Below are 144,179 nucleotides of genomic sequence, written 5' to 3'. Positions count from 1 at the left end.
CCGATGTGTGGCATGTTATGGTATCCACTGTAAGATAAGACACAGGAGGCAGTAGCAGCAGCAGTTTGAGGTGTAAATTCGGAGAGGGAGTGGGTATAGCGTTAGAAATGCTTGGATGGCTGCGCACTCCGTTGTTCTGGGGAAGAATTGCGAAATGTCTTTCTCTGTGCAGGACCACACCGCAGCTATGCGTCGGGGAGCATTGTGAAATCTCTTTCTCCACAGTGGACCACACCGCAGCTATGCGTCTGGGAGCACTGTGAAATCTCTTTCTCCGCAGTGGACCACACCGCAGCTATGTGTCGGGGAGCATTGTGAAATGTCTTTCTCCACAGTGAACTGCACCGCACCTATGCGTTGGCGAGCATTGTGAAATCTCTTTCTGCGAGTGGACCGCACCGGAGCTATGCGTCGAGGAGCATTGTGAAATCTCTTTCTGCACAGTGGACCGCACCGCAGCTATACGTCGGGGAGCATTGTGAAATCTCTTTCTACGCAGTTGACCGCACCGCAGCTATACGTCGGGGAGCATTGTGAAATCTCTTTCTCCACAGTGGACCGCACCACAGCTATGCGTCGAGGAGCATTGTGAAATCTCTTTCTCTGCAGTGGACCGCACCACAGCTATGCGTCGGGGAGCATTGTGAAATCTCTTTCTCCACAGTGGACCACACTGCAGCGATACGTCGGGGAGCATTGTGAAATCTCTTTCTCAGCAGTGGACCGCACCACAGCTATGTGTTGGGGAGCATTGTGAAATCTCTTTCTCAGCAGTGGACCACACTGCAGCGATACGTCGGGGAGCATTGTGAAATCTCTTTCTCAGCAGTGGACCGCACCACAGCTATGTGTTGGGGAGCATCGTGAAATCTCTCCGCAGTGGACTGCACCGCAGCTATACGTTGGGGAGCATTGTGAAATCTCTTTTTCCACAGTGGATTGCACCACAGCTATGCGTCGAGGAGCACTGCGAAATCTTTCTCCACAGTGGACAGCATCACAGCTATGTGTCAGGGAGCATTGCGAAATCTTTTTCTCTGCAGTGGACCACACCGCAGCTATTCGTCGGGGAGCATTGCGAAATCTCTTTCTCCGCAGTGGACCGCACCGCAGCTATGCGTCATTGCGCTAGCATCGGTGCCTAGGTGACTTGTAAATAGGATGTGCTTTTATGGTTCATAAACTTTTTCTTTTTTTTGGGGGGGGGTAGAGAATAATGATTATAGCATGTGGGGCTGATTGATTTGAATGGATGCGGATCTGCTTTGGGTTGTAGTACATGTATCTAGTTTGGAGAGATACCACATTGCGCGCATTTCCACTGAATGGTCAAAACACAGTTCTGTTGCAGTAAGTCAGCTTGTTCTGTTTCTGCATAGGTTGCAGAATGTGGTGGATATGTCCTTCTCCGAGTTCTGCTCAGTTCCGACTTTAATTGGAACGATCACATGCGGAAAGCTGTAGAAATGTGAACAGTTGCGAGATGCGAAAGTTTCTATTAGTGCTTGCTCACGATCCATATATCCCAACCTCAACAAACGTAATTTCTCTCGAACTGCTGTGCATGCCTGAATGACTTTATGCTTTGTCGACATCTCAGAGCATACTAATTAGAGCTCTGCATATCATGTTGTTTTATATATGCTTTGTTGTTCTTCGTCTTGTTTCCTACACCTCCTTCTTCAATAATAACAAACTCGGCTTCTATCCTCCCCTCAATTGCGCTAATTCTGTTCTGTAGCCGGTTTTGGTTAAGCGCAAGAAGTTTCTGAATTTCCTTTAATTCCCTTACAACCTTACTGAGTCTTCCTCAAGGTTATTATATTTCATATCGGTGTACATGCAAGCATTCTGTCTACGCGCACCTAACCTCTCAGACTAAGCGTCCACCATGCATGCGTATTTGTCCATGGCATAGTGTCTATGCACTCAGCTATTTTGTATGTTTACATATGGAGAAACTGCTGGAAGTTCCGGCTATACCTACCGTCATTCAGTTTTCGAATTTTGTCAATAAGAAGAAATACGTATTGTGAGTGATTCCAACAATAACCACATATCTTTACAAATTCATTATATCACATATTGGTCTCTACGTGAGTGTGGTAAATGTGTTTTAAATTGAGATTGTATTGTTTGAAGGCTATAATGAGATTGGCGTTATCCCTCACCAACTGTTTTGGGATACTGGAATATGTCTGACTCAGATAAAATACGTCAGCATCCATACGACGACCAAAGAAGAAATATCTAAGGATTTGATCATGCTTTTCAACAACCACATCGTCAAATATGAAGACAGTGTTAGGCTTTACCTCTTCAGGTAGTGGGATGTTGTTGCTTTCACTGAATGCTCTGTACGTTTCACCATCTACTCCATCTAATATTTTCTGCAGTAAGTGGTACTTGGGTTGAAAGAGTGTTTTGGAGAAAATGAAAAGGTGGTCGAAGCGGACTCCGTCTATGTGCGTTAATAGAGCCATGAGGACATTTGTCTTACCACAGTTGGAAGGACCTATAATTATCAGTCGTATGCTGTCAGGAAGGAGTACTCCATTCTTCTTATTGGTCTTCTGGTCTTCGTCGTCATCACTGGAGCAGTCACGTACAACAAAGTCCTTGCACAGAGGGTGCTTCACCCAGCCTGCCATGATACCTACTGTGTTAGGTGCCGGCATGCAATAGGCTTTTGTATGATAACGAATATGTGTGTAGCTACTATAGCGCAGTCACCTTACAAACTGAGCTACAACAGCTACACGATAGAATGAACTCCAAGTGGTATATTTCAAGGAAAGAGTGTCGTATACATTAATGTACATAAAAGTTCACTAACGCGTACTAACACATGTGACATTTTTGTCTAGATAAATAAAAACAAATATAAACACAAGTTTAATATTTTAAATATATTTATTTATTCAACATCTACAATTATCATCAGTACTCGTCTTCAGGCCACAAGTGGCCCATCGGGACCATCCGACCGCCGTATCATCCTCAGCTGAGGATGTGGATAGGAGGGGCGTGTTGTCAGCAGACCGCTCTCCCAGTCGTTATGATGGTTTTCTTTGACTGGAGCCGCTACTGTTCGCTCAAGTAGCTGCTCAATTGGCATCATGAGGCTGAGTGCACCCCAAAAAATGGCTACAGCGCATGGCGGCCCAGATGGTCACCTATCCAAATGCCGGCCACGCCCGACAGCGATTAACTTCGGTGATCTGACGGGTATCGGTGTATATACTGCTGGAAGGCAAAAAAGTCATTTCAGCAGTACAGTATTTGGAAAATAGCTGCTTCTTGTATCCCTCAAATTCAGCACGTATATCTCATAATGTCATTGGCGCATTGCAATAGTCTCGTATTCCATGAATAAATTTGAGTTCAACATTTTCAATACGTATTCGAGGAATAGCACAAAACTTTGGCACTGAGGCTGTACAGGTACTAAAACAATGATCTATATCTTCTATGTGAATGCTACATTTGTGAAGCCAGTTAACGCTGCAGTACATGTCCTGGTAGGAGTGGGACAGAGAATATTCGATAGTCATATGCTTCTTGATGTATGTTTTTACATGACAGAGTTCATCCCACTCGTAGTCAGAAAACCTCACTTTAATGTTTTGTGGCACATTTTCGAGCACTACCACAGTTGACAGGTTACCGTCTTGCGAAACTTCAAGTCCTACATGAAGACGTTTTGAACCACTAAGTGTTAACACATAGCATGAGGCGAATAGTAAAGGCTGCAGTGCACTGGGGGTTGCTATCTTCTCATCCACAACTTCCACACCAGCGCGGTTAGCCTGCTGCCCTCGCACTGATGGTTGTACGTCTCTTGTGTGATGATCAATGGACGGAGTGTACGAAGGAACCCAGTACTGTGAAGACCCCTCAAATGCAGCCTCTGACACTGACATTAGCACCTCGCTATACTGCTCCAGCATACTGAGAAGCTGCACAACAGGATCCTGCCTGGAAGAGTCTGAGGTCACCACGTGTGCAGACCCTGACAGGTTGGAGGCTGCTGATGCTGACGGCACAGGTGCAGCTAGCAGAAAAACAAGGATATTCATAAGCACAATATACTGCTGCTGCTATAGAAATAATAACAATAATAATTTTGCGAAATAGATAGTTACTTTTCTGCTGCTTCCTCCTCCTATTCTGCTGCTGCTGTGGTAACTGACGATTCATCTTGACTGACTGACTGACCTGAACAGAGATCGAGCAGCTGCTGAGTCCTCCTTATATGCCATCCACCTATGTCATCATGATGTCATGTTCATACTGGCTGAATCGCATGATCATGTAACCTATTGAAGTGCCCTCTAGCGGCGAGCTCGTGAACTAGATCAGTTCTTTGGTCTGCTGGATCGGAGGCAGTCATCTCTTGTGGGCTGGGAGCTTACATGATGCTTTTAGAAAAGGCAGACAGTTCCAACAGTAGCAGATGTTTCCATGAGATGGGTAATGCAGCTTTAAAGCATCTCGCTGCAAAGTATTTATTTGCAGGACCATATTCTTCATCTTCATATGTTCGAGCATTAATGCGCACTTCAATTCCCCATGTAGGAGGCTATGGGGGCAGTGCTCGATTGTATGCTTACAAACAACATAGCTGTTAAACTCTTCCCATTCAAACACCAATAATTCATCGATAGAACACATTCAGCACAACTATGAGGATGGGGGTGAAAAGCTTATCTTCAATGGTATATATCGAGTATATGAATGTGCTTACGCCGAAGCGAATTGACAACTGGACGTCTCTTCCGTTTTGGGATAGTGAATGCTTCATGATGAATATCTCGGCAGTTTTCTCATGCACATGAGCATGTGCTGGTTACACGGTGCATCCTTGCTCCATCCCTCTGCATTGCTGAAATCTGCTGAAAAGAATTCTTGTACTTATTCCTCCTACACTCCTCCATTATCATACTCTTCCATATCTCATGTAGTGAACTGTGACTACAGTCCTCCATCGAATGTCTAAATGTAATGTAGCTATTGATAGCTGCTCTATCCTTGACACTCATCTCGATGATCGAACACATGATGATGGTTTGACAACAACAGCTCAGCAAAGACTGAATCAGCACCATCAATTTCGGTTATCTGAGTGGAGAAAAAAAAATGTAGCCATCTTGGATTACTTGCATAATCAGATGATGTCACAGTAACGTACTCTGGTGGTGGCTATATGTACTAGACCTCATGGTGAAAACAATGTTTGCCGCCATCTTGGATAATGGTACTTGCATCATCAGCTGATGTCATGGTAGCGCTGTGTAATAAGTCAGTTGGATTCTGGAACTTGTGGTTAACACACTGGATGGCCAAACTGGATGAAAATGATTAAATAAAGACTTATGTTCAAGTCCTTACTTAGGAGGAGGTGGCAGTTGGGTGACTGAGGTTAGTGCAAGTGTCCTTTCTTTCGCGCCATTTTCTTCGCTTAGTAGGGATACGGGAATTGACCTTTGTTTACCTCCAAAATTCAAACTTGGCGCCAGTCCACAGTAAGAAGTGGCGGTTGGGTGACTGAGGTTAGTACAAGTGTCCTTTCTTTCGCGCCATTTTCTTCGCTTATTAGGCATACGGGAATTGACTTTTGTTTACCTCCAAAGTTCAAACTTGGCGCCAGTCCACAGGAAGAAGTGGTGGTCAGGTGACTTAGGTTAGTGGAGGTAGCCCAAGTGAGGTATATTCCGGCGATTTTCTTAGCTTAGTAGAGATAACAGCGATGTGATGCATTATCCTGTTGGAATTTGAACTTATAGCCATTTTTTCTGGGGGAGGTGGCAGGCGGGTGTGTGAAGTTAGTATAAGTGTGCTTTCTTTCGCGCCGTTTTCTTAGGTTGATAGCGAAAATGGAAGTTATGTTTGTTTACCACAAAAATTCAAACTTGGCGCCAGTTCATAGGAGGAATTGGCGGTCAGGTGACTTACATTAGTGGAGGTGGGCCAAGTGGCCTATCTTCCCGCGAGTTTCTTAGCTTAGTAGAGATAACTGGGGTGTGATGCATTAACCTGCTGGAATTCAAACTTGGCGCCAGTTCATAGGAGGAGATGGCGGTCGGATAGCTTAGGTTAGTACAAGTGACCTATCTTCAGACAATGTTCTTAGGTTGGTAACGAAACCACAAGTGACCTTGGTTTACCACAAAAATTCAAACTTGGTGCAAGTTCGTAGGAAGAGGTGTCAGTCAGGTGACTTAGCTTAGTGGATGTAGCCCAAGTTACATATCTTCCCGCGATTTTCTTTGCTTAGTAGAGATAACTGGGGTTGTGATGCATTATCCTGTTGGAATTCAAACTTGGCGCCAGTTTGTAGGAGGAGGTGGTGGTCAGATGACTTAAGTTAGTACAAGTGACCTATTTTCAGGCAATTTTCTTAGGTTGGTTGTGAAACCACAAGTGACCTTTCTTACTGCCAAAATTCAAACTTGGCGCCAGTTCGTAGGAAGAAGTGGCGGTCGGGTGACTTAGTTTAGTACATGTTAGCTATCTTCCAGCCATTTTTTTGTGTAGTAGAGATAACCAGGGTGTGGTGCATTATCCTGTTTGTATTTGAAATTCTCCACATTTTTCTGGGAAGGGGAGAGGGTTAGGTTAGTGGAGGTAGTCCAATTGACCTTCTTCCCGCCAAAATCCGCCATCTTGGATGACTTCATCGCCGCCATCTTGGATACATCTGGCAACAATGCAGAGTGGCTCCATACTACCCTTGTCCCAATACTCACCTGTTCATAGTGCATAGCCTGTGGCAGAGTGGTTACATGACAATAACATCCCTGTAACAGACTAGCCAGCAGACAGTCCTGACCTGAATCATATAGAACAACTTTAGGATGTTTTGGAATGCCGACTTCGTGCCAGGTCTCACTGACTGACATCGATACCTCTCCTCAGTGCAGCACTTCGTGAAGAATGGACTACCAGTCCCCAAGAAACCTTCCAGCATACGACTGAAGGTATGCCCATTTGCGTGGAAGCTGTCATCAAGGCAAAGGGTGGGCCAACACCATATGGAATTCCAGTGTTGCCGATGGAGGGCGCCACGAACTTGTAAGTTATTTTCAGCCAGGTATCCGGTTACCTTTGATCATAAAGTGTAGTTTAGGAGATTCGGCGCCATAATCAGTAACATCCGTAGAAAACTACCTTTTGCTTAAAATCGAGGGCAAATTTTCCAGTTTACATTCATCCAGTGGTTCGTAACCACGCAACAAAATAGCACTGGCAGTTACCAGAATTGTAGCGGTGACGTATATTTCCCAGCCGAATATTACGCAGGAAGAGGCGAAGTAGAAAATCGACCTTCTATGCATAACGTACAAGTGGGAGTGCAATGAAATAAAAAAGTTGAAGTTCTCCATGGACGATGTGGGCCACATTTTTCCATGTTGCGGCATTTTAATGAACTGTCATTAGAGCACCAAGTATAAGGGAATATATTTTCGCGTACATATGTCTCCTTTTTCACTGCAAGGGAGATGTAACTCTAAATAAGTTATTGAAAATTTCATTGTCTATCCGCAGAAAGTTGATGTAATCGTCAGGTTCTGTGTGTAGCACTTCCTTTAACAGTTTGTCATATATATTTCTCTCTCATTTTAAACCATCCCCTTGACCGGTACCTTGGTTATTTCTTCTTCTTGGTTAAACACAGTACCTTATTTCTTCTTCTCAATGAAACACAGTGCCAAAGTCAATGCTACAAATAATTTTTCTGAATTTGCAGCCATTCGCACTAATGTCAAAATACAGCATACACGAAAAGCGTCTGCATGAAACGTAAGGTTGAACTGACAAACTTTACGGGTACGTGTACTGACTTGTTTGACATATCTGTTGTTACATAAATGAAAATTTGACAAATACGTTTGCTCTTTTACGAGAGCACAAGTTATTAAAGGTATAATTGTCCATTCGAAGAAAGCTGATGTAATCATTTGGCTCAGAGTAATATTTCCTCTAGCAGAGTTTCGTGGGTAAATCTCTCTCACGAATTAAGTCATGTCCAGCGTCTACTTTTCTACTTCTTCTTCAATCATAGTGCCAAAGCCAATGCATTTGTGGCCATTCTCACTCTTGTCAAAATACTCTCAAACACGAACAGCGTCTGCTTCAGAGTGAGGTTAAACTGACAAATTTTATTTGTACATGTATGGGCTTGTTTGAGAAATACGCTGCGACGAAGGCGAATTTGACAAACAAATTTGCTGGTCTACGGGCAACTCTCCTTAAATGTGGGTAAATGTAACATAATGACAATAACAGAGGGAAAGAACAGTATGGTATCGCATCTACTTACAAGATTAATGGTGAACTTCTTGAGCAGGGGTAAAAGATGCGATGTGAAATGGGACAATTACTTCAATATTAGGGAAGGAGAATGGAAGATTGTGATTTGTTACAGAGGTTTTGAGAAAGAGCGGTGCATCTATAAAGGAAATGGCATACAACACGCTAGTGCGCACAGTTCTACACTACTGGCCATTAAAATTACTTCACCACGAAGATGACGTGCTACAGACGCGAAATTTAACCGACAGGAAGAAGACGCTGTGATATGCAAATGATTAGCTTTTCAGAGCATTCACACAAGGTTGGCGCCGGTGGCAACACCTACAACGAAATGACATGAAGAAAGGTTCCAACCGATTTCTCCTACACAAACAGCAGTTGACCCGCATTGCCTGATGAAACGTTGTTGTATTGCCTCGTGTAAGGAGGAGAAATGCGTACCATCACGTTTCCGACTTTGATAAAGGTCGGATTGTAGCCTATCGCGATTGCGGTTTATCGTGTCGCGACATTGCTGCTCGCACTGGTCGAGATCCAATAACTGTTAGCAGAATATGGAATCGGTGGGTTCAGGAGGGTAATACGGAACGCCGTGCTGGATCCCAACGGCCTCGTATCACTAGCGGTCGAGATGACACGCATCTTATCCGCATGGCTGTAACGGATCGTGCAGCTACGTCTCGATCCCTGAGTGAACAGATAGGGACGTTTGCAGGACAACAACCAGCTGTACGAACAGTTCGACGACGTTTGCAGCAGCATGGACTATCAGCTCGGAGACCATGGCTGCGGTTACCCTTGACGCTGCATCACAGACAGGAGCGCCTGCGATGGTGTACTCAACGACGAACCTGGGTGCACGAATGGCAAAAAGTCATTTTTTTCAGATGAATCCAGGTTCTGTGTACAGTATCATAATGGTCGCATCCGTGTTTGGCGCCATCGCGGTGAACGCACATTGGAAACGTGTATTCGTCATCGCCCTACTGGCGTATCACCCGGCTTCATGGTATGGGACGTTACATTTCATGTGTGTTACGACCCGTGGCTCTACTCTTCATTCGATCCCTGCAAAACCCTACATTTCAGCAGGATAATGCACGACAGCATGTTGCAGGTCCTGTACGGGCCTTTCTGGATACAGAAAATGTTGGACTACTATTCTCCAGATCTCTCACCAATTGAAAACGTCTGGTCAATGGTGGCCGAGCAACTGGCTCGTCACAATACGCCAGTCACTACTCTTGATGAACTGTGGTATCGTGTTGAAGCTGCATGGTAGCTGTACCTGTACACGCCATCCAAGCTCTGTTTGACTCAATGCCCAGGCGTATCAAGGCCGTTATTACGGCCATGGGTGGTTGTTCTGGGTACTGATTTCTCAGGATCTATGCACCTAAATTGAGTGAAAATGTAATGACATGTCAGTTCTAGTATAATATATTTGACCATTGAATACCCGTTTATTATCTGCATTTCTTCTTGGTGTAGCAATTTTAATGGCCAGTAGTGTAAATTACTTTATTGTGCCGGCGTCTGAAGTCGAGATCTTTATCATATTGGCCCAGCAACAGACGTCGATCGAATTCAGAGACGCATTTCTAGTACCGTAACAGATCGGTAGAGGCCATGCTAAAGTGTTACAGATATATTTGGAGAACATAAACGGTAACCGTTGAAAGAAAGATGACGTAGTTCTCGCGAAACATTGTCGAGCAGATTTAGAGAACCTGTATTCGGAGATGACTGCGACATTTATGGTGACACCAACGTATATATCGCGTAGCGGCCATAAGAAAAAGATGAGATAGGGCAAGTACAGACGTATTTAGACAGTCATTTTCCCTCGCTCAGTACTTGAATGGAACAGGACCAAAATCGATAGCAGTGGTATAATGTGCCATCAGTTATGTATGCACTGTACATGGCTTGCGGAGTATTTATGTGTATCATCGGTTTACAATGCAGCGACAGGTACGACACTGGTCCGTGGTAGTACAATTGTAACAAAATGGAGCTTAGAAACAGGCCATTAACTGAAAACCCTGAAAATAGGAATAGGTCACGGAAGTGGTAGAAACTCCCGCTCCGACTCTGAGGCTTTCTGCCACCTGCGAAATTCTTCCCCGATGAGAGAGAGAACGGCGTGCACTTTGCGGCTGATGTAAACCACAAGATTTCCTTCTACATTTTCCGTTACATGAGACATCGCGGCCAAACCTATAGCTGCGGCGAATCATACTAGGTTCTTTCCCGCACTGCCTTTCCTGTTAGTCTCGAGCCCAATAAACTTCTGACTCGCGGAAACCGGAAACAAGAAGTTCTTGAGTCACGTCCCCCTCCACAGTCAGGAAAGAAGCCTTTCCAGAAGCTGCACGTCACAGATTCCAAGAACGTTAAACTAGCAGTAAGTTAGTGTATCTCCACGATAGCGTGCAGCCTTAGGAATATGTAGTTTCACACAAGATTTCTTGATGTTGGAGTTTTTAAATGGTTGTTTCACTTTAGATCGCTTCGTTGGCATACTCGCAGATAATTTAATGGATATGACTGCTTCCAGTGATTGTTCCGCCTGTGTATATATAAATCTTCACATACATATAGATCCTCTGCAGTTCTTTGGCATTTTTTTAATTTTATTTTTCCAAGTAACACAAAACGGTCGATGAGTGTAACAATTGCAGTTACATTTGTTATTGTGTATTTTAACATAGAACCGAACTTGAATGTACTATAATTAGTTCTTTTCAATTCTGTACTAGATTATAAGACAAAAAACTTGGCATATTGTATTATGTTACTGTTATTTTTGCAACATGCAACTTCTGAAACATAACTCGGTATAATCACGGACGTAGTTGGGGTTTGTTGAAGAGGACCTTAAAAAGACTCATGTGTTTAATTTATTCTGAATATTTCAGTAATGAACAACAAACCATTCTATTCGACAATATTTTCAGAGTTTTATCAGAGACATAATCTCATTATTTCGGAATGCTGTATTTTGGCAAACCACTAAGCCTTCCTTCACACTTAAAGGTCATTTTACACTCTTCTCCTTTCAGTCTGTATTTTAGATGAGGAAGTGATCAGGAATGGACGAGCGAGAATTTTTTGCGACACCATGGTTACCGACAACGCTTTTGGGATAAAGAGATCTCCGTTCAACAGAGATGACAGAACAAGTTTTGGTGGGGAAGATGCAAACGATCTGGAATTATTCAGCCTTACACTTTCCCAAATTTACTCATGTAAATATGCATCCGTCACTTCTTGCAATGTAGAAAGATTATTTTCTGCATTAAAGTATGCCCTGGCAGACAAATGCGCGAGCCTAAATTAGAATTAAGATTGTTATTTATCTTATAGCTTCTAGAGCCCGGATTACATATTCCATAGATCCAGTACGGCGTGATTACGCATGGATGTGGAGTGAGTCAAAGAAGATACAATACAGATATCTTAAAATACAATACATACTGGTATATTAAACATGGTAGATGAATGATTCAAAACTGGTACAATACAATAATATAATAGAGATAATAAACAATACAATAATACAATAGTGATAAAAAACATTACAGATACAATGGCAAAGGAAATAATCTGAATTACTACTCAAATTAATTATCTCTGCAGAAGAACTCATCTAAAGGGTAGAAACATTTTTCCAGTAGGAATTCCTGTAGCTTTTTTTAAATAGCGTTTTATTTTCTTTTAGACACTTTATATTACTCGGAAGTGCGTTAAAGATTTTTGTACTTGCGTACTTTACCCCTTCTTATACCAAAGACAAATTTTTCCGTTCACAGTGCATATCATCATTCCGTCTTGTGTTATAATGATGGTACGCCCCATTTGTTTCATATTCAGAGGAACTGATAAGTGTGAAAGCCATGAGTGAGAGGAGATATTGTGAAGTACTGGTTAATACACCTACCAACTGTTTAAAAAGATTGTGACGTGAGGTTCTTGCAGGAGCACTACATATAATTCGGACTACTTTTTTCTGGCTTACAATTTTTTTTTTTTTTTTAAGTGGAGAGTTGCCCCAGAAGATTATTCCATAGCACATCACTGGATGAAAGTAGCCAAAATATGCAGACTTTGATACGTTGATGTCTCCAATTTTGGAGATTATTCGGATGGCTGTATGTGGAATTCCCAGTTGAGCCAGTTATCTATGTGAACGCCTAGGAATTTTGTGCACTGAACGCTCTGTAACTGTTGACTCTCATGTGCGATGTTAATCTCTTCTGGGCTTATGTAACTGGATTGGAACTGCCTGTAATTTGTTTTGCTGAGGTTTATTGCTAGAGAATTTGCTGTGAACCAGTTCAGAGCATTTTCAAGTGCCTGGTTGGCATTTAACTCTACATCAGTGGAGGTTTTGCTGGCTGTCACTATACTTAGGTCATCTGCAAACATTGTGATATTGCTAGCACTGTTTGAAGACAGGGGTAGGTCATTAACATATATAATAAATAGGAGGGGACCAAGGAATGACCCTTCTGGAACCCCATTATGTACTGTTCCCCAGTCAGACTCTACCTTTCCTACTTGTAGACTGTTAACACCTAATACTGTTTTTTGTTGTCTGTCATCTACATATGATCTGAGCCAGTTACCCGTTTGTCCACGGATTCCATATAGGGCTACTTTTCCTAAAGGTATTCTGTGATCGACATAGTCGAAAGCCTTAGTCAGGTCACAGAATATGCCAACAGGTAATAATTTCTTGTCAAGGCATTGTAAAGCGTTATTTGTAAGTGTGTAAATTACTTTGCTTGTAGATATACCTGATCTGAAACCAAATTGTTGTTTACTAATTAGTGCAAATTTTTCAAGGTGATTGACAATCCTGATGTGTATTAATTTTTCAAAGACTTTAGAAAATGCTGTTACAAGAGAGATAGACAATAGTTGGAAACATCTGTGGCATCACTTTTTCTGTAGAGGGGATTCACAGTAACGGACTTCATTCTGTCAGGGAAGATACTTTGATTTAGAGAGGCATTGAATATATGAGCTAGAACTTTAGTGAGTTGATTACAGCTAGCTTTTAGCAGTTTGCGTGAAATATTGTCTACACCCAATGAATTTTTGCTTTTTAGAAAAACTATGGTTTTTCTTACTTCTTGCACAGTTATGGGGGCCATACCTATCATGTCTATAGAGTTAGGGAAAAGTCCTTTCAGAGTTTTTGTTGCCTTTTCTCAAGAGCCTTTGCATGCTGTTTTCTCAGCAACAGTTAAAAAGTGCTCATTAAAGATTTTAGCTACAATATCTTGATTTTGAACTAGCTTACCTTCATTGTTAAGAGCAATATTTTGGGTCTTGTTGGGGTAGTTTGCACCAGTCTTATTTCGTATCACTTCCCACATAGTTTTGATTTTATTAGTGGAGTTATTAATTTTTGAGCACAGATACATACTTTTTGATTTCTGAATGACTTTGTTCAATATTTTACAGTATTTTGATAGTTATTTAAAAGGTTAGGGTCATCTGATTTTTTTGAGGCAATGTACAACTCTCTTTCTTTTGCATGAAATCCTAATTCCAGTGGTAATCCAAGGCTTTTTGGTGGATTTTTTAGTATGGGTTTTATATATTCTTTTTCGGAAGGTACTTTCAAATATTAGAGCCATTTCATTAATGAAAAGGTTGTATTTGGAATTGGTATTTTCTACATTATATACTGGACCTCAATCCACATTCTGGAGACATCGCTTTTGGTGATGTGGACAGATGCGCATGAGGGAAGATTCATCAATTATTGCACTAAAGTTTTAACCGGGCACATAATAATTTAACTTCAAACCATAAGAGACAATCAGAGTGCGCAACTCACATTAATAAGGAAACTGTGCAGACTCGCAATCAAATTTTAATCATTATGCGAGGAACGATTTCTTAAGAGCTTTTTCAGATCTTGTCTCTCGTTAACCGATGGAGACATCCATCATCACGCATCGCGTCTCAACTCCACCGACCGAGCTGTAGCAGTAACAGCTCCACGGCGTCGACAACACCAGCACGCGGCGGAGAGGGGACGTCACATCATTCTGGCGCCTACAACGTGGGGCCCGAAGACGCCAGCTGCCGTCTCATCTGGGAGAAAACGCAGCGCCTAACGACAACAGTCGACGTCTCATCGAGCAAATGACGCTAGCCGAATCATCCAGAAGATGACGTGATCTTCGTGGACAACAGCTATACATTGTTTGTCCACAGAACGGAAAATCTTGAAGAACTTGTGCAAAAATTTCGTGGAGTGAAGTTTCTGACCTCCCTAGACCTGAGAACCTCTTATTGGCAAACAAAAATCTCCAAGGAATCACGAAAATACACCGCTTATATACACTCCTGGAAATGGAAAAAAGAACACATTGACACCGGTGTGTCAGACCCACCATACTTGCTCCGGACACTGCGAGAGGGCTGTACAAGCAATGATCACACGCACGGCACAGCGGACACACCAGGAACCGCGGTGTTGGCCGTCGAATGGCGCTAGCTGCGCAGCATTTGTGCACCGCCGCCGTCAGTGTCAGCCAGTTTGCCGTGGCATACGGAGCTCCATCGCAGTCTTTAACACTGGTAGCATGCCGCGACAGCGTGGACGTGAACCGTATGTGCAGTTGACGGACTTTGAGCGAGGGCGTATAGTGGGCATGCGGGAGGCCGGGTGGACGTACCGCCGAATTGCTCAACACGTGGGGCGTGAGGTCTCCACAGTACATCGATGTTGTCGCCAGTGGTCGGCGGAAGATGCACGTGCCCGTCGACCTGGGACCGGACCGCAGCGACGCACGGATGCACGCCAAGACCGTAGGATCCTACGCAGTGCCGTAGGGGACCGCACCGCCACTTCCCAGCAAATTAGGGACACTGTTGCTCCTGGGGTATCGGCGAGGACCATTCGCAACCGTCTCCATGAAGCTGGGCTACGGTCCCGCACACCGTTAGGCCGTCTTCCGCTCACGCCCCAACATCGTGCAGCCCGCCTCCAGTGGTGTCGCGACAGGCGTGAATGGAGGGACGAATGGAGACGTGTCGTCTTCAGCGATGAGAGTCGCTTCTGCCTTGGTGCCAATGATGGTCGTATGCGTGTTTGGCGCCGTGCAGGTGAGCGCCACAATCAGGACTGCATACGACCGAGGCACACAGGGCCAACACCCGGCATCATGGTGTGGGGAGCGATCTCCTCACTGGCCGTACACCACTGGTGATCGTCGAGGGGACACTGAATAGTGCACGGTACATCCAAACCGTCATCGAACCCATCGTTCTACCATTCCTAGACCGGCAAGGGAACTTGCTGTTCCAACAGGACAATGCACGTCAGCATGTATCCCGTGCCACCCAACGTGCTCTAGAAGGTGTAAGTCAACTACCCTGGCCAGCAAGATCTCCGGATCTGTCCCCCATTGAGCATGTTTGGGACTGGATGAAGCGTCGTCTCACGCGGTCTGCACTCCGGCACGAACGCTGGTCCAACTGAGGCGCCAGGTGGAAATGGCATGGCAAGCCGTTCCACAGGACTACATCCAGCATCTCTACGATCGTCTCCATGGGAGAATAGCAGCCTGCATTGCTGCGAAAGGTGGATATACACTGTAGTAGTGCCGACATTGTGCATGCTCTGTTGCCTGTGTCTATGTGCCTGTGGTTCTGTCAGTGTGATCATGTGATGTATCTGACCCCAGGAATGTGTCAATAAAGTTTCCCCTTCCTGGGACAATGAATTCACGGTGTTCTTATTTCAATTTCCAGGAGTGTATATTTGGGAAGAAGTTATTAATTTAAAGTAATGCCATTCAGGCTAAATATTAGTGGTGGTGTATTCATAATCGCACTGGACACAGTGCTTGGTCCAGATCTCTTGGAACGAGTTACAGTTTACGTAGACGATTTGTTAATTGCCACGGAAAGGTGGGCAGAACATCTGGTAATACTAAATCGTGTGTTTGAAAAATTTTTGGAATATGGAGTAACAATTAATTTGGCAAAATCAAAATTCGGGAGGAATCAAATTAAAGTTCTGGTCACGTAGTCGCACCTGAGGGAATAGTGCCAAATCCTAAGAAGTTAGATGCCATTAGAAACTGTCGATGTCCTATAAACAGAAAGCAGTTAAAACCATTTTTGGCATTAGCGTCCTTTTTCAGTAGTTTCATCAGTAGATTTCCTAGTAATTTTCCAGTTGGGACCACTATTAATCTCACAGCTATATCATCAATCTTGGTTATGTCAATAAATACATCATCAATTAATAATTTTGTTCGTGAAGTTATTCTGGTGGGAAAATTTACAACAGAAGCAAGATTATATGAGGACATCAAGTTCTCAAGATCTATTCTGTCTCTGGAGTTCGTTAGGAAATTTGCTCTAAAGTCTCCAACAACTATGACATATATACTGAGTTTAAATATGTATATTAAGAGTGCATCTAACTGTTTCAAAAAAATGCTCAAGTTACCTGAAAGTGTCCTATATAAAGCTACTACTGCTATATAAGAATTATTTAAAGCCAGCTCTATGGCACACTCATCAAACTGTTGATCTATACAAAAATTCTGCACATTAATTACACTACATGTGATGCTGTTTCCGACATAGATCGCTACTCCACCTTTTTCTATGAATTTCCTACAGTAAGATGTTGCTAAGCAGTAATTATTTATAGCAAATTTTTCAATATCTGACATAACATGTTGCTCACTAAAGCACAGAACATGGGCACAATCTATACCTTGTGGCTCCTGGATATTAATTAGGAGTTCATTAATCTTGTTGCTCAGGCTACATATGTTTTGATGGTAAATAGATTTTGATTTCCAGAACCACTTACACATTTATCCCTAAAAAAGAAATATCAGTTGACAGAGTGGGTTTGGTATTTTTCGCTATCCATTTATTCAAGTTGGTCTGTTTCCATGTACTGGGAAACTGGGAAGAATCAGCTTTACCTCATGTTTTCAGCAGTCATTTGTCCAATGTCGTCTGTCTACACCCATTCATGCAGTCTTCTTGTGTTGTGGAGCACTCATTCTTCGAATGTGTGTGTTTTGAGTGTACGTTGTTCCTAGCATTTACGACGCTTTCACAAATAATGGACGCTAAGTGACTTTTTCCGCGCCGATTAAGGTGAAGGCCGTGAGTGGTGTAAGGTTCTCTACTAAAATTTTGCACATTAACCATTTGTACATTTGCATAACATTTGCAAATTTCTGCATATTGACTGTTTGTATATGCTACTGCCCTGTAAACACGCCAGAATTGAGGCAAGTCATACCTGTGTGGAATATCGAGAACAATGACGTTTGAGCCATTTAGGTGGTTTAGAGCATGCAAACCATCGTTGTGTGCAACGTCATTTGCACCACCACAGATTACAATGAAGTATTCCTTCGTTGTCTTTCGAGAAATATTGTTTACAGTTGTAAGCACTTGGTCAAAACGAGTGCCAGGTTTAATAAAACCTGAAGCATTTATCTCACTGTTTACTCTTTTTATTTAGTGTGCAGGACCTCTAAGATGACTATCACCCATTAAAAATACATTTATTCTTCTTGCTGCATTTGTTGTGTTAGTTAAATTAACTATCGTGTTGGATGTTGAATTTAGCTTGCTTCTGTTTACGAGTGACGGTTTTGGCTGGCGAGGTTCCACATTTTGCTTTTCTTTCAGATGGTGCATGATTTGATCTTCTGTAGATAGGCCTACCGTTTTTTGGAGCACGGCATGAGAATTTATTACTAAAGACGACGAAATGTTCACGTTAGGCTTAGCGTTACTGGTACGTCCAGAACGTGTTGGAATAACTGAAATGGCGACGGAATCTTCGGTCGCTGTGTACACTTTATTTCTGTCGAATTCATTTACGCCCTGCTCGGCGGTTTTTATTTTTCTATGATCATTTTCAAGACATTTGAGTCTATCAGCTAACACTTTGCCAAGAATCTGCGCACAATTTCGTGCAACGAATTAATAGTTTGCCGGCCGTGGTGGTCTCGCGGTTCTAGGCGCGCAGTCCGGAACCGTGCGACTGCTACGGTCGCAGGTTCGAATCCTGCCTCGGGCATGGATGTGTGTGATGTCCTTAGGTTAGTTAGGTTTAAGTAGTTCTAAGTTCTAGGGGACTGATGACCACAGTAGTTGAGTCCCATAGTGCTCAGAGCCATTTTTGAATTAATAGTTTCAACTAGTTTTGCTTCGTCAGGATGGACTTCACGAGTTACACACTTACAAGATTGTATCTTTAAGGGAATTGGAATTTGTCAGGAAATAAAAGAATTCGGAAGGAATTGGCTATTGCCTATAGTGAGGGACTAACACCGGCGTTTGCCTAAATTGAAAATGGAAATCCACAAATAAGCATTTTCAAGACTGCCGGCGGATGGATTCCAACCACTTCGCCTCCTGAATCCAGGGATTGCTAGCTCAGCGCCTGAAGGCGCAGAGATACCCCAGTCGACGGAGCGTTTGAAAAAACTGGCTGTTATACAGTATTTTAAAATAAAATACAATGTATCACAGCAAAAGATGGAATTCTGATATTGCATGTTTTACCTTTAATTGTGGATGATTGGTTCTTCAATGTGTACATATTTTAAGATTTAACTATGCATGAAATTGCTAGCTTCAGTTCTTATAGTATTACAAGAGCGTAAATAGATTTTGGACGAAAGAGGGGTCGGTTCGGAGGAATTCAAGCAGCCTGCTGAAAAAAAAAAAGAAATCTCTTAGAAACGAACGAACTACAGAAAATGCTGTCTTCACATAGCCCTTCCGCTCTCTACGAAGTCCTCCCCATCTTTCCATATCGGAACTGTGGTTTTCTTAACTGAGTATCGCCTGGGTTACCAGGCTGGTCGACATTTTGCCTTTGGGCTACTAATGATAGAATATTGAAGAATTTTTTTTTTAAAGAAATGCAACCATCGCAGGTTGGGCGATAGTTTCATTGATCAATGCGCTTTTTGGGCAAAACAGATAAATCCAAGTGTATTTTTATGCACCGGTTTTAATAGTTCAAATGGCTCTGAGCACTCACTATACGACTTAACTTCTGAGGTCATCAGTCGCCTAGAACTTAGAACTAATTAAACCTAACTAACCTAAGGACATCACACACATCCATGCCCGAGGCAGGATTCGAACCTGCGACCGTAGCGGTCACGCGGTTCCAGACTGAAGCGCCTTTAACCGCACGGCCACACCGGCCGGCTTTTAATAGTTTTTAATGGTTCCACTGCCTTGGGAAGTGCTGAATTACTCAACCCCAAGGTTCTACTGGCATTATAAGACTTCCGTGCTAACATTAAACTGATACAGATAGGTAATTAGGATATTATAGAAGTGCATGCATATTAACTTTCCATAACGCTACTGGACGAATCAGTGTTCCTCTTCTTTCTTGTTACAAACTTATCCATAGTTAGAAATATCACAACAGCACAAAAACAATAAACGGTACCTCTTGGATGAAATTCAACTGCAAGTAAGACCTGAACTGTTTAACTGAACAACAGCTAAACTCAAGCAAGACCAGTAATGTACAGTAGCTGGTCTTGTCTAAAATAGGCATGGGCGATAACCAACAGCGTTGTGCAATTTAACACGTCAACCCCCCCCCCCCGCCACCCCCCCCTCTCCACCCCACACTTTTGGCTACGTCCTTGGTCAAATGTTACACACATTATCATCATCATCACAAGCATTTATGGTAGGCCATTTCAAAAGTCTTTTACAAAATCAATCTTCTTACGACTAATTGGGACTTCCCGCTTTCATAGTATTATTGAAGCGTGACAAACAAGTTTCTGACTCAGGACGTGAAAAAGTGTGGTGCAAAAAGTTGTTTATGGGTGTGTAAGGCCGGCCGGAGTGGCCGAGCGGTTCTAGGCGCTACAGTCTGGAGCTGCGCGACCGCTACATCGCAGGTTCGAATCCTGCCTCGGGCATGGATGTGTGTGCTGTCCTTAGGTTAGTTAGGTTCAAGTAGTTTTAAGTTCTAGGGGACTGATGACCTCAGAAGTTAAGTCCCATAGTGCTCAGAGCCATTTTTTGAATGTGTAAGCTCATACAGTCCTTTCCTCATGTTTCCTTGAGTATTAAAACTCCTTAAAGGATGTTAATGCAAAGGACTGTTTTTCAGTGTCCCGTTACATCAGAGGATTAATTGGAAAGATATTGTTTTCTTTATAAAGATAGCCACCATTAATTTATATCAAGGAGTTCATCTCCTTGTACTGTAACTACTGCCTTCATCTGTTTGTTTATATTAGCTACTAGAAAACCCAGCAATGCTTCGGAACTGCTAAATATGTATGGAAATTGTATATATACCGTAAACTTCTTCTCTCTTTCTCTCTCTGTCCATCTCCTCCGTTATCCCCCCTATCACTGTCCATCTCCTCTTCCTCCCCCACCCTAATCTCTCTCCATCTCCTTCTTACGCCTCCCTCTGTCCATTTTCTCTTCCTCTCCCCCTCTCTCTGACCTTGAGCCTTGTTTAATTTTGTTGCAGACAAGACCTCAATTGGGAAATGAAGTCACTTAAAATGAATGGATAAATCGTTTGGGATTATTAATATGTGGGACACAGGAGAAACCCCTCCAGTTGCTGGATCTTTAAAGATAATACTTTCGATGAAAGTATTTCTCATAGTTTTAATCTGTGAAAGAGCAGGACTGCAAAGTTTTGGATGATTCAGATTTAGTATTCCAATCACAAGTCAATGAGTGATAAATACAACATTCCTCTTAAAAGGGAACAACGACCTAGCAATTTGGTCCCTTCTGCCCCTCTTTAAACCAACTGACCAACCTCTCAAAACTGACTGTGATGGAGAAAACAGAAGAGCATTCTGTTGTGTATACACTTTACGTTGAGAAAGAATATATGTGGAAGAAATAATTTGTCTAATGGTTTAAATGCCCTGACATCTAAGTTAAAACTGACTACAAGAAAGGAAATGAAACTGCACATTTTCGCAGCACAGCATTTTCTTTCCCGAAGTCAGTTTTAACTGAAAATCTGTTCATTGTTATATAAAAATATGTAACCTATGCCCATCTGAATGTTAGCAGGGTACCAAGTAACAATTTGAAGGAAAATGGTCAAGAACTTGGATCTCTTTGCTAACAACTTTTTCCCTTTATATATTATATATGCATTTTTGTTCCACATATATTAAATTAATATGTAGTCATGCCCATCCAGAAGTATATCAGAGTATCATGTAAAAATCTGAAGTAAATCAGTCAAGAACTTCACGATTTTTGGCACCAACAATAAATTACAAATTGTCTTTATGTAAAAGAATAAATTATGGACACACACGTTTCTTATAGATAGAAACCCTGTCATGTTTGTTTACAGAATGTTTTGTTATATCAAATTATCTAACACAATCAAGAAATGATTGCCCTGTGACAAGAAATCAATTTACATCTTCACACTTTCCAGATTCAGTGAGTCCTAAACAGGAACATATGACTCCTGATTCATCCAGGGCAGGAATCAGAGAATCAATGTAAAGTTTGGCACTTGCAGGGACATAGTTTTCATTATAATGATACAAGAATGTACACACTTCATTAGCACATTTCTTTGCATTTCCTTCAGTGTACAAATAAATAATGTTGACCTTAAGTTTTGTTACACAAAAAATGAATACAGATGACTGTCTCAAGAAAAACACTTTTTGCCCTGGCATTCATGGCAAGGACAAGTTCTGCATAAAGTCGAACACAAGTCCACACACTGATTAGTCTGTGGCAGTTCTTTCTACTTATGTAGCTGCTTGAAGAAATTCTCGCTTTTTTTCTTTGTGAATGTCCAGTCCACCGTGTGCCGCCTGTATAACAGACTCGGCCAGCTGATGTGATTTCAATTTAGTTAGAAGCTCTTCACACATGCTGCAATCACTTTGTGGTCTCATAAACTTTAAATTAAACTTTTATTGAGGTATGATAAATAAAAACTATTTTTAACTGTTGTTCTGGGATGAGACATTTAAAAGAGGTTGTACATTGTCTTCACATTTAATTCAGGGTGCAGATATTTTTATTTCTTTTCCTCCATAGTATGATGTTTTAACTGGGAATGAACTTGTGTGATTATAAATATCTTTGCAGACATCTCCTGGGACCTTTGTTAACCCCCCCCCCCCTCCTCCCTCCCAGAACACCCTCTGCCTATGCACTTTCATCCTAACTCATAACTTAATGGTAGTCATGCCGATGGAAAAGGCCAAACAGTGTTTTAAGTCTTGCCAAGGGGATGGTCACACAGGTAGGAGTCATAAGGTATGCAGATGCCATCAAAATCCCATCCATGTGATTCAAACTAACCTCCTGTCTCTCCTTAAACCCTCAGGACCCTCACAAGGACTAATACCTCAGTCCACAGAACTTCTTACCCCGCCCAAACCACGCGCCCACCACCTTTTAGCTTCTCCCTAAGCTCTACAAACCTCATCACCCTGGCCATCCCATAGTTGCTTCAAAGCACCCACTGAATGTATACCTGCCTTAGTTGATCAACACCTACAACCCACAGTACAAAGATGTCCTTCATATATAAAAGATATCATTTCCCAATCATCTGACACCTGTGCCCATCCATATCCCACCACACACCTGACTTATTACCACTGGTGGCACCTCCCTCTATACCAACATCCCCCACATCTGTCTGCTGTTGAACATTTCCTCAGTCAGCACCCATCTGATTTCAAACTGATGACATCTTTCCTGTTCACCTTAATCATTTTTCTACTTACCAACAACTACTTCACCTTTGAGGGGCAGACATGCAAACAAATCTGGGGTACAGTCACAGTAACCAGGATGTCTCCTTCCTATGCCAACATTTTCATGGGTCACTTGGAGAGGCTTTCCTGGGATCCATGTCTTCATCCCCTGTTTTGGTTTAGATGCAATAGATGACATCTTTTCCATACTGACTCATGGTGAGGATTACCTACTATGATTCCTGGCACCTCTACATATATTCTCCCAATTAAATTTATTTCAGTCCTATTCCGAATCCCATGCTATTTCCTTGATTTTGATCTCATACTCACCAAAGGTCAGCTACACACTTTGACTTTAGAATCATGCCCTGAAATGACGTCCATCTGTCCGAGACTTTTCCTACCACACCTAGAATAGCTTTTTGTTGCCCTCCCAAACTCTGCAATATCCTTGTCAAACCCTATGCACCCCATGCACCTATCTCTCTATCTACGGCTCCTAACCCTGTGAGTGTCGCCGCTGCAAGACTTGCCCTATACACCCTCCTACCACTAACTGTACCAGCCCCGTAAATGGCAAAACATATACTGTCAAAAGAGAGCCACCTATAAAATGACACATATCATATATTAGCTGTTGTGTAAACACATCAAGTTACCAGTTAGGATGAATGGGCATAGGCAGAGGGTATATTGGCAACACACAATATCCTGCGGCAGTGTGTGCTTTACATGACAGTCATAACCTCGGTGCCCGTTTCATCTCACATGCCATATGGATTCTTCTCAGACACCATTTTCTTACAGCTTGGCAGGTGGGAACTAGCACTACAACGTGCACCTGGCCTTCACGTACGTTAATTTCCTCAGTCTTATCATTTCTTCAAGGTAACTATTCCTTTCTTCATTCCCTTTTAGTTTTCTCCATCTTTCATTTTCTGACCTGTCTACTTTTCACTGTCCCCTCCCACCTCGGTCATACAATGCACTTAATTTTTCACTCTAACCCATGCACCATGTTTTAGCAGTAGTCTTTGTCTTGCACATTACCCTATCTTTCACCATTAAGTTTTCAGGTTTTCAGATCTCATCTGGTGCAATCTCCAACAATCAATCTTTCCTTATCAGTCAGTCCAGTAAGTCTCCTCTGACTTAGGGTTCTGGGCAACTTTTCTGAACACTACCCTGTCCCTGAACATCACCAGACCTATTTCATCACCCCTCTTACTTCCCCTTCAATCCTTTTGCCAGGAGGAGGAGACACTGGCTCTGAAAGCCCACAAACACTAATACCTTTTATATGTGTGTTCTCCTGCCACTGCTTGGTGATTAGATTTTTTTATCCATCCAATTAAATTATATTTTCAAAAATTGATTATTTTTGTTGGTTTCTTTAATGACCATTTCAGTCTGTCAAGAAACTGACCACACATGAAAAATACGTTGGAGTACAGAATGATGATGCACTGATCTTCATAATTCTGCTTGGAATTCCAACATATCCATGTGAGCCATTATTCTTTAATGATTTAATAACTGATTAAATTTCAGTTTTGCTTATTTCCTGCAGCTGCATGTGATATAATTGTCTCAGAACACAAACTTTCAAGAGTTTCGCATATCTACCTGCACCAAACAGAATTTTGGTTTAACTTGTCAACTACTGAAAAGAAGTTGTTATTAAATATTTTGCACAACTCCAGTGGATCAAATGTTGCAATCCCACATTCTGCCCTAAAACCTCTTTCACAGTGGACAATAGTTTTAATGTTGTCCTGAGAGCTTCCTACTCTCATGGTGTAAAACATTCTTTTAGCCAATCTGATGACATTCTTTTGTACTTCAGATTACAGCTTCTTGATAAATTCAACTGGGAGGGGCATACCACAGAACTACTGAAGTGCCTGAAAAATCTATTTGCAATGCAAATGTTGCCAGACATAGGTGATATAAAAATAAAGTTAGCATACTTTCATTCCATAACATCATATGGGATTATTTTTTTGGGTAACTCATCAAGCCAAGCTAAAGTTTAATCAAAAACATGCTATAAAAATTATATTGTGTGAACTCAAGAACAACCTGCAGAGGGCTGTAAAGGATTTATTGATGGCCAACTACTGGTCGACTGACGAATTTCTTAGGAGAACCAACTGATTTAACTTGTGTGTTACTAAATAATAATGCAAATGTTGTATATAATGTGACTTCTGTACAAACTGAGTGCAGTAATGTGATCAACGGAAGTAAGTGTTTTAAAATAATATTTATATTTCAGTAGCCATGTCAACAGCCTAAAAAACATCATATGCACCTCAATGTCTCGAACATTTACACATTTTGTGGCAAGTTTGCTATCGCACTATCACATTTGAAAAGAAAATATGTTTAAGATTTTTTGACTTACCTCATATCCATCGGGACAATTCCACTTCAGAGCTGCGGAGGGTACGTTAGCATACCTACTTCTCCTCATAAATGTGCATTGTGTATTCTCATTTCCTGGCATGTTCTATGTCCTGGAGCACCTCACTATGTATTGGAATGAGAAATACATGTAATGTAATCTAAACTTTGCAGTACTGTCTACAATGAAATTATGTAACTGCCCCTATTATGACATCTCTTATTTCCTCCTCCATCCCATTTGATTCCCATAGTTATGCTTCATATGCTTATTAGTATTGCATTCTAATTGGAAAATAAACTGATGTACTGTTTGAGGCTTTCCCCATGTGATAACTGCTTGAATGGTTCGTGGACACCATGTCTGATGATGGTTTTTAGTCTCACACAAAGTGATCATGTATTCCTTAAGAATTGAATCTAGCAGTGTCATGTCTTGAGAGGAAAATCCTGCTGGAGTATAAGCAAAGACCTATCTATAATATGTCTGCTTGTGTCTGTATATGTGTGGATGGATATGTGCATGTGTGCGAGTGTATACCTGTCCTTTTTTTCCCCCTAAGGTAAGTCTTTCCGCTCCCGGGATTGGAATGACTCCTTACCCTCTCCCTTAAAACCCACATCCTTTCGTCTTTCCCTCTCCTTCCCCTCTTTCCTGATGAGGCAACAGTTTGTTGCGAAAGCTTGAATTTTGTGTGTGTGTTTGTGTTTGTTTGTGTGTCTATCGACCTGCCAGCGCTTTCGTTCGGTAAGTCACATCATCTTTGTTTTTACATAACTATATTTTCTGGTAGTTAACATAATGTCTCTGCAACTTTCACAATTCAGAAAATAGTTTCAAATTACAGAGACTGTCTACAGTTTGATTTGTGTTGCTTACAACATCATTGGATGATCAATGAAAGTGTCAAACTTACAATAAACAGGAAACAAGTACGAAAGAAAGAAGGAATACGAAGCACAGATAAATGTTAATTGCTGTTTTTCCCAAATTTATGTATGTTTAGTGCATACATTTATTTGGAACTGCTAGGCCTGTGGCTGTTCTTGTTGGGTTCGTAAGTTGAAGGTTGTGACATTCTTGCTCTGGCATTTCACTAGTATGAATGGTTCGCTTTGTCACTAATGCTGACATACTACACTTAAGTCTGCCAGAGTTTGTAGGTACCACAGAGTCTTGACAAAAATTGGTTGCAACGAGAAAGACAGGCGCTGTTTTTCTTGTTGAAGTTGTTACATTTTGAATAAACAAGCATGGTAAATTTTCTCCACAGGAAGTAAAATGTGTTGCTGAACTTAATTGAGAGATGGAAGGCAGCACACACTCAGTCATGGCCAATTTTACTATTATCATAGATTGTAAGGCTGTTCAGATTCAGTGATCCTGGTGTTTAATTAAAAGAAACAACTTTCATAAGTGCGCAATATGTGGCACATTTCCAATGTTGTCCTCTGTCAACCCCTAGCACTTGGGCCTCTGTATGTATTTATGTGCCAGCTTTATTTTTTATTTGCTGTACACACAATGGGTAGTCCAAACAAATATTAAGAAATGAAACAACTTCTCTTCTGATGATATATCTTCTGGCAGATTCCCATGCTGACTTTTAGGTTATGTAAGCACTCACTGCCCCTCAGAAAAGACTCTTAGTGTTGCATATCATGTTCATATACATTATGAGCTTGCATATGACTGATGATGTTCCAGCATCATAGAATTGTTCTGTGTTCTTTCTCAACCATTAATGTCACCCACAAAAGCCTTTTATTTGGACATTCCTTCAACTTTGGAAAGAAGGGAAAAGCACTTCGTACCAAATTTTAACTGTACAATGTACACATTGAAACTTTCTATCTGAAGGACATCCTTATTGGCTTTATTCAACAATGGAAAATCCAGGATGGAATATAACAATATTGACAAGGACAGTTGCTACCCACCATATAGCAGAGATGCTGAGTCACAAATGGGCACAACAAAAAAACTGTCAGAAAACTAGCTTTCGGTGAACAAAGCTTTCGTCAGAGACAGAACACGCACACGACAGCAGTCTCTGGCTGCTAAAAAATGGAAAAAAAAGTAATATCCTATGACTATAATATCAGTCAGTTGTGGAATTGGCCAACTCATACAAATACCTGGGTGTAACACTTTGTATGGATATGAAATGGAATGATTACACAGGCTCAGTCATGGGTAAAGCAGGTGGTAGACTTAGGTTTGCTGATAACTGGGAGAGTGCAATCAGTCTACAAAGGACATTGCTTACAAATAATTCGTGTGATCTGTTCTAGAATAATGCTCTAGTGTGTGGGACCCGAAACCAAATAGGACAAACAGGAGATATTTAACATATACAGAGAAGGGTGGAACAAATTGTTACAGGTTTGTCTGATACTTGGGAGAGTCTCACAGAGATACTGAAGGAACTGAACTGGAAAACTCTTGAAAGTAGATGTAAACTATCCCAAGAAAGTCTATTAAAGTTTCAAGAACTGGCTTTCAATGATGACTCTAGGAATATACTACAATCCCCTATGTATCGCTCACATAGGGAACATGAGGATAAGATTAGAATAACTACTGCACACAGAGGCATTAAAAATCATTCTTCCCACATTCCATATGTGAATGGAATGGGAAGAAACCTTAATAACTGGTTCAATGGGACATACACTCCGCTATGCACTTCACAGTGGTTTGAGAGTATAGATGTAGTTGTAGAAGTACAAGAGTTCATCTGGAGCTTTCCCACCATACAAATTGCCATTATTGTGCACTAAAATTTTCCATGCACCATTCCTCACCTATTTCTTTCAGTAGCCACTCAACATGATATGGACCTCCAAGACCTTAAAAGAGATTGTTACTAGTTTGGCATCAAACAGCAGTTTGGAGTTTATTCTATTTTGTGTGTGCACCCACACAAAGGAAAAAAAATGGTGTATGGTGTATTTTTATTTATAACATACATAAGACAGAGTAAACCAAAATACTTTAACAGCTGCTGTGGAGGGAGTGCCATATAAACAACCCCATTTGTAACCAACTTATGGAGTAAGTTCCATCCACGCAGTTGACTATTACTCCCACCTATTCTATCCATGAAAAGGGAACACTTAATACATTATTTGTCAGTGTCTGGCCCTACTGCATATATGAGGGATGGCTAATACAGTTTCTTTAACACAACACACAATCAAACTGGAGATCAACTATGAAAGAACTTTATCACTGCCACCTGAAGTTGAAAATTTGCAGCATCACAAAAAAATGAGATCATTCACCAATTTCATGGTATAAATGAATTATCCGCCTAAATCCACATGATATTTTCTTGTATTCTCAAACTTTTTGTAATAATTCTCAAGGAATACATGATACTGAATACTTACAGTAAAGAGGACACATCAAGAATGAGATTTTCACTCTGCAGTGGTGCGCTGATATGAAACTTCCTGGCAGATTAAAACTGTGTGCCAGACCGAGACTCGAACTCGGGACCGAGTTTGAGTCTCGGTTCGGCACACTGTTTTAATCTGCCAGGAAGTTTCAGGACACATCAAGTTGCAGACAGTGCAGACAGGCACAATTAAAAGACACTCACACAAAGCTTTCGGCCAAAGCCTTGGTCCGTGAAATTCACACACACACACACACACACACACACACACACACACACACACACACACACAACTCCAGAATCTCAGGCCAGAATGCAACATCACGTGGGATGTAAGCAGCAATCTGGAGGGGTGGGGAAGAGGAAGCAGAAGGGATAGCTGTGTACCGGTGGGGAGAGAGATGAACACTGTCTGATGGAGTGTGCAGGGATTAGACTGCACACAGGCAACAACTGAACCACATCCTTTGCCAGGGCTTTGATGTCTTTTCCTACATTGTTGATATTCCTCCTCGGAGTTTCCAATGTTTGAGACTGAATACTAAAATTTCATGGACAAGCTATAACTACTTTCAAGTTTACCTAGCATTAGCCACCATTACAGAAATGCTGGATAAGTTACACAGCAGCATCTCATTAATTTAGCAAAATAAGCACATATTTGGAAATGAAGGCTGCACTAGCTATCAGTTAAAACCTCGCTGAAGTTCTAGTACACTTTGTGTTTCCTTTTTCCTTCTTTCACTGAGCTACAAATTGTCAGAACAAAATACTAAGAGGTTTTCAAAATAGGCATTTCTGACAAGAAGTTGGGTTTTGTTCTCCATCTGGAACCAATCAGTACAGGAACTTGTTTGATTGTCCACTTTTAGTTCATTTATACACCAACTTTACATCACCTTTGATTGTGTCATAAAAGGAATATGGAATCCCTGCAAATTACAAATGAAATTTAAAAAAAAAATCCAATTGGCCACTTCTACAAAGTATCATAGAACCTAGACTGAAGTACTGAAAATCCCAGTTGGAAACATGACAAGTAACAACGTTTTATGAAAGCAGTTCTCTATAATTACAGCAAGTAAATGATGGTTATTGTTTGATGAACATCAATGTTGTTGTAATTCTTCATGCTTTCCCAGCGATCTGTTGACATCTAGGATATTCGGGAATCCTGCCGGACATTCGCGTTGTTCTTGCACGATATTTCAACAGCGTCCTCGCTGTCTTCTTCAGGTGCTACCTGAGACTGGTCCTTGGGTCGATCGAGTCCAGTATTTATGCCTGGAAGGAGCTGGGCATTCCGTCTGTCTTCGGTCCGCGCCGAGTCGAGTGTTCCCTCTGTGGTCCGTGCCCGCCAGACTCCGCTTCAATGGACCCCTCCAATCACGGATGTTCAGACTGCTGTCCACGCCCATTTTGGCTGACCGCAACAGTTGTGGACGTCATCTGAGGTGTGTCAGACTTGATCTGAGGTGTTGGGTACTCTGTCTCATGATTGATTACCACTACCGTTTTGTATTGGGCGCTCCAGAATCGGTCTGCGCTGTGTCGTGTGTTCTGTCTGCGGGTCGCACCCGGCCTTGCCGTCTTCTGAAGTCGAGTTCATGATCAGCGGTGTGTCAAATCTGGTCTCTAATGTCCGACACCTTGTCTCATGGCTGTTCTCTCGGTCTCCACTTCTACTTCTTGTAGAAATGCCAGTGTGGGATGTCATACATTGGCCAGACCACCAGAACTGTGGACATCAGGTGTAAAGAACACCAAAGACACACTAGACTTAGACAGGCAACTAAATCAGCCATAGCAGAGCATTGTCTGGAACTTGGTCACTCAATGGATTACAATGACACCAAGATTGTGACACAGACCTCAAGATTTTGGAACAGTGTCATTAAAGAAGCCATTGAGATTAAGGTCACAGATAATCTAATCAACCGTGACTTGGGATACCAAATCAGCATTGCCTGGAATCCAGCACTTGAGCTTGTGAAAACTCAACGCAGGACACTCCGGGATTCTACAAGAAATAGAAGCGGAGACCGAGAGACCAGCCGTGAGACAAGGTGTCAGACATTAGAGACCAGATTTGACACACCCCAGATCATGAACTCGACTTCAGAAGATGGCCAGGCCGGGCGCGGACGGCGGAACACACGACACAGCGCGGACCGATTATGAAGCGTCCAGCATGAAACGGAAGTGGAAATCATAGTAACAGTCATGATACAGAATACCCAACACCTCAGATCGGGTCTGACACACCTCAGATGATGTCCACAACCTTTGGGGTCAGCCAAAACGGGTGTGGATGGCAGTCGGAACATCCGCGACTGGAGGGGTCCATTGAAGCCAAGTCTGGCGGGTGCGGATCACAGACGAAACACTCGACTCGGTATGGACCAAAGACGGAATGCCCAGCTCCTTCCAGGCATAAATACTGGACTCGATCGACCCAAGGACCAATCTCAGGTAACACCTGAAGAAAACAGCGAGGCACGGCACGCTGTTGAAATATCATGCCAGAACGACGCATACTGAATTAGTTTCCCATAGCACTCCTCTCTGTTAATGTAAACCATTACTCTTTCTTCATCTTTTATGATACTTTCCTAATGATGGAAAAGCAATAATGAATTAAACTAGTGGAGGAAAACAGTAGATAGTCATTTAATCAAAGTAACAGTACACAACAGTAACTAAATCACCTGATCAATAACACTGTCTAAATTTACAAGTCAAAATATTTAGTTACCTACTTCAGTTAATATCCAGCAGCACAGGAAATTCAGCAGTTTCTGAGGTAGCTGATGATATATGATATATGTACAGTAGCATTTTATCTGTCAATTAGCTGAAAATTCTCCATTCGCTAATTTAAAGAAGTTCCTTTAGGGACTGTTTTTAACTTCTCTCCCAATTAAACTGAAGTTAAATTATAATGCTGTTTTAGTTTTCACCTGCAGATGTAGCTGCAGCTTTATATCATTCCCCAATCGTGGTAGTTTTATTTTCCAAAATTTCTTTACAAGAGTTAGCTGCTAGAGTAATAATGTTTGTTGCATGATGAACTGACAGTGAGAAAACAAATGTGTGTTGAGTTTGACAGTGCATTACACCACTCTGGTGGACTACTCATACCACAAAAGTATCTCTCAGAACTGTCAAACAGTTCAGACTAAGCTTAGAAAAGGATCAAATTTTTGATATGAGTTATGTGCGAATGCTGTACAGCCCTTAAGTGAACTAGGAAACTTCAGGGATGTGTGGAACAGAATTATTTGCAGTTTCACAGAATTGCTCCTCATTACACACAATAGCATCAAGACAACCTTTTGAGAGATTCTGCATAAAGCTAAGGTGCTGCAGTAAATTCAGTACTGGATTAAAATATAGTTTACAGTTACGATAAATTCTGAAAATAAAGAAGTGACATTCTACTTGCTGCAATTAACTCCTGAAGAATGCCATATATTGAAGGTCACATGATTTGTTGCCATTATTACCACTACCATTGCAAGATGTACTAAAAATTGGTTGCAGTTATTTATAACAGAACTATTCACTCATGCATGGCCCCTGAATGCAGAACATCAAAAAGCAAAGGAATTGGAAAAGGCAAGCTTCATCCCCAGTGATGGACATTATTTCTGCACCATTTACAACAATAATGATTAAGTTTTAACAGTTATGTTTTACTTTTAGAAGCAAAGAATGTTAGCTCCATTTATTTATAATAAATTACTGGGTGCACAATGTAGCCTTACATTCATTATGGCTGAAAAACTGACAGAGAAAGGGAAAAAAATGAAGCTTTGACAGGAAACATTTTAAAATTTTTTATGAAGTTTGAAGTCCAATATACATTTGCTTCAAGATGTCAAAGTGTTCCTTCCAAATTTCACAGGTTGATCATCCCCCACCTCCCCCATTACAGAAATTATTTTTTCTGGAAATTCCCAATATTAAAGTTTCTAAAATACCTGCACTACTTGAACCAACAAAACAAAACTGGATGAAATAAGAATAAAATACAAAACAGGACGTATAGTTCATTACTACTGGAAACTGCTTTCCCCTGCAGCAATGGACTAGTTTGCAACAGATCACTTACTGTATTTCTTTATTCCTGTACATAGAAGGCACCCAAGCAACTTTTCTGCTTGTGTGTGTGACACCAGAACTATGGGGACTGTAATTTATGGTGAGAAGGAACTGATCCACACATTTGTAACATTTTATCAGTTCATTAATAGAAAAGAATTCCAACTGGGGCACAGAGTAAAAGCAGCTGTGATAATTTATACTGTCTTCAACCCACAATTATATTAACTGTGGCTACCGTTTTAACACAATGCTTCTGATGTGTGACAATAAGAAAATAAATATTCTTCCATGTAAATCACTACAAGGATTGTGACATCCCAAAGGTATCATTACACATTTAAACATTTATTTAATAATTACATTCACATATCCACATATTCATCATTAATTACAGAGGAAACACACTGCCATATAAGAAACAGAAAAATTTACTACCATCCAAAAACAGAATGAAAAAACCTAAAGCTAACACTTTCTATACACAAACAACAACAATAACAACAACAAAACAATGCAAAACTGTGTCTACTTGGCAGTCTTTAAATAATGGAAGCAAAATTCACTTCCACAACTGAATTTTCTCTGTCACTCACATGGTTTCAACATTTTCAAATCTTCCACAGACAATTGCTATTACCTACACAGGTAAGATAAAATAAACACACTTCCATAAATAAGGAACATCTTAGTTTCCACTAAAAACAGTTCAAAACAATCATACCATTTAAAAGAAAATGTAGCTATCTCAAAATTACCTGCTTAAATGAATAAATCAATCAGTTAATGCTTTTTAAGCTATCAAAACTGATGTAATGATCACAATCATCCTCTTGAAACACTATATAACAGCTGAAGTAACCAAACTGTGCAATGAAATAAATAATTAGCTGTACATTATGATACTACAGCACAGAGTTCGGCAAAAGTTCTAACTGGAGTGTTGAAAATTTTTGTCAATTAACGATCACCCCTTCAGTCATTACATAAACAGTTACTATCTGGGGCAGTCTCACTGTAAAGCAACATATCCAAAAATATAAAAAGAATCATAATGTGACAAAAACAACACTGATATTTTTTGTGCATTTTTTCGACTGCACGTTGACCCCCATAACACAACTAACCTACAGGCAAACAGCAACAAAAAGTTAAGCTTTGTTCTGCAACAATTAAAGACTCTCTTAAATCTACACAATTTACATCAGAATTGCATGCAAAAGAGAGGCTGTTGTTAAGTATATATCACAATCTTCCACAGACATTTAAGTATCTCATGTGTAGCTCACTTGTTTGTTTATTTTTGGTTTACACAAAGTACCACAATATATGTCTGTCTGAGTAAATGCATTTCATCACTGTGTAATCAATTGTAGGAAACTGAAATAGAAATTAACAATAGTACATTAAATCTTCCACAATACAAAGTTTGTAAAAATTTGCAATCTTCCACTTTTGTCCATTTATATTTCAGGACGATCCAGTATGCAAATTTTCTTCTCTAATTTTCTCGGTCTAGTAATAAACTCCAAAGTTGACTTCCCCAAAGCTTCACAAGCCAGCTGAACTTGCAGTTTTACAACCTCATCATTTTCCGTTAAGTAGACATGTTTCAGCGTTCTATACAGTTCTAATATAATATCTTTCAAAACCTAAAACCAATATCAAGACATTCAGTTATGAATTACATCGCAATGTAATATTAAATGAGGTAGCTATCAACAGATGTGTGACAAATGAGAAATTATACATACTGAGACTGTGTCATCACCGAGACCTTCCAAGAGAAGTGTGAGAACAAGGATAGCTGCTCTCCGCACTTCCACCACAGGATCTGTTTTCACAATACTCTGGACACAGACCATTATCTGGATGCAAAGAAAAGAAAAATTACACAGAGCAATTTACACAATTTTTCCCCAGGAACCAATAAGATATTTAAAAACAGAACAATCAATTATTAAATTGCAAAAGAACTATTCTTACTAACCTCATTAAGAATTGGGCCAACCCTGAACTTCATAACCTTACACAGAGTTCCTAAATTGGACAGGCTAGATGCTCTTATTAGTTCATCTGGATCCTTTGTCGCACCCATGAAAGCATTGAGAAGTAGGTCTTTATGAACTGGTATCATGTCACCTGCACATCAATTAAGAGTCATTTTGAGTTGTCTAAAGCCTATGAATCATATAGGTAAATTCCTAGAATTTCAATACCTGTACAAGGATTTTCATTATAACTTAAGGTTACCTAGAGCCTTTGTCACTCTGACGAGGACCTCGCCAACTTTCATCCGAAGTTCTGGGGATTTCTCCAATTGTTTGGAACGCTTAGTTCTCATTCCAACATACTCTTCAATCAAAATTGTCATAACATTCTCAGGATTCATTCCTACTAATGCAGCTAGACCATTGACAGCTGCTAAATATATGTATGAATCTTCATGGTTAAGGTTTTCCTAAAATAATAATAATGGTTCAACAACATCAGAAAAAATATGACCATATACACGCTAAAAACAAATTTAAAAAGTATGTTTAGTGTTTAACAATTACATGGTACTATGTAATAGAAACTTACTGAGAAAAAGCTCTGTGGTATTTTGCTACAAGCACTATTTATCAAACTTTAAGAAAGGGATCGATAAATTTTGTTAGCAACCATCTTATCGCCTATTGCTTTTCCATTAAGAGAAATCCAGTTTCCAGTCAATTGCAAAATTTTGTAAATAATATAATTTTAATTAACAGAGATTATTGAAGATATACCCTACTCAGAGGACAGAAAATTTACTCTAATGACCGGAAATATGATTAAGAAATGCCATTTGAACATATGGTTAGAATATGAGGGCTTGACAAGAAACCTAAGTTTTAACGACTACAAAGGCTTGCTAAGCAGGCCATATATTATTGTGGGACATTGAACACAAAATGAATTTCTTTCAATATGACAAGTGTGAATGTAAACAAACTTAATCTTTAAGAATGTGATGCTGAAGGGACTGAAAATTCTAGTTGTAAGTGCGTGTACTGTGTGTGTTTTGCTTCTCTAACTTTTCTGTTATCTGCCATATTCAGACTATGATACCAATAGAAACAATAAAGAAACTGAAGTTCAGGAAATTTAGTGTATTAATTTTAAACTGAATTCTTAATAAACTGTATGATGCAAAGATTTATGGTGGTAATAAGGTCAATGGACACTGATTAGTGAGAGTTGAAGTGACATTTCATATACCAAGATGAGTTGGCATTCGGGTGTGGTAGAATTCCTGTCAACTGATTTACTGAAATGAAATGGAGTAAGACTGATAAAATCAACAAAGATGAAATGAAAATTTATGCAAGACTCGGACTTAAAACCTGGAGGAACAGACTTATCTAGGAATAATAACTATTCTCTAAACAGATGCTCATGTAAGGTCAATGTGATCAAAGTATTTCCCCTCCTCCTGCTGCTGCTGCTGCTGCTGCTATCTGACACAATGAGATACAAAGGTAGCTTATCTAATCTAAATCATTTTCTTGCTGATCTTTTTCATGTACTATAATTTAGACAGTGCTATTATGGTGTAGCATATCACTTATGGTAAAGTGTCGTCTACATTGCTGAAAAATGATGATTGCTACAATGGAAGTCTTTGTTATTAGCTAATTTGTTTGCAATTTTAAACTGTTAGGAAGTTGTAGTGTTCGTGCATTTATACCGGCCCTGATACACCATGTACCTCCAAGGCAGGATGATGACAGAAGTTTTGTTATGCATTCCAGTACTTGCTGGGTGGGCATTTATTCTGTGCTATGCCTTTCTGGCTCAGAGAAGTAGTACACACCATCGAGAAAATGGGCATGCCATGACAATCATGCTTAAGTCACACGCAGGGGGAGGGGGGGATGCAATAATTCTATTGTTGAGATTGCACAGGACAGTCATTGGTGAATATTACACAGGAGTTCTGCGAGATTGGTGTATGCTCACAAATTGTAAATGAACTGAAATGAAATGATCGTATGGCATTTATTGGCCGGGATATCCCCTTCGGGATTCGACCGCCGTATTGAAAGTCTTTTTTAGCTGATGCCACTTCAGTGACTTACGTGTCAATGATGATGGACACACAACACCCAGTCCCACGCCGGAAATCAAACACAGGCCCCCTTGCATGGTAGGTGGTAATGCTACCGCTGCACTATGGAGGCGGATAGTAACTATTACCTTATTTATGATACTGCAACGGAAGGTGCAATATAAATATACTGAATAGAAGATCTTTCTGTTACTTTGGCAGAAAGAGAAGAGAATTAGAGCTTCCAGATTCCAGCACACAAGCGGTTACAATGGAGAGGTAATGCACACCAAGAACAAAGACATGGTTTGTCTGAACAGTATTTTCACGAAGCAGCAGTTCAGAGCTTAAGAGAACCAGTACTTCCAATCTGAATGTGCACACTATTTCAGACTTCATTCTGGCAAGGCAGTGCATGATTCAGAATAATTCTGAGTTGGAAATTCAATTAAATTTCAAAAAGAGGAATATATTAAAAGAATATCAAGAAGAAATAACTGATTTTGAAGGAAGATTGCATTGACAGCCAGTGCTGTTTTTGATACTGCTGCTACTTGACTTTAATAGTTTTTATTTTACTGTTATACAATCTAGATTTCAGCCTTTGGCCATTTTCAAGTACAAAAACTTATTTATATGTTACAAAGACATAGTGCCATGACTAAATTTATCATCCTTTATAACATAAAACGTCAAAATGCAGCCCGCAAAAACAGAATGAAGGATTTTCAGAAGATTTGTAGTAGTAGTAGTAGTAGTAGTAGTACTGGTAATACCAATAGAAATTAACACTCAAGCTACTCGACCCAAGATGCTATAATAATAGTCAGGCTTGTTATAAGAAGTATACTCGGTGACACCTAGCAAGATCCAAATACTTCAACGATCCTACACAGAGGACTGTCATTAGATTACAGTGTTGATTCATAGGTTATGTTATCATGTGAAAAAAATAAATATGGTATTGAGAGTGGACGACTGTGAATGATTTGTTACTATTTATCGAAGGTCTTGATACAGTGAACAAACAAGGAGGAGACTACAAACAAAGTCAAAATCATCAATCAGATAGCAATAAGAGGTCAGTATCTGCCAATATTTCAGAGAGAAAGTGAAAGTAAATACTGGAAAGCATGGAAGCAAAATAAAAGCTAGATAGCTAATGAAGTGAGTAATCAGACAGGCATTTCATACTAATAGTATAAATAATTCTTGTCCTACTGTGCCAACTGACTGGTCATTTTCAGATCAGTCAACAGTTAAAAAACAACAGACGTTCTGGGGCAGTGGCCAGGTTTCAGGATGTAGCCACAGATCAGTAGGCTGTCATATAGAGGTGGTAGTAGCCCTTACAGAACTAACTCTTCAAGTTAATAGAAGAAGAGTAAACAAAATTTGCAAAGAAACAAGAAAAACAAACTGTAGTGGATGATATTTTTGGAAATAAAGTTGTTACTACCTTAGTTTCTGCGAGTGAAACGTCATTAATCTCACGAGAATTACTATCAGTAAACAGAAAAAAAGCATCCTTGCCCCATACTGCCAGTAGCAGGAGTGTTTGTTGTCAGAATTATCGATCAGAAGGGAAAGCATCTTAAGGAAGAAACTTGTCTGCCTATAATAAGGGGCGTTCAAAAAGAAACGAGCCGGAGGCATAATTACAGAAACCAATACCTGTATGTTAGAAGTATTGACCTTGGCTGTTGAGACACTTGTCCCACTGTGACACAAGGTGGTGAATGGCTATTCCATAAAATTCCCGGGACTCCAATGTTCACCAGTTCTGCACGTACAGCTGGACGTTGTCGTCCACACGAGTGCAGAAGAGGTTATGCTGACGTCCTTCTTTGACCATGACAGCCCTCTTCTGATTCACTTCCTGCAGCACGGGACAACAGTGACTGCCCAGCATTACTTGAAAACCTTGACCACCCTTCGCCATACAATCAAATTAAAATGACCAGGCAATTTCACCCTTGGAGTCATTCTGCTCCACGACAATGCAAAGCCTCATACAGCCAACACAGTCGTAGCACTCCTGCAGAAATTCAAATGGAAGGTTCTCGGCCACCCTCCATACAGTCCGGACCTCTCTCCCCGTGATTATTCCATTTTTGGTCCCCTTAAAAAGGTCTGAGGGGCAAATGAGTCACCTCTGACGACGACGTCCAGCTGTATGTGTGGAACTGGTTAACATCGCGCCCCAGGAATTTTATAAGACAGCCATTCACCATCTTGTGTCACAGTGGGACAAGTGTCTTAACAGCCAGGGTCAATACTTCTAATATATAGGTACTGGTTTCTGTAATTATGCCTCCGGCTCATTTCTTTTTGAATGCTCCTTATACAATTAACACATTTCCTTTTATCAAATGTTGCTTGTGGTACCTAATTAAACCTAGAGGTCTTGTTAGGTATGGGTTGGTTAATCGATAATACAGTATTATTGGATGTCAAGCATGGAAGGGCTGTATGGAAAAGAGAGAATAAGGTATTAAGTGCCTTATACTAACTTTCTTGTGGTAGAAAAAACTGAAAAGGCAAAAGAAGAGTTATTTAATAACTTTAAGGAGGGACCTTCATGAAATTGACAGACAATGTGAATTTTCAAATTTATTTTTTATTTATTAGCAGAACTCATGAACAGTAAGTTCCCAAAGTTTTAATGATGAAATTGGATCTGCAGTGCCTGAAGAATAACTACATGTGTGATGCAACCATCCTGCCATGCCCACTTTTTGAAGCAACACTGCAATACTAGCTCAGTGAGCAACGATTCTGTGGATTACTTTCAAACAAACTTGCACAAGATTCTTTATAGATAGCCTGCGAATCTGTCCCGTATCTTAGAAACAATAACAAACCAGAATGAGATTTTCACTCTGCAGCGGGGTGTGCGTTGATATGAAACTTCCCGACAGATTAAAACTGTGTGCCGGACCGAGACTCGAACTCGGGACCTTTGCCTTTCGCGGGCAAGTGCTCTACCAACTGAGCTACCCAAGCACGACTCATGCCCCGTCCTCACAGCTTTACTTCTGCCAGTATCTCGTCTCCTACCTTCCAAACTTTACAGAAGCTCTCCTGCGAACCTTGCAGAACTAGCACTCCTGAAAGAAAGGATATTGCGGAGACATGGCTTAGCCACAGCCTGGGGGATGTTTCCAGAATGAGATTTTCACTCTGTAGCAGAGTGTGCGCTGATATGAAACTTCCTGGCAGATTAAAACTGTGTGCCGGACCGAGGCTCGAGAGCTTCTGTAAAGTTTGGAAGGTAGGAAACGAGATACTGGCAGAAGTAAAGCTGTGAGGACGGGGCGTGAGTCGTGCTTGGGTAGCTCAGTTGGTAGAGCACTTGCCCGCGAAAGGCAAAGGTCCCGAGTTCGAGTCTCGGTCCGGCACACAGTTTTAATCTGCCAGGAAATAACAAACCAGCTGCTGCTGGACACACCAGACTTACAAAGATGATGACAGACACTTTGCAGTGTATTATGGCAAGGGCTATCAGACAGAACCTATCCAGTGTAAGTGACATGAAAAGTGCAGTATGGGCTACACATTTCCACATGGTGTCAACTGATGAACATCCCATTCATCATATGTGCCACATTAGCTGGTGTAAATATCTACAGGCTCAGAGGGATAACAACCTCTACATTCACAAAGAGGAGCATCTAAATTGTATCCTGGATGTTGTCAAGCCATTTACAGGTTTCTGTCCGATTCTGAACTTCTAAAAAGTGTGTTCATGGCAAACCCAGACTCCAAATGAGTCTCTAAATTCACTCATGTGGAAACGATGCCCTAAGATACAGTTGTCAGAATTGCAGCTTATGTTGCAGTTCTTGTCTTTAGTGGTGAGAGTGTAGAGAGAATGAAGGCATTGCGGACAATGGGCTTTAACATGGGAAATTTCACTCAAGACATTGAGAAAAATAGATTTACATTGCCTCTCTGCAACTGAAAAGTCAGTTGAAGACCTAGTAAAGGACAAGAAGGCAGAAAACAAGAAACCAGACGAGAAGTCTTGAAGGGAAAGAGGATCCTGAGTACAAATTTGGGGCCTTTTGAAGAAGTGACATTGGAAAACATATTACATATTAGGTTGAACTTTAAATTGCATTTCCCGAAAATTATGTTTTTTAAAATTTATGTACTTTTTTCTCAGAATCTATGAGGGTTATAATTATAAAATTTTGTGCACTTATTTCTATAAACCCAATAAATGTTGCCTCAAGAGTAAATTTTGAAGTTCTGAGCATAAGCTGATATATGGGGCAAAATACTGGGAATTTTGCATGAATTTTATATTATACTTATATAATTATCATTAAAAATTATTAAAATTCTCCTATTCAATATCTTCAGAAAACCTCATGAGAGAAGCTGGCTATATGTAAAGAGATTAAACAGAGAAAATTTTGTAGAAATCCCTATTTATTAGTTTCTGAGAAAAAGGTACATAATTTAGTTTTTGGAAAAAAAAGGAAGAAGAATTCCACAAAAAGTTACATATATATAATCCAAGGAACTTAACAGTAAATGTGTTAATTTCAAGTAAAGCATGGTACAAAATTTGATTGCCATATCTTCAAAATTGTGGATTTGGTCCATCTTTTAAATCGTGTGCCTTTTTCATGAATGTTCCCCCTTAAACCAAAAGTGAGACACTAGCTTGTATTGCTTCAAGAACAAAAATTTCTATTAGAGGATATTCTAGTAAAATATAAAGACGTGTTTTCAGATAAACCTGGGATAATGGGTGTTCATTAAGTTTGGGATGCACGAACACTTAATACACTCACAGAAACTAAACAGGCTAGACCTGTCATTATGTAATACTTATTATCTAGGTATGAGGAAACCAAATCTTTTAGTTAAATTGATTTAATGGCAAGTCAGATTACATGAAAATCAAAATAATACATGGCCTTCTTATTCAAATGAAAATCTTACCAATTTAAAGAATGAGCATTTGGTTTGAACACTGCAGTGGCAATGCTTTATATAAACCACAAGGCAGGGACTAATAATGATTTTAAGTGATACACTGTTAGTCTCTAAGACTTGGGAAGATCACTGCAAATTACTGACTTATGCCTAAGGCAATTAGAGAAAACAAATTTCAAAGTTAGACTTTGGGCCATGAGAATTAAAGTTTTTGGATCATATTGTCAGAAAAACGGGCATACGACCTGATAAAGGAAAGGATACAAGCTATAAAAAACTGTCCTAAACCAAAAAGTTTAAAACAATTGCAAGTGTTTTACATTTAGCTGGCTGAGTGGTACTAGTTTATTAAACAAAGTACTCCCCCCCCGTGAGACGCACAGCTGCTCGTTGCACCTCCTGTCATTCGCTTGGCGCGTGAAGCCTTCGACACTCGTGGAAGACGCATCTTGTCCCTAGTGTCCAGCGGATGGCTGTGAGCTGTTCCAAGGAAATGTGATTCCAGAAAAAGGCGACCATTTTACAATTGCATTCATTAGTCAAAGTCTTAATAAACACCAGCTGAATTATTCAGCTACTGAGAAAGAATTGTTACCAAATACTAACAAAGAGATAGAGGGGCTGGCCAGTACTTACCTCAGCTCAGTACAGCCGATAGATAACCAAAAAACAGAACCAAAAATTTACGTTCCTAGCTTTCGGAACAAATGTTCCTTCATCAGGGAGGAGAGAGGGGAAAGAAAGGGAAGAAGGGAAAGTAGATTCAGTTACTCACAACCCAGGTTATGAAGCAACAGGGAAAGGAAAACAGGGAGGGTAGCAAGGATGGAGGCATGGTTGTCAGAGGGAAGCCAAAGATATTCTACTGTAAGTACTGTGCCAGCTTCAAACCAAAGAGGATGCATACAGAAGTAAAGAGGTATATAGTATAAAGATAAACACAACTATGTAGGATGAAAAGATGCGTGAATGGCTAAAGAGGAAAGGGAAAGAGGAGAAGACTGAAGAGTAAATGGGAGTGAGGTTGTTTAACGTAGGTTCAGTCCAGGGGGATGGCGGGATGAAAGGATGTGTTGGAGTGCGAGTTTCCATCTCTGCAGTTCAGAGAAGGGACTGGTGTTGGGTGGGAGAAGCCAAATGGCACATACAGTGTAGCAGGTACCCAGGTCCCTAGAATTATGCTGGAGGGCATGCTCCGCTACTGGGTATTGGACATCTCCTAGGCGGACAGTTCGTCTGTGTCTGTTCATGCGCTCAGCCAGTTTAGTTGTTGTCATACCAATGTAAAAGGCTGTACAGTGCAGGCATGTCAGTTGATAAATGACATGTGTAGTTTCACATGTGGTCCTGCCTTGAATTGTGTATGTTTTACCAGTAGCGGGGCTGGAGTAGGTGGTTGTGGGGGGATGCATGGGGCAGGTTTTGCAGCGGGGTCGGTTACAGGGGTAGGAACAGCTGGGTAGAGAAGGTAGTCTGGGAATATTGTAGGGTTTAACAAGGATGTTATGGAGGTTAGGAGGGCGACGAAAGGCAACTCTGGGTGGTGTGGGGAGAATTTTGTCAAGGGATGATCTCATTTCAGGGCTTGACTTGAGAAAGTCATATCCCTGGCGGAGTAATTTGTTGATGTTTTCGAGGCCAGGATAATATTGGGTGACAAGGGGAATGCTTCTGTGTGGTCTGGGGATAGGAACATTGTTGTTGGACGGGGAGAAATGTATTGCTCGGGAGATCTGTTTGTGGACAAGGTCTGCAGGATAGTTGCGGGAGAGGAAAGCACTGGTTAAGTTATTGGTGTAATTGTTGAGGGATTCGTCACTGGAGCAGATATGTTTGCCACGAATACCTAGGCTGTAGGGAAGGGAGCGTTTGATGTGGAATGGATGGCAGCTATCAAAGTACTGTTGTTTGTTTGTGGGTTTGATACGGACAGAGGTGTGGATGTGAGCTTCAACAAGATGAAGGTCAACATCCAGGAAGGTGGCTTGGGTTTTGAAGAAGGACCAGGTGAAATTCAGATTCGAAAAGGAGTTGAGGTTATGGAGGAAATTAAGGAGTGTTTCTTCACCATGAGTCCAGACCACAAAGATGTCATCTATAAACCTATACCAGGCCAGGGGAAGCAGCTGTTGGGTCTTCAGGAAAGCCTCCTCCATGCGGCCCATGAAGAGATTGGCATAGGACGGAGCCATCCTGGTTCCCATGGCCGTTCCCCTGATTTGTTTGTAGGTCTGGCCTTCAAAAGTGAAGTAATTATGGGTGAGGATGAAGTTGGTAAGTGTGATAAGGAACGAGGTTTTTGGAAGATCTTCGGGTGAGCGTTGGCAGAGGTAGTGCTCAAGGGCAGAGAGACCATGGGTATGTGGGATGTTTGTGTAAAGGGATGTAGCATCTATGGTGACAAGAAAGGTTTCAGGTGGGAGAGGAGTGGGAATGGATTTAGGCGTTCTAGGAAGTGGTTTGTGTCTTTGATGTAGGATGGGAGTCTGCGGATGATAGGTTGGAGGTGTTGGTCTACCAGAGCTGAGATACGTTCTGTTGGGGCTTCAAAGCCTGCCACAATGGGACGGCCAGGATGGTTCTCTTTGTGGATTTTGGGTAATAGGTAGAAGGTAGGGGTACGTGGCTCGGGTGGAGTGAGTAAGTCTATGGAAGCCCTTGTGAGGGACCTTGGATTTTTAGGATTTTCTGCAGCTCAGTCTGGATGGAGGGAATGGGATCCTGGGTAACAGCTTTGTAGGTTGAGGTGTCGGAAAGTTGACGCAGTCCTTCTGCCACATACTCCACACGGTCAAGTACGACAGTTGTGGAGCCTTTATCCGCCGGGAGGATGACAATAGAGCGGTCTATTTTCAGCTCCTTAATGGCACGAGATTCAGCTGGGGTGATGTTGAGGGTTGTCGGGATGTTCTTCAAGAAGGACTGGGAGGCAACACTGGATGTGAGGAATTCCTGAAATGTCTGCAAGGGATGGTTTTGGGGGAGGGGAGGAGGATCCCTTTGAGAAAGTGGTCGGAACTGTTCTAGACAGGGTTCAACACTGGGTCTAGTATTTGGGGGCTGTGTTTGGGTAGTAAAGTGATATTTCCAGTTGAGGTTCCGGGTGAATGAGAGGAGATCTTTAACCAGGGCAGTGTGGTTGAATTTAGGCGTGGGGCTAACGGTTAAGCCTTTTGATAGAACAGATGTCTCTGGAGGAGAGAGGGATCTGGATGAGAGGTTTAGAACTGAAATGGGTCTGGTGATATGTGGCATTTGACTGTGGTTATAGTTGAGATTTGGTCTGTGTGGGGTATGTGCTGGGATGAGGAGATTGAGTAGGGTGGCTAGGCTAGGTTTGTTGGCTATGAGGGGGGTTTGTTGAAGGTTCTGTTGTGGTTGGTGTTTGTAAGGGATAGGGAGAGGGACCCCACTTCTTAGGTGTTGCACTAGCACTGTGGATAGTTTTTTCAGGTGGTGTGTGGCATGGAACTCAAGTTTGCAGCTGGCTTCTAGGATGATGTTCCTGAGTGTGTTCTCCAAGCAAGGGTTTGAGAGGTGGAGGACTTTGAAGAGAGATAGGAGCTGTTGGGAGTGGTGGATACATGAAGTAGTGTAGAGATTCAGGACAAGTTGGGTAAGGGCTAAGGATTGAAGGTTCTGGAAGTCCAGGAGAGACTGGTGGAAGGAGGAATTGCACCCAGAGATGGGAACTTTTAAGGTAAGTCCTTTAGGGGTAATTCCAAAGGTTAAGCAGGACCGGAGGAAAAGTATGTGGGATTGCAATTTGGCTACGGTGAATGCATGTTTCCGGAATGAATGTAAATAATGTGGTATAGGATTAGGGTACATAGTAGGTAACTGGTGGGTAGGGAAATTAAATAACTAAAGTTAAAATAGTAATCATAAGAAGAAATAAAACACGGAGGGAAGGACGAGAAAGAAAGAAATTGTGTTGGTAATGTTCAATACCAAAGGAAGACCACTAAATAAGAAAAATACGGAAAAGTTGACCAGACCAAGCAAGTATGTCCAGATCAGGGGAAAAGAACACACGTTGCTCAAAAACAGAGACCGCGCGTGCCGCAGAAAAGACCGCGCGTGCCGCAGAAAAGACCGCGCGTGCCGCAGAAAAGACCGCGCGTGCCGCAGAAAAGACCGCGCGTGCCGCAGAAAAGACCGCGCGTGCCGCAGAAAAGACCGCGCGTGCCGCAGAAAAGACCGCGCGTGCCGCAGAAAAGACCGCGCGTGCCGCAGAAATGTCCCAAAAAAATTTTCCTGTGGCAGAGAAAGATAGCCAATGGCACAAAAATATCGCCAGCAACACGGAATCAACGGAAATGGATGATACTGGTAGGTGTGGAAGAGATTATTGGCAGTGATTGTTGGTTGGAAAACAGCGAATAACGAACGTTAAAACTATGGAATGTTAAATAAATAAATCAATAAACAAAAAAAGAGAAGTGGACTATAAACGGAACAAGATAATAGGAGGAAGGTAAAACTAGCACAGTTGGTGACGAAAATATTTATTTATGTATATATAAAACACTGAAGAAGAGAAAGTGTTAAGATGACAGATGTAAGTGATAGCTAACAAAAGGGACAAAACAATGAAGGATGTGGACCATATAGGTGATCTAAATGATTAATGGAAAATCTCATATAAAGATGTGAATGTGAATTGTTAACTATCATTTGGAGTCTACAAAAATTCTGGATGCTATATGGGACTCCAAAATAATAGTGTATACAGATCTTCAAGCTTTGTTTTCCCTAATGGAAAGTAGACTGTTACTTAGCAGACTGAGGATATGGGTTTTATTTTTACAATAATAATTTAAGTTAGAGATTATCTACATAAAAGGTCACTCACTATATGTAATGCCCAACACACTTTTTTAGACACAATTAGGTGCAGACAACAACAACAACAACAACAACAACAACAACAACAACAGAACTGGTGTACCTGGAATCAAACTTTGAGTAAGTTTTATTAAAATAAGTTATTGTATTAACTATTTAAGATAATTAAAACAAAAAATAAGAGATGGCTTATGATCTGATGAGTACTTGGGTAGTATTGTAATATCTTGTAACTAAGGGCCAATAACAGAGCAATAAACATAAGAGGTTGTTGTACAATACTTTATTTTGGAGAATTTATGGATCATGAAAGACTGGAAAATGAGCACACCGACTATAACTGTTGATGGCCTAGTATGGTATGTACACAAAGTATATGGACACTCTGGAATACCTAAGCACATCAGGCACTTACACAAGTTCCCCTGTTTCAGAAGTTTAAGCAGAAAAGTAAAAAAAAAAAAAAAAAAAAAAAAAAATTATGTACACATGACCTGTGTCGAGTGTTAAAGACAATAATAATGCCCTCAATTTCTAAAAGCATCCAATAGTGCCAAAGGCATTACATGATTTAACACCTACACATAACTGATCAACCTGAACATTATGACCACCTACCTAGTAGCACCTCTGGCACAGATAACAATGGCGAGGCTTTGTGGCGTCCAAGCAATGGGGGCTCAGTAGGTCGCTGGAGGAAGGTGGCATCACATCTGCTCCAGCAAGTCATCTAATTCCCATAAATTCGGGGGTTGATGTGACGAATTCTGATGCCACTTTCAGTCACATCCCAGATGTGTCTGATTGGGTTCAGATTTGACGAGTTGGGGTGGGGGCGGCAGCAACACATCAATTGGAACTTTCCACTATATTCCTCGAACCACTCCATCACACTCCTGGCTTTGTGAGATGCCACACTATCTTGCTGAAAAATGTCAGTGCTGTTGGGAAATATGATCGCCCTGAAGGGACGTATGCGGTCTGCAACCAGTGTATGATACTCCTCGATCATCATAGTGCCCTGCGTGAGCTCCACTGGACCCATGGATGCTCATGTGAATGTTTCCCAGAGCACAATGAACCCATCATCAGTTTTTCTCTGCCCCCCAGTACAGTTGTCAAGGAAATGTTCCCTGGAAGATGAAAGATTTGCACCCTCCCACTGGCATAATGAAGGTATGGGGATTCATCAAACCATGCAACACACTGCCACTGCACCAACATCCAGTGTGGATGGTCATGTGCCCATTTCAGTCCTAGTTGTCCATGTTGTCGTGTTAACATTGGGACATGCATGGGTCGTCAACTGTGGAGGCCCATCATTAGGTGTCTTCTGTGCACTGTGTGTTCAGACACATTTGTACTCTGATACTGCACCACAGTTCGCTGCCTGTCCTGTTATACCAGTCTGCCAGCCTATGATGTCCAACAACAGTAATGAGGGGTAGCCGCCCAACCCCATGACATCTGGGACATGGTTTCACCTCGGTTTCGCCACATGTTGACACTTGCCGCAGCACTCCTCGAACTCTCAACTAGTCGTGCAGTTTCCGAAATGCTTGTGCTGGTCTTCTGAGTCATCACAATCTGCCCTCAGTCAAACTCAGATCTTGCACCTTCCCCATTCTACACATGGACAGCACACTTAGTGACACTACATGCTCTGCGCATGTGTGACTAGCAGCCATCCCTCACCAGGTGATGCTGCACTTGCCTGGATGAGTTAATATCGAAAGTAGGTCGGTGGTCATAATGTTCTGCCTGATAAATATATCTTTCGACCATTACCAAAAGGTAGAAGTGGAGTGACTTAGATCTTTGTAGCAACTGAAAGCTGATGAAAAAATGTAAAATTATATCTTATTAAAATAGTAAATACAGGCACTGTAGTTAACTGTCTATGAGCGTAATTTGCAGATGCGGGAAAACTGAGAAAATTACTTACAGATAATGGTATGCAATTTATAAGTAAGAATTTTTAGCATTGGAAGGGTAGGGAATATCCTCAGTCTAACTCATCTGCAGGGAATCAAACAGACTTCATTGAACGCATTGTTCAAATAGACAAACACTTTGGATTCAAATGATTCTGGAGCTTCAAGTTATTTTAAAAGAGTTGCCTCATTTGTCTATGGGTCTTTCATTAGTAAAGGTATTAAATAGAAGTGAACAGCTATTAAAATCATTTGAATGGCCAGAAGATACAATCAAATATAAGGGCAACACTCAAGGATGTACAGAAAATGAATTAAAGAAAACATCTCAAAGTAAATGAAGGACCATAACCATATGCTGCAATGCCAAATTTTAAGATAGACGATATGGAGTTGGTCAAGGCCTATTATATCACATACGCAGAGGGAAACTAGCAATTTCTCTCGCAAACATGAAGGTCCATAGAAGGTAACAAATATTCTACATTCTAAAGCAGCACCTGTTTCAGATCCTTCAAGGAAATGGAATATAAGAACACTGATGTGATTAAAAAGTTTATAACTTAAAGGAAAGACCTCAAGAGGGTTCACAATCCATGAACTTTGTAGGATGATGGCTACAAGACTCCAGTTGTCTGTTATATTCCTTACTATTTCGATTTCTTCCCTTTCACTATCCTATCTACAGTGAACAGTTGTTTGAGACATTTACTAATGTATACACTATTGGTAATTCATGCATAGTTGATGATAACAGACACTATGGGCTTATTACATAATGTTTATGAGTGATAATATTTTTGTCTAATTTCTCACACAGAATATTTATGCAACTGTAGGACGATACATATAAAATAAATAGACCATCTGCAAAAACTTCTATGAAGGCTCAAAGCTAAAATTTAGTGAGTACTAAACAGTCTAATACAAAATACACATCATAAACACATTCCAACTCCCATTACATACAGCCTACAGTATGTGTTACCTATTATTTTTATACAACCATTCATGATGAGAAAGTACTAATCCAGTAAATTAAAAAATAAATAAAAATCAAGCAGCCTTGTCTTTATGTTCAAATAAAAATCATTTATCAACTTTACAAAGCCTGCAAGACACAGCAAATATCAGTATGTAAATGGCAAACATTTTTGTGACTGTATATTGACTTTGTTGAGACACTGAAAGCTGACTGAATACTGAATGTCTTTTGTTCTTATGTTAAATCTATGGACCAAATACTTACAGACAACCTGGACACCGCACACTGATCTTTGAGTATGAGACTTCTACAGAGTTCTGTTATTCACGGTGTTCAGGAAATTGCAATTAGGCAGAAAGCTTTGCTCAGCCTTTATTCTAGAGACAAGGAACATCGAAAATGGTAATTTTCTGTTTGTCTTTCATCTGCATAAGTCAGTGGAATAAGGAAAGTAACTTTCCACAGATAATAAGACAATGAGGAGACACTTTTATATGTAGTGAATTGTTTCATGCAATTGTTAATTTGTCATGATGAATGAAAACACTTCTGACAGCTAGTAAAACTTTTATTTTAAATGACTACACTAACGATTTTACAGCTTACAGACACACCTTCAGCTGCAACAAAAATTATTAGATTACTCCATCACAAGTGACCCCAATGTTCTCAGTCAAGTCACTGCCATTTAGAGAATACTGCGAGCTGCATTTCAGTGTCTGGTTTGAGATAATACTTGGACATGCAATGAATGGCCAGTATACTGGTACAATCTACCCGGCAACATTAATAGGGGATATTACATGGAACACCTTCCCAAGTAGCCTAAGTTCATCCAGTTTTTAAAATATTGCAGATACACTACATATAAAATTGTTTGCGACCTATTAATTTACTGTTTTCTTTACGCACAATAGCCTCAAGGGCACAGAAACAAGTTGTTACCATGATATTCAAATGCTTTCATCCTACACCATGCACTTGCCTCTGGAGAAAAATCACTTGGAAAAAAAAGAGGTTTTTTATGAGGTCTGGCTGTCTGAGGACAGATCCTACCCCATCACTCTTTGATTTTCCAACACATGTAATATCACCAACTAACAGCTGTGGTGATGTACTGTTAAAATTTCAAGATTAGATTAGATTAGATTAGATTTACTTTCATTCCAATTGATCCGTAGTGAGGAGGTCCTCTAGGATGTGGAACATGTCAGAAAAACAACAATACATGACAAATATTTACAACTAAAACAAATAAGCTAATGTACCATTCCACATGTCCCAAGTGGAATGATCGTCATTTTTTAATGAACACTAAGAGTCATTTCACAAATACTAATGCACTGAATTTAAAATAAAAAAGTTTTTTATTTATTTATAAGGTAATACAACTACTGTAATACTTATTTACAATGAACACATTACTGCACTGAAATGGTGCAGAAGTTAGATTATACTAACACACACACACACACACACACACACACACACACACACACACACACACACACACACAAATTTTCAATGAACACATTACTGCACTGAAATTGTGCAGAAGTTATGTTGTACTTATATACAAATCAGTTGGTTTTACTAAGAAATTCATCAATGGAGTAGAAGGAGTTGGCCACCAATAAATCCTTTAGGCTTCTCTTAAACTGAATTTCATTGGTTGTTAAGCTTTTTATGGCTGCTGGCAAGTTATTGAAAATGTGTGTTCCTGAATAATGCACACCTTTTTGTACAAGACTAAGTGACTTTAAATCCTTGTGAAGATTATTCTTATTTCTAGTATTGATTCCATGAATTGAACTGTTGGTTTGAAAAAGTGATATATTTTTAATGACAAATTTCGTTAAGGAATAAATATATTGGGAAGCAGTAGTTAGTATCCCTAGTTCCCTAAACAGGCTTCTGCAGGATGTTCTTGAGTTCACACCACATATAACTCTCACTGCACGTTTTTGTGCCCGGAAAACTTTAGCTTGGCTTGATGAATTACCCCAAAAAATAATCCCATATGACATTATGGAATGAAAGTAAGCATAGTATGCCAGCTTTTTCATTTTTATATCCCCTATGTCTGACAAAATTCGCATTGCAAACACAGATTTGTTAAGACGCTTCAGCAGTTCTGTGGTGTGCTCCTCCCAGTTGAATTTATTATCAAGCTGTAATCCCAAGAATTTAACACTGTCCACTTCTTCTATCTTCTTGTCATCGTATGTTAGACATATACTCTTGGGACACCCGTTACAAGTTCTGAACTGCATGTAGTGTGTTTTTTCAAAGTTTAGTGACAAAGAAATGGCTAGGAACCAGTGATTAATGTCCACAAATATTTTATTGGCTGATCTTTCTAAGACTACATTTGACTTGCTATTTATTGCAATGTTTGTATCATCGGCAAACAAAACAAACTTGGCATCTGGTAATGTTACTGATGAAAGGTCATTGATATACACAAGAAAAAGTAAGGGCCCCAAAATGGAACCTTGTGGGACCCCACATGTAATTAGTTCCCAGTTGGATGAGGCCTGATAGCTTGATACATGTCTCTTTCCTAATAACACCCTTTGTTTCCTGCCAGAGATATAAGATTTGAACCATTTTGCAGCATTTCCTGTTATACTATAATATTCTAGTTTACTTAAAAGGATATTGTGATTTACACAGTCAAATGCCTTTGACAGATCACAAAATATACCAGTTGCCTGCAATTTTTTGTCTAATGAATTAAGCACATTTTCACTGTAAGTGTAGATAGCCTTCTCAATATCAGAACCTTTTAGAAATCCAAACTGTGACTTTGACAGTATGTTATTTGAGATAAGATGGTTATAAAGACGACTGTACATTACTTTTTTGAAAATTTTTGAGAATGCTGGCAACTAGAACAGCGTGGGGTTGGGGTGGGGGTGGGGGTGGGGGGGTGGGGGTGGGGGTGGGGAGGGGTAGTGACTATGACACATGAAGTACCCTTCAGCATAGATGATAAGATGGCTTGCAGAGTATAAATGTTCATGTGCAAAAATAATCAATTTCTGAAAATATAGTGTAATTGGATTTATACAAAATCAACTCATCAAGGGGTGGCACAAGAACACACACAAAGTTAGTGCTGTAATACCTTTTGTATGTGTGTTCTCCTGCCGCCAATTAGTGAGTAGATTTTTTATCTATCTATTACAGAGTATATATGTAGATGCAGATGTAGATGTAGATGATTGAGTCACTGCATAGGTCACAAATTGATAATACATATAGACAAGATGGTGACTCAAACTTTCAAAGTAGCATACAACTGGAGAATTTATATACTACCTGAATACAACTTTAAATGTTCTGAACTGTGAAAATTGATTCGCCTTGGGTAAAAGAGCCCTCTAAGACAGCACAATCGAACTGACTGGTTTGATATATCCAAAGAGCCAGAAAATTATCAGAGAAATTTATAAATTAATGATGCTCTTAAGGTGTAACACGCCAGCAATACTTTCATCTTCAGCATAATTTTTAATATTTAGACCATTATAGATATATCCCTGGCAATACTGTTTCTAAAACATTTACTAATTATAAACTTTCATAAGACAATTCTGAGATTTTCAACCTTGCATATAGCTAAGTTAGGTGTAACATTTCCAATTTCTATCAATTCAAATGAGTCATGTGCAAGTTCATCTTGGATAATTTTGGTAGCCCACCAAACAGAAGCTGCCTAAATTTTGGTATGTCTCTTCTGGCATCATGTGATTTCTATATCGTCCTCTAGATTTTTTGTACGCCCTTTCATCTTTCACAACTATTTTCTGTTTACCACACTTTTCCTTTCATCTCTGTCATTATTCATTTACCTCTTTCCCTTCTCCTCTTGTTAAATACCTTTTTTCCGTCTGCTCTTCTTGGCTCATTTCCCACTAGGGTAATCACCAAGAAATTTTACAAGTTTGCATAAATACTGTTCTTATGTCACTACACTAATCATCTAATCTGGTTATTTACATGCCGAAATACTGAATTCAATGTATTTTTTCTTTTTTTGTCAGTGTCACTCCTGCATTTGTAATGTGTTTATCTTAGGTTATGAGGTTTACGCAACTAAGTAGCAATAAACAAAGTTTTGTGAATGTGCTTTTTGTTTCTAAGGAAACTTTTTTCTGGTTGTTACAATTTAAATTACAAGCATTGTGAAAATAAATGCACCAATGAAGAACTTATGAAACAGCTAAAACATCTCACAGCAGTGCATGTGAATAGTGCTTCTGTTAAGTGTTTCTATGCTGCACACAGTGCTATACGTGACTGGTTGGCTTTCCTTAATTTTGTGCATTGTTCCATCTAGAAACTTCCTTTATTGTTGGATATCCATCATTAACTTACTGGAAAGCCATGTGAGGGAAATTATTTAGCACTAGCTGTTACCCACGAAATTATTTAGCACTAGCTATTTCGTGCAGCTGCTCTCTCATATCCCTAGCTTTGTTACAATGAGAGGCAGTGAGTAAGAAAGCTACTGTACGTGCAATAACATCAGCTGCCCTCACGACTCTCCTCTCTCCCGAGCTATCCCAAAGCACAATGTCTCAACATGCACAACATCACTGCCAAGCAGAGCATACAGAAGGGCATGGGCAGGAGTGCGCTTCTATGCATAAAGCTACATTATGTAAGAAATACTGTGGAAGTATGGATTAAACACATTGAAGACTGTAAGCATTGTATTCATGACTATCACATCATGTAGCACATATCAACCAATAAAACCATTTTCACAAATGTGTTGTTGTCGTCTTCAGTCCAGAGACTGGTTTGATGCAGTTCTCCATGCTACTCTATCCTGTGCAAGCTTCATCTCCCAGTACCTAGTGCAACCGACATCCTTCTGAATCTGCTTAGTGTATTCATCTTTTGGTCTCCCTCTATGATTTTTACCCTCCATGCTGCACTCCGTTACTAAATTGGTGATCCCTTGATGCCTCAGAATATGTTCTACCAACTGATTCCTTCTTCTAGGCAAGTTGTGCCACAAATTTCTCTTCTCCTCAACTCTATTCAGTACCTCCTGATTAGATATGTGATCTACCCATCTAATCTTCAGCATTCTTCCGTAGCACCACATTTCAAAAGCTTCTATTCTTTTCTTGTCTAAACTACACTACTGGCCATTAAAATTGCTACACCACGAAGATGACATGCTACAGACGCGAAATTTAACCGACAGGAAGAAGATGCTGTGATATGCAAATGATTAGCTTTGCAGAGCATTCACACAAGGTTGGCACTGGTGGCGACATCTACAACAGGATGACATGAGGAAAGTTTTCAACCGATTTCTCATACACAAACAGCAGTTGACCAGCGTTGCCTGGTGAAACATTGTGATGCCTCATGTAAGGAGGAGAAATATGTACCATCACGTTTCCAACTTTGATAGAAGTCAGATTGTGGCCTATCGCGATTGCTGTTTATCGTATCGCGACATTGCTGCTCGCATTGGTCAAGATCCAATGACTATTGGCAGAATATGGAATCGGTGGGTTCAGGAGGGTAATACGGAACGCCGTGCTGGATCCCAACGGCCTCTTATCACTAGCAGTCGAGATGACAGGCATCTTGCCCACAGGGCTGTAACGGATCGTGCAGTCACGTCTCGATTCCTGAGTCAACAGATGGGGACGTTTGCAAGACAACAACCATCTGCACCAACAGTTTGACGACGTTTGCAGCAGCATGGAGTATCAGCTCGTAGACCATGGCTGTGGTTACCCTTGACACTGCATCACAGACAGAAGCGCCTGCGATGGTGTACTCAACGACTAACCTGGGTGGACGAATAGCAAAACATTTTTTCTGATGAATCCAGGTTATGTTTACAGCATCATGATAGTCACATCCGTGTTTGGCGACATCACGGTGAACGCACAATGGAAGCATGTATTCGTCATCGCCATACTGGCGTTATCACACGACGTGACGGTATGGGGTGCCATTGGCTACACGTCTCTGTCACCTTGTGTTCGCATTGACGGCACTTTGAACAGTGGATGTTACATTTCAGATGTGTTATGACCCGTGACTCAACCCTTCATTCGATCCCTGCGAAACCCAATGTTTCAGCAGGATAATGCACGACTGCATTTTGCAGGTCCTGTACGGGCCTTTCTGGATACGGAAGATGTTCGATGTAGATGTAGACTGCTGCCCGGGCCAGCACATTCTCCAGATCTCTCACCAATTGAAAACGTCTGGTCAATGGTGGCCGAGCAACTGGCTCATCACAATACGCCAGTCACTACTCTTGATGAACAGTGGTATCGTGTTGAATCTGCATGGGCAGCTGTACCTGTACACGCCATCCAAGCTCTGTTTGACTCGATGCCCAGGCATATGAAGGCTGTTGTTATGGCCAGATGTGGTGGTTCTGGGTACTGATTTCTCAGGATCTATGCACCCAAATTGCGTGAAAATGTTATCACATGTCAGTTCTAGTATAATATATTTGTCCAATGAATACCCGCTTATCTGCATTTCTTCTTGGTGTAGCAATTTTATTGGGCAGTAGTGTATTTATCGTCCATGTTTCATTTCCATATGTGGCTACACTCCGTACAAATACTTTCAGAAGTGACTTCCTGACACTTAAATGTATACTCGATGTTAACAAATTTCTCTTCCTCAGAAACGCTTTCCTTACCATTGCCAGTCTATACTTTATATACTCTCTACTTCGACCATCATCAGTTATTTTGCTCCCCAAATAGCAAAACTCCTTTACTACTTTAAGTGTCTCATTTCCTAATCTAGTACCCTTAGCATCACCCGATTTAATTGGACTACACTCCATTATCCTCGTTTTGCTTTTGTTGATGTTCATATCTTCTATCCTCCTTTCAAGACACTGTCCATTCCATTCAACTGCTCTTCGAGGTCCTTTGCTGTCTCTGACAGAATTAGAATGTCATCGGCGAACCTCAAAGTTTTTATTTCTTCTCCATGGATTTTAATTCCTAATCCAAATTTTTCTTTTGTTTCCTTTACTTCTTGCTCAATATACAGATCGAATAACATTGTGGATAGGCTACAGCCCTCTCTCACTCCCTTCCCAACCACTGCTTCCCTTTAATGCCCCTCTACTCTTGTAACTGCCATCTGGTTTCTATACAAACTGTAAATAGCCTTTTGCTCCCTGTATTTTACCACTGCCACCTTCAGAATTTGAAAGAGAGTATTCCAGTCAACATTGTCAAAAGCTTTATCTCAGTCTACAAATGCTAGAAAAGTAGGTTTGCCTTTCCTTAATCTATCTTAAGGTAAGTCATAGGGTCCACATTGCCTCATGCGTTCCAACATTTCTACAGAACTTCCCCAAGGTCAGCTTCTACCAGTTTTTCCATTCGTCTGTAAAGAATTCGTGTTAGTATTTTGCAGCCGTGACTTATTAAACTCATAGTTCGGTTATTTTCACATCTGTCAACACCTGCTTTCTTTAGGATTGGAATTATTACATTCTTCTTGAAGACTGAGGGTATTTCCTCTGTCTCATACATCTTGCTCACCAGATGGTAGAGTTTCGTCAGGGCTGGCTCTCCCATGGGTACCAGCAGTTCTAATGGAATGTTATCTAATCCCATGGCCTTGTTTCGACTTAGGTCTTTCATTGCTCTGTCAAACTCTTCATGCAGTATCGTATCTCCCATTTCATCTTCATCTACATCCTCTTCCATTTCCATAATATTCTCCTCAAGGACATTGTCCTTGTATAGACCCTCTATATACTCCTTCTACCTTTCTGCTTTCCCTTCTATGCTTAGAACTGGGTTTCCATCTGAGCTCTTGATATTCATACAAGTGGTTCTCTTTTCTCCAAAGGTCTCTCTAATTTTCCTGTAGGCAGTATCTATCTTACCCATAGTGATATACGCCTCTATAATCTTACATTTGTCCTCTAGCCAACCCTGCTTAGCCATTTTGCACTTCCTGTTTGAGACGTTTGCATTCTTTTCTGCCTGCTTCATTTACTGCATTTTTGTCTTTTCTCCTTTCATCAATTAAATTCAATGTCTCTTCTGTTACCCAAGGATTCCTATTAGCTCTCATCTTTTTACCTACTTGATCGTCTGCTGCCTTCACTATTTCATCACTCAAAGCTACCCATTCTTTTTCTACTCTATTTCTTTCCCCGTTCTTGTCAAGTGTTTCCCAATGCTCTCCCTTAAACTCTCTACAACCTGTGGTTCTTTCTGTTTATCCAGGTCCCATCTCCTTAAATTCCAACCTTTTTGCAGTATCTTCAATTTTAATCTACATTTCAGAACCAATAGATTGTGGTCAGAATCCACATCTGCCCCTGGAAACGTCTTACAATTTAAAACCTGGTTTCTAAATCTCTGTCTTACCATTATATAATCTATCTGATACCTTTTAGTATCTCCAGGATTCTTCCAGGTATACAACCTTCTTTTATGATTCTTGAACCAAGTGTTAGCTATGATTAAGTTATGCTCTGTGCAAAATTATACCAGGCGGCTTCCTCTTTCATTTCTTAGCCCCGATCCGTATTCACCTACTACATTTCCTTCTCTCCCTTTTCCTACTATCGAATTCCAGTCACCCATGACTATTAAATTTTCGTCTCCCTTCACTATCTGAATAATTTCTTTTATCTCATTGTACATTTCTCAATCTCTTCGTCATCTGTGGAGCTAGTTGGTATATAAACTTGTACTACTATGGTAGGCGTGGGCGTGATATCTATCTTGGCTACAATAATGCGTTCACTATGCTGTTTGTAGTAGCTTACCCGCACTCATATTTTTTTATTCATTATTAAACCTACTCCTGCATTACCCCTATTCGATTTTGTATTTATAACCCTGTATTCACCTGACCACAAGTCTTGTTCCTCCTGTCACCGAACTTCAGTAATTCCCACTATATGTGCCCCTGCCCGATTAAGGGATCTGACATTCCATGTTCCAATCCGTAGAACACCAGTTTTCTTTCTCCTGATAACGACGTCCTCCTGAGTAGTCCCCACCTGGAGATCCGAATGGGGGACTGTTTTACCTCTGGAATATTTTACCCAAGAGGACGCCATCACCATTTAACCATACAGTAAAGCTGCATTCCCTTGGGAAAAGTTACAGTTGTAGTTTCCCCTTGCTTTCAGAAGTATGATAAAGGGCAAAAGTCAAAGAGTAAATATTGTTTCCCACTCGTGTGATATTCTTCAAGTTGATGAGTATTTTGAACTACACAATTTAAAAAGTAGCCCGTGTTCTTCCTCAGGGTTCAAGCTGTCCCCATACTGAATTTCATCAAAATTGGCACAGCAGGTTAGTTCTGAAAACATAACTGATAGTTACTTCCGCATTTATAATATTAGTATGGATAATTTTCACTTATGATATTTTTTTCTGAGATCCAACTCTGATGAACTAAAGCCTACACAACGCCCCAATCTATGCTCAACTTACCTGTAAACGCCATAAAATATCATCCAGTAGTTTAGAGAAAAGTTTTCAGGCAGACAGACAGACAGACAGACATGACAGTTTTACAGATTTATTATTAGTATAGACAAGCTAAGATGTGAGAATTAAGTATCAAAAAAACTATTCATGACCCATGTGAGTAATCAGTATAATTTTATTACAGATGAGAAAACAATTTCTTAAAGCATATGTAAAACAAATTAGCCAGATACCTGAAATATTACAAAGATTTCCTCTTTGTTGCGGCGAGCCTCCTTGTCCCCTGAAAGTATGAGCCTCGTAAGCTCCAATAGGCCATGACCACGCACAGGTATTAAGGGATCATAAGTCTCCACAACAGCTTTGAGATATGCAGCTTTGCCATCTTTTGGTTTTCCGCCTTTATCTTTCTCCCCAGCATTGTTCGTCTTTTTCTCTCCGTTCTTCTGGCCATCCTTGTTACTGAAGGCTAGCATACGATCAGCTGCCTTCTTACCCTCTGCCAGAGCAGCTTTCTTCTTGTTCTTGTTGGTGGTAGGTGGCGGTTGCTGCTGCTCATCAGCTTGCTTCTCTGTTTTAGCGGGGACATCCTCAATCGGTTCAACTGTGCTTTCAGTAATAACACCATGTGTCACAACCTTGTTGTAGATCTGACTGGCCAGGTGGCGTAGTTCCTCATTTGCAACCTGCAAAAATATAAACCAGAATCACATTAGTTCTTCATACAGTAAATCTTTACTATCTGTTTTTCATATTAAAACTTTCTCCAGGGTAAAAAAGAAGAGGTACATACAAAACATTTATCAGGATAGGATAATGCATTAGGTACCTGCTCCATATTACACTAGTGAATGCACTTGCAGGATGTGAGAAATGATGTAAAAAGACCTACAAAGATATTCCATATGTTACATATGGACAGATTTCTACTATACAATGTCAAAGTTTTTATAAAATAGACACTTCAATAGTTCAAGATATTTAGTGTGGTTTTTAAGCTTACTATTAAAGCTAAGCTTTCATCTTTCTTTATGTATTATTCTAGAAAACATGTTTCCACCTCTAGCCATATGAGGGTACAAAAGGTGCCCAGAACTTAAACATGATTGCTTTGGTGGTCTACATGTTACAATGTGGGAGCCATAATGTTGCATTGGTTTACTGACCTCCAAATCTTTGAACATGATACACTCACCAGTCAAAATTATTGTGAAACTAATCCTTCCTCATGGGTGTCTTTACAGGAATGCATTCAGCCCTGGCTTCATTTTTATGGATGACAATGTGCGAACATATCAAACTGCATAGGTGGAGCAACTCTTGTAATGAGAGGGCATGGAATAAATAGAATGGCCTGCCCCCTCCTCCAACTTAAATCTCATCTAGCGCATGTGGCATGTGTTGGAGAGACATATTGCAGCATGTCCACATGCACCAACAACAATCCATCATTTGTCACCTGCACTGATGGAGGAATGTAGCACACTGCCACAAAAACTACTTGCTAACCTCGGGGCCAGCATGGGAGCACATTGCAGAGCATTCATTGCCTTCTCCGCTGCTCACACATCCTATTAAGAACCATGTCTCGCCTTATGTAATGCCCAGAGGACCATAATGAATCATGGTAACTTCAGGATAATTAATGTTTGTGAGTAAAAGAGTCATTTTTCTTCAGCTCATCATGTATTTCTTTCAATTAAGTTCTTAACTATCCTGTAGCAGTTCCTTTTAAGTATGGTCCAACTTTCATCCACCTGTGTGACTTGTACTTGATATTGAACTTCATTGAAAGTTATTTTCATTCTTAATGTTTGCACACCAATGTATGTTTCAAGGTTGTTTGGAGACACATTTTGTGCCTGTGTTGAGAATCATACCATCATTGTTCAGTGCACAGGTGGTTGTGTCTTGGAGTTAATATGAACACCAGTGGGTAGGATGGTGGCAGGACAAGGGACAAGAGGGATGGTGTCAGAGAAGGCAGTGGGCTAAGGAGTTGGGGGGGGGGGGAGTGCAGATGGGGGGGGGGGGGGGGTGAGACAAGGAGGTAGAGGAAGTGATGCAAGGGGGGATGGCAGATATGGGTGTGGAGGAAGCAGAGAAGAGAGACAGAAGGGGTGGTGGGGTAGTGAGGGGGAGAGGGAGGGAGGGAAGGGAGGGAGGGGAGGGAGGGGAGGGGAGGGGAGGGGAGGGAAGGGAAGGGGAGGGAAGGGGAGGGAAGGGGAGGGAAGGGGAGGGAAGGGGAGGGGAGGGGAGGGGAGGGAAGGGAAGGGAGGGAAGGGAAGGGAAGGGAAGGAAGGGAGGGGAGGGAGGGAGGGAGGGAGGGAGGGAGGGGAGGGGAGGGAGGGAGGGGAGGGAGGGAGGGAGAGAAGGGAGTGAGGGAGGAAGGGAGGGAAGGGAGGGAGGGAGGAAGGGAGGGAAGGGAGGGAGGGAGGAAGGGAGGAAGGGGAGGGGAGGGAGGGAACGGAGGGAGGGGAGGGAGGGAGGGGAGGGAGGGAGGGGAGGGAGGGAGGGAGGGAGGGAGGGAAGGAAGGGGAGGGAGGGTACCACTCTGATCCAAACCTCCCCACAAACCCTTCATGGCTGCCTGACCATGCCTTGCTAACTTACACTACCTTGTACATCTCCAAAAACTACCTCCAGCCTCTTTGAAACACACTGCTTCGTAACACCAATCCCATAACACTGTTGTCAAAATTCTTGCCAGAACTCTGATCCCTGTAGAATTCCCAGTATTTTCTAAAGGCCTTACTTTTTGCACAAAACCTGTGTTTACCCATGCTGGATTCATAAACAACCTTCTTTCCTTTACTTGTTTGTTGCAGTGGAAATATTTCTTTGGCACACACCCCATATACATAACCTCTGTTAAAACAGTCTGAACTTCCCTGAACTGTAATCCTCCCCTCCTTACACCCTCATTCCCAGCAATCTTTCAGGAATTCCTCACTTTTAACATGTTCTCACCTCCCTTTCCTAAATTCCTCCCCAGTGAGACCAACATCATTCCTGCAGAACACACAACTATCCGTAACTCGAAAACCAGTCCAGACATTATTGCCCTTACTGCTACAAAGGCTCCATCATAGTGGTCATGAATTGTAGAGACTATGTGGATGAGGTTCTCCACCAACTTTCTGATATCTCTGCACACAAACCTTATGACCATGATCCATTCCCAGAAGTCCAACATGAACTCCAGTAATTCCATAAGGCATCAGGTGCACCCCAAAACCTGAGTTCCTTTTTTTTACACCAGGAGCCCCCAAGTTCTCCTACCTTTACTTACCCCCCAAACTCCAATGATCCAACCCTACAGGTATCCCTAATGGCAGTCACATTGTGTCAGGGTATAATGCTCCTACAGAACAAACCTCTGACTCTGTTGTGCAGCACCTCCAAACTACTGTCCCTAGCCTCAAATCCTACATTCAAGAGACTGCTCATGCCTTTCACTGCCTACCCACAGTTACTGTCCCATTAACCACCATACTCCTTGTTGGTCACTGTGGACCTGACATCCTCATACGCCAACAACCCCCTATCTTCTCCAACATTGTCCTGATACCAAACCAACCACCTCTCTCCTAATCAACCACATCCTGAATCACAATTATTTCACTTACAAAGCCAAAATCTATAAATGAAACCATGGTACTGTTATAGGTACTCGCATGTCACCTTCCTATGCCAACTTATTTATGGTTCATCAGGAGAAATCCTTCCTATACAGTCAACTTATAAAACCCCTTACCAGGTTCAGATTCACTGATTACATTTTCATGATCTGGTCTCATGAGAAGGGCAACCTTTTTCTTTCCTCAATAACCTCAACATATGCTCCCAAATCCACTTCATCTGGTTCTCATCTCAACCCATCACCTTCCCATATGTTGATCACCACCTCTCAATGGCTTCATAAATACACCTGTTCATATCAAGCACACCAAACACCAACACAGGGTCTCCACTCTGACAGTGGTCACATGTTCCACATCAAAACATGTCTTCCTTACAGCCTCATCACTCATGGGCACTGCATCTGCAGTTGAAAACAGGAGTTGTCTAAATATAGTGACATGATTATCGGCGTCTGTATTGACAGACAATATCCTATCCAGCCCATTCATAAACAAACCCCCTGTGCAACCCCATCCTCTGATGCCAATAAACCTGTTATACAGGCACCAGGCAGCACTCTTCTGATCACCCGGTATCACCCTGGCCCTGAAAATCTCAACCAAATCCTTCATCTGGGCTTCGACTACCTATCTTTGTGCTTTGAGATAAGGGATATCCTATGCAACATATTACCCACACCCCCAAAGTGGAGTTCCACCACACACTCAACCTACAGAATATCTTTGTCCATTTCTATTCCAACCCTGTTCTGCACCATTCCCTCGCACTCGGCCCAAATGCAAGATCTGTCCCACACATCCACGCACCAGCACTACTGCAGTTCAGACACAGAAATCTGCAGCACAATAAAAGGCAGGGCTACATGTGAAAGCTGCCCTGTTGTGCATCAGTTATGCTGCAATTACTGTGTAGCACTGTTTGTGGGCATGTTAGGTAACCAACTGTCAACTCCCATGAATGGCCACAGCCAAACTATGGCAAACAGCAAACTTGACCATACAGTTGCTTTGCTATGCAGGCCATTTGGATACTTCTCTCTGGCACAATTTTTTTTTATTAATTATGCGAGTATGGAATTCTCTCTTTAACACATCCTGCCTGCATTCCGCTCTAGTAATCCTCCTGGCCTAAACATCTGCTAACCTGTTTCCTACTACTTCAACTCAACGTTTTCCTACTCTCATCGCCCACACCATTCCTTCCCAGTCCAGATCGTGTAATGCCTTCTCTCATCTAACCAACCCCCTCTCCCCCCATGTGGGCATTCCCTCCCTCCCACCCACGACATTATCTTTCCTGTTTCCATTTGCCCTGAATGAGAACTCATCAAAAGTGGTTATAGTGCTGCAGTACAGGAATAAATAGCATGAGCACTTCCATAAGAAAACTTTTGAAAACAAAGATGTGGAATAAGAAAAGAAGGTGTCAGTCAGTACAGTGACTAATCTCCCAAATCCTTCCAGAAATAGAGGCAAAGTTTACAAATATTTTTAACTGGTGACATATATGAAATTAACTGTCTGACGCATGGTATTCTGAGGGATAAAACTATTATGAAGAAACCTGATTACGGTGAGTGAAAGAAACTGACAGCTCAGAGCAGGGAAGCTGATGAGACATTATTAATTTCTGGAATCACTCAAAAGGATGATTTTACTATCATTACACAGACAAAAGCAAATATAAATCTGAGGCAGAAAGACAAATCCCTTCTCAGCAATACTTCTCACATACACTATGTGATCAAAAGTATCCCTACACCCCCAAAAACACACACTTTTCATATTGGGTGAATTAGGTATGCCATATCAGTGACCTGAGTAGTCATTAGACATTGAGAGAGAGCAGAAGGAATGCTCCACGGAACTCACGGTCTTTGAATGTGGTCAGGTGATTGGATGTTACTTGTGCCGAGATTTCCACACTCCTAAACATCCCTAGGTCCACTGTTTCCAATGTGATAGTCAAGTGAAAATGTGAATGGACATGTACAGCACAAAAGCGTACAGGACGAGCTCATCTGTTGACTGACAGACCGCTGACAGTTGAAGAGGGCCGTAATGTGCAATAAGCAGACATCTATCCAGACCATCACACAGGGATTCCAAATTGCATCAGGATCCTCTGCAAGTACTATGACAGTTAGGCAGAACATGAGAAAACCTGGATTCATAGTCGAGCGGCTGCTCATAAGCCACACATCACACTGGTATATGCCAAATGACACCTCACTTGGTGTAAGGAGCATAAGCATTGGACAATTGAACAGTGGAAAAACATTGTGTGGAGTGACAAATCACGATACACAATGTGGCAATCCAATGGCAGGGTGTGGGTATGGCGATTGCCCGGTGATCATCATCTGCCAGCATGTGCAGTGACAACAGTAAAATTCGGAGGTAGTCATGTTATGGTGTGGTCTTGTTTTTCATGGAGGGGATTTGCACCCTTGTTGTTTTGTATGGCACTATCACAACACAGGCCTACACTGATGTTTTAAGCATCTTCTTGATTCCCACTGTTGAAGAGCATTTGGGGGATGCTGACTGCATCTTTCAACACAATCAAGTACCTGTCCATAATGCAAGGCCTGTGGCGGAGTGGTTACATGACAATAACATCCCCGTAATGGACTGTCCTGCACAGAGTCCTGACCTGAATCCTACAGAACATCTTTGGGATGTTTTGGAACACCGACTTCGTGGCAGGCCTCATCGATACCTCTCCTCAGTGCAGCACTCCGTGAAGACCGGGCTACCATTCCACAAGAAACCTTCCAGCATCTGATGGAATGTATGCCTATGAGAGCGGAAGCTGTCATCAAGGCAAAGGGTGGGCCAACACAGTACTGAATTTCAGCATTACCGATGGAGGGCGCTACGAACTTTTAAGTCTTTTTCAGCCAGATGTCTGGATACTTTTGATCACATTGTGTATTCACATGCTTCTAAATTGGAAGTTTTACTTTTCTGTTTTTTATGATTTTAGTTAGTGTTCAAACAAAACCCACTAATCATTACAGTAGCTGTACCCACCGTGTCACAGATCATTTTCAGTGGTTCCACAATGCTCTCAAAAAGAGCACCTTCAAGTGGAGTGTTGGCTGAACTGTTGACAGCCACACTCAAGATCATGAGAACAATGAACAGGTGTTCATCCAGGCTGTCATCACAGTCTGAAGAAACGGTACTAGCAGCGTCACCATTCTCAACCGTTGTCCGCTCTGCTAGCTGGCGTGCATCTTTTTCCAATATAAAGAAAATATACCGCACCAAGTAATTTGGATCGCTAAAAATTTTCTGCTTCACGTAGTCACTCTCTGACAGTGCAGTGAGCAACTGTGCTGCTATAATAGTTCTTTCACTGTCACATTCTGTTGGAACCTTGATGCGGCATGTGGCAGGGTTCGGGAAAGATGTTGCACCTCCTGTGATATAAAGTGAGAATTAATATTTCCATTGTACTCACATTACTTAAATGGGTTTTATCTTAAAAATGTAAATAAACCACTACTACATTTTCATTCACTGGTTTCTTTATCATGCCTTTGATGTCAACTTGACCACACACACGAACAAGTTTTCTTCATTTATGAAGTTAATGCATGTGGATGCTCTGTAATGTAACAAACTTTGTTGTTTGCAAGAAACTACTCGTGAAAATGAAATTAATGTTTTGAAATTTTTACAATTCTTTGCATCAATGTTCAAACTACAAATTAAATTTGGAGAACACTCCAGCTTTCCTGAGAAATCCAAAGTGCATTGAAAGAGAAGTTCACTGCAAAATGATTTGCCTGATCTATCTTTTTCCATATTTACTTTCACTGAAGAGAAGTTCTGTAATTGTGCCTACTCATTGATTACAACTATTACAAAATACAGCTAAATCAGCTTATATTTCACTCCACTAAATCAGCTTATATTTCACTCCACTAAATCAGCCTCCAAGTGTGTCATATTATGGTCAAGGCAATGACAGCAAGAATTCAAGTAAGAGCTCTCATGCCCAAAACAATTTGGCTCAGAATTATCAAATTCAAAAACGTGTTACTTTAGGGCTACTATACAATAAACTTTAGATTCCAAATATGAAGACTAATATAACCTTACCTGTATACTAGCATAAACCTCTTTTCACAAAACACACTAAATAACAAGAGTATTACTGTGAAATTCAAACATAAAGAGAACAAACCATCATCTTGTGCATTGTCCAGAGGCTCAAAGAAGACATGAAGCAAGGCAAGGAACAAGTTAGTTGTTATCTCTCCTGTCTTGTCAGCATTGTTAAGGAGCTCAAAGACACAATCAGCTGTGTTCTCAAATGCCTCTCGGCCAGATGGTGGTGAGGGAACACGCATCTTGCCTCCTTTTGCACTAACAATACCATCCCTTTCGCGCACTTCCACGCCACCACCAGAAGCAAAACAGAACTCATACAGTGGATTCATTTGTAGCAGTCCATCACTCCCACTTTCGTCACCAAAGATGAATGATCTGAACACATCCCCGAACACCTCAGATCTGAAGTTGCACAAGATTCTTGACAGCAAGTCTTCCACCTGGTAAAGTAAGAAAAACATAACCAGATCAGCATACACTTATTAGACATACTGTAGTAGCTATTACTGAAAACTTTTTAATTACATCTTTCTAGAGATTTGGAGCAGTTTTCTTGTTTTGTTCCATAAAATTTTTCAATTTTTTAAACTTCCTATGTGCAGAACACTATTATCCTAAAAATCTTTAAGTGTTGGTGGATGCTGAATTTAAATTTAAAATCATTTCCCATATTTAATGACAGTATTATAAAAAGGATAGATTGCTACTCACCGTATAGTGTAGATGTAGAGTCACAAACAGGCCCAACAAAAGGGCGCACACACACACACACACACACACACACACACACACACAGATATATATTCACACAAACACAATTTGCACACACGACCACTGTCTCTGGCCTCTGATGCCAGACTGCGAACAACTGTGAATGATGGGAGAAGCAATCTGGTTGGTGATGGAAAGGAGGAGGCTGGGGTGGGGAGGGGGAGGGGTGGGAGGAAAGGGGTGGAGGATGGCAAAGTGCTACTTGTGGGAGCGTATAGACACATTATGGAGAGAGGGCAGGGTAGTCTGTAGATTAGGAGGGGGGGTGGGGAGGGGTGGGAGAAGAGAGTGGAAAAAGAGAAGAGTAAAAAGACAGTGGGTGCTTTGGTGGAATAAGAGGCTAGTGCTGGAATGGGTACAGAGAAGGATGAGCGGGGGAAAGACAGTGACTAATGATGGTTGAGGACCACGAGGTTATGGGAACATAGGATATATTTGCAGGGAGAGTTCCCACCTGTGCGATTCAGAAAAGCTGGTGTTGGTAGGAAGGATCCAGGTGGCACAGGCTGTGAAGCAGTCAGCGACATGAAGAACGTTTTTTTGGGCAGTGTGCTCAGCAACCGGGTGGTGGTGTTTCTTGGTCTCAATTTTTCGATGGCCATTCATGTGGACAGACAGCTTGTTGGCTGTCATGCCAATGTAGAATGCAGCAAAGTGGTTGGTTGGTTGGTTTGTGGGATGAAAGGGACCAGACTGCGATGGTCATCGGTCCCTTTTTCCAAAAGAAAATTAAAACCGCCCAAAGAGAATAAAAAACAAACAGCAGGAAAGACGTCAGACGACACAGGACGAAAAAGACTCCAACAGAGGTCAGACAAAACAAAGTAAAACACACAGAGTGTGACGGTGGTTGGCCGACCATAGAGAAAAAAAGAGGAAAAGCCAACCACCAAGAACACATTAAAAACTCAGTTTAAAATCAGAGGCTAAAAGCCAGAATCAACGCTAAAAAACACTCAGATTAAACTATAAAAACCCCCTGCCCGAATAAAACGCAAAACTAAGTCCACCATGGCGGAGTCATCTAGTAAAAGGGCAGGGAGCGTATCAGGCAGCGCAAACGTCTGCCTGAGCACAGTTAAAAGCGGACAAGTTAATAAAATGTGCACCACCGTCAAAACCGCCCCACAGCGACAGAGAGGCGGGTCCTCACGACGCAATAAATAATTGTGAGACAGTCGGGTGTGGCCAATGCGGAGCCGACAAAGAACAACTGAATCTCTGCGAGTGGCTCGCATGGATGACTGCCACACACGCGTCGTCGCCTTGAGAGAACGGAGTTTGTTTGACGTGGGCAGATTGCGCCATTCAGTATCCCAAAGCGAGAGAACTACGCGGCGGAAGACTGCCCGCAAATCAGTCTCCGGGAGGCCAATGTCCAGGGTGGGTTCAGTGGTGGCCTGTTTGGCCAGGCGGTCAACATTCTCATTGCCCGGGATACCGACGTGACCGGGGGTCCACACGAAGACCACAGAGCGGCCGCAACGCGCAAGAGTATGCAGGGACTCCTGGATAGCCATCACCAGACGGGAACGAGGAAAACACTGGTCGAGAGCTCGTAAACTGCTCAGGGAATCGCTACAGATAACGAAGGACTCACCTGAGCAGGAGCGGATATACTCTAGGGCTCGAAAGATGGCGACCAGCTCCGCAGTGTAAACGCTGCAGCCAGCCGGCAAGGAACGTTGTTCGGAATGGTCCCCTAGAGTGAGCGCATAACCGACTCGACCAGCAACCATCGAGCCGTCGGTGTAAACAATGCCAGAGCCCTGATACGTGGCCAGGATGGAATGAAAGCGGCGGCGGAAGGCCTCTGGAGGTACTGAATCCTTCGGGCACTCTGCCAAGTCGAGCCGAAGGCAAGGGCGACGAACACACCATGGGGGTGTATGCAAAGTAGCCCGGAAAGGAGGTGGAACAGTGAAAACCTGAAGCCCAGAGAGAAGCTCTTTGACGCGGACCGCTATTGTACAACCAGAGCGGGGCCGACGTTCTGGCAGACGGACGACCGATCTTGGGAACAGGAGACGATAGTTAGGATGCCCGGGCGAGCTTAGAACATGGGCAGCATAAGCGGCCAGCAAACGTTGGCGTCGGAACCGCAGTGGAGGTACACCTGCCTCAACTAGTACGCTGTCCACAGGGCTGGTGCGGAAAGCACCAGTGGCAAGGCGTATCCCGCTGTGGAGAATTGGGTCCAACACCCTTAACGCAGATGGGGATGCTGAGCCATAAGCCAGGCACCCATAATCCAGGCGGGACTGGATTAACGCCTGGTAGAGCCGTAACAGGGTAGAGCGGTCGGCGCCCCAGCGGGTGTGGCTCAAACAGCGCAGAGCATTGAGATGCCGCCAACACGCCTGTTTGAGCTGCCGGATATGAGGCAGCCAAGTCAACCGGGCATCGAAAACCACCCCCAAAAACCTGTGGGTCTCCACCACAGCAAGCAGTTCGTCGGCTAGATAAAGCCGCGGCTCAGGATGGACTGTTCGGCGCCGGCAGAAATGCATAACGCGGGTCTTGGCTGCCGAAAACTGAAACCCATGCGCTACAGCCCAAGACTGCGCCTTACGGATAGCGCCCTGTAGCTGACGTTCAACAGCTGCAATGCCAGTAGAGCTGTAGTAAAGGCAGAAGTCGTCAGCATACAGGGAAGCGGAGACAGAAGTTCCCACAGCCGCAGCAAGCCCGTTAATGGCTATTAAAAACAGACAGACACTTAAAACAGAACCCTGTGGCACACCGTTCTCCTGGACGTGGGTGGAACTATACGAGGCCGCGACTTGCACGCGGAAGGTACGACACGACAGAAAATTGCGGATAAAAATCGGCAGAGGACCCCGAAGACCCCATCCATGAAGCGTAGAAAGGATGTGATGACGCCATGTCGTATCGTACGCCTTCCGCATGTCGAAAAAGACAGCGACCAGGTGCTGACGGCGGGCAAAGGCAGTACGGATGGCCGACTCCAGGCTCACCAGATTGTCGGTGGCGGAGCGGCCTTTACGGAACCCACCCTGAGACGGAGCCAGAAGACCCCGAGACTCCAGTACCCAATTCAAGCGCCGGCTCACCATCCGTTCAAGCAACTTGCAAAGAACGTTGGGGAGGCTAATGGGACGGTAGCTGTCCACCTCCAGAGGGTTCTTTCCAGGCTTCAAAACGGGGAGGACAATGCCTTCCCGCCATTGCGACGGAAACTCCCCCTCGACCCAAAGACGGTTGTAAAGATCGAGAAGGCGCCGCTGGCAGTCCACTGAAAGGTGTTTCAGCATCTGACAGTGGATGCCATCTGGCCCAGGAGCGGTATCAGGGCAAGCAGCGAGGGCACTGCGAAATTCCCACTCACTAAATGGAGCATTGTAAGATTCTAGGTGGTTGGTGCGAAACGAAAGGCTCCGACGTTCCATCCGTTCTTTAATGGAGCGGAAGGCCTGTGGGTAATTCGCAGAAGCGGAACTCATAGCAAAATGCTCTGCTAATCGATTTGCAATGACGTCGGAGTCAGTACAAACTGCTCCATTCAGTGAGAGCGCAGGGACGCTGACAGGTGGCCGATAGCCGTAGACGCGTCGAATCTTGGCCCAGACCTGCGATGTAGTGACATGGAGGCCAATGGTGGACACATACCGCTCCCAGCACTCCTTCTTGCTTTGGCGGAGAAGGAGGCGGGCCCGCAGAAGCAGCCGTTTGAAGGCGATAAGGTGGTCTATGGAGGGATGTCGCTTGTGACGCTGGAGCGCCCGCCGGCGATTTTTAATCGCTTCAGCGATCGCAGGCGACCACCAAGGCACAGCCTTCCGCCGAGGGGACCCAGAAGAACGGGGAATGGCAGATTCGGCGGCAGTAACGATGCCGGTGGTGACCGATTGAACCACCGCATCAATGTCATCAGTAGGGAGAGGCCCAAAAGCGGCAGTGGAGGAGAACAAGTCCCAGTCAGCCTTATTCATAGCCCATCTGCTAGGGCGCCCAGAAGAGTGGCGCTGTGGTAGTGACAAAAAGATCGGAAAGTGGTCACTACCACACAGGTCGTCATGCACACTCCATTGGACAGACGGTAAGAGGCTATGGCTACAGAGTGAAAGGTCAATGGCGGAGTAGGTGCCATGCGCCACACTGAAGTGTGTGAAGGCACCATCATTTAACAGCGAGAGATCGAGCTGCGACAATAAACGCTCAACGATGGCGCCTCGACCTGTTGCCACTGACCCACCCCACAGAGGGTTATGGGCGTTGAAGTCGCCCAATAGCAAGAAAGGTGGCGGCAATTGGGCGACCAGTGCAGCCAGGACATGCTGCGAGACATCACCATCCGGTGGAATGTAAAGGCTGCAGACGGTAACAGCCTGTGGCGTCCACACGCGTACAGCGACAGCCTCTAAAGGCGTCTGGAGAGGGACAGACTCGCTGTGCAGAGTGTGAAGGACATATATGCAGACGCCACCAGACACCCTTTCATAAGCTGCTCGGTTCTTATAGTAACCCCGATAGCCATGGAGGGCGGGGGTTCGCATTGCTGGAAACCAAGTTTCCTGGAGAGCAATGCAGAAGAAAGGGTGAAGGCTGATAAGTTGGCGGAGCTCAGCTAGATGGTGGAAGAAACCGCTGCAGTTCCACTGGAGGATGGTGTTGTCCATGGCTGGGAAAGGCGTGACGGGACTGGGAAGGCAGATTACGCGGCCGGATCACCTGCTGCCTCCGACTGAGCACCCGCGCTAGTGCCATTCATGGCGTCTGAGGGACCGCCGAGATCGAGGTCCTCAGCGGACGCCAGAATCTCCACCTCATCTTCGGACGCAGAGGGAGAAGGTTGCGGTGTGACAGGTGCCACCGCAATTTCAGGATTCTTGGGAGCCTTTTTCTTTGACTGCTTTGCTCGCTGTGCCTTTGGTGGTTCTGGCTGGGAGGGCGTCACTGGGTCAGTCTCAGGGACTGAAGACGACCGCGACGCCCTACAACCAGCGACCGGTGGTTTTTTGGCAGACTGGCGAGTGTCCGCTTTGGCACTGGGCAAAGCCTGGGATGGGAGGGCCCCAAGGGACCCCTTCCGGGCGAGAGGAGCCGAAGAAGGCCCACGCTTCTCCGGCTGTGAAGGGGGAACAGATGTCCCCGGTGGTTGGGGTGGTGTTGCTCCTGAAGTAGATGGAGCAGGAGCAACAGGGAGTGAAGTGCCCCCCACAACCAAGGGGGCCGGTGATGGCTGACAGAGCTGAGTTCGAACTGTCGGGGACGACACTGAAGAAGGTCGAACAGGTGTTGCAGCAGCAGCATAGGTGGACGGCATGGGCACAGGATGTAGCCTTTCAAACTTCCGCCGTGCCTCGGTGTAGGTCAGGCGGTCCAGGGTCTTATATTCCATTATCTTCCTTTCCTTCTGGAAGATCCGACAGTCCGGCGAGCAGGGGGAATGGTGTTCTCCGCAGTTAACACAGATAGGAGGCGGGGCACATGGAGTATTGGGATGAGATGGGCGTCCGCAATCTCGACATGTGAGGCTGGAAGTGCAGCGGGAAGACATATGGCCGAACTTCCAGCACTTGAAGCACCGCATCGGGGGAGGGATATAGGGCTTGACGTCGCATCGGTAGACCATCACCTTGACCTTTTCCGGTAACGTATCACCCTCGAAGGCCAAGATGAAGGCACCGGTAGCAACCTGATTGTCCCTCGGACCCCGATGAACGCGCCGGACAAAATGAACACCTCGTCGTTCGAGGTTGGCGCGCAGCTCGTCATCAGACTGCAAAAGGAGGTCCCTATGGAAAATAACACCCTGGACCATATTTAAACTCTTATGCGGTGTGATCGTAACAGCAACATCCCCCAACTTGTCACAAGCAAGCAACCGCCGTGACTGGGCAGAGGATGCCGTTTGTATCAGGACCGATCCAGAGCGCATTTTTGACAAACCCTCCACCTCCCCAAACTTGTCCTCTAAATGCTCGACGAAGAACTGAGGCTTTGTGGAGAGAAAAGACTCCCCATCAGCTCTCGTACAAACTAAGAATCGGGGCGAATATTTGCTACTGCCATCCTGAGATTTACGTTCCTCCCACGGCGTGGCCAGAGAGGGGAACGTTTTCGGATTGTACTTTTCAGCATTAAATTGAGCCCGAGAACGCTTAGAGACTGCTGGCGGCTGGCCGCCAGCGAGAGATGATGTACCACGCTTCATTGCGGGTCATCCGCCCTGATGCCACCTACTCCGACCAAGGGCCCTCCCCACGGGCGCCACCCAGCCGCAGCAATAGCCACCTGGCAGGATGGCCATTGCCGGGAGTCCCGATGCCCCAAGGAGATGGGCATCTACTCCTTGGCATACGTGGGGAGTTAACGGCGCAGGCATCAGTAGAGCGATCCCTGTGTTGTCAGGGGGCTACAACCAAGAGGGTACATGGCGGCCCCACCACAACGGACTGGCTACCGTGCTGGATCTTAGGTGCAAAATGTCCAACGTCGTCGTCGCAGTTAAAAGAAACACTGCTGAGTGCAGCGTGGTAATCGCCCAAGAGATCAAAAACGAGCGGGACATCATTGCAACGACGAGATAGCCGGCTAAAGGTCTAATTGCACGACGGATACAGTGCACCATGTAAGGCGCCCTTCCCCAATTGGCTCGCTCTTCGGAATAATTTAGAAAGATGGAGGTCAAACCCGAGAGGGGACCATCACATAAGGCCGAAACACGTGAGACTCCTTTTAGTCGCCTCTTACGACAGGCAGGAATACCGCGGGCCTATTCTAACCCCCGAACCCGCAGGGGGACAGCAAAGTGGTTGTAGTGGTGTGATATACATGACTTCTTTTACAGGTATAGGTCATACTTGTGACAGGACTGGAGTAGGAGGTGGTGGTGGTGGTGGTGGTGGTGGTGGGAGGATGTATGGTACTGGTCTTGCATCTAGGTCTACTACAGAGAAATTATGTGGCAAAGGGTTGGGAGGAGAGATGGATGAGGATATTGTGCAGGTGTAGTGGGCAGTAGAACCTCACTCTGGGAGGGGTAGGAAGGTTAGTGGGTAGGATAATCTACATTTCAGGTCACAATGAGAGGCAGCCAAAACCCTGTTGGAGAATCTGATTCACTTTCTCCAGTCCTGGGTGGTACTGAACCATGAGAGGAGTGCTTCTTTGTTATCGCACAGTGGGTATGTGGGAGGTGGTAAGTGACTGGAGAGACAAGGCTTGGGAGGGCTGTCTCTGGACAAGGTTGGGAGGGTAATTTTGGTCTGTGAAGGCCTCAGTGAGATCCTTGGTATATTTCGAGCGGGACTATGCATCACTACAGATGAGATGACTTCGAGTGGTTAGGCTGTGTGGAAGGGACTTCTTTGTATGGAATGGGTGGCAACTGTCAAAGTGGATGCGTTGTTATTGGCTGTAGGTTTGATGTATGAAGGTAAGTCAAAGTAGTTATAAAATTTTATTGTAATCAAATAGGAAACTTACAAAAACATAATTTTTGACATAGTCTCCTTGCATTTCAATGCACTTGATCCATCATTGTACAAGCTCCCTGATGTCCTCATAAAAGAAGGTTCTCGGTTGAGTTGCGAGCCAGGAATGCACCGCTTCTTTCACTGCTCTGTCTGAGGCCAATCAATGGCCCCTTAATACCTGTTTGAGTGGACCAAACAAGTGATAGTCAGAAGGGGGCAAGATTGGGACTATATGGAGGATGATCCAGTACTTCAAATTTGAGTTTCTGGACCATTTCAGCAGTGTGGGCGGCAGTATGCGGACGGGCATTGTTGTGCAACATCACAACACCGTTTGACAGCAATCCTCGGCATTAGCTTCGAAATGCAGGCTTTAGCCTGGCAGTAAGCATCTCATTGTAATGTACACTGTTTATTGTTGTTCCCCTTTCCCCATAATGTTCCAGTACTGGACCTTGTGCATCCCAAAAAACCGTAAGCATCAGTTTTCCTGTGGACTGTTGGGTCTTTAACTTTTTCTTGCACTGCGAACTTTAATGTTTCCATTCCATACTCTGCCATTTACTCTACGGCTCATAATGATTGATCCATGTTTCGTCACAAGTAATGATCCTGTCTAAGAAGTTATCCCTTTCATTACCATAGCGATCCAAATGGTTTTTGCAGATGTCCTAGCGCATTTGTTTATGCAACTGTTATAGTTGTTTTGGGATCCATCTTGCACAAACTCTATGAAACCCAAGTCTGTTGTGGATACCGTGACTAATTTGCAGACGATGTGCCACTTTGTCAATAGTTAATCGTCTAAGAGAATCATTTCACGTGAATGCTCAATGGTTTCTTCATTTGTGGCGGTAAACAGTCATCTGGCTCCTTCATTGTGCGTAACACTTGTGCAAGTGACCATTTCAGAATTTTTCAATCCATTTGTAGACACTCCATTGTGGCATAACACTGTTCCCGTACTGTACCGAAAGTCTTTGGTGAATTTAGGCCCAATATACCTTCCAACGACAAAAAACGGATCACTGAAAGCTGCCTTTCTTTGGTGCAAATAAGACAGTGGAGCAGCTATGATTAACAGCACGGCAGAGATAACGAAATTAACCTAGCAGCTTGAAAATTGCAAAGATATAACAGCAAATAAACAAAGCATGCATCATGCATCATCAACATGAAACGACAGTACTACCAAATTAAACAAAAATATAACTAAATTGTTGATAATAATTGACTTACCCTCATAGACGGAGGTACTGGTGTAGCTTGACATAGGATGGTACCAAGTGTGCGCTTATTGCTGTACCACAAATTTGTTTGTAGGTGCTCCCTTCAAAGGTGAGGTAACTGTGGGTGAGGTTGGTAATGGCGACCAGGAAGCAGGTTTTAGGTTTGGAATCCATCAGGTGTTGGAGAAAGGTAGTGTTCAATAGTGCCAAGGTCATGGGCATCTGGGATGTTAGTATTAAGGGATGGTCGGTTGGCTGAATTGGGGGAGAGTACTAAACAATGAGGTCATCAGTCCCATCAGATTAGGGAAGGATGGGGAAGGAAGTTGGCCAAGCCCTTTCAAAGGAACCATCCATGCATTTGCCTGAAGTGATTTGGGGAAAACATGGAAACCTAAATCAGGATGGCTGGAAGCGGGGTTGAACCGTTGTCCTCCCAAATGCGAGTCCAGAGTGCTAACCACTGCGCTACCTCACTCAGTAATATAAAGGGAAGTGGCAGCAATTATGATGAGAAGGGCACTGTGTGGTACAGGAATAGGATGTGCACACTGTGTGGTACAGGAATAGGATGTGCACACTGTGTGGTACAGGAATAGGATGTGCAGAGAGCCAGTGGAGGAGGATAGGATGCATGTAATAGGCTGAAGGTCTACAAGAGCAGAGAGAGAGAGAGAGAGAGAGAGAGAGAGAGAGAGAGACTCTGGGGAGATGTGCTATGTGCTGGGATGGGTTTAAGGATTTGAGGAGAGACTGGAAATCCTGTTGCATTTCTGGAATGGAATCACTGTGGCAGAGTTGTAGGTGGATGACTGACAGCTGTTGGAGTCCTTCCACTAAGTAATCCTTGCAGCTGAAAATCACATTGGTGGAGCCTTTGTCAACTGGTAGGATAATAATGCCAGGATCAGATTTTAGGTGGTGGATTGATGTTTTCTCTGTGGATGTAAGGTTAGCTTGTATATTGAGGGATTTGAGGAATGACGACGAGGCAAGGTTCTACGTGTAGAGTTGGTGGATGATTGTAGTCCAAGACAGGAGCAGGAGGCGAAGAGGTTGGGGGGTTTCTTGAGGTGGTGGTGTGCACGGTGCTCTAGTTCCTGGAGGGCTAGAGCTTCCTTGCAAGAGATGGGATACAGGAGTTTGGGATTGCACTGCAGGAGAATTTTACGGATGGGGTGTGACTGAGCAGGTGAGGTCAGCGTGAGCGAACTGGAATCAGAGAAGAGAAAGAGTGGAAGGGATGGGGTCCCTTCCCATCTATCCTCTTCCCTGTTCCCACTCCAGCACTACACAGCCTTCTATTCCACTGACACACCCACAGTATTTTTACTTCTCTCCTCTTCCACTCCGTTCTCCCACCCCTCTCTGCTCTCTGTCTAATCTGCTGACTGAGCCTAGTTGCCCTACACTCTCTCCACCATGTCCCTATACGCCCCCACAAGCAGCACTCTGCTGTCCCCCAGCCCTATCTTCCTATCCCTCCCCCTCCCCACCCCAGCCTCCACCTTTCCATCACCAACCAGATTGCTTCTCCCATCATGTACAGTTGCTCGCAGTCTGGTCTTGACAGCCAGAGACTGTGTGTGTGTGTGTGTGTGTGTGTGTGTGTGTGTGTGTGTGCGCACGCTGTCTGCTTCATAGACCTTTTGTCTGAAAACTTACTTGTTTAGCAGTCTTTCTGTTGTGCCTGTCTGCAACTGAACATCTCCACTATATTGTAAGCAGCAATCTATCCTTTTCATAATACTGTCATTATTCCATACTGGATTTTCCACTGTTTGATTTCTCACATTCAACAATTTATGTATTTAAGTTATGCACAATTCCAACAATATCTGTTATTCACTTCATGTTATGAAATATTACAAAATATGAAGGAAAACATGCATGACAAAAAACTAGTCAAATCACTGGCAATAGCATGTTGGAATCTTGTGCCCCAATGTATATCCTGATTGGAAAGATGCAAATATCTTCTAACTTAGCAACGTATAATTTATAACTAATCACCTTTTATCTTTCTCAGTTTCAACAGCAAAATATACCTCAACCATTCAATACATTTTATTTAAGTATTTGTAAACAAGCATTATAATTTTGTGTATTATGAAAAAATGCATATGCTCTTCTGCAAATTGTGAGCAATGTCAAGAACATAGCACAGTTAGTAATGAAGACTGTCTAAGAGTAGGCTGCGCATGGGGATATCTTTGGAAAGAACCAATTTGCTGTGGAAGCAAGATAGTTGTTGCTTTTCTGAAATGACTCATCAGCTCTCTCACACTTCCACTGCTGACTGCTTTCAAAGATGTTGCATATACAGTCTACAACCTGGTAGTGCCTATGTTACTATCTGTGCTATGTCCTCATATGGTGGGCTCTTCCCTCACAGGGTTTGCAATACCTGCCCTTAATTTTTCCACCTCCCCAACACAGCCCTCATTCCACCCTGAAAGGAAGCCAATAGTTCCAAAAGCTATAATAGTTTTGGGTAATATTATGTGCGTGTATTGGCATACGAAAAATTTCACTATTTAAAGTAAATAGTGGCCAACAATTGTCTCTCATAATATTTTGTCATCTCCCAACATCTCTGGTCTGGTGCTTCCACAGACAGAACACTGTACGCACACAAAATGTAGAACAACTGCTGAGTATTTCAGTACCAAACTTTGGAGTAATAATAGTACTGTCTAAACTTAATTCTTGATCTTATCCCTAAATTACATCATTGTTATTTTGCCAAGAGTCCTCTAATGCTATCTGAGTGTTGTTAACGAATTTTCTTACTTTTGAAGAAAATTATATCATCATTTAATGTAACTTAGAAACACTTCTGGTTGATCTTAGAGAAAAAAATGTGACAATCACAAAAAGAACATTAATAATTTTGTTCTATCATAAGAACAGTGGTCTTTGCTTGATTAGTAATCGATTCAGTATTTACACTATGTGATCAGAAGTATCCAAACATCCCCAAAAATATATGTTTTTCATATTAGGTGCATTGTGGTACCACCTACTGCCAGGTGCTGCATATCAGCAAACTCAGTAGTCATTAGACATCATTGTGATAGAGAGCATGGGGTGCTCCGCGGAACTCACGGACTTCGAACGTGGTCAGGGGACTGGATGTTACTTGTGTCATCTGTCTGTATGCGAGATTTCCACTCCCCCAAACATCCCTAGGTCCACTGTTTCCAACATGATAGTCAAGTGGAAACGTCAAGGGACACATACAGTACAAAAGCGTACAGGCCGACCTCGTCTGTTGACTGACAGAGGCCGCCGACATTTGAAGAGAGTTGTAATGTGTAATCGGCAGACATCTATCCAGACCATCACACAGGAATTCCAAATTGCATCAGGATCCTCTGCAAGTACTATGACAGTTAGGCAGGACATGATAAAACTTGGATTCATAGTCGAGCGGCTGCTCATAAGCCACACATCACACCGGTATATGCCAAATGATGCCTCGCTTGGTGTAAGAAGCATAAACATTGAACGATTGAACAGTGTAAAAACTTTGTGTAGAGAGACGAATCATGGTACACAATGTGGCGATACGATGCCAGCATGTGGGTATGGCGAATGCCTGGTGAACTTCATCTGCCAGCATGTGTAGTTTTGGGTAATATTATGTGTGTGTACTGGCATACGAAAAATTTCACTATTTAAAGTAAATAGTGGCCAACAATTGTCTCTCATAATTTTGGAGGCAGTGGTGTTATGGTGTGGTCTTGTCTTTCATGGAGGGGGCTTGCACCCCTAGTTGTTTTGCACGGCACTATCAAAGCACAGGCCTAAATTGATGTTTTAAGCACCTTCTTGCTTCCCACTGTTGAAGAGCAATTCGAGGATGGTGACTGCATCTTCCAACACAATCAAGCACCTGTTCATAATGCACAACCTGTGGCGCAATGGTTACATGACAATAACATCCCTGTAATGGACTGGCCTGCACAGAGTCCTGACCTGAATCCTATAGAACGCCTTTGGGATGTTTTGGAATGCCGACTTCGTGCCCGGCCTCACCGACCAACATTGATACCTCTCCTCAGTGCAGCACCCCATGAAGAATGGGCTGCCATTCCCCAAGAAACCTTCCACCACCTGACATATGCCTGCGAGAGTGGAAGCTGTCATCAAGGCTAAGAATGGGCCAACATCATACTGAATTCCAGCATTACCGATGGAGGACACCATGAACTTTACTTAATTTTCAGCCAGGTGTTCGGATACTTTTGATCACCTAGTGTATTACTGACAATGCAAGCACAGTTAACTAATTGTCACTTTTTTAACAGTAAGTTTTGCTGCCGGATTACACTGTTATGTGTGGTTAATGTTTGTGTCATATTCAAGCACAGCAACAGCACTGCTCTGTGAACTTAAGTAACTGTGAGGCAACAGGTTTCCATTTTCATTCAGAAGTACCTACATGTTACCACATACTTACACTGAAGTATTCAAATTAGTTCAGTGCAAAGTGTTTGCCATTCAAAATATGTTGACCTTTAAGGGGGGGGGGGGGGGGGAGATTGCTATGTTTTTACATACTCTGCTGCTCGGTGTGTACAGAACTAGTCCTGCTGGACTAACAATTGCACTGTTAAAATATTTTGACATTATTCAGAATTAAAAAAAGAACTAGTTTTCTCTCAGATTCAATTGTGTGTGATTGCACATGTAACAGATTATTAGATTTGCCTCTCACAAACATTGTGCAGCCATCTCCTGACATTTCAACTGGTAATAGCAAGAAACAAAGAACTGACTCAAACATTTCACAAGTCTTGGGTTTACTGGCGTTGGGCTATCTTTCCAAGATACAATACACTTTCACGATAATGTCCTGCATTCCTACAAGATGTTAATTTTGTACCATTGATATCAATGCTAAGCAAATGTGTTGAACTGTGTATTTGTCATCCTGCACAGTACACAGAAAAATAATGTTAATGGTCTAAGAACATTGTACTCAATAATGGCATGAAAACCAAAATATAGGTTGTACACAAGAAAAATACAGAAATATACAGTCAAATCGTGGTATATCCTTTCAAAAAATGACTATGGCTGAGCACCAACAAAAACTTTTTATTTTCCTCTGTTAGCTCTTTCAACAAATGTTTCTCTTAAGAAACAGCAGCACACTTCCCACCAGTGAATAGATCACTTTTTATACATAAAGTTACAGGTGGTTATAATTAAACTGACGGTGTTCCCAAGTGCTACAGTGCACGCTGTGTACCTCACAGGACACAAACTTCGTAGGTATGTTCATTAACTGGTGCACTTGCAAAGTGACAAAAATAACCATTCCACTTTCTAACACCAGGTGAAAACATGCAATCAGAATGTGTTGGTGGGTGTAGGGAAAGGGAAGGAATGATAAATACACAACAACAGTGGTTCTGGCATGTTTATTAGGATATGGTCACACATTATATCGCATTCTCTGCCAGGGTCTCGACCACCTCTCATCGTGACCTGAAATGTAGAATATCCTACCCACTACCCTTCCCACCCCTTCCAGAGTGGTATTCCACTGCCCACCAATAACACACAGGTAAGGTTTTTATTTTGCAAATAAATTATTATGCACATTCTTTAAAAACTACACTTTCCAAACAGGCTGCACCCCTAACATGGCATGGTTGACAGTTGCAGCACATCAGATGTAATCAGAACAGTATGTCATTGTATGCTATCCGACAAATCAGGAAGAGTTTGGATATGTCCCTGACAGACACTATCTTTCACATAGCCTCACGACCAGAAGTCACATGGATTTAGGTCAGAGGCTCTGGAAAGCTCCACAACTAATCTCAAAATTGCCTAGAGGTGATACAGTCATCACCGAAAGTTTCTCAAAGCAAATCTTTCACCTGGAAAGTGACATGTGGTGTCGCCCTATTCGACACAAAAATCATGGTGTGGACACAAATGCACTCTTGAAATGTTGGAATCGTGTTGTACAAGGAGGTCCTTATAATGTGAAGATTTCACTGTACATGTAATAGGCCCACAAGGTGTCATCACTTCAACGAAAAACAGACTAAAGTTAAGAATCTTGTGGAACCACACCACAGTAACATAAGCAGAGTGTAGTGGATGTTCCTGCACAACGTATAGTAGAGTAGAGCCCCATATGTGACAGTTCTGCGCATTCACAACACAGCACAGAGTAAAAGGTGCAGCGTCCATTCAAAGAACTTTTCCGGCCACATATAATTCAATTCCATGTGTACCAAAAAATGAAGGGCAAAGTCATGACATTGTAGTATATCTTGGGGCTTCATTTGTTGCACATTCTGAATCGTGTTGGTATACTAGTGTACAATGAGCAACAAAAGCTTTTGAAGTGTTGATGGGGGGAGAGATAACTTCCTTGACATATCTCAAGCACTGACTACAGAATCCAAGACATGTGCTGCACAGTCAACTATAGCTATAGCAACTTTGTCAACAACTGCCATGGGAATGGGTTGCCTTCTCCTCCTTGCTGCACCACCTAATTCACCTGCATCTCCCAATTTCTTGATCATATTCTTTAATAATAACGTTGTTATCAGGAGAAAGAAAACACGTTCTACGGATCGGAGTGTGGACTGTCAGATCCCTTAATTGGGCAGGTAGGTTAGAAAATTTAAAAAGGGAAATGGTTAGCTTAAAGTTAGATATAGTGGGAATTAGTGAAGTTCGGTGGCAGGAGGAACAAGACTTTTGCTCAGGTGAATACAGGGTTATAAATACAAAATCAAATTGTGGTAATGCAGGAGTAGGTTTAATAATGAATTAAAAAAATAGGAATGCAGGTAAGCTACTACAAACAGCATAGTGAATGCATTATTGTGGCCAAAATAGATATGAAGCCCACGCATACCACAATAGTACAAGTTTATATGCCAACTAGCTACGCAGATGACGAAAAGATTGATGAAATGTACGATGACATAAAAGAAATTATTCAGACAGTGAAGGGAGACAAAAATTTAATAGTCATGGGTGACTGGAACTCGACAGTAGGGAAAGGAAGAGAAGGAAACATAGTAGGGAAATACGGAATGGGAGTAAGGAATGAAAGAGGAAGCCACCTGGTATAATTTTGCACAGAGCATAAATTAATCACACTTGGTTCAAGAATCATGAAAGAAGGTTGTATACATGGAAGAAGCCTGGAGATACTGGAAGGTATCAGATAGATTATATAATGGTAAGAGATTCAGGTACCAGGTTTTAAATTTTAAGACATTTCCAGGGGCAGATGTGGACTCTGACCACAATCTATTGGTTATGAACTGTAGATTAAAACTGAAGAAACTGCAAAAAGGTGGTAAATTCAGGAGATGGGATCTGGATAAACTGAAAGAACCAGAAGTTGTAGAGAGCTTCAGGGAGAGCATAAGGGAACAATTGACAAGGAGGGAGGAAAGAAACACAGTAGAAGAAGAATGGGTAGCTTTGAGAGATGAAATAGTGAAGGTAGCAGAGGATCAAGTAGGTAAAAAGATGAGGGCTAATAGAAATCCTTGGGTAACAGAGATATTGAATTTAATTGATGAAAGGAGAAAATACAAAATTGCAGTAAATAAAGCAGGCAAAAAAGAATACAAACGTCTCAAAAATGAGATCGACAGGAAGTGCAAAATGGCGAAGCATGGATGGCTAGAGGACAAATGTAAGGATCTAGAGGCGCATATCACTAGGGGTAAGATAGATACTGCCTACAGGAAAATTAAAGAGATCTTTGGAGAAAAGAGAACGAGTTTCATTAATATCAAAAGCTCAGATGGAAATCCAGTAATAAGCAAAGAAGAGAAAGCAGAAAGGTGGAAGGAGTATATAGAGGGGTCTATACAAGGGCGATGTCCTTGAGGACAATATTATGGAAAGGGAAGAGGATGTAGATGAAAATGAAATGGGAGATATGATACAGCGTGAAGAGTTTGACAGAGCACTGAAAGACCTAACTCAAAACAAGGCCCCGGGAGTAGACAACATCCCACTAGAACTAATGACAGCCTTGGGAGAGCCAGGCCTAACAAAACTCTACCATCTAGTGAGCAAGATGTATGAGACACGCAAAATACTCTCAGACTTCAAGAAGAATATAATGATTCCAATCCCAAAGAAAGCAGGTGTTGACAGATGTGAAAATAACCCAACTATCAGTTTAATAAGTCACAGCTGCAAAATACTAACACTAATTCTTTACAGACGGATGGAAAAACTGGTAGAAGCCGACCTCTGAGAAGAGCAGTTTGGATTCCGTACAAATGTTGGAACACGTGAGGCAATACTGACCCTACGACTTATCTTGAAAATAGATTAAGGAAAGGCAAACCTACGTTTCTAGCATTTGTAGACTTAGAGAAAGCTTTTGACAATGTTGACTGGAATACTCTCTTTCAAATTCTGAAGGTGGCAGGGCTAAAATACAGGGAGCGAAAGGCTATTTACAATTTATACAGAAACCAGATGGCAGTTATAAGAGTCGAGGGGAATGAAAGGGAAGCATTGGTTGGTAATGGAGTGAGACAGGGTTGTAGCCTATCCCCAATGTTATTCAATCTGTATATTTATCAAGCAGCAAAGGAAACAAAAGAAAAATTAGGAGTAGGAATTAAAATCCATGGATAAGAAATAAAAACTAAGGTTCGCCAATGACATTGTAATTCTGTCAGAGACAGCAAAGGACCTGGAAGAGCAGCTGAACGTAATGGACAGTGTCTTGAAGGAGGGTATAAGATGAACATCAACAGAAGCAAATCGAGGATAATGGAATGCAGTCGAATTAAATCGGGTGATGCTGCGGGAATTAGATTAGGAAATGAGAGGCTTAAAGCAGTAAATGAGTTTTGCTATTTGGGGAGCAAAATAACTGATGATGGTCGATGTAAAAAGGATATAAAATGTAGACTGGCAATGGCAAGGAAAGTCTTTCTGAAGAAGAGAAATTTGTTAACATCGAGTATAGATTTAAGTGTCCGGAAGTCGTTTCTGAAAGTATTTGTATGGAGTGTAGCCATCTATGGAAGTGAAACGTGGATGATAAATAGTTTGGACAAGAAGAGAATAGAAGCTTTCGAAATATGGTGCTACAGAAGAATGCTGAAAATTAGATGGGTAGATCACATAACTAATGAGGAGGTATTGAATAGAATTGGAAAGAAGAGAAATTTGTAGCACAACTTGACTAGAGGATGGGATCGGTTGGTAGGGCATATTCTTAGGCATCAAGGGATCCAAATGTAGTATTGGAGGGCAGTGTGGAGGGTAAAAATTATAGAGGGAGACCAAGAGATGAATACACTAAACAGATTCAGAAGGATGTAGGTTGCAGTAGGTGCTGGGAGATGGAGAAGCTTGCACAGGATAGGGTTGCATGGAGAGCTGCATCAAACCAGTCTCTGGACTGAAGACCACAACAACAACAACATTCTTTAACCCATTTATTGACAACGGGCCTCTTTGCAGATGTTTCTGTCAGCAATATTCCCACAATGCAGCACTGCTATTGCTGCCATTCTGATAAAATAACTTTACCAGCAGTGCACTGTTTTTCTTCTAAATAGCCATTGTGTTACATACGTAAAGATTCAACTTCCTTAACCCTTTACACCACGAGTCATTTCACAATAGAAATCAACATATGTCGCCAGGTGACAAACAGTATACTGATGTCAAAAAATTTGTAGTCAGACGCAGTGTGTTTTAAGACCTTACACAAATGTGGTATCTTTAGTTGGATATACAATAAATATTGATCATCACCTGTAACAGCTGAAGTTATTTCAAGGGCAGAAGCTGAAGAGTAATTGTAAGCAACGTATCAATATTAAACGTACACCAAAATTTTCGCACTTTTGCCAATCTGAACCCCCTCAATGTTCATTCCATTTTGCTATAATCATTTTGTTTTGGCACTGAGTTACATCAACTGATATAGGTAAACTTCTCATGAAACATGTTGAAAAACCCCTTATGAAATTGGCAGCAAATTGTTTAAAGTTAAATCTTAGTAATTTATGTTTACACACTGAAATCTTAAGCTGACCTTGATTGAAGCCATAGTCAAACTAGCATCCCATCTCTCTAATAATTTTTGATGAAATAATTTAAAAAAATAAAATGTTAAGAATATAGTATGATGAAATAAGAGTAATGTGACAAACATCGATGATGGGGCAATTTGAGCCTGGCTAGTCAGAAGCAGTCTGCCACTGCAAACAGTTAGATTCAGCCAGTAGCAGTATATAATAGTTACTGTTTGAATGCTATTAACAACAGTTTATTGTTAAAAAGTGTCTCAGGTGATATTTAAAGCGACAAAGGTTTAATAGGAGAAAAGAGTGATTACTATTCAAAGACCTTTTCTTCACCTGTTCCTTACAGTGGAAACAGTTTTTTTGCCACTAACCTCATCAATCAAACGTAACCCAAAATCAATATTGAACCCTGTCTGACTCCACTAACTCCCCCATCAAATTGTGATCCACCTCACAGCCCTCAAATCACTGCTGTTAAGTTTCAATAATTTCTTAACCTCGAACCTTGCCTCACCATCATTCTCCAAATCCTTCAACATGGAAACCACCCTTACATTCACAGAAAGAACCACAATCCACCACCTACAAACTGTCTCCAAACTATAATCCTACCTGCCCACATAGGTTGCACCACCGGTTATAAAGGCAAAGGTCCCGAGTTCGAGTCTCGGTCGGGCACACAGTTTTAATCTGCCAGGAAGTTTCGTATTTAAAACTGTTTCACAAAATGGTCCATCAGGATATAATTTGCTATATTATTAGGCAATTTCACATTTTTGCAGTCTGAGACAGAACCTGCATCTATATTTGCATTTATTACAGAATAGCAAGATTTTCAGGTTCCTACTCATTTCGTAACTCATTGGAAATTAGAGTATCCTTGTCCATCTCTGTTCCACCCCAGCTCCCAACCCCGTGCTTCAAGGTTAATTTCTCTGCAATAGACCTAGATGCAAGATCTGTCCCATACATCCTTCCACTACCACCTACTTTAGCTCTGTCACAGACATCTCCTATCCCATCAAAAGTAGGGCTACCTGTGAAAACACCCATGTTATCTAAAAACTAAGCTGCTCAGTTTGCTGCTTTCTACATGGACATCACAACTTTCAAGTGTCTCTCCACATTAATGGCCACAGCCAAATAGTGGACAAGAGACAGATGGACCACCCAGTTGCTGAACATGCTTCCCAACACAATGTGCTTGACTTCAATGACTGTTTCACAGCCTGCACCATCTGGATTCTTCCTACTAACATCAGCTTTTCTGAATCATGCTGGCAGCCACTTTCTCTACAATATATTCTTCATTCCTGTAACCCCTCTGGCCTGAACCTATGCTAGTCCCTGCCTTCCACCTACCTGTCTCTCCCTCTGCTCCCCTTCCAACACTTCATGCCTTGCACCCCACCAACAAATCTACTTGTCTCCAACAGCACAGCCTCCTGACTCTGCACCCAGTAGCCCATCCTCTCCCCACCATGTACCTGCACACTTCCAAAGGCAGTGTAACTATTCACACTTTACAGGAAGACCGTGCATTTGATTGTCGACCGATTTTGTTTTGCACTTGCTATAAAAGCAGACACTATAACATGGCAGTCAGCAATGAGATAAACAATGATAACTTAGACAACCTAGGGGAGATGGGCAGTTTGGGAAATGGGACCCCATCTCCTTCTCAGTGGGCTGTCAAATCTACATCCATGGTCTCTGCTTCTGTGGAAACAGAACTGACACAATCAAACAAATCCCTAATCCCTTCTGGTGTTACAGGAGTCGTACTCCAGCTCCACGAGGGGCTAGCACGTGTCTTCACTCATTTCAAAACGAGAAAAGTAAACAACAAGCAACACACACAACCCAAAGCAAAGCTGAGTACACAAAGCATTTGGTAATGGCTGCTGCACAATTGCTTGCCAAGCTGGCCAGTGTCATGAAGGAGGTAGTTCAAGCCTGACCTGCAGTGGTATATTAAGCAAATGTAGGTCAAACCAACATACCTACCCACCTTTCATCTGAAAGTGCTACAGTGAACCACAATAAAAATTTTAGCTAGCTAAAAAACATACATGTTTATCGGGTCTATGATGCTAGATGCCACGGCCGAGTCCTACATTACCACACATTGTATGTATGGAGAGATCATTCCACTGCCAACAATTGATGTGGGACCACAGCAGAACTTAGGAGCAAACTGATATGTCATCGCATTCATGGGCAGGTATGACTTATTGTGAAACACCAGTAACTGAAAATTGGTTACATTTTCAATACTTATTTGGAGAATATAAAGGTATTTAAAACTGTCTCATAAAATGGTCCCTCCGGATATAATTTGCTATATTATTAGGCAACTCCGCAATTTCACATTTTTGCAAATTGAGTCAGAACCTGCATCTACATGTGCATTTATTACAAAATAGCACATTTTTCAGGTCCCTACTCCTTTCATAATTCATTCAAAACAATTGTTCCATGGAAAATTCAGTGTGAATCATCTTGTTATGCTAGTGAGTTGAAACCCATGTGAAGACATCTGGAACAAATAGCACATTCACCTCGTTTGCAGGTTCAATACTGTTTTGCTCGTCTTATTAATTATAGACCAAACTTATGGCAGTACAAGAATACTGTAGAATGTGGACAGCTTTAATTACAATCTGTGAATCAAATATTTCTGAAAACGCTCTCCAGAATTCAGTTAAAGTTTTTTTCACTATATTCAGACTATCATGACTTCATACCACATGAAAAGTATTTATTAAGGTTTATGACACTACTTACTTTAGATTTGTAATGGCATGCACTGGAGTATACTCTCTTGTAGAGGGCAAATAACACAGGTGTAAAGCTGGCATAGGACACTGGCGGCAGGGCAGGCTCTGAGGAGCCACTGACATGTTCTGCAAACAGCCGGTGCATGTTCACTATGCACAGTGTTAGTTCTTCCTCCGGTACAATAAGCTTGCGTGACTCTGTAACAAAAACATGCACTACAGAGGGCACTCGACAGCTACTGACAATCTTTCAAGACAGACTTAACAAGCACGTGAGGCACAAGGACAGTAACTAAAGGAAGATCGATGCTAGGGACACAGTGATGTACAAATGACACTAATTCTCATTACAACAAACATTTTCTTCCAAAGTAAACCATCTTAAATACCAACTGGGGAAAAGAAAGAGGAGGAGCAGGTAGACTTACGTAAGTTAAATTCAGGAATTACTGGATGTGTGTATTGGCTGTGCTGGGAGCTGTAGCTCCTAAAGCTAAGGAATAGACAGCCCAGCTATCATTTTGCGATTACAAACTTAAGAGAAAGAGCAAAAGTAAATTCTTTCAACAAATGTTTAAATATACATGAAGTAATCAAGCTTTTTCTGAACACTGTGCCTCACAGCCAACAAATATGTCTCGGATGAATTTGTGTGCACAAAGACCATAAAGCTACCCAGTATTTTGTTTAACAACATTTAAGATCTGTAGTTTGACTTCATTAATCACATTACAACATGCTTGAGTATATTCATTTGTGTCAACAAGATAAGAAGATAAAAAATACCTTTGCAAAATGGAAGCTTACCCTCCTAGACTGTATGGGTTACCTAAGATACAGAAGCCTAATGTCCCATTGAGACCGATAGTAAGCGCCATTGGGGCTCCTACTCAAGAGCTGGCTAGATATCTTGCTTCTTTGTTGCAACCATATATAGGTAAAACTGACACTCATATTAAAAATTCCATGCATTTTATCGAAAAACTGAGGGAGATCACAGTTAGTCCAAGTGACATCCTTGTCAGTTTCGATGTAGTATCCCTGTTCACCATGGTCCCTGTTGACGAAGCTCTTTCTTACATAGCTGATGTGTTTCCTACTGATATAATAGCTTTGTTTTGACATTGTCTATCCTCGACTTATTTTCAATATAACAACGAGTTTTATGAACAAACTGATGGGGTGGCCATGGGTAGCCCTCTGAGCCCTGCTATTGCTAATCTATTTATGGAATTTTCCGAACAACAAGTGCTGCAGTCGGCCAAAAACAGCCCTTTGAAATGGTATCGATACATGGATGACACCTTTGTGATATAGAATCATGCTGAAGAGGAACTGAGTGATTTTTTGGTGCATAAACAGTTTCAATCCAAATATACAGTTCACCATGGAGAAAGAGAGTAATGGACAACTAAATTTTTTGGATGTATTGGTTATTAAATGGTCAGATGGGACTTTGGGGCACAAGGTATATAGGAAACACACACACACACACACACACACACACACACACACACACACACACACACACACCGATCGTTACCTACCTAAGGATTCAAATCATCATCCTAGGCAGAAGAGAGGAGTCATAAAAACTTCAGTGGACAGGGCTAATAACACCTGTGAGCCAATTTATTTGCAGGATGAATTAAGCCATTTGCACACGGCTTTCAAGAGAAATGGGTACACTGACAACGAAATAGATCGAGCACTCCAACCTAGAAGAAAAGTGTCCGAAAATACACGACAACAACCACTGTCGGCTGGAAAAGTTTTTCTTCCATTTATTCATAACATCACAAACCGTATTGGGAAAGTTTTGGCCAAGTTCAAGTGGAGACAATCTTTTGACCCACCAAGAAAATTTGTGAAAGTTTAAGATCGGTGAAAGACGCACGACACCCCTTAGGTGTGTATAAAATTCCGTGTAGCTGTGGCGTGGTTTATATTGGAACAACTAGGAGTGTTAATACCCGCCTAACGGAACACAAAAGGAACTGTAGATTGGGACAAATTGACAAATCAGCTGTAGATGAACACGTTTTCAAAGACGGTGATCACGAAATAAAATTTATTGAGACAAACGTGATAGCTAGGACCTCACATTATTATACCTGCATGTATAGAGAAGCTATAGAGATCTACAAGCAGGAAAATAATTTTAATAAAAAAGAAGAAGGATTAAAACTAGACACGATATGGTGGTCGACTCTGCACCAACGAAGTGACTATTGATTACCTATAATCGAGACAGATGGCACTAGCCAGAGACAGTTTTAAAGTCGAAAGCACGTGATGAGTGGTGGCGCCATCTAAGCGCTCTATATAAGCGGGACCTCCAGCGCCTCGCAGCCAGTCGTCGACTCACCTCAGAAGATGTTACCCGCAGTAGGCAACGAAATGTCAGGAAGGAGAAGCAGTTTTATATATGGACCACAGCAATTCAGCCTGGAAGTTTTAATTAATGAATATTCATGAATATTTTAAAAAATTAACTATTCTGCTATTTTAGTGGAGTATTTTATTTTCTATTTTTTAATATCAAATACCTATTTCAAAAAATTAAATTTTCTGCTGTGAGATATGTAGCTTAATCTCCATCATCTTATTACAGCACGAGAGAGGATATTCATTTGTATCAACAGTGTAGGACAGGGGTGGGTAGGAATCCTGCACATGGGCGGTGCACTTGCACGCGTGCAGTTAACAGGTGTTCTGCGTGGACACAGGGGCAAGCTGGCCACCCACTTATCTCCCATCCCCACCATACCTTCTGTCCGCTCCTTCCTCTGTAATGCGTTTTGTTTCCTAGCTTGCTTTATTGAGTGAATCAATAAGGTTAGTAGGAGTGCTTGAAAGAAATCATGGTTTGAAAGAGTACCTATTACCTACGATACGTTTTATTTAATTATCACAGGTGGAGTTTACAATATGTTTAATATCTGGAACTAAATTTCTACATACAGACAAACACAAACAGTTACGTAAATTTTCATCACTGATGTTTGCTCTTAACCGAGACTTATTAATTCAGCAAATGGTTTTCCAGCTCTCGCTATATTAAGCGCAGTCTTATAACTTTCACATACCGCTGGGCTATTATTGTTGTCGTCCTGAAAACTTGAAAACAGTGCTCCATAAAATGTTAGATCAGTTAGATGAGAGACATGATGAGAGAAAGTCGCAGATCTCTCGTGACAACAGCAACTACGACAAATTCAAATGGCTCTGAGCACTGTGGGACTTAACCGCTGTGGTCATCAGTCCCCTAGAACTACTTAAACCTAACTAACCTAAGGACATCACACACATCCATGTCCGAGGCAGGATTCGAACCTGCGACCATAGCTGTCGCACGGTTCCAGACTGTAGTGCCTAGAACCGCTCGGCCACTCCGGCCGGCCAACTACGACAGATTCATCTGGTATCGTCAGATCGGTCTTCTTAAGCTCAGTCAATTCCCCATCCGCTCAGAATCCAACAATAAATTGTACTCGTCCTTGTGAAATTTATTATAATGGCCTTCAATACTAAACTTCCGTTGAACAGCGAGAATACTGCCACATATTAAACATTTCGAATTTTCACGTTTTTGCACAAAGAAAAAATGATTCTCGCATTACTTTTTAAAACTTCTCCGTTTCTTGAAATACAACGTTCACTACATAGTGCTCGCTTCGCATCAACGTCCGCAGCATAGCCTGTCACTACACTGCCGCAACCTGCTGGCTGTCGCCACAGCCCCGGTCGACGCCTGCACGCGAGCAGCACACGTGCAGCGCTGTGCGCTCATGAGCCGCGTGCAACGTTTGCCCGCCCCTGGTGTAGGAAGTAGTTTGCTATGTCAACAACGCACTAGTATATTGGTGTCAACTGCTGCTGTGTGCCAGTGTCACTTCTATTCGAGCTCACATGTGAACTTTCACTAACTGTAGTCTTGGCCTGGCACGGTGTTTGTTTAATATTAAAATTACTCTCTGCAGTGCGCTGTCTGTATACATTCATAGGAAAGCTACTTTGCTCTTAAGCAGTGCTTAGTTGCACATGACGTGGCATTGTGTGAGGAAAAGGTATCGATAAAAATAACAAGTCTAGGTGTACTGCAGTGCTTCTGTTGACAATCAACCAATGAGTCCTCAAAAATCAAGTGGTAGATATTGCAAATCATACTGCTGTGGCACGCTGCACATAGTCTGAAGAATTAATGGTGTTTACTTATACCAATCGTACTACAATAACTTCCTAACTATTATATTCTGAAAAGTCAGATCATTTGCCACATATTTCACAGTGTAAGTATATTCAATATTTTCTACTGTACGATAAGTTAGCTAAAATCCAGTGAAGTCTTACTGCACACAAGAGTACATTCTAATACACTTAACATGCAGAGACCCCAGGAATAATGCTAACTGCCTTCACCAGCTGCACGAGTTTCTAGAAAGAGCTGGCAACAGTATCTGATCGTATGCAACATATTACTGAAGCTGACATGATTGACAATCCACAGCTGACTGTAATATGTGCTGTCAATTGCTCACAGAATGGTCGCCTCTAGTTGGCTGACAATTCCTCATGGGATACAGTCCAAATACAAATCTGAATTTTTCTCTTCTTGTGATACTACTTCCGTACAGGGGCCAATCGTATGCCTAACATTCAAACTGCCTACAACTACCAGCCCCTTCTTTCCCCTCTTGTTGTCTCTATCTTCACAGGTAAAGAAACCACTGCTTGAACATGAAAGGCAAGACAAACTGGCTACACTCTCATTATCGGTAGGCAGCAATGCATCAAAACTATTAATCAGAAATACAGAAACAAACCTTCTGACCAACCGCTACATACAACCATCCCACTGAAACAGCTCTATATGTGGGCACTAACTGCCAGCACCACCAAGTGGCTGCCTGAGGCTAGATATAGATTCTCTGTAGACCACAAATTACAAAAGATTCATTTGAGCACTCAATCATTCAATGTGATTTCATGGTTTTCATTATTTTTCCAAACAACTATTTCAGAAATGAAAAAAAGAAAGAAGGAATAAATTAAAGAAAAATAGAAGCTACTTAGTTTGTGGGCATTCACAAGATTGTAGAAATACCCTAAGAAAAGGATATAAAGTGACAAAACCTCTACAGCTTGCTTTGTGATACTATAGGGAATATCAGCCAGCCAGGGACTCACTCTCATAACAAATCCATTTTTTGTCTCCCTGTGATTAGGTTGCAATGGTAGACCAGTGGGGGAGGCAAAGTCAATGAGCATGGGTAATGGGCATTTTGTTTCTTTTAGCATGGGGCATTATTACCACAGCAATTGGTTTTCACTAACAATTTCACATACACACAAACAGGAGCAGTGTCTTATGAGTCTCGTAAAACGTAACAGAAAGCTAACAAATCCATTAGCAAACAATTTACCAATGTTATACAGTACAGAAAGTTAAGAATGAACCAGTGTATACATCCAACAGCAATGGATAAGAAGCAGAATCTACATCTACATCCATACTCTGCGAGCCACCTGACTGTGTGTGGCGGAGGGTACCCTGAGTACCTCTATCGGTTCTCCCTTCTATTCCAGTCTATTGTTCGTGGAAAGGATTGTTGGTATGCTTCTGTGTGGGCTCTAATCTCTCTGATTTTATCCTCATGGTCTCTTCGCGAGATATACGTAGGAGGAAGCAATATACTGCTTGACTCTTCGGTGAAGGTATGTTCTCGAAACTTTAACAAAAGCCCGTACCAAGCTACTGAGCGTCTCTCCTGCAGAGTCTTCCACTGGAGTAGTAGTTGTAACTTCATAACAGAAGTCCCATAATGCACTGCTCTGTTTTGTGCTTATTCTTGTGTGAAACAGTCAGTGAATACTAACCTTTCGTATTTATTCTACTGTAAAAGAGTCATCAAAATATTAACCAGTGCTCAATACTAACAGAAACACTACGTACTGTGTTCATGTTTAGTGTCTTTTCTCCTGTTGATAATCCATACAGTACAGTGTAAGAAAATTTAATGCGTAAAGCTAATCTTTAGCTAGGAATGCTGAAGGGGGGATGGCACGTGCACAAGCTGTCATGTGTCACACAGACGTCAGAACTGGTGAGGTGTGGTGCAACATAAAGATGATGTACAGGTGTAGATTGGGAGGGGGAGACAGGACTGTTGGGTACAGTGTGTGGGGCAGTGGGTTAGTGGAGATTAAGGCCAGGAGGATTATGGGATCCAAATACCTGCTGCAAGGGTAACTACCATCTACATAGTTCAGAAAAGCTGAAGCTGGATGGAAGGACCCAGATGACATGGGTTGTGAAGCGACCACTGAACTCCAACACATTGTGCTCAGCAGCTTGTTAAGCCACTGGGTGATCAACTTTAATCCTGACCAAAGTTTGGCAGTAGGCATTCGTTCTGGTGGACAGCTGATTGGTGGTCATGCCACATAAAATGCTGTGTGGTTACTGCAACGGAGCTGGTGTATTATATGGTTGCTTTGATATGTGGCCTTGCCTCTGATGGAATAGGATTAAAACTGTGACAAGACTGGAGCAGGATGTGCTAGGTGGGTGAATCAGACAGATCTTGCACCTGGGTCTTCCACAGCAATGTGACCCCTGTGGCAAGGGCTTGAGAGTGCAAGGGGCATATGGATTGACCAGGATTGCGTTGGTTGGCTGGGTGACAGAATGCCACTTTATGAAATGTAGGAAGGAAATTAAGCAGGATGTCCCTTGTATAAAACATTCTTGGGCTTCTTGCCACTTCAATTCAGGGTAAAACCTTGAGCTTTCGAAGATTTTCACCACAATCTACACCAGGAGTAACTGTTACTCCTGATGAAGATGATGTTGGAAATTGTTAAAAGATCAAGGTTTTACTCTGAACAGCCATGGTAAGAAGTCCGAGAATGTTTTACATGACAATGCCATCGCGAATGACTGTTCTCAGGATGTGCCTTATTTCTGGGCAAGATGATAGTCAAAACTCTGGAGGAGGACAGGGTTCAGTTGCTTGTGTCAGGAGTGATACTTGGTGACAAGGGGGGCATTCCTTTGCAGTTTATTCTTGGGGGGTGGTGGGGGCATTAGGGATGAATGAGGTTATAGCACCAGAAATCCATTTGTGGACAAGGTTGGAGGTGGTAGTGCCTGCCTGTGTAGGTCTTTGTGAGATCTTCAGCATACAGGGAAAGAGAATTCTCCTCACAGCAGATATGCCATTCACTGGTGGCCGGGTTGGACAGTATCATTTTTTCGGTTTGGAAGAAGTGATAGCTGTCGAAATGCATGGTTAAAGGCTGTAATGGACAGCACACAAATTTGTATGGTTTCTTAATATAACGAGTTTTTAGATTAGATGCACTGCAAAAAGCTAGAAAGATCAAGTGGCAGAACTGTCTCAATTACTATTGTAGGGGGAATCTGGGAACACCATAAATCACACAGAAGCAATTAACTGAAAAAGTATAGAAAAGTCTGAGGAAGAAAATTAAAAACATCTTTCACCGACAGGAATAATTATGTTAAATAAGTTGTCATCACATCATAGATTAGAAAAAACAGACCTGAAAAAGATGAAGTTTTATTTACTAAAAAGCAGGAAGAACTTATCAAATTGTAAACTGAAGTTTGTCAAAAAGCTTTGTGCAATATCACACACACCACCTCCCCACCAACATATCTTGCTCCATCCACATATATGCTTTGATCCTAAAAATTCTCGGGTTCTTCAGTTCTGTTTTGATTTGCATTTAATCTCAAGACACTTCTAGGATCATCCAGTTAATTTTCTGAAGTTTCAAACATCCATTTCAAAAATATCCCATTTTAAAAATGAATGCAGCCGATGATAAATGTCATTAATATTTAAATATTCAAATCATGTTTGTACAGATGAATAACATGAAAGCAAAAATTAAACATGAACATTTCTCTTGTTAAATACATGTTATTCAAAACTGGTGAAAGCAATAAAAAGGAGAAGTGTGTTTAAAGTTAATTCAGGAGAGGCTGCTAAGCATCCATGATCAGAAAATAAATAACATGCAAAAGCAAGAAACAACATATCAGGCCACCACGTAACTAACCTTTATCCGTTTCATCAGTGGCATCAGGTGAGGGAACTACCTCCACTGGTGTTGTAGATTGTTCTGATTCTTCTGCTTGTTCTGTTTCAGATTCCTCCAAGATTTCCATCTTCTCCTCTATTTTTAACAATGGCCCTGCCTCATCATCTGTGGAATCCAAGAGGCCAATGCCTTCAATACTATTCATAATTGGCATTTCATCTATGGTATCATCTTCCTCTACTTCACTATCCTCCCAGGCAATGCTGCTTGGTGGAACGCAACACGTCAGCAGTGGCTTAAGAATGATATCAAGGACATGTCTGCGAATGAGTTCTTCATCTTTCTTGTACAGTGCCTGAAGTAAGAACGAGAGATACAAAATAGAGGCTGAAATATGTCAACCTTTTATGCAGCATGAAGTTTATTCTAACAGTATTTCCTACTTCTGGCAACGAACAACTACAGCAGCCCCACTACTCTTAACTGTGCTTATGCTTATGCTTCTGCAAGTTAGCTCTACACCATTTGTATTTTTAATGTCTATTGAAGCACAAATTTTAGCATGCTTCCTCATATAAAAAGTGAGTAACAGAATACAACTGAAAAACCATAAGCATTTTCTTGCCTTATACTTCCTATCATTTCCCATCCTCGGAAGCAAAATGAAGCAGCACTTACCTCAATACAACGAACAGCAATCATTAACTGGAGTTGTCCCACAGAACCTGGAAGCTTATCAGACCCTTTCAAGATTTCCACCAACTGTAAGAAGTGAAATAATAATAGTATGTCACTGTCCTTATCTGAAGTTCATTCAACAGTAATGCACTTTCAGAAAGAATGTATACTTACTTTATTATACAAAGGTTGCAATACCTATTCCTATGATCAGTAAGTAACAGAATAGCAACAAAACATGGAAGCTGCAAAGTGAACTGTCACTCTATAATGCTGCTTCATTAGGTAACTGGTATAAGAACAGACCAGCAAATAACAGTCAAGAAGAAAGCCTTTCTGCAGAGTTGAGTCTTTTTCCTTCCGAAAAGCATTTGACTCAGTACCACACCTTTGCTTATTGTCAAAAGTATGGTCATACTGGGAATAAAGTGAAATTTGTGACTGGAATGAGGACTTTTTGGTAGGGATGACGCAGCATATTACCTTGGATGGAGAGTCACTGTCAGATGTAAAAGTAACTTCAGGTGTGCCCAGGGAAGTGTGTTGGGAGCTTTACTGTTCATGTTGTATATCAATGACCTTGCCGACAATATTAATAGTAACCTCAGACTTTTTGCAAATGATGCAGTTATCTATGATAAATTACTGTCTGAAAGAAACTGCACAAATATTCAGTCAGATCTTGATAAGATTTGAAAGTGGCACAAAGAATGGGAACTTGTTTTAAGTGTTCAGAATGTACAATTGTTCACATCACAGAATGAAAAAAACATAGTATCCTATTACTATATCAGTCACTGTTGGAATCAGTTAATTCTAAGAAATGCCTGGGTGTAACACTTTGTAGAGATAAGCAATAGAATGAATACATAGGCTCAGTTGTGGGTAAAGCAGATGGCAGACTTGAGTTTCTTTGTAAAATTCTAGGGGAAGTGCAGTCAGCCTACAAAAGAAATTGCTTACAAGCCGCTTATGCAACCAAGTCTAGAAAATTCATCAAGAGTGTGGGACCCACATCAAATAGAACTAAGAGGGAATATTGAATGCATAGAGAAGTGCAGCACAAGTGGTTACAGATTTGTTTGACCCATGGGAGTGTGTCCCAGAGATACTGGAGAAAGTGAAATGGCAGACACTTGAAGGTAGATGTGAACTATCACAAGAAAGACTACAGACAAAATTTCAAAAACCAGCTTTAAATGACTACTCCAGGAATATAGTACAACCCCACACTTATCGCTCACGTAGGAATTGTGAGGATGAGATGAGAATAATTACAGCACACGCAGAGGCATTCAGAGAATCATTCCTCCTGCACTACATAGGTGAATGGAATGGGAAGAAACCCAAATACATGGTACAACGAGACATACACTTTGCCATGCAATTCAAGGGGGTTAGCAGAATGTAGATGTAGCTGCATAACTACACTTTTTCATGTCTTTAAGGGGGGGAGAGGGGGAGAAGGAGAAGGGGGGAGGGCATATGTGGGAGAGGGAAGGGGAGGGAGGGAGGGAGGGGGAATGGGGAGAGGGAGGGAGGGGGGAGCTGACAGCAGTTACTGCTTTTATTAATGGAATTTTTGAGAAAGTCACTAAACTTACCTGGGAACATATATTCTTATTATACTTTTCTGGATCAGACGTATGAACAGTCGTTATAAGATTAACAACTGTCTCCAGTTTACTCCAATCAGTACCAGTATCTGGATCAGCATCACAAATTGCACGTATAAGAGAACTGACGCCTTTTGGCCTCATTATGCAATGGATTAGCAGTATGATGCAAGATTTCTTAAGCCATGTTGGAGGATTGGTGCGTGCACAATTCTGCAACTAAACATATTCAAAAATGATCACAACACTTACACAGAAGTTAAGCTTAAAACATAATGAAATTTGTTAATGCATAACCCATCAAGACACTAATACCTAAGAGGCAATATACGTATGAATGTGAACAGATACATAACATCACTGCAGATTTTCAAAAGGTCTGACATTGTACCACACTGTTGACATATGAAAGATTTGGCCAGACAGAGTATCCTCACAGGTGAGAGACTGGCTCTAAGAATATATGACTGACTCAACCCAGTACATAGTGAATGCCAGTAGAATCAAAAAGAAAACTGGATGTCCCCCAAATGATGCACAGTAAGGTCACTAACATTCTCAATGTATAGAAATAATTTATCAGATAGTAATCTAACAATGGAAAATCCAGGATGGAATGTAACAATATTATGAAAAGAAAAGTTGTCACTCACCACATAGCGGAGACACTGAGTCGTAGATAGGCACAACAAAAAGACTGTCACAAATAAAGCTTTCGGCTCTTAAGGCCTTCATCAAAACAAAAAAAGACCCCCCCCCCCCCACACACACACACGCACGCGACTGCAGTCTCAGGGAATTGTAGCCACACTGCCACTATTTTCTTATGCATCACTATGCTAAATGTCTGTCCTCCTTTCTATTCTTTCCTTTGTTTCTCTTGTTGCCTAAGCAGTGTGGCTACAGTTGCCTGAGACTGTAGTAGTGTGTGTGTGTGTGTGTGTGTGTGTGTGTGTGTGTGTGTGTATTTTTGACAAAGGCCTTATGGACCGAAAGCTTTATCTTTGACAGTCTTTTTGTTGTGCCACTCTGCAACTCAGCATCTCCACTACATGGTGAGTGGCAACATTCCTTTTCATAATATTGTTATCAGATAGTAAAGTATAGCCCCTAGTAGATTTCAGGGAAATGCAGAAAAACTTCGACAGCATTTCCGCTTTGTGTATTAGACATCTCTTTCAATGTCCACAGACATAAATGATATACATAAAAAGAAAAAAACCTGAACGAATCCAACTGCAACATTGACAGTGAACTAGTGGAGCATGTCTCCCCCATCTTCACAGTGGGTACCCTATCAGCTGCATAGAAAAGGATGGTAAACATACAAATATCAATTTTGTTTCAATTGAAAGGTGATGGCTCTTTTACACATTAGTCATTTTACAAAACTTGGGTCTGGCTTTCTTCATGTGGACTTTAATTTGTGAGTTATACCTTTTGTTGTTAATGTTTAGATTGCAGTTTGATATGTCTTTCTTACAGGTGATCATTAATTTAGTTTTATTGTTGTTGTTTCTAGGTCTTTGCACTCACTACTTTCATTAACTAGGGACAGAAGATGTTGAAGACTAAGTTGTCAGCAAATATTACAGCATCATCAGCATGATGGATATTGTCCATCTTCTCTCTATTCAAGAACATACATTCTTCAACATTTTCAAGAGCTTTTTGGAAGACACATTCTGAATAAAGATTATATGTCAGTGGCAACAAAATAGGTCTTCATATTTCTTAAATAAGTCTAATGGAGATAACCATCGAACTTTAATAGGAAAAGTTGGAGGAAAGTTATGTTGTTCTTGTGAAACTCTGCTCAGCAGATTTTAAGAACCGACAGTGGAAGTAGATATTGCAGTTTTATTCCCTGCACTGTGTATTTAATGTAGGTTCAGGAAAATAACAGATTAGGACATGTACTGAGTAGTCACTTTTACCCAGCTTCATATGCAATGGGGAAAAGGACAAAAGAGTTGGTAATATTGGTATGAAGCACCATGCACAAATCACTGCATAATGGGTTTTGAAGTATACATGTAGCTGTTGTACAAGTAGTGCAGATGCAGGTTCTTAGTACTTAGGAAACACAAATCTGCATTTGAAATAGTATTAGATGCAACCATTTAACTTTAGACGGCCTTTCTGGTTCCCGGTTATCTCTTCACTTATGCTCTAGGTGGACTGTCTCCCACACCCATTCTTCAGGCCAAACTCTACAATGATTCCCTTGTTTCTCCCTAAAAGGAACCTGTGGTTACAAATGCCAAGCATACTGTCATTTATTTCTGTGTTTCTGTTGGCAGTACTGGGAGTAATATCTCCTGAAGCTCCAAAAGACCAGGTTATTTATATACCTGTGTTTCAGTTTGATGATAAGTGTAATGTTAGAAGAGTCAATCAACTATAATATTCTGACTCTCAGTTTGTATTTTATTATGTAGAACTGCATTGTTTACTTAATTGCAAAAGTTGTATATGTATTCTAACACAATTATATTTAATTAAAATGATTTTAATTTGACTCAGTACTTCCAACAGGTAAGCAGTGTTTGCCAAGAAACACACCACACACGCACCTTTTAGTAACAACTGTAAAATATTAGTAGCAGAGCAACATACCTATTTCATTAATTTATGCTCACTGGGATCATTCCCTTCACCTAACGTATTATGCAGTAACAGCAAAGATTGCAACCTGTTTATTTCCGCATATGCTCTGTCATGGATTGCATATTATCTTCCCCTGCTACCACATTTATTGTTCAAGTCCTTCCTTGCAGAATACAACATGTATTGGTGAAGCAACACTTCACAATGCTCTTAAAATCAATGTATGACACACAAAAAAGAAACGTGTAGTATTGAAGTAAAGTCTCATACTCACTCTCTTTAATCCAGCAGCACCATGCAGTATTAGAAGTTCCCTGATGACGAGTGGTTGGTACATTTCCCAGATGAAAGACAAATAATATATACGAAACTGAGAACGGTCTCTCTGCAGGCGCACCCATAGTTCAGGTGTCATCACAAACTCTTCGCTCGGGCCATTTGTTGAATTTGTCTCACGCTGAGCTGCTTCCGATCCAGATGACGCTACTACTGCTGTTGCTGCCACTGTGGTCGTTGCCACAACAGTTGTTGATGCTTGTGGTGGTGGCTCTGCAGGTTTCTTCAGTGGCACAAAGCTCAGCTGGGAGAGAGCAGCCATGAGATCACCCAAATGGTGCGAAACAATGATCTGGCGCAAGGATGGGTTCTCGGCGCACACAAGCAGGCCTCTTGTAACTGCAGCCAGCCGCTCATACTTCTGAAAAAACAGATGCTGTAAAACTTTAATGAAACTATGCAAAATAGTTTACCAAGAGGTTAAATCAAACAATGGAAACTCAGGGTAGGAATATCAACACTGTAGGAAAAGACAGAGCACTACTTATCAGCCCGAGATGCTGAAATTGGCAGTCGTGTGCATGAGGTATACTTGCTTGTGAGTGCGAATTGTCTGTGTTTCTCTTTTGCTGATTAAGGCCACGGGTGAAAGCTTTATGTAATTGTCTTTTAATTGTGCCTCTCTGCAACTTCGCGTGTCTTCTTTACACTAAGTAGGCATCTGTCTTTTCCTACACTGTCCATATTTTTACCAAGAGGTTACATCATCATCATCATCATCATCATCATCATCATCATCATCATCATCATCACCACCACCATCATCATCATCATCACCATCCTTTAACATATCGGCTCTTAGAAGTATAGGAGTGCCAGTTACAAGTATTTTAAGTAACTTACTAAGAAACACATCTGGTGAAGAATTATACCAAATGATATAGCAGGTAGCAGTTGTATATCTGAAGTTGCCTTCAAAAGTATTTCTTGACCCTCAAGTAGGCGCACCTATGTATAAGTGTACAGTCCACAAACAACATTGCCCTGTACCATTCCACTGTTGTTTTACAATTGCAAGCCCATACCTATTCCTTTATTCTTGCCTCAGCCAATACAATGGTAAGCTGTGCTGTCATATGCCCAATTGAGCAGCAGCAACACGCAACAGCAAGCTACGTGTGGAGGGGGGGGTGGGGGTGGGGGTGGGGGGTGGGGGGTGGGGGGGGGGGGAACAAAAAAAAAGAAAAAAAAATATTAAGACCCTTGCAAGAAAATGACCCAGGTTTCATGCTAGTGGCACACCCCCTCTATGAGGCAGCTGTCTATGAGATAATTAGCAATCGAATAACCGGATGGCTGTTATCTTCTGCCAACTGAACTGTTTGATGCTTCAAGTGGCTCATCACTATAACAGTTGCACGCAGCAGCAGAGTAATATAATGAAATTATATTTTATTATTGTTTAATTAAGCAGCGATTTAGCTCATATAAAGTAAACTAAAATTAAACTCCAGAATGATCTGCCAGAAAGTTTAAAATTAAACTGCAAGTTTGCTCATCCATGTTTACCATGGTAACAGAGACAGCTATTCTTTACATGTAACCAAAGCACGCCACACGCTCGCTTGTATTACAAAAAAGGTGCACCCACTCGAGGGCTAATCACAGTAATATTTCAATACCTGGCACCAAGCCGTGAATAATAAAACCAAAGACAAAAATTTAATATGAAACATATTACTCATAAATCAAGACAATATTATGAAAAGGATAGATTGCTACTCAATATATAGCAGAGATGCTGAGTCATAGACAGGCACAACAGAAATACTGCTAAACACCTAAGCTTTCGGCCAGAAGGCCTCCTTCTGAAATACACAACATACACATGCACATTCATGCAAAAGCAACTCATTCGCACATGCGCGCACACACAAGACCACTGTCTCTGGCTGGCCTCAGAGACAGCCATTGAAAGCTCAAGAATTTAATTCGAATTGACGTGGCTTAAAAACCGAGATGATTTGATTCAAGGTGGAAGATGATTGAGAGGGAGAGGCAGCAGGTGCACGGGATAGGGATGTGGCTCCAGTGAACTCTGTCTGGTCTCAAGCAGGGGGAGTTGCATGCTGTGCACAATGTGGAAGAGTGGATTGGGAGGGGAGATGTAACAAAGGAAGGAGGCCATAGATAAGAGGGTGTTGCAGGAGGAAGAGGGACGATGTAGAGAAGACGATGGTGCTGCAGGACAGGTGTGTTTGGTGCTGGAGCAGTGATGGAGGGGGATGTTGGGGCAAAGGCTAGTGGAGATTAAGGCCACAAGAATTACAGGGCTGAAGAAGACATTGCAAGGACAGTCCTTATTTAAGTAAATCAGATATGCAAGTATGGGGGGGGGACTGCTCAAATGGCTCGCACATTTCCATGAAACAATATTTAGACTGAACTTCTATTTACCCAGAAAGAATAAATTTAAAACAGCATTTCCTACAAAGTATTATACAACAAATCACCCAAGGATATTACAAAAATTGCTAAAACTTATTTAAACAGGCAGATAAAAAGTACCTATTACGCAATATATTCTATGCAATGGAGGATTACTTATACAAAGCAGTACAGATTTGATAAAAAATTTTAACATATATAAATACTAACAATAATAGGTTACTATGAACAGCACAAAGAATGCATTATCATAGCAAAAATAGACAAAGCCAATACCCACCACAATAGTACAAGTTTATATGCCCACTATCTCCACAGATGAGGAGATTAAAGAAATGTATGATGAGATAAAAGAAATTATTCAGATAGTTACGGGAGATGAAAATTTGATTGTGATAGGGGACCACAATTCGATAGCACAAAAAGGAAGAGAAGGAAAAATTGTAGGTGAATATGGACTGGGTTAAAGGAATGAAAGAGGAAGTCAAATGACAGCATTTTGTACAGAGCATAATTTAATCACCTTTAACACTTGGTTTAAGATCCATGGAAGAAGGTTGTATACATGGAAGAGACCTCGAGACACTGGAAGGTTTCAGACTGATTTATATGAAGGCAAGACAGAGATTTCAGAACCAGCTTTTAAATTGTGAGACATTTCCAGGAGCAGATGTGGACTCTGATAACAATTTGTTAGTTATGAACTACAGATTAAAACTAAAGAGACTGAAAAAAGGTAGGCCATTAAGAAGACAGGATATGTATAAACTGAAGAAACTAGAGCTTGCTAAGAGTTTCAGAGGGACCATTAGGCAATGACTGACTAGACTAGGGGAATGGAATACCGTGGAAAAATGGGTAGCTCTGAGAGGTGAAATAGTCAAGACAGCATCGATGAAATAGGTAAAAATACAAGGCCTAATAGAAATCCTTGCATAACAAAGGAGATGCTAAATTTAACTGATGAAAGGAGAAAATATAAAAATGCAGCAAACGAAGCAGGCTAAAGGAAATACAAATGTCTAAAAAATGAGATTGACAGGTAGTGCAAAATAGCCAGAGGACAAATGTAAGGATTTAAAAGTGTACTCCTAGGGTGAAGATAGATACCTTCTACAGGAAAATTAAAAGGCTGTTGGAAAAAAGAGAAGCAGCTGTATGAACATCAACAGCTCAGATGGAAAAATCAGTCCTAAACAATAAAGTAGGGAAAGTTGGAAGGAGTATGTAAAAGATCTACACAAGGGAGATGAACTTTAGTTGGTTGGTTTGGGGTATAAAGGGACCAAACTACAGGGTCATCAGTCCCCCTTTTGCCTGACGCAAGCAAGGCTCAAGGTACAGAAACACCCAGCACCACAGCTGAAAAGAAAACGAATGGAATGAACAAAATATGGGGAAATCATACACCACAAGGAAAAGCAGAAAAAGGTTTTAAAACCATAGAGCAGATGGTCTGGACTGGCTGTTCACAATAATAAAAGAGGATGAGCCAGCCACTCTGCAACACATTAAAATGTCCACCCCAAAGAGACAAAGCAAGATGAACACACGTAGGGAAAAGATGACCACAAAGACAAACAAATGCAAAGAAAGTGTGACAGAGTTAAAATGGAGAGAGGGTGGCGACCTCATAGAGAAAACTGTTTTGTGACTCACTTCACTTGCTATCTGTCCAACACAGCACTGTTCACCCATCTTATTGCATTCCAGTTAATCTTTCAAAATTAATTACAAATTACACACAGAACAAAGCACATAACACATTCTACATTCTCAATGAAGTATGTACATCCACTCTAACAGAGGTTTCACAACAGACTGACTACAACAACGCCACACCCAGCAATAAAGCACTTCTAAAATGCCACACCCAGCAATAATGTACTTCTTTATTTACAATAAACCTAAAAGTAAATTTTTATTACCACAAAACAAAAATGAAAGCTCCTATTGTTTAACATTGAATTATTAAAAACAAACTAAATGAACATTGGATGATAGTGTTAAATAAATATACGTCACAAATTTTATTACAATGAAACAATAAACCATTTAAATAGGCAACAGCCATAAGATTTGCTGTAGAGTAATGCGAATTATTTCCTCATTTCAAAAATTCATATCTTTGTTCACAGTCAGATATCAATGTTGAAATTTTTACAGTACGTTGCTATCATATAGCATCTGTGAAAAATCATATTTTTATATTCGGTCCCCCTGAGATAACTAACCCTAACCTTTACACAAGATGAAAATTTTCAAATTTCAAAAATTCATAAAAAATTAAGGAAACCTTTGTAAGTGTTCTTCCTCTATATGAGGCTAGTAATGTATGATATCTAACTACAGGAAAAAAATAAACTCTCATAAATCACTTCTTGTTTGTTATTTTTGCGCCTAAAAAGTGGATTTTTGAAAATTTGGATACCAAACTTTGGAGGTCATTTCGACTGGTTATTTTGTATAATAGACAATATTGTAGAGGACACTTTTCTAAAAGCAATCATGTCAATTGCAATGTTGTAACTTAACCCAGTGCAGAGATTTTCAAATTTTCGCTTATGTCTCCAGACTGAAAAATCGTCATGTGCCTACAAATAAAAATGGCCACCATCCAGTAAAGGTGCAAGATAAATTATTTTAAAAACTGTTTTGAACTTCTCAAATATAGAGCAATCACATATAAAAAATTAAAATATTTAAAAATGGTCAAGCAACTGTCACTGGACCACTTCACTTCATATGGATTGACCCTATATGTTGCAGACAGTTATTTCCTGTGTCATCCTTATCCTGACAGCCACAGCTTCAAGAGGTGTTTGAATGGGCACACGTTCACTACATACTGAACTCAGGACATAGACGCAAACTCCACTTGACACTCTCTTATAGTCGCTACGGTTCTTGTAATATCCCCTATAGCCGCGAAGAGCAGGGGTCCACATTTTCGGGAACCAGGTTTCCTGGAGGGTAATGCAGAAAGCAGGTGTAAAGCTGAACAGTTGCCGTAGCTCACCCAGTTGGTGGAAAAAACCGCAGCAATTCCACTGGAGGATGACGTTATCATGAGTCTGGGAAGACATGAAACATGCAAGGAGGCAGGTTATGCCTCAGGGTCATCTGCTGCAACTGACTGAGTATTTGTATCCACTCCTATTGTGGATGAGGCATTAGTGAGATCTAGGTCCTCAGAGGATGCTGCGCTCTCCACCTCATCCGCAGGTGCAGAATAGGTAGGGAGCGGTGGTGTTGGGGCCACCGGAGGGTCCTTTCTCTTAGCAGACTTCTTTGTTTGCTTGCCCTCTCACTTCTCTTTAGGGGCTTGCTGGAAGAACTTATCCGAAGTAGCTTCATGCATGGAGGAAGACCGTGAAGCTCTTTGTCCAGCAGCTTTTGGCTCTGTTAGCCACTGGTGAGTGTCTGCTGTGGCATAAGTTGGGAGAGAGGGTCCTAAGGGACACCTTCTGCACGAGAGGAGCCAGAGGAGGCTGTTGCTTCTCCAGCTGAAGGGGGGGGGGGGGCACTGTCCCCTGCATTTGGGCGAGGGAGGGGGGGGGGGCACTTTGTCTCAACGTAGGTACTTTGGGAGTAATAGGAGGAGATTTTCCCCCTACCACCAAGGGGGAAGATGTATTCTGGTGGCCCGCAGGGCCCACTGTTCATGGCACAGAGTGTGGTATGACAGGCACTTGTGATGGTGATGGTAATGTAGCTGCAGCATATGTGGATGTCAACCGAACGAGGCGTAATCGTTCAAATTTACGTTTAGCCTCTTGGTAAGTCAACCAGTCCAGGGTCTTGCACCCCATGATTTTCCGCTCCTTTTGGAGTACTGTGCAGTCTGGCGAGCAGGGGAGTGCTGCTCTCCGCAGTTGATACAAGTAGGAGGTGGCACACAGGGAGTATCTGGATGCAGTGGACGTCCGCAGTCTCTACATATGGCGTTGGAAGTGCAGCGGGCAGACATGTACCTTAATTTCCAGCACTTAAAGCACTGCGTAGGGGGAGGGACATATGATTTAACATCACAGCGGTAAACCATCGCCTTGACCTTTTCAGGCAATGAATCACCCTCAAAGGCCAAGATGAAGGCACCAGTAGCAACCCAGTTGCCTTTGGGTCCCTTGTAAATGCACCGGATGAAATGAACACCCCGCCATTCTAGGTAGGTGCGGAGCTTGTTATCAGAGTGCAAGCAGAAGTCACGATGGAAAATAAATTCCTCGACCGTGTTGAGGCTTTTATGGGGAGTGATGGAAACAGGAATATCACGCAGCTGGTCACAAGCGAGTAACACCTGGGATTGGGCTGGGGATGCTGTCTGAATCAAGACTGCACCGCTTCTCATCTTGGACAGCGCTGTCACTTCCCCAAACTTATCCTCAAGATGTTCAACAAAAAACTGAGGCTTCATAGGTAGAAAGGAGTCCCCGTCCATTTGCTACAGATTAAATAGTGAGGCAAATATTGCTCTCTTCTTTCTGTAGCCCTGCGTTCCTGTCATGGTGTAGCGAGGGAGGCAAATGATTTAGGGGCATATCTGTAAACATTGTACTCGATCTTGCATGGTTACCAGCAAGAGATGACGTAGTCTGCTTCATTGTGGGTCATCCACCCTGATACCACCCACTCCGATCAGGGGCTCTCCCCACGGACGCCACCCAGCCACAGTGAAGGCCACCTGGCATGATGGCCATTGCAGGGAGTCCTCATGCCCCACAAAGACAGGCATTTACTCCTTGGCATATGTGGGGAGTTTACAGCTCAGGCATCAGCAGTGTGATCCCTGTGTTGTCAGGAGGCTACCACCAAGGGGTACATGACGGCTCCACCACAACGGACTAGCTACTGTGCTGGATATTGGGTGCAGAGAAATCCAATAGTCATGGGGGCAAAAGAGGACAGGAGACAACAAAAGAAGATGGCATACACCAGAAAGTGTCCTCACCCATATAGTTGAATTGCAGGTGGAGATGTAAAGCCATGACCAGAGGTTAAGGAGATCGAATCTAAGGGCACTATGGATAACTCATGCACCACGTAAGGCGTCCTTCCCCATATGGTCCGCACGTCTGTAGAATTTAGAAAGTAGCAAGTCAAACCATAAAATGGGACCTGAACTTATAGGGCCGAAAAGTGAGACACTCCTTTTACGAGGTGTACCGGTATGAAATGAGCGTTTTTTTGTGAAAATGAAACACTAATTTTGAACTGAAAAGTAAAAACATTATTCAAAGTACTTACCATTGCTTTCTAAACATTTTGCCCACCTTTCTGGCAATTTGTGGACACCACGCCAATAGAAATGTTCGTCTTTTGAAGCAAATCAATCAGACACCCAATTTTCGACTTCTTTGTAGAAATCGATGTGTCCCTCAGCCAATGCGTGTCTCATTGATGAAAAAAAATGGTAGTCGGAAGAGGCCAAGTCTGGTGAATATGGCGGGTGGGGTAGCAGCTCCCAGCCAAGTGTTTTGATTGTATCCTGAACCAGTTTTGCTTTGTGTGCAGGTGCCTTGTTGTGTAAAAAAATTACTTTGCCATGTCTTCTGGCCCATTCTGGTCTATTTTCGATCAATGCATAGTTCAAATTGATCATTTGTTGTCTGTAGCGATTAGTATTCACAGTTTCACCGGGTTTTAGAAGCTCATGATACACCACACCTTTCTGATCCCACCAAACACAGAGCATTGTCTTCTTGCCAAATCGATCTGGTTTTGCAGTCAATGTTGATGGTTGTCCCGGATTAACCCATCATTTTTCCCATTTAGGATTCTTAAAATAAATCCATTTTTCATTGCCAGTAACAATTCGATGGAAAATTGATTTTCATTCATGTCTTTGAAGCAAAATTTGACAAATGGTTTTTCAGTTTTCCATCTGTCTTTCATTCAATTCATGTGGCACCCATTTTCCACACTTTTGGATCTTTCCCATAGCTTTCAAACGATCAGAAACTGTTTGTTGTGCAACATTTAGCATTGCTGCCATTTGCTTCTGACTCAAGTATCATATTCATCCCATATTGCTTGCAATTCGGCATCTTCGAACTTTTTTGGTGGTCTTCCACGTTCTTCATTTCTTACATCAAAATCATTATTTCTGAACCATTGAAACCATATTTTGCATGCTGCTTCTGATAGAGCATGATCACCATATGCCTCAACAAGCATTCGATGCGACTCTGAAGCACTTTTTTTCAAATGAAAACAAAAAATTAATGCTTTCCGCAATCATCACTTTCTGGTACAAAATTCGACACTGTTAACAAGATGAAAACATATGATGTTGTTTGTTCCATGACTTGATGTATACTAAATATCTTTGACAGCTGTCATACCAACCAAATAAAAAGAAATTAAGGCTCGTTCACCACAAATGTTCCCTATCGACACATTTGCATCTTAACGCTCACTTCATACCAGTACACCTGGTAGTCACCTCTTATGACAGGCAGGGATACCTCAGGCCTATTCTAATCCCCGGACCCACAGAGGGGGAGATGAACTTTAAGGCAATGTTATAGAAATGGAAGAGGAAGTGCAAGATGATGAGATGGGAGGTACGATACTGCAAGAAGAATCTGACAGAGCATTGAAAGACCTAAGTCAAAACAAGGCTCGGGGAGTAGATGATATTCCATCAGAACTACTGCTTGCCCTAGGAGAGCCAGCAATGACAAAACTGTTCTACCATGTGTGCTAGATGTATGAGACATGCTAAGTACCATCAGATTTCAAGAAGAATGTAATAATTTCACTACCAAAGAAAGCAGGTACTGACATATGTGAATATCGCTGAACTATCAGTTTGAGAAGTCATGACTGCAAACTACTAACATGATTTATTTACAGAAGAAGAATGGAAAAACTGGTAGAACCGGACATCGGGGAAGATCATTTTGGATTCTGGAGAAATGTAGGAATGTGCAGGGCCATATTGACCCTACAACGTATCTTAGAAGACAGGTTAAGGAAAGGCAAACCAACATTTGCAGTATTTGTAGACTTACAGAAAGCTTTTGACAATGTTGACTACAATACCCTCTTTGAAATTCTGAAGGTAATAGGGGTAACATAAAGGGATCAAAAGTCTATTTACAACTTTTACAGAAATCAGAGTTGAGGAGTATGAAAGGGCAGTGGCGGTTGAGAAAGGACGGTTGAAGTCTACTTCCAATGTTATTCAATGTGTACATTGAGCAAGCTGTAAAGGAAACCAAAGAAAAATTTGGAGTACGAATTAAATTTCAAGAAGAAGAGATAAAAAAACTTTGAGGTTTGCCAGTGACATTGTAATTATGTCAGAGACAGCAAAGGACTGGAAGAGCTGCTGAACAGAATACACATTGTCTTGAAAGGAGGATATAAGATAGATATAAGATAATCAACAACAAACGCAAAATAAGGATAATGGAATGTAGTCGAATTAAATCGGATTACGATGAAGGAACTGGTAAAGGACACGAGACACCCAAAGAAGTAGATGAGTTTTGTTACTGTGGCAGCACAATAACTGATGACTAAAGTAAGTGACAATATTAAATGTTGACTGGCAACAGCAAGAAAAGTGTCTGAAAAAGAATTTTGTCAACATCAAATATTGATTTAAGTGTTAGGAAGTCTTTTCTGGAAGTATTTGTATGGAGTTTAGTCTTGTGAAACATGGATAATAAACTGTTTAGAAAAGAAGAGAGTAAAAGTTTTTGAAATGTGATACTACAGAAGAATGATGATGATTATGTGGGCAGACCACGTAACTAATGAAGTACAGAATGGAACTGAGGAGAAAAGAACTTTGTGGCAGAACCTGACTAGAAGAAGGGATTGGTCGATAGGACACATTCTGAGACATCACAGGATCATCAAGTTAATGTTGGAGGGAAGTATGGGAGGCAAAAACTGTACAGGGAGACCATAAGATGAATACAGTAAGCAGATTGAGGAAAGTGTAAGTTGCCGTAATTATTTGGAGATGATGAGGCATGCACAGGATAGAGCAACATGGAGAGCTGCATCAAAACAGTCTGAAGACCACCACCACAACAAAACATCATTTCACGTAACACTTTCACACTATGTTTTTTCCTTCTTTGTTCTTTTTCTTTTTTGGGAAAACTTACTCCCAGAGTTACAGAATGTGTAATGCTAAGACCTTTTCCTCTTACTGAATTCAACACTGTGTTTATAGAGGGATACTGACTCACCTTTTCAGGCTAACAAATGGGAAGCTGCAGCACACAAAATAGAAAATGAACGTCATCACTATGGTTCTGACGCAGTTGATACTGCGTGTAGTTACATTCTGAAACAATGTGTGTTTAGTGTGTGCACTGGCTGGAGTCAGAAATGAGGGAACAGTGTAGCATTAGCCTTTAACATTATTAAGTAACTTCTTTGCAAAACAGTACTGAACACTACAGACAAACCAAATGAGGCAGCACTGTTTTAAACAGCTCAGCCTTGTATTTAGCATATTGGAAGTTCCAATCTTCATACAGCCATCTTGACTTAGTTTTTCTGTAGTTTCCCTAAAGCACTTCATGCAAACACAGTGTTTCAACAACTGGGCTAAACCTTGTCTGTCCCATCCTTGTCAAACTACACCTAAATGAATGTAAATGCCTGTATATATATGCATTAATTTTTTTTTTTTTTTTTTGTAATACCAAGACCTGTGCAGTATCCTTGTAAAAGTGATCTATGGCTGAATACTACTACTTGTACTACTATAATCCAAATAGCATGGAGTGTGAAGCAGCCACTGAAATTTAAAATTTTGTGTTCAGCTATGTGTTCTGCCACCAGGTAGTCAACTCTTCTCATGGCTGCGGTCTGGGGGTTGGACAGGATGGGTAGCTGGTTGGTGATCAAGCCCAAATGAAATGCTGTGCAGAAATTACAATGGAGTTGGTATGCACTGCAAATGGTTTCACAGGCGACCTTGTCTCCAATACAATCTAAGATAAGCCTGTGATGGGACTAGAGTAGGATGTGCTGGGTGCCCTTGCACCTGGGTTTTCCACAGGAATATGACCCACGAGGCACGGGCTTGTAAATACACTCCTGGAAATGGAAAAAAGAACACATTGACACCGGTGTGTCAGACCCACCATACTTGCTTCGGACAATGCGAGAGGGCTGTACAAGCAATGATCACATGCACGGCACAGCGGACACACCAGGAACCGCGGTGTTGGCCGTCGAATGGCGCTAGCTGCGCAGCATTTGTGCACCGCCGCCGTCAGTGTCAGCCAGTTTGCCGTGGACGTACCGCCGAATTGCTCAACACGTGGGGCGTGAGGTCTCCACAGTACATCGATGTTGTCGCCAGTGGTCGGCGGAAGGTGCACTTGCCCGTCGACCTGGGACCGGACCGCAGCGACGCACGGATGCACGCCAAGACCGTAGGATCCTACACAGTGCCGTAGGGGACCGCACCGCCACTTCCCAGCAAATTAGGGACACTGTTGCTCCTGGGGTATCGGCGAGGACCATTCGCAACCGTCTCCATGAAGCTGGGCTACGGTCCCGCACACCGTTAGGCCGTCTTCCGCTCACGCCCCAACATCGTGCAGCCCGCCTCCAGTGGTGTCGCGACAGGCGTGAATGGAGGGACGAATGGAGACGTGTCGTCTTCAGCGATGAGAGTCACTTCTGCCTTGGTGCCAATGATGGTCGTATGCGTGTTTGGCGCCGTGCAGGTGAGCGCCACAATCAGGACTGCATACGACCGAGGCACACAGGGCCAACACTGAATAGTGCACGGTACATCCAAACTGTCATCGAACCCATCGTTCTACCATTCCTAGACCGGCAAGGGAACTTGCTGTTCCAACAGGACAATGCACGTCCGCATGTATCCCGTGCCACCCAACGTGCTCTAGAAGGTGTAAGTCAACTACCCTGGCCAGCAAGATCTCCGGATCTGTCCCCCATTGAGCATGTTTGGGACTGGATGAAGCGTCATCTCACGCGGTCTGCACGTCCAGCACGAACGCTGTTCCAACTGAGGCGCCAGGTGGAAATGGCATGGCAAGCCGTTCCACAGGACTACATCCAGCATCTCTACAATCGTCTCCATGGGAGAATAGCAGCCTGCATTGCTGCGAAAGGTGGATATACACTGTACTAGTGCCGACATTGTGCATGCTCTGTTGCCTGTGTCTATGTGCCTGTGGTTCTGTCAGTGTGATCATGTGATGTATCTGACCCCAGGAATGTGTCAATAAATTTTCCCCTTCCTGGGACAATGAATTCACGGTGTTCTTATTTCAATTTCCAGGAGTGTATGTGTGGCATAAGGGTGGCGTAGGACATTGTGTTCATGGGTGGGCAGCTGAATCCTACTTTGGGAAGGATGTTCTTCGTTTCCAGACACAGTGATAAATAGTTGAAGCCCAAGAGGATGATGTGGTACAGTTGTTGCACTCTGGGATGATACTGGGTGATGATAGGGGTGCTCCACTGCAGCTGGTTACTGGCGATGTTTGGAGGATTAGAGCTGTGTGTGTGTGTGTGTGTGTGTGTGTGTGTGTGTGTGTGTTGGCGCGCATGCACGCGTGTGTGCGTACATGCATTTGCGGCACAGGAACATATATGCGGACTATGTTTGGGGGATAAAGTCTACCTGCGAAGGGGCCTTCATAAGGTCTTGACAGGGACAGAGGTTTGAATGTAGCTACAGAGGGGTTGAAGTCAATGTTCAATAAGACAGAATACTGGGTAAATGTGAAGGAGATGGGAAAGGTGTTGAGGCTGTGGTGGAATGAGGATAGAGTGGCTTGGTCCTGGATCCAGATTCTGATGATATCAATGAGCCTGAACCAGACAGGGGGTTAGGGATTTTGGGTGGGTACAAAGGCATCCTCCAGATGGTCTGTAAAGAGGATGGCATAGGGGGGCTCTAGTTAACATACACAGATGGACAAAACACAGTAAATATACAGCAAACACACTGTAAATATACACAGAACATACAACCAATAGCATATTTCAACATCACTGAGGGATTATCACAAAGAGCCTACATACATTCTACGAATCTTTTTCAAGTAATGAAATGAACTCTAGAAGATACCATGATTGTGCACTGTCAAAATGTTTGTTAACCTCATAAATAATCACCTATCAACGACAAAAAAGCAGAGGTGCACGCACACTGGATATAAAACATACAGCCAACAGAAAATCGAAAAAATTTCATTTATAGACTGATCAGATTTATCAGGGAGCTAAGAATCCACTTATGCTCTAATAAGAAAGGAAAGAAAAAAAGGAAGGGGGGAGAAAAAAAAAACAAATTTACAGTTTAAGATCACATTAATGATATCATTAGACATGGAGCACAAGTTCAAAATGGGGAAGTAAATTGGCCATGTTCTTCTGAAAGGAAGAATTCCAGCATTTGTCTTAAGTAATTTGGGGAAATAATGAAAAATTTAAATTTGGAGGGGGGTTTGAAACCGCCAGCCTCGTTTTAACGAATGTGCCACCTCACTGTTTTGAGAAAGGAATATCGCTACAATTTCTTAAGTCAACTTGAGTCTATTTGGAAATGAGCCTCGAGAAATGTATGAGGGAAAGTAGTGATAGAATGCTTGCTTCCACTCAGTCATTGCTACAGTTAAACACCACATGGAAGATGGAATATATTACACTAGTCACACACTAGAAGAAATTCAACAACTTCTACTGGTAATGACATAGGACACTGGACCACCAAATACTATTTTCAGATATCTATGAAAGTGTCAACACTGTAGCATTAGAGTGGCACAGCATACACAGAATAGTATCATAGTGAAAAAGTCTGATTTCATTACTGGAAGAAGACAGCCCTGGAACAATGTGTCATACAAATGAGTTTTTTCATAACACATGTGAAAACACGAGATATAGGAAAGGCAAGAGCTTTAGAAGTAGCAACTTTGATCAAAATCACAATATACATTCTTCATAAAGTAGTGTACATAGTATACCTCTTATTAGTGGAGAAGGAGAACAGTCATACAGTGGCCCCCCACAATGTACTTAACCACAGTGTACAAATGTATTACACTGGAAACAGTATGCCACTGTAGATCACATGACAACTCCCAAAAAACAAAAAACAAAAAATCTGATTGTTCTTCTACTACTACTGACAATCGCAGGGAACAACTAAGAAAAAAAAAAAAAAAAAACTCTCAAGGAAGACATCTGAGTAAATCTAACCCATACTTTCATTGCTTAAAATGACAGCATGGACAATGAACTTTCGGAAACACTTAACTCCTCAGAACAGGACAATAAGAAAATAGATTACCTGTTTCTTGTACCTTCTCTTGCCTCTGACTTATAAACACTGTTACCTCATTCCATTCCATTCTGTCTTCTTACCCTTTCTTTCCTCCTACCAACAATTTATCAAAACATGACGGAACAGTGACTGGGAATACAATGAGTGTGGTGGCTGGTTTGTTGATTTTATTTGTGGAGTCTGGCATGACATGCATGGATGTAGACCTGAAGGCTCCTAATTTCTGCCACTGTGGTCTATGGTGAGAACACCAGTTGAAACATACAGGAAAGATTGGGGGGTGGGGTGGGGGGAGTCCTTTCCATACATTCTTCTCCAGATGGCAATTTCACTTCCAAATAGTGTAGCACATTGTATTTGGTATCTGTTTCACGTTGTAATGAGGCAAGCTGGGATATTTTTACTTCCCCTCATGTTTTGCCATCTGCCTCCTTAAAATTCGTTTTTTCACTTGTAACTAATTATGATTAACATACATTATTATAATCTGCATTTTCATAAAAGAGAAAGGTTGGCCCTAAGTTTTAAGGAATATAGCACTAGATCTAATGTCTAGTTTTATGTATGTAATTGAGTTTATAATTTATTCTGACTATTAGTTTATTCCGACTATTCATAGTTCGTATCAGCAACTGTTTTGTAACTTAAATCCTATTGTTGTTGTATAAACATATATAAATTCTGTAATAATTGTAAACATTTGGAAGACGAAATGCTAGTATTCTTAAAGTATCTATATGGCTCTAGTCAGAAACATGTTAGCAAAACTAGCCCTTAATTAATTCCAAAGTAATTAACAGTTTTGTCAAAAGTATTGTTTGTGTAATGATATCTGTTAATTTCATCATTTAAATAAATAATTCGGCTTAACCCTTGTAATTGAAGAAGCTGTTAAAAAGCACCAATTTTTTGATGTATTCAGTTAATTTAAAGAGTTAAGTTTTAACTGTAATTTCTGTAAATTAAACTTCAAACAATGTGTAGTTTCAGCACCTATTTTTGTGATGATATCTAAGGACCCGATTTTTGGTCATGAGACAGTCAGCCCACAGCCGAGTTTCAGACGAGAAACCTATGTTGGTTAGAACAACAACAATGCTTCAACTTAACTGTGGAATAAGTGTTAAACAATTAGGGCGTGTGTAAAAACAATGACAGTGTCTGCTCCATAAGTACCTTTCTATTCTCCAAGAACTGTGAACTTTGTGGTTAAGTTTTTTACTGCTCATAAATTTACAACAGTAAATTATTGTAGCAGTATGTGGATGTTCGCCTGCCAACTATTAATGAGGCTTATGGAAAGTTAAACAATAGTGCACCGGCCATACTAAATGTGTGTATGGGGGGTTCTGAAAAGTGAAAGTAAACATCTGTGAAATGCAACTGTGCACTGTGCTACATTATTTACCATAGTCAGTGTCCAAATTACAAACCCCATTTTTCAGCCAGTATAGCAACGCAGTACATCAACACCGAGGACAACAAATGATGAAACAAAGAAGGCAAACCGTTACAAGAACCACCACACCCAGAACCCTCCAAAGAAATTTAAGTCTTCCATCCATCTTACCTACTACTAATTTTGAGAGTTCATACTATTTTATTTCTTTTGTAATATTACTGTTGAAAAATTTAAATGGTGTGACAGTCTATGAGTTTACCACTTTGGTACTGTTGTTCGAAATAATCAAAGACTTCTTATTTCTGGACACACCTTGCTTTTGTCTATAGTGTGTCCCAGTAGGAATGGTCAATATTCAGGGATATGACAGGAATGATCATTAGAAACTAGAACGTCCACTAACTGTGGGCTTTAAAAATGCATATCTTACGAGCCATAATCACCTTCTCATTCTGGGTACTGTGAAACACATCTCTCTTACTTAAAAAGTGCTCATAACTTTTAAGGTATGCATTTTTGAGTCCGTGTTTATTAGACTTTTTGCTTCAAATGAGTGTCCTGTCATATCCCTGAATATTGACCATTCCTCCTAGAATGCCCTATATTTAAAAAATGCAAACACTTTCTAAGCAAATATCAGAGTTGCTGCCCACAAAATGAATTGTTTATACATACTTAGAACAGAATAGATCCTCTTAAACTACTCTGGCCCACCGAAAGTTACACTCATTTCTATTTATCGTTTATTGTCCTATCTACCCTACCTTTTATCAGTTAAAAGTTATTAAAGAACGAGTGTGTGCTGAAAAGTAATGCATCCGAATTTTAATATGAAAACTTAAAACTTTTTAAACATTATTAACATCCTACATATTTATGTCTACATATCTGCAGCCCTCTACCACTAGAGGGCTCCAAATTTTAGCATGCAATATGTGTACATGTTAGGTAACACTGTCTGTGTGTGAGAAATAGCATGCCGTAATTGAGTTTTGAATTTGAGGATTTCATCCACACATGGAGCACCCTCTCCTTCAGCATGAAAATGTCAGACACCACATGAGCACTGCAACACCCACAAGAATCTGATGCCTTGGGTTCACTGCCAACAACCATCCAGAAAGCTGTCCTGAGTTGGCCCTACCCGATTTTCATCTGTTTCCAGGACTTAAAGAATACCTTTCAGAACTTCACTTTGATAGTGATCAAGCGATGCAAGCAGAGGTGAGATTGTGGCTCGTCAACAAAGTAAGACATTCCACAGTGACAATATCAACACAAACTGGTATCTCGTTTGGAGAAATGTGTTCACTGCCAGGGTGGCTATGTTGAGAAATAAATATGTAGATGTGAAGAACAAAGATGTGCTACCCTTCATGATATTACTGCACTTGGCCTCTCCTGTTCGTTGCTGGAAACATATGGTGACACTGCAATAGACAAGTAAAGCGGTGACTAAGGAAAACACATCACACTATGAAAGACTAAGGCAGTTGTGCATATATTACCAAGTGGTTTAGCTTGTCCTCATGAAATATCATGATAAAAACTCACAGTAAGCTGACCAACATGCCTACGCTCCCAGATGCAATAGTTGATTAACAAAATGTTAATAAAGTTTGTTTTATTTAAAAAGTTTTAAGACTTTTCACATAAAAAATTCGTACATTTATCTTTCAACATGGAAAGCAGAAAGGTGGAAGGAGCATATAGAGGGTCTATACAAGGGCGATGTACTTGAGGACAATATTATGGAAATGGAAGAGGATGTACATGAAGATGAAATGGGAGATACGATACTGCGTGAAGAGTTTGGCAGAGCACTGAAAGACCCGAGTTGAAACAAAGCCCCTGGAGTAGACAAAATTCCACTGGAACTACTGACGGCCTTGGGAGAGCCAGTCCTGACAAAACTCTACCATCTGGTGAGCAAGATGTATGAAACGGGCGAAATACCCTCAGACTTCAAAAAGAATATAATAATTCCAATCCCAAAGAAAGCAGGTGTTGACAGATGTGAAAATTACCGAACAATCAGTTTAATAAGCCACAGCTGCAAAATACTAATGCGAATTCTTTACAGACGAATGGAAAAACTAGTAGAAGCCGACCCCGGGGAAGATCAGTTTGGATTCTGTAGAAATACTGGAACACGTGAGGCAATACTGACCCTACGACTTATCTTAGAAGAAAGATTAAGGAAAGGCAAACCTACGTTTCTAGCATTTGTAGACTTAGAGAAAGCTTTTGACAATGTTGACTGGAATACTCTCTTTCAAATTCTGAAGGTGGCAGGGGTAAAATACAGGGAGCGAAAGGCTATTTACAATTTGTACAGAAAGCAGATGGCAGTTATAAGAGTCGAGGGACATGAAAGGGAAGCAGTGGTTGGGAAGGGAGTGAGATAGGGTTGTAGCCTCTCCCCGATGTTATTCAATCTGTATATTGAGCAAGCAGTAAAGGAAACAAAAGAAAAGTTCGGAGTAGGTATTAAAATCCATGGAGAAGAAATAAAAACTTTGAGGTTCGCCGATGACATTGTAATTCTGTCAGAGACAGCAAAGGACCTCGAAGAGCAGTTGAATGGAATGGACAGTGTCTTGAAAGGAGGGTATAAGATGAACATCAACAAAAGCGAAACGAGGATAATGGAATATAGTCGAATTAAGTCTGGTGATGCTGAGGGAATTAGATTAGGAAATGAGACACTTAAAGTAGTAAAGGAGTTTTGCTATTTGGGGAGCAAAATAACTGATGATGGTCGAAGTAGAGAGGATATAAAATGTGAACTGGCAATGGCAAGGAAAGCGTTTCTGAAGAAGAGAAATTTGTTAACATCGAGTATAGATTTAAGTGTCAGGAAGTCGTTTCTGAAAGTATTTGTATGGAGTGTAGCCATGTATGGAAGTGAAACATGGACGATAAATAGTTTAGACAAGAAGATAATAGAAGCTTTCGAAATGTGGTGCTACAGAATGCTGAAGATTAGGTGGGTAGATCACATAACTAATGAGGAAGTATTGAATAGGATTGGGGAGAAGAGAAGTTTGTGGCACAACTTGATCAGAAGAAGGGATCAGTTGGTAGGACATGTTCTGAGGCATCAAGGGATCACCAATTTAGTATTGGAGGGCAGCGTGGAGGGTAAAAATCGTAGAGGGAGACCAAGAGATGAATACACTAAGCAGATTCAGAAGGCTGTAGGTTGCAGTAGGTACTGGGAGATGAAGAAGCTTGCACAGGATAGGGTTGCATGGAGAGCTGCATCAAACCAGTCTCAGGACTGAAGACCACAACAACAACAACAATGCCCTCTTATGTTAAGATACTCAATATGAGGGTATCTATATCTTCAGTCAGCATTTTGGTAAAATACTGAAAGTTTTTTTGAGATCTAGCATCCTCATCCTCATTGACGAAACTTGAAGCTGACAATATACACTTTCTTTTACTCTTTCTATAAACTGAAGTGATCCACTTTATTTGCCAATCACAGCAGATGACATGAAAAACAAGACTTTTTGATAAATATGTGCCAGGAAACAGCCTGCTTTCACAGTGCATTTAGCATCAAATCTAAAAGAAATTCCGTCATCACCTAATGCCTTTCCACACCAGTTTTAATCATTCTCAGTACCAAGATTGATTGTTTCAGTGTCATTTATTTACTACAAGTGTGCCATGGGCAAACAATAGTACATTAATAGGATCCTCATGCATGAACACATTTAAAATGTAGGATTTAGCATTTCTGTTTTCTGCCTCTTGTATTCACCTCCATTATGTCTCAGATCAATAAGAGATTGGATCAAACCGATCTAGAACTTTCAGATAAATTTTTTGCCAAAATCTGGCTATGCTAATTGTTGCTTGTTTCTTGCACAGTCCTAATCATATATTTATATACATTATTTTCTATTAGTTTACTTATTTGAAACAATCATCTTACAATATTGATTTTTCCAACATGCTACAAAAGTTGAAAATAAATTGATAGCAGGGAGACTTTTGGGGAAAATTTAAGTGTATATCGACAGAATAGGCAAATGGGTAATGAGTGTGGCGTATCTGTCACGTTACACATGAAACTCGAATACACCAAGATAGAGTTTGCAACTGATTGAGAGATTGATAGTGCACGACTCAGTATCAGGGGTGGTCATAAAATAGTACATGGATCCTTCTATTGTCCACCAGACTCATCTCCTGCTGTAACTGAAAACTTTAGAGAAAAACCTCGTACATAAGTTCCCCATCATACTATAATCATCGATAATCAATTGGGAAAATTACAGTTTTGTTAGTTGTGGGCACGACATCCCGTGCAACATTACTAAATGCCTTCTCTAAAAACTGCTAGGAACAGATAATTTAGAGCTGCCACTCATGATGGAAATATATTGGATCTAATGGCAACAAGAAGGCCTAATGTCTTTGAGGATGTCCACATCGAAAATGGTATCAGTGACCATGATACAGATGTGGCAACAGTTATTAGCAAAGTACAAAGGGCAACCAAAACAAGCCAAAAGATTTTATCTTATATATGTTCAGCAAACTAGATGAAAATTCAGTAGTGTCATAGCTCAGTGAGGAGCTAGAAACTTTCAGCACAGTGCAGGAGCATGTGGAGAAACTATGGCTCTAGTTAAAAGAATAATTGACCATGCAATCTGTAGAGATGTGCACAGTAGAACAGTTCATAATGGCAGGGACCGTCCGTGGCATACAGTCACTGTACAGAAACTTCTAAAGAAACAGGGACTGCTGCATAATAGGTGTAAAACAAAACACAGGACTATAGAGAGAGGGTTGCTGAATGGAATGCGTTTGGCTGTCAAGAGAGCAATGCACAAAGCCTTCAATGACTACCATAGCAGAATATTTTCAAATGATCTTTCACAAAAGCCAAAGAAATTCTAATCATATGTAAAGGCTGTTAGTGGCACTGAAGTTAGTGTCCAATCATATTGGAACTGAAACTGTGGGTAGCAAAACAAAAGCTGAAATGCTTAACTCGAATGTTCCTTTACAAAGGAAACCCCAGGAGGATTGCCCTGATTTAATCCTTGTACCACTGAAGAGATGAGCGAAGTAAAGGTGAAGAGATGAGCGAAGTAAAGGTGAAGAGATGAGCGAAGTAAAGGTGAAGAGATGAGCGAAGTAAAGGTGAAGAGATGAGCGAAGTAAAAGTGAAGAGATGAGCGAAGTAAAGGTGAAGAGATGAGCGAAGTAAAGGTGAAGAGATGAGCGAAGTAAAGGTTAGTGTCAGTGGCGGTTGAGAAACAGCTGAAATTGTTGAAACTGAAGAAAGCTCCAGGGCTTGAAGGAAACATATCAGATTCTATACTGAATTTGCAGCTGAGTTAGCCCCTATTCCAACTATAATCTGCTATAATCTGTTGTAAATCAATTAAACACAAAACCATGCTCCGTAGTTGGAAGGTACAGGAATCCCTTTCATTTTCTATACTGAATTTACAGATGAGTTAGCCTCACTTCCAATTATAATCTATTGTACATCCTTTGATCAAAAAACAGTGCCCAAAGTTGGAAGAAAGCACAAGTCGCACTTGTCTATAAAAAGATTAGTGGAAGTGATCCACAAAACCACCGTCTAATATCCTTGACATCCATTTGTTGTAGAATCTTAAGAATATGAGGTATCTCTAACAGAATGACCTCCTCAATGCCAACCAGCATAGAGGCCAGGAACATCAATGATGCGAAACTGAACTCCCACTTTTCTCACACAACACACTTAAAGCTTTGGATCAAGGCAATACGGTCGATGCAGTATTTCTTGATTTCCGAAAAGTATTTGACCCAGTACCACACGAACGCTTATTGTCAAAAGTACAATCATATGGAGTATCAAGTAAAACTTGTGACTGTCCTGAGAATTTTTTGATGGGAAGGATGCAGCACGTTATCTTGGATGGAGAGTCATTGTCGGATGTAGAAGTAACTTCGGGTTTGCCCCAGGGAAGGTGTCTTGGCACCCTTGCTATACATGTTGTATATTAACAACTTTACAGACAATATTGATGATAACCTCAGCCTTTTTGTAGAGAATGCAGTTATGTATAATGCACCACTATCTGAAAAGAGCTGCATAAATATTCAGTCAGATCTTGATAAGATTTGAAGACTGACAACTTGTTTTAAAAGTTCAGAAATGTAAAATTGTGCACTTCACAAAACGAAGAAATGTAGTATCCTATGACTATAATATCAATGACTCACAGTTGGAATTGGTCAACTAGCACAGATACTTAGGTGTAACAGATTGTAGGCATATGAAACTGAATGATCGCAAAGGGTCAGTAATGGGTAAAGCAGGGGGTATAATTCAGTTTATTGGTAGACTGCTGGGGGAAATGCAATCAGCCTACAAAGGAAATTGCATACAAATCACTCATGCGACCAGTTCTAGAATATTGCTCAAATGTGTGGGACCCATATCAAATATAACTACCAGGGAATATAAAATGCATAAAGAACGGCACCACAATTTGTCACAGCTTTGTTTGACCCATGGGAGAGAATCAGAGAGATGCTGAAGAAAGTAAACTCCCACACTCGAAGATAAATGTAAACTATTACAAGAAAGTCTACTAAAAGTTTCAAGAACTGTCTTTAAGGGATGACTCTAGGAATATACTACAAACCCTCATGTATCTGTCACATAGGGATCATCGTGAGGATAAAATTAGATTAATTACTGCACACACACACACACACACACACACACACACACACACACACACACACACAGGCATTTAAGTAATCATTCTTCCCACTCTCTATACGTGAATGGAATGTGAAGAAACCCTACTAATTGGTAGAGCAGCACATACCCTCTTGCCATGCACTTCATAGTGGTCTGCAGTGTATGCATGTAGATGTTATCATTATACCAAGGCGTGTATTTGCCCTCTTATTATTTTACTTGGTATGCATTTATTTGGAACATGATTGGCTGTGTTTGAACTTCTAACCACAACACTTTTATTGCACATAGTAAGTTAGCAACTACCACACAAGCACACACAAGCACACACACACACACACACACACACACACACGCACACACACACACAGATACTCTTCATAACTTTCCAGGTTACCTTTACACATTTTCTGATGACTGCCATAGTAATAGCACCATGGACACATCCATGTGTATTTGGTGAGAAAATGTGGGTATGCCATAGCCCGATCCACGAATGACGGCAGTTCGTGCATATCAAGATATGGACAGGGATTGTGTTGTTACCAATTCCAAGCAACAGCTGCAGTATGTGCATGCGTATGCTTTGCACTTGAAGAAAGCGTATAAGCCTGCAAATTATGTCTATTGTTTCCTTAAGCAGAATTTGTCGCTTGTTATCACCATCGATGACAACTCGCAACAAATGGAATAGAAATTATGTAAACAACTCGCTACGATCACATTTAATGCTCACACTAGCTACAGCATTCACAACAGAGCACTCAGAACACTACTGAATGCCTATTGGTTGTTGGAGAATGCGTGACATAGGGACACAGAACACGCTTAAGCTCGACTGCCATCATTTGTGACTCCAACTATAGCAGCTGCAGGCCTAAAATATTTCTTTCACAAGTGGGCTGTAATGCTAGTTGTTCAAAGCTATTGCCTGATATTGCTTTCAGTATTACTTCACAAGACTGCCTGTTCTCAGCATAATATTGTATGTGCAGATTTTTCAGTTAGTACTAGGTAAATAACAGTAACCCACTATCACCATATTGTTTCAATATTTTCTTGTTATCATATTCAAGCTACATTTGAATGAGTTTATGATCATCATGACAGACGTTTACTTGACTTCACTGTCAGATTACTTTGGTGATTTGCTAGATCTACTATTTCTATCTGTAACTTTAAGCACTACATGTCCTGGAGGAGGAGGAGGGGGGGGGGGGGGCGACATGTCAGTCTTTCCTATATACATTATCTGATCAAAAGTATCCAGACACCTCTTAGTGGAAATTAATATAGGCGTGTCCATTCTTCGATTTTATGAGACACTTGACAGTGCTTGGGACATTTTCAATGATGTTTCAATGACCGGGGGGAATGCCAGCAATTCTTCCTTAAGAGCGAAATCCAGAGTGGGGGTAGTGAAGTTGGAAGCTGGGGCCTAGAACAAAGTTGACATTCTTACTCAGCCTGAAATTGTACCATTGGGTTCAGATTAGGATTCTGGACAGGCCAGTCTATTTCAGCAATATATTTGTCCACAAACCTCCGTTTCAAAGATGCTGCTTTATGACAGGGTGCAGTGGCATGCTAATACAGTCTTCAAATTGTTCCTCAACTGCACACAGTACATAATGGTGCAGAATGTCTTCATATCCTTCTGCATTTTAGCATTTTCTTAGGTGTAACAAGGGGACCACACCATACGTAACATTTCCCAGGAATTTGACGAATGCAAATCCTTCCACCAGATTTCCACAGGGCATAGCATGATTAATCCTCGTTTCCAGTCATCCACTGTCTGGTGGCATTGTTTTTACACCAACTCAAAGGTCACTTAGCACTGACTACAGGACTGTGTGTGACAAGAAGCTGCTCGAACACTGTAGTCCATCCTTTCTAACTCCCTACGCAAGTCATTGTGCTAGTAGGACTGCTGGTAGCACTTTGGAACTCCTGAGTGGTTCCTTCTGCTGATTTCATGTAATTGTTTACAACCACCCTCCATAATGCTCAATGGTCCTCATCCGTCAGTACATGAGGTCTGCCTGGTCTCAGTTTAGCTGTGGTTGTTCCTTCGTGTTTCCACTTCACTATCACACCACTGACAGAACTTGGGCAGCTTTAGAAGAGTTTAAATGTCCCTTAAGGATTTTTTAGTTCACTGATGTCCAAAAACTAGTTCACATTTGAAGTCACTGTGTGCTCCTGACCAAGCCAGTCTGCTGTTACTGCTTCTATACTGACAATAGAATACTGCCCACATCCTTTTATACTGGTGGATCTGCCTCTCGTGACTACTTCTGCACTACAAATTGTGTCTGGATACTTTGGATCAGATAGTGTATGTTCCATATATTGTGGAAAATTTTTCTTTCTACTTCAGTTTTCAGTCACATTTGGATTGCATGTGCACTCTGACACCCAAGTGGCCATTTTCAGCATATAGCGCACACCTGAGCCATCCAAAGTGACTCTGCAAGTCTCCTACAACTAAAAGCTCCTGCTCTCCTGTCTACAGCTACCTGGACCTCAACAGAGGAGAGGCAATGCCAGAGCAAGAGCAACAAGGTCTGCTACGTCTGGCCTCACTATCAGCAGAAGGCAACACATACAGCATAGTGACTTACTTCCAGCAACAGAAGCTCCTCATCCTTAAGATTGGCAGCACTGGAGCAGCGTGCAGCCAAGGCAACACCAACTCCAGGCAGAAGGCTGGGCAGCAGCCCCATGGACACGACAAACTGGAGGCAGGTGCGAATGGTCTTCTGTTGTGCAACACTCAGCAAGTCTTTCGGTCCCTTATTCCTGCCTTCTGCTGGCATTGCACTTAGCAGCTTCAGTGTCACCTTCATTGATAGCAGGATGTGAAGAGTTACACATACAAACTTCCACCTATGGAAAAGTCCGTGGGTTAGTGTTAGTACAATCACAAGAATGAAAGGAGTATATAATAAAGATATTTGTTAATGAAATGTTTTGTGAAATAAGCAGTCACATATTGCAAAAGTCTACAATTTTAGGTCAATTTAACACAAGAAAATAAAACCTCAATTACCAAAAATAAGTCTTAATTTCCAAGACACTACTAGTACAGTAAATAACATGGATAACTTTTTGCCTCTTTATTAAAATAATCTAATAGTAATAACCACTGCATTGAAAAAAATTAAAATCTCTTCTACAGTTGGAAAAAAAAGCAAAAAAGAGGTCACAAAATATACCAGAAGGCAGTATTTTCATCACACATTGTTGGCTTTCATGGCTCATATTTATTTTTTTGGTGGCACATAGGCTGTAAGCATGTCTCAGTTCACATACTAAAAATAATACCATGTGCAATATTTACTTAGGTATTTGTTTTTTTTTTCCAATGACTGTGTAACTGCAGTATCGGGGGAAATTCTAAAACTTGTTTGCACAGTTTATTTATCTATTATACTGCATGTTTCACATGGAGCCACCAACTGATGACTTTTGCAACCTTCAGAGCACTTTTTTTTTTACAAGTTTTGTTCAAACAGAGAGTAGATACATTTTACATATGGGTAAGTGATTACTTATCCATGCTAAAAATATTAGTGTACTTTATAAGGCTACAAAATTGGTGTTACATCATAATTATTATAATATTCTGATTTTATGGAACAAGATATACAAAGATTTCAACTTAGTTTTGTTAGTTATACTAATATTCAAAGAGTATGAAACTTATCAATCAGGAATGATTTCAGTTTCACTTTGAGTAAGTTCGCTTTGTGTCACATTATAAAGCTTAGCAGTTTATTGTACCATACCTAGCCATTAATGCAGGGACTGTGGTCTGTTATTAATTTAGTTCTTTGTCTATAGCAGCACTCTCTCTTGTATTGCATACACATTGGAACACTTTTGTTGCTTTGTTCTGATGTGTCACACATAATTTCATTAATTTGTAAAGATACAGTGAGTAGACTGAAGTATTTATGATGTACAAATATTTCCCTGCACAAGTCTTTATACCCTAGTCCATGGATAATCCTGACTGCTCTTTTCTCCCAGGTTAATATTCTGTTTGTACGTACGTGAGCAGCATAGCCCCATATATCTATCCCATAATTAATCAGTGCAAAAATTGTCCCATAAGAGACTGTTTTTTACATCTGGAGATTACTTTTGATAACTGGCTAATCAAGTGTACTGAACTAATATTTTTTTCATATAAAACTGATATGGTGTCCTAGGGAGGCAGGTCACTATTTTATGTTGTGACTGCTACCCACACTATGTAAACATTTGCTTTTAGTATTTAGTGTTCACTTAACTGTACAAAGATGGACATGGAACTATTAAATTACATTTCATTTAAATTTTTCCAAAATCCTAAATATTTAGACAAACACAGAGTGTTCAAAAAATAGAAATAGAAACATGCGACAGCATGACAGAACATTTGCAAGGTATAAATAAAGCTTTGCAAGGAAGTGATTAGTTGTTTCAGTAAGGAGTTAGCATGTTAACACAAACGACAAAACAAGTAATTCTGGTACTAATAACTGTCTACCATTTTGTATAAACTAGTAGGTAATATAATATGAGTCAAAATATACAAAGGAATTAAACAAGCTCAGCAGGAGAAAGACACTTAAGTATTGGACAAGGGAACACCCTGCTATTTCCTTAAAGTGATTTTGAAAACCATGGGAAAATTAAATCACAATTTGAACTCCTGTAGCACTGTAAGGGCAAGAATGGGAAGGCAGGTATCTGAAGAAAGGGTTTATACTTATAATGTGGAGAGATGTTGGGGGTAGGGGGTGGGCGAGTCACATAAAATGGGGCACTAATGCATACAACAGCAGAGGGACCGAGCAAGGTGGCGCAGTGGCTAGCACACTGGACATGCATTCAGGAGGACGATGGTTCAATCCCGCATCCAGCCATCCTGATTTAGGTTTTCCACGATTTCCCCAAATTGCTCCAGGCAAATGCTGGGATGGTTCCTTTGAAAGGGCACGGCCAACTTCCTTCCCTAATAAGATGAGACCGATGATCTCGCCGTCTGGTCTCCTTCCCCAAACAACCCAACAGCATAAGACTGGCAGAGGAGTGATGCATAAGGATATTTACATGATGCCGCCAATAAAACTCTTAAGTGTTAGGGATTCACACTTAATACTATTGGCACCCAAATCAATCCAAATTGAACATGATTATTTACACGTGTGGGGGAGAGTGGGGAGGTGATGTGGTGGTGAGTGTGCAAGATCCTCATCAGTCATCAAACTGCATACTGTGTTACTAGTTTATTATACCTGCACCATTTGGTTTAAAGAATTTCATAATGATCATGTTGACATAAAAAGCTGAACATTGCCTGCATCCACAAACATAAAGAATCCTTAAGGATGCAGCAAGAGTCAAGGTATCCATTACCACAAAGATACAGCAATTATAACCTGTTTCTGAGGAGTATATTAATAACTATCATTAATGATAGGAATTATTGCATTTCAGGGGCACTTTCTCAGCTCCCAATACTACATTACTTAATGACTGCAAACTGATACCTTAAGTGATGACTTTTTATCTATAGTGACTATTATTAAATGGTAAATATAATGTATTTACAAATAAGGTAAGAACCCTGAGATTTTTCAGATCTTTGTCAGATATTACACTATGAATTCTACATAAAGCTGTTAGCACTACTTGACATTGGCTCCATTGATTTGGGAAAAAAATATCTTCTGATAGTATGCTGATAGTATGCTACTGCCTTGTCTCAAAATAACACATTACCATACATAGATGTTGTGGAAAGTACTTTAGGATTGAAGGAGACCACTCATCAAAAAGAAGAAGCATTGAGTTGTCAATAGGTACACACAAAAGAAGGAAAACTAGCTAACTTTGAACTTTACTCCAACTCATCAAAGGATAACTCAAAAAACTAGAAAGTTTTCCTACTGACAACTCAACACTTATACTTTTTTGGTGAGTGATCTCCTTTAATTCTTAAGTATTTACAATACCATATACGTACTTTTAAATACAAATCAGTATGAAAGATAAGAGCTCTAATTACCAAAAAGCATCATCCCATTGGCTATCCAAAATTGGTGCCTCACCAACATAAATACATTACAGGGAACAAGGCCTGGCCAACATTCCCCCTGTTGTATAGAATTCTCGGGTGTCCTGCTGGATCAAGCCGTAACTCCTCCACAATATTTCACCAAACAGACCTGTTGCCTTCTTCAGGTGATCCCTGATGAATGGCAGTGTGTCTGTCTGTTGAAATACCGTGGAGGAATTATGACATGACCTGGCTGTACATCCGAGAATTCTATAAAATAAGTCGAAAAAACATCAGGTCGCATTGCCCCTATTCTTAACTTTAACCTCAAAATGGAATGAAGGTTTTTGATCAATTGACATGATATTCAGTTTTAATTTGTTAACAATCTGGGCACTAGCAAATCTGTACAATAGGTTTTGTCTCTTAGTAGACATACAATATCTATTTTTGGGACTAGTAAGTCAATCCTGTCACTGAGAATTCCCCAAGCTGGGTTTGTGATGTTAAAGAGTTAAGCTGTTTTCTATAACACAGTCAAATCAAACTCACTTGTTGCCTTGGTTCTATATCAATTGTTATTACTGTATAATGGGACAGATTTTGTTTTCAAAATTCATGGGCAGAAGATCAAGGCTGTAGGACAGACCATAAAAGCCAAAATATATAACACATACTTACAAATGGACAGATACACTAATGTTCCTTCGAAATATTCAAGTGAAATGCTCCTTAATTTCTGACAATAGTGAAGAGTACACTTACATTAACACAATTCACGGTTTGAAATATCACTCATGTACAACATATGAATAGGATTGGAATAAGTACAAAATCTTGTGAGATGCAACTTTTGGCTTTCCCAAACTCAGATTTGTTTTGTATCTTTTGTGTTGCCTGCCAGGGTGACCCTCTAGCTCATGTTATGAAGCTATGACTACAGTTGACCAAGTGCTGTACAAATGATACCACCAATTTTTTTGTTTTTCAAGTAAAATTTTATGACATTGGCAAGGTAGTAGAAAATGCCAGAAGGATACTTTTACTGGTTATCATATTTAACACATTCGACAGAGAAAAATTTATCATGTCAGTCGGTGTCATTTACAGAAGCCTAGCACAGATTGCTATCATGTTACCATCAGTATATGTCTGTAATCAGTCAAGTCTGTAGTCTAATCTCAATATGGTGGCAAAAGTAGATGTGAAAGAAGGCATAAAGTAACATCCAAAATTTTATTGAATGCTTTCTCCTGCAATTATTTCAAGCAATTAGTTCAGGATCCCGTAAGTGTGAATGGTTGTGACAGCATAACGTACTTCTAAGTGACAAACAGTCCTCAGCAAATAGAGAATGTCACAAAAGATATAAGAAATAAACACCGCAAGATTGTTGAAGCAAGACTGAATACCATAACATCTAAATCCACTAAGAACAAACACAAAACATAAATATTTAAAGAGCAGATAAAAATTCTGCTTGCTGCCTTCCTAAGAGACAGTATCCAGCCCTTTCCTATTAACTATAAAAGCATCGACCAAATATGGCTCAAATACAAAGAAATAATGATGACAGCAATTGAAAGTTTTATTATGAAATAAAGTAGAGACAGAACAGATCCCTCGTGGTACAGGACACTGTTGCCGAAGTAACGTAAAAAAGCACACCAGATTTAAAAAGAGCACAAAATCTTCAATATTGGTGACAGTTTGCAGGTGATAACATGAAGGCTTTCACAGCCAGCATCTTCTTTAGTTAAAACTTCCAGGCTGAGAGGCTGTGATCTGTAAAACTACTACTTCCTGGCATTTCTGACTCACCTCAGAAGATGCTGCCCGCAGTTGGCAACGAACTGTTAGGAAGAAGTAGTTATACAGATCAACCACGGCCTCTCAGCCCAGAAGTTTTAACTAAAGAGTTTACAGATGCTCGGCTTAGTGTCAATTTTTAAGTTGAGGCACTTTTAACTGTTTCCAAAATGAAAGTCTTGAAATCTGACAGGAAATTCAAAAAGTTTCTGTCATTTGGAATTCTATCTCTCTGGTGTGGCAAAGCAACTTAAATCACTTAAAAGGAAATCTTCCAGTCTACATGATATTCTAATTATGTTCCTTTCAGAGTATGTTGATGAAATATCTCTATTTTTAGCAATCGTATACAACAGTTTGCTCAACTAAAAAGATCCATACCTAAAGATTGGGAAGTTGCACAAGTCACACAAATGTACAAGAAAGAAAATAGAAGTAACCTGCTGAAACACAGACCCATATCACTGACATCAATTTGCAATAGTATCTTGGAACATGTACTGTGTTCATCTCTTAGGAAACACTCGAAGAAAATGATTTACTGACAGACAATCAACACAAATCAGGATGATATTCTTGTGAAATACAACTGGCTCTTTATCCACATGATGTAGTAAGTATTATTGACAAAGTATCTGAAGTTGAATCCACATTTTATTTTCTGGAGTCTTTAGACACTGCTCTTCATTAGTGGTTTCTAATTAAATTCTGTGCCTATGGAGTATTGCCTCAGCTGTGCAACAGGACTTGTGAGTTCATGTCATAAAGGTCACAGTACAAAGTGATATCTGGTATTCCACCAAGGAAGTGTTGTGTGTCTTCTGCTGTTCCTAATCTATATGACAATTTAGGAGACAATCTGAGGAGCACTCTTAGATTGTTCTCAGATGACATTTATCGTCTAATAAAGTCACCAGAAGATCAAAATCAATTGGTAGATATTTGTTGGTGTGAAAAGTGGCAACTGACTAAACAATAATAAAATGTCAAGTCCTCCACATGTGTACTAAAAGGAATCTGTTACATTTTCGATACAAGATAAATCACACAAATATAAAGGCTATCAATTCAACTAAATATCCGGGGATTACAATCAGTAACAACTTAAACTGGAAGCATAACATTGAAAATGTTGTAGGAAGGACAAACCGAAGACTGTGTTTTATGGCAAAACACTCAATTTGCAACAAATCTACTATAGAGATTGCCTACACTACCCCTGTCTGTCCTCTTCTGCAATACTGCTGCACATTGTACATCCTTACTGCAAACAGTATTGACAGAAATCATTGAAAAAGTTCAAAGGAGGGCAACTCATTTTGTATAATCAAAAAGTAGGGGAGGGCATGTCACAGATATGATAAGCGACTGGGGCGAGGGGGGGGGGGGGGGAATCACTGAAACAAAGGCACTTTTCATAGCGGCAGGATCTTTTCATGAAATTACAATCACCAACTTTATTTTCAGAATGCAGGGAAATGACCATCGTGATAAAATAAGAGAAATCAAATCTCGCACACAAAGAGTTAGTTGTTCATTTTTCTCATGTGATACTCATGAGTGGAAAGTAGTTCTGCGAACACACAGCCACACATTTTTGAGCGAATTACAGAGTAATGTTGTAGATGTATAAGTGGGGAACACTATTGCTTGGTCTAGTGGTAAGGCATTGAGTGATTGCAAAGTGTTTCATTACCATGCTGAACAAATGGTCATAATCAAAAGAACGATTGCTTTTTTAATGACAGTGATTTTTGTAATATTTTTCCTCATTATAAGATTGAAATTGGTGCCTAAATGGTGTCAATAAAATTTACCAGGGTATACACTTTTGGTACTAAACTATTTATTTCTTTAATTAAGTGAATTCATAGTCCAAGGATTTCACTATTATCTGTCCAAAATCAGAGGTCAGATACCTATATTCTGTGTGTGTCAATTTTTCCATCACTTTCCAATTAAATCGCTTTAATTTCATCTGTTTATTTAATTTGCCTGGTGTGAACTTTTTGCCTTTTGGTGGAGCAATGAAGAACTTTATAGTACCGTTCATAATGAAACTGCTGTCAGTTAAATTAAACCATTTGATCTAAATATCTAGTACTTCAATTTCCATCCACTTTTGTTTAAATTTATCCTAAACTGTCTTTGTAACAAAACTAGGTTCAGATCCTGCAAATATACATCACAATAAGTAGCTCAAAGTATTTATAACATTTTATAAACAATTCATTAAACTCTGTTGAACTAAAAGTAAAGTTAAGGCTAAAATCACTTCCTTTGTATGAAGTACACACTGATTTGATTGCATGTTATAAATTAAAACTGTGTGCTGGACCAGTTTTTAGTTCCCAATATTCACAGATGGTACATTAATAATGATACTACATGAGCACAGTTTCTAAACCTACAAATGTCCAGCTTGTCATGGACTACCACTCTTTCCTTCGAGATTCCACAGGGACACTCCCACAGTGCCGAAGACAAGCACCTCCAAATGAAATGGTATAAAGAAGAGTTCAATTTATCAATAGCCACAGGTTTCCATTCAGAATGAATTACATTGCTCTGAGCAGAGTTTTAATTTGCCACCTATAAGCAATCCAGCATAACTGGTAGCTCAGCGCACATGAAAGGCGGGTGTTTCAGTTCAAAACCAGTTTGGCAGAGCAATTTTTACCTTAAAGAGTGCAATAAAAATGAAAATTTCAATCACTGCCTTATCCTTGTCAGTTTGGAGACACTTCTGTGGAAAGTAATACAAAGATGGACATCAGTAACTATGTACACATGATCAATTTTTTCCTCCACAAAGTCAGTATTAAGTCTTTGTATATAATGTTTCCCCTGTTTGTACAAAAATCTTATGAACACCACTGCTACTGCCTGATAAACCTTATCTTGATGGTTTGCGCATGCAAATCTTCATGTGCATGTTCCCAAACCAACTAATCTTCCACAGCATTCAGAACACAGTTCAACATGATAACATTATGATTTAGGGCTTGGGACTTGACTGTGGTAGCCTCTACGTATGTCCACTGCTCCAACCCTGTACTTTAAAGTCAAATTTGATGTAAAAATTCCATATCACCTGTCCCTCCAAAAAAGTGGCAACGCTAACAGTGAAAGCAGTTCATCAACAAACACTACTAGTGACACAAATGTCCAACCACACTTTTTTAGTACTGAGCTCATAAATTTTTAATGACAGAATACGTGGTTAAACAGAGAAACATGGTATGTCTAAGGTGACTCCAGCAGAATGATGCAAAATACTACTTGCAGAAATCAAGGGGCTGTCCTGCACTGCAAATTACTTAAATTATTTAACAAAGCAATAATTTTTAGGTGATGCAGCTTTAACATAATTTAAGCACATTAAGGAAAATATTGTACTTTATTCAAAATAAAATGTAAAATAATCTCATATATAGAAAGGAGTTAGGTAGCCAGTGGCTCAGAAAAGGAATGCAAGAGTGTGGGGTGGTAAATGTATGGGCTAGGCATGTGATGCACAGTTTCCACAGCTGGTGGAGAGCAGTGTACGATGAAGGTGAGATGGACATGTGAACTGGTAAGGGGCGATAGCACAGGAAGAGCAAACTATTGAGCGGCAGATGTGGGGACAGTGGATTAACAGAGATTGAGGCCAGGAGGGTTACGGGAACAAATGACATGTTACAAGGAAAATGTCCACCTGCACAGTTCAGAAAAGGTGGTGGTGGAGGCAAGAATACAGGTGGCCCAGTTTGTGAAGCCGACACTGAAAACAAGCATCTTGTGCTCAGTTGCATTTTGTGCCACGGGGTGGTCAACTTTGTTTTTGGCCACACTGTTTGGTAGTGGCCATTCATTCTGGTGGACAGCTGGTTGGTTTTCATATACCAACATAAAACAATGTGCAGTGATTGCAGCAGAATTGGTTTGTGGCATGGCTGCCTTCAGAGGGGTGTCAGCCTCTGTGGAGTAGCACAGTTGTGTGTGCAGACTGTACCTGGGAGTGCTGGGTGGGTAAATTTGACAGATCTTGTTCCTGGGTCTCCCACATGGATATGAATCATGTGGCAAGGGATTATAAGTGGCATACAGCTGGACCACAAAACTTTTGTAGGTTGGGTGGGCAACGGAATATCATTTTAGGACAGGTGAACTGGAACCACTGAACTACATGCTTCACCAGGGCTTTGATTATCTATCATCATACCATGAATGAGTGACATCCAACCAAAGATCTTCCCACCCCTCCTAAAGTGGTATTCCATAGCCCATCCAACCTACATGCCATCCAAAGTCCAACCCTCCATCACTCCCAAATCCAACCCCTTGCCACAGGGATTATATCCCTGTGGAAGACCCAGGTGCCAGACCTGCTCAATCCACCCACCCAGCACTTCCTACTCAAGTCTTGTCACAGGCTTATCCTAACCCATTAGAGCCAGGGTCATCTATGAAAGAAGACATATCAACTCTGCTGCAATCACTGCACAGCTTTTTATGTTGGTATGACAACAAACCAGCTGTCCACCAGACTGAATGGCCACTGCCAAACTGTGGCCAAAAATGAAGTTGACAACCCTGCGGTGTTACATGCAGCTAGTACTACATGCTTGATTTCAATACCTGCTTCACAATCAGGCCAGCTGGATCCTGCCCTCCATTAGCAGCTTTCCTTAACTACACAGATGGTAGATATGTTTGCAAAACATTCTTCACTCCCGTAACTCTTCTTGCCCAGGTCTCTGTTAACCCATTGTCTCACAGCTTCCACCCCCAGTTTCTCCTTTGTCTTCCCAATTCATGTCTCCACATCACCATCATGTGCTACCCCTCCCCCCAGCGACTCCAGTATTCATCATATGCCGAGCCCAAACATCTGTCACCTCTCTCTCCCCAATTCCTAGCCAGCAAACCAGCAAGTTGCTACCTACCCACCCCTAACCCCTCTTCCTGCCTCCCATCCAATGCACTTGCCAAACTGCACTAGGGCCACTGTGCGTCCAGCCGGTACTATGGAGGGGCACAGGCACATATGAGTGTGCATTTTGTGTGTGCATTTGTTCTCTAGCTCAAGAAAGGATTGATTCCCAAAGCCAGCAAGTTCTCTGTGTGCAGCTGCTTACTAACTGCTATTTGGTGAGCAGCCTTCTTTACTCCAAAATTATCTTCTAATGTATGGGCATTCTGAAGTGCTTTTAACTGTTCTGCTTCAGTTGGTGTAATTCTCACTGACACACATCAGAATAGGGCCTACCATGCAAGGACACAGTTAAGGGTTCCTTGATAATGAAACAAGGACACAGGAAGCAAGGTGTTGGAGAAGGAAATGGCACTTGTTGTATACATGGGAAAAGCAAACACAAAATGCAATCATAACAAGCTTACCTCACACTGCTGTTTGTGTTGACAGTACATTTTATCCCATGAAGAGGTTGCATATCACTGAAATCATCCAGTTTTAACTCCTTCATGGCATTTTGAATGTTAAGTTCAAGTATTTCATGAAGTTCTCCCTTGTTACCTGTTTAACAAAGACAGTACACAATACAGGTACTTCTCTAGTAGAGAACAGAAAATCATCTGATTCACTAACAATCTTGAATGTCAGTCACACAAAACTTTAAAGTCAATGGAAGGAAATGTTAGGAGGGAGAGGTTACAGATTATTTTTATCATATACGTCAATAATCAAAGATCTTATTTTCTTTATGTCCCTAATTAAGTTTGATATCAAGTCAAACTCAACTTCTATTAACACTTATTCCATCTTCAGAGTGTGACTGAAAATGGTTTCCTGTCATCTGACTTACAGTTCCAATCTAATTTCATAACCAGCTTGTTTCTGTCTTTAGATCTGATACCAAATGATTTTAATGATCTGCATCACCTGAATCCAATGATTACCACTAATTACAGTCTCACATGGTATGTTGTAATATTAGTTCCAGCATAAACATAAACTGAATTTTTGTCAGTATTTTCCTCTCTGTTGACCAACAATGATGATACAATAATTCCAATTCTTCTATCTTTGTTGTGTGTGTTTTGTTTTTTTTCCCCCCCTCTATCTTCAGTAGGCCTATACCACATTCTCCCAGTGTCATTTTTTTTCTTATTTCTGTCCACTTTGTTACCCATTTCTTACTTTCTTGGCCTCAAAAGCTTTCTAAATTTAATATTCTTAAAAAGAAATGTATTATTTCTCATTATTTGATGACATTTCTTTCTAGTTATTTTGTTACTTCTGTATTCCATGCTGTTGCTGACTTCTTTTTCAATAAATGAGAAAAATTTTTCAGTAATTCTTTAAATTAGTTGGATGTTGTGGGAAAAAACAGTACAAACTGCTTTGCAAATTTGTTTACCTTGAAGGCTTTACTCCCCCCCCCTTTTTTTGTAATATTATTTCACCCAACTCTGCTTCACATTTTACATTGAATTTCTTTCTTTGAATGAGACTTATAAGGTGCAATATCATATATTAGCAGGTCAAGTGATAGCTCTGCACTTATGTTACTCAGTTTTTTGTGCTCAAACACTACTTTCTCAGAATTTATTGTTCTAATGTGGGTATATTGATAATCTAGCTTGTCATAACCTAATCTTAATGTCAACTCAAAATACAGCCCCATAAAATCGTCTCAGGAGTGCTCCAGGTGGAGTATAATTATTCTCATTTATGTCATAGTCATTTGTTTTACTTGCTGTATTTTATAAGTACAAGTTGAACAATTAAATATTTTGTAAACTTTCTGCATGGTCAGTCCAATATGATTTATTTAGCCATGTGGACTTCTCATAATGGTCTTCGCATGTACTCTGCCAACAGTTTTTGGTGGTTACTCTTAGCCTGTCATCTATGTAACTGTTTTGGTGATCTTTAATGTGCCCGTAATTATGTGGATATTTTATAACTGTTTTAAATTATTTCACAAAAGTTTGTGTAGGAATTAGCAATCCGTTTGATCTTTTACTAAAAACAGTTCTCCGGATATAAATTTTTTTTGTGCTCCATATACACTACTAGTTTCGACATCTAACATTAGATTTTTCCGCCCATCAAAATCTGATTAGTATAGCGGCATATCAGAAAAATTTTTTGCAGCACTGATGGCTTTTTATTTTGTCTACCAATAGCTTTGAAAATTTCCTTTATATTTCAACAACTGTGTAACAGCCTTTGCCTGTCTTCCATATAATAATACACTGGTTTGTCAACTAAAATTGAAGTAACTACACAACTTCCCTGAGAAGGAGCAACTTCTACCATTTTTGACAGTTGTTTCACTCCCATTATGCCTCATACTGCAACATTCCTTGGCTAGTAAACTTACATTGCAGTATGTAAGTATACACTGAACTCCAAGAAGCTCTAAAGAAGATTCAGCTACAGGCTCTGAAGATACAGGTTCTAAACGCAATCAAATTTTTTAAGTAACAGACCTAGTCTACAAAAAAATGTTCCAAAAGACAGGACAAACTACTGTAGCTCTCACCCAAAACGTGTACAACACATAAGATCAAAACAACAAATTGCTTGCACGTGTCTCTCTCTCTCTCTCTCTCTCTCTCTCTCTCTCACACACACACACACACACACACACACACAAAGCACTGGCACCATAAAATTTAATTTTATAATATCAGCAGCTGATTAAAATAATGTTTCTATTGTATCTATTCTCACTCTTTAGAATGATCTGTTTACTCCTGGACACTAATATCATGCACTGAATTGTCATTCTCTCACACACTTTGGCTATAAATTATCTGCTGTAGCACAGATACAGTGATTAGTAAGTACTTTTAGTCATACACCTGCCCTTTTGAAGTTTCGAAAACACTGCCAAATATGTTTGCAGCATATGAGTAAACAGATGTTGCACCCAAGTTGCTGACAAGACCTGGTAGTGGTAATGCAAGGATTGAGCTACCAATTACAAGTTAATGCCTAAATAAAGAATATAGTAGTTACAATTTTAGAATTTCTAACTAGGCTACTACAAATTTATTGTCATTTCAGTATACGTTCATAAGGTGAGAGAAACCATACGGAAGCAACCCAGAATGACATACAGAAGGTGATGAATCAGTTGCAAAATACAGCAAATATTTAAAAACGCTGGGGTCTAATGCTGTGTGGCAAGACTATGACTTTAAGGAGGAAGGGAAAACTGTCATTATGGTTCTTTATTTCTTCATTTACATAACAGCAAATCCTATTTGACACATATTCTGTTCTTTAATCAATAACTGCTACCCTGAATGAATTTATTGTGTGCATGTGTAGTATATACCCTTTTCCAATTCCTAAGCAAACAGCGGTAAAGAGGCAATAGGAAGCAGAGGGGTGAAGGGAACGAAATTATCTATCACGCAAACAGTATCTGCGCAGCACCAGTGAAATGTACAGAAGAGGACCCAATAAATTTGCAACACATTACTTGATCTTTATTTCGCGTACATAAACTATGCGGGCATTACTTCATGGAGTCTCTTTTTCACCGCTTGGCTGCAGATTACAGCAGCTAAAGAAGTGACAACTTCAGAACTGTGAAATTCCACTTACTTTCATCCGCTGGCTTAACAAGCATACTCAAAGCCCGATGAAGGGCGTTATGCAGTAGGTTAACTTTATTTTCCAGCTCAGACATGGTTAATGTCACAACATGAACCAAACCGGCACAAAAATGACTACCAAACAATTAAGTAGCTTGCTCAAATCGATTCGTCACAGGTGATTCAATTAGGAAGCAAACAACCACTACCAATCACCCTCATAATCACGCAATATCTGCCAAAATCTGCCGTTCAACTCTTACAACAGCGAGCTCAAAGACAGAAAGAGCGCGAAGATACTCCAACATCGTTTACAGATGACTATTTTATTTTGCTGTGATCGCCTTCTGCCCCTAGTGCATATACAACACGTGTCTCTTTCCAAAGCAGTCAGTAGTTTACAAAGCAGATCTTAGTGCATAAGTATATTCACTGTGTGACGATTTTTCTAGATTGTTTTTCTTTCTACGGCGTTTGGGCGTTTGCCTATCATGTCTCACAGATTCGTTCCGTTCTTGCAACCAGGCTGCTTCCAGAATATAAAGTAGCTTGAGCACCCAGGGTACTGTCTCTCACCCGCCTGATGCAAAGACAAATCACCGTGACTACATCCGAACTCGTTTAGCGCATCTGAACCTTCGAAGGTGCCTAAACCAACGCAGTTGCTGTACGCCACTTTTCCTTAACTTGTTCAGTTTCAATTCGTTGGTCACAACACACAAGTTTTGAAAGAATGATTTCAAGGAGCAATATTTAAATTTAAATAGAAATAAACAAATGTTCTTCATTTGGGAACATTTTCTTGTCAGTTACTGTATCTACTAATAAATTCTGAATGATACCGTATGGTACCTCTAAATTCATCCAGGTATCGAACAAAGTCTGTTGCCATTTCTCAGTCACAGCGTTGTACGTTTCTCCATACTGATATATCACTTGTATTTTTACTTGTGACACATTTACAGATGTCTCTATTATGACAACAACTGTGTTCCATGTTGTCTCCACATCTCATTCTCTATGCATTTCCTAAAGCAACTTATTTTTAAGTATTGCAGCGCTGCCACTACTTATTGGCGATTGCGTGGAAGCATGATAAGGTAGCATTGCAGAAGCTACAGGCAACTGGTAGACATCAAAGAAACGTGACTGTTTATAGACTGCGAGACAGACAAGCCGTGGCACTACGAACCTACCAGCACAGCAGTAAAACAAGAGTCCTACAGAATGAGCCCAACAGTTTCCCCACCGGCGGCTAGCAGAAATGTTGTTAGGAACATGACAAGGAGCGATTCTACTGCCGCCAACATATATTACGTGTAAGGACCACGGCGGTAAGATATGAGAAATTAGTGCTCATACAGAGGCATATAGACAGATTACCCTCCGCCACGCATTGTAAGGTGGCTTGCGGAGTATCTATGTAGATGTAGTGATGCATTGGCACAAAATATGAGTCGCTGTCTTGTATAAATAGCTGTGAGTTTTTAGTAGAGATATTCACAGTCTGGCAGACCAAACACGACAAGGGGGCTATGCTAGGCACTACCACACCATGGGTCAGTAGGCAGCCACCACTAGCCCAGCTACAGCACTACCTACTAGCACCAGGTCCCCTTTATGACACATGTTGCTGCCACAGGCTCGCCTCAGCAGCAAGTCGAATTCTGCCCAGTGGGCAGTGGGTCGTGATGAGGGCAGTACAGCCTCTCTCCCATTTATGATGGTGTGGGTGCCATGACCGTTTGCACTGCCACACACAGAGATGGGGCTTCCTGTACAGAGGCTGGCATTCTCTGCAAGTATTCCAGTAATTTACTGCAATGCTGATAGAACTCGCACTGTGTGGCTTACTAAACAAGGATACAGTCTGCTAACAGGCTGCAGACATCAGCATTCTGGGGCCCATACACTGGGCCCAATTGGCTGGTCCCAGGTAAAACTGCACTGCACAAATCTAGTTCACCACATGCAATAATGGGTGTGGCTACCACACCCTGGCATCTGAGTGTATCTCCATTAGTTGTAACAAAGTGATGGACTTGTTGGTATTGTTTTACCCAGCAGCCACCAGCCTAAATATCACAGTGACCCACCATCACTGCCCAATCCAGAACAGAAATCTTCCATCACCCCCAGATCGACTTCAATTGGTAATAGAAGAGGCCCCAATAAAGCCTACAACTGCCATCTCTCGACGAGGAAAGGGACTTGACAACTGTAGGGTTGCAGATTCGTGAACATAGGTTCAGCCTTTTAGCTTATGTTTTTATTGAAATATCCTGGAGAGACAATGGG

At 41.3% G+C, this 144,179-nt stretch overlaps 1 protein-coding gene across 2 annotated transcripts; it reads right to left on the bottom strand.

The window, feature by feature from the left end:
* Positions 1-34,280: 34,280 nt before the first annotated feature.
* LOC126235887 (transport and Golgi organization protein 6 homolog) lies at positions 34,281-142,149 on the bottom strand. Of its 2 annotated transcripts, none has more exons than XM_049944815.1 (15): positions 141,892-142,149; positions 138,708-138,843; positions 128,086-128,350; positions 102,570-103,007; positions 99,674-99,904; positions 98,070-98,153; positions 97,410-97,746; positions 89,326-89,516; positions 67,109-67,475; positions 65,947-66,338; positions 59,500-59,952; positions 35,255-35,462; positions 34,992-35,143; positions 34,756-34,869; positions 34,281-34,653 (listed from the first exon to the last, which is right to left on the bottom strand). In XM_049944815.1, exons 1-15 carry the CDS (start codon positions 141,974-141,976, stop codon positions 34,465-34,467), a joined length of 3,642 nt encoding a protein of 1,213 aa, XP_049800772.1. In that variant the 5' UTR covers positions 141,977-142,149; the 3' UTR covers positions 34,281-34,464. The 2 variants fall into 2 exon arrangements, with proteins under 2 accessions (XP_049800772.1, XP_049800773.1); XM_049944816.1 differs by having other exon boundaries at positions 102,570-102,992.
* Positions 142,150-144,179: the final 2,030 nt, after the last annotated feature.

This window comes from Schistocerca nitens, chromosome 2 (assembly GCF_023898315.1).
Source record: "Schistocerca nitens isolate TAMUIC-IGC-003100 chromosome 2, iqSchNite1.1, whole genome shotgun sequence".
Taxonomy (NCBI): domain Eukaryota; kingdom Metazoa; phylum Arthropoda; class Insecta; order Orthoptera; family Acrididae; genus Schistocerca; species Schistocerca nitens.
This window is presented reverse-complemented; position numbering and strand designations above follow the sequence as displayed.

Excerpts from the sequence above, each read along its gene's own strand:
- LOC126235887 (XM_049944815.1), bottom strand. The coding sequence starts at position 141,976 with ATGTCTGAGCTGGAAAATAAAGTTAACCTACTGCATAACGCCCTTCAT. Across the intron at positions 98,154-99,673 it reads ATAAGAATATATGTTCCCAG|TTGGTGGAAATCTTGAAAGG; the intron begins GTAAGTTTAGTG and ends CACTTCTTACAG. Across the intron at positions 34,870-34,991 it reads TTGGCCCAATTCTTAATGAG|ATAATGGTCTGTGTCCAGAG; the intron begins GTTAGTAAGAAT and ends CTTTGCATCCAG.